This window comes from Harpia harpyja, chromosome 1, assembly GCF_026419915.1.
Source record: "Harpia harpyja isolate bHarHar1 chromosome 1, bHarHar1 primary haplotype, whole genome shotgun sequence".
Lineage (NCBI taxonomy): Eukaryota > Metazoa > Chordata > Aves > Accipitriformes > Accipitridae > Harpia > Harpia harpyja.
Genome location: NC_068940.1, coordinates 57,627,588 through 57,771,766, shown reverse-complemented (window position 1 = coordinate 57,771,766; position 144,179 = coordinate 57,627,588). Strand labels below are relative to the sequence as shown.

Sequence of the window (144,179 nt, the reverse complement as noted above, 5' to 3'; positions counted from 1 at the left end):
TGTGTTGTGTTGTTTAGTTTCAACGAGGAGGTTGTGCCTGTTTCTGCTGGAGCAAGAATGTTGTGCCCGGCGGTGGGGTCAACACAGTCTCCTGCTCAGCACAGGACTTCGTCTTGCCATCATGGTGGTAATGATTTCAGAATCCTGCTTTTTCCTGTTTGACAACAAATGTATTGATGGGTAGGTAGCAACTGAGCCTACAGCAAGCTTCTTAAATGCAGAGATGTATTCGTATGGAAAAGATGGAAGGAAAGAGTGGATACCTCACTATGGGAACCTGGGACGGGGTTACTTCAGTCTCTTCTGATCGTGGTTTGGGGGACACAGTCAATGCCATAATCTGCACACAAAATGTAGTCTATATGAGGCAAAGCTCAGCCAAACTTTTGCTTTCGTGTGGAATGCAGTCCGTATAGAAACTGAGTGCTTTACTCCACCTGCTTCTATTGAGTGAAAAAGATGATTTAAAAAAAAAAAAAAGCATTGCCTAAAAGGTTGAAATGCTTATATGATTATCCCACTAGGCATAATGTAACAATAATATTGCTTACCAGAAATACTTTCTCTTTTAATGCAAGCAAAATACCTGTCAAATTCTTTGTAGCATCTTATACAAACACTTACGAAATTGTCAATAAGAAGACAAGGAGTGTGAAGAGGATAAGAAAATATACATGTAATGTAGGCAGTGCTCATATTGCAGCGGGAGAACTGGAAGGATAGGAGGTGAGGTGGGAACATTCGATATCTGGGGTTAGAGGGAGGCAGCTATCTATTGATCGAATGTGGTGTGATTGTGGCTGATTGATTAAATGCTGTGAGAGTGGACCTGGCATGCAGATGGAAGAAACCCCTGCTATGGAAGATGCAGCCAGAAAAAGAGCTGCTAGCTGCTCACAGAGTGGAAAAAGTAGGTTTCTCAGGCTAAAGACATGTATTCATCAAGAACAGTAAGTTTGGAGGGGAATGAAGTATAAAGATGTACTCTTTTTTTAATGTGCCTGCTGCAGCTTTTAACAGAGCAACCTATGATTAGTGTCACAAACAACATGAAACAGGCATTAGTTCTGACAAGCTCACTAAACTGCCTGCTAGTAGCCTGGTGGTTTTTTGGTTTTTTGTTGTTGTTGTTTTAAGGAAGATAACATTTGGGGTTTGGGCTAAAATGCTTGGAATTGAGAGAGAATTAAGTGTCCTATGTAGAAAAAGGAGCTGTCGCTAGCAGGAGTTGGGGAGACAGCTCTGGCTGAAGTCACCCACAGAAGGCTCCAACACGGGAACATCACTGGCTTTGTGAAGGCCTCAGCAAGAGGCTTTAAAATAAAAATAAGGTGGTGGTGGGGCCCAGTATGGGCCAGCATGTTCTGTGGGCTCCAGAAGAATGGGTGAAGCCATGTTGTTTAGGAATTAGAGCTTAGCACTTAAGAGTTTTGGTAGCACTTTTAGGAAAAGCTGCAATGTAGAGCAGCTGGCCCAGGGTTGGGGTGACCCTGTTTGCCACCCAGCCAAGATGCAAAAATAGAGATGCTTGGCAGAAAAGTTTCTTGGCTGACAAGGTATAGTGTTGCTCCCCAGGACCATATGCGTAGAAAGAGGGACAGTATGCCTATATGTCTGTTGTGGTTTAACCCCAGCCAGCAACTAAACACCATGCAGCCGCTCACTCACTCCCCCCCACCCAGTGGGATGGGGGAGAAAATTGGGAAAAGAAGCAAAACCCATGGGTTGAGATAAGAATGGTTTAATAGAACAGAAAAGAAGAAACTAATAATGATAATGATAACACTAATAAAACGACAACAGCAATAATGAAAGGATTGGAATGTACAAATGATGCGCAGTGCAATTGCTCACCACCCGCTGACCGACACCCAGCTAGTCTCTGAGCAGCGAGCCCCCACTTCCCCGTTCCTATACTAGATGGGACGTTCCATGGTATGGAATACGCCCGTTGGCCAGTTTGGGTCAGCTGCCCTGGCTGTGTCCTGTGCCAACTTCTTGTGCCCCTCCAGCTTTCTCGCCAGCTGGGCATGAGAAGCTGAAAAATCCTTGACTTTAGACTAAACACTACTGAGCAACAACTGAAAACATCATTGTGTTATCAACATTCTTCACATACTGAACTCAAAACATAGCACTGTACCAGCTACTAGGAAGACAGTTAACTCTATCCCAGCTGAAACCAGGACAACGTCATTAACGAGAAGATTCACAGTACAATACTGAAAATGGAGGTAGATATAGGAGCAGCAAAGCTCTTGACTTTCAAGTGTCCAGGAGGCAGTGGACAATGAAAATGCCCTAGGTCAAGCTTATGGCAAATGAGCAGGATTTTACAACATCACAGCAAAAAGCAAAGCTGAAGCAACCTTCCTGTTAGGGTAACTTGACCAAAGGTATTTAGAGGTAATGGTAATTAGGTAGAAATTGGATCCAAACATGCTGGATGTGAGGAACATTTAAAAGAAAAATGCTGAGCTGTATTTAGTACAGTCACATACTGATGAACTCGTTTCTGAGTTCCTCAAATCTAGGTCTGTGGTATATGTGCTGCAAAGGCCTGGCAAAAAGCACTTGGATAAATTGTAAAAGCAGAGCATAATTTCATCTGTGGAATTTATGAAAAGGGCTGCACCGACTGCGGGTACTCCAAAGAGTGATGGCAGTTTAAGGAGCTGTGGGTGCAATACAGCCACCGTAAATCCCAGCTGAAATGAATCAATATCTTGTTCCTAAATTTATTAATTTGCAAAACCTGCAGGCTGGGTAGAGCTTACTAAGCTATGCTCAACTTGTGTGTCTTAGGAGTGAGTATTGGAACTAGAGCTGAATACCTTTCTAACAATGAATGTACGTGAAAGACTATTTCAGTGTGAGCAACTACCCTACAGCATAGTTGATGCATTTGCTGTATATCTAAGAATAATGGATTAATGACTTCCAGGATAAATGTTGCTGCCTGGTGTTTTATGGCATAGGAGTAAAACGTGAAAAAAAAAAAAATAGTGGGACATTTATAAAACTGAGAAGGAAGTCCTGCATTTCTGCCTCACCTCAGGAAAATATAAAGTGGGTGTGGGTAGAAAAAGAAAATAGGATTTTTGAAGAAGCAGTGCTGTTGTAGGGAAGAATAAGCAATTGTACCAGGTGGTGGTTGTTGGATATTCTTTCTGGCCAGAAATGGTACATATTACAAAGCAACCTCTCCTGTAAAATTAGTTGAAGCAGTATCAGTTATGGGTTGCCAGCACAGCCGCTTTTGGATGAAGGTCTACAACATGCCTTTGAAGTGTGACAGATATTTGTGCAGCAGGAGATATTTAAATTGGCCTCACGTCGGATAACAACGTACTTTGTATAGGCTCCGGGAAGGGCATTATGCAACAGCAATAGGGAATCCATCAGTCCCAGAGACTATTCCAGCAAAGAGATGCTTATACAGTGGGAAAGGGTTTGATTTACTGCAAGTAGACTTACCAAAGGACTCAAGGTGAAAATGGCAAATAACAAAAAAAAAAAAAAAAAAAAAAAGCACCCCATAGTCTGGATCTCCCCTGGTTTGCTGCATAGAGCAGATGGTGCTGATACATGACTGAAAGAAAGGAGAGAGGTAGTAAGCCAGTATGGTAGAGCAGATATTGGGATGGGTGACATATTTAGCAGTGGAGGAAAGGAGAGATAAGAAAGAGGCAGTTTAATAATTGTCTGCAGATAAAACCAAAGGATAGTTACAGAATATGTGCCCTGACATTAATGAAAAACGGTTGCAAGCTTTCATAAGCTGTGGGAGGGAACCAGGAGGTGGTACTGGGAAGTAATAAGCATGAAGAGATGAGGAGCCACGTTTGTAATGATTGCAGGAGCCAGAAAGCAGGCTCGTGCTTATCGCATCCCCCAACGCAGCTCTGCAGATTTCTACACTCGGCATAGGCACACTGGGCAGGCAGGGCTCTGGTTGCCATTAAATCCCCTCTGCCTTCCGAGGGAAGGCCTTACAGCATGTGGAAGTGCAGGTGGGATGCAGATGAGCAGCTTGGATGAGGAAATACAGCCAGCCCATCTGCTGGGCAGTGCCATGCAGGAAGGTATGGGCTCAGGTCCTTCCTAAGGGTGGCTGTGGGACCTGCTGTTCCCCAAAAGCTGCAGCTGTGTTCATGTAATGTGGATGCAAAGAGGGTTTGAACACATGCATGGAGTCTAGCTTTCACTTTAGATGCAGAATTAGATGAAGACAAGGATACTTGGGAGTAATGGCCTCAATAAAGAAGCAGCAACAAGCAGTGGAGAGCAGTTTCTCCTCTGACCAGGTGCCCCACAGTTCTTCCATAAGGCTAACCTGTGGGTTTTTGCATGCAGGAATGGTTTCTTGAGAGAGGATCACCAGTAAATTCTGTGTTAAGCCCAGGACTGCTTGCTCTGCCCTTGTACTTGAGCAGTAGCCCTTCTGCTAGATGAATGATTTGCAGAGCTACTTTGTGGACTGGATTTGTGAGGATGATCTGGTTTAAAAAAAAAAAAACAAAACAGCTGAGGGGAAAAAGGAAGTTATTTTTAACCCAGATCAGTTCATTATTCATGCTTAACAGGAGAGCTTTACAAAGTCAGGAAGGCACAAGTGGGAGGGAAGCACACTGCAGGGCAGGGTATGGTCTCAGCTGCCTCAAGTGGGGCTGTGGGGTCTGGGTTTTAGCCTCTGCTGTGAGCTCAGCTTCTGAAAACATGGCAGATCTCACTCTGCTCCAGGGTTTTTATGTTTACAGGTCATTGCTCTGGATTTGAAATGAAAAAGGTAACTGTCAAAGGCTGCTGCTTTTCCAAGAAAAGTATCCCTAGTTTTATTTTTTAACACTCCTAGCTTGGGAAAAGGTAAAAATTACAGGAGAGAGCCCTGTCATGGGGGTAGTGGAGGAGGCCAGGTTAGAAGGAGAAGGTGATGGTCACTTCTGGCCTTCTGCACTCTGACCCTCTGGCCAGCTGCCTGGGGGAGGCTGGGCTCGAGGCTTATAGGGTGGGCAACAGAAAGAAAACAAAGGCAAAAGTAAAAGCTTGGCTTTTAAATCAATAATAATCCTATCTCTCCCTAATTGTTGGTGTCAGAGCTGTGTTAAATCCATCCCTTTGTAGCAGTGGGGTGGCCAAGCACAACTAAGAGACTGTGCCCAGCTCGGAAGGGAAGAGAGAAAACTGTGGGTGTGCTACCACCAAGGCATTAACCGAGGCAGACTGAGGCACATCTTGACAAAGGCTAGCCATCCTGCTGCCCATGGACGCCTTTTGTTGTAGCTGCGAAAGCAGCCCATGTTTCTTGAGCGTCGGCGCAGTGCCTGAAGTACATAAATGACTTTATCCTCTTCTTTCCTTGTTTTCTTTTATCTTGGGAGATTACTGAACTGAGAGTCTGCCTTCTCGTAATGAGGCCAGAGTACATTGGAATTATCTGCGGGCATCAGTTAATAAATAGCAGAATAAAAGGCAAAGAGCTGGCTGAGGGTGATGTGTGTCAGATCTTCACAGAGCAGCAGCCCCTTTCTGCACAGGGTAGGAGCAGGGGAAGACGAGAGCTGGGGCAGGAGGGTGCAGCTCAGCCACACACCTCCTGCAATTAAACTAAATTGCCTGGCTCTTGTTACCTTCCCCGCCGCCTCAAAAAGCAAGGGTCTAAATTGCTGTCAGGCTATGGCTGCTAATGAGACTGAACTAGCTGGTGGCATGTTTAGTGTACCCTCTGCTGTGGTGGAGGAGAGTGAAGTAAGAGACGGTGGGTTGCATCAGTGGGGACAACAAAATCTCGCAACCTACTCTAAGATAAAATCATCAATTCTGATTTATTACTTGAGTGGCTACAGTAAGTCATTAAGCAGTTACCACTCATCATCTCAGCAGGAAATAGGACCAATGTAAACAAAAGCGTTATTTACTCGGTATTCTTTTTTTATTATTTCATGCAGAACTTGTTGCCCTGCCTATCAGTAAGGTTGCCCAACACTTTCCTTCGGGAAAAGCTGTTTTCAATTGCTTCTAAAAGTTCTTAACCATTTGGGCTGTAATTTTCCACACCAGATACCTGGCTTAGACTGAGTAGTTTTGGAAAATTTCCAAGCCATTGTAGTTTGAGGGTTTTTTTGAGGCGTTACCTGGGGAATATACATTATTTTGTCCATGCTAAAATGTAACTTTTTTTTTTTATACTTTGAAGTGGGAAGGTGGTATTTGCTGTCCCCGTGGTGATCTGCCAAGATTTGGCAATATTATAAACCTATGGAAAAAAAAAAAATTTAAAAAAATCAGAACTGAGCACCGTCCTTCCCTTGCCAGCTCAAGGGTAATGGGATGTTGTGCTCTGAGAGTAATTGAGCAAATAATTATGTGCTGTTTGTTTGCTGAGTTTGCGGTTCTGTTTTCAGCATGAAGCTTGCAGATTTCTGTGTTTCTCTGTGTGTTTGTGTGGCGAAAGTGAGGCCAGCTTATGAGTCTCAGCTTCTAAAGCAGTGAGAAGACGTTTTTCTTAGAAAAAGGGCTGCAAGATTTGGCCCTCAGTGTGTAACTGAAACCTCTGTCCTTAATACAGGATTGTGTTTATTTTTGATGGACCTGGGGCATGAAATAAAAAATGGGAAGCGCCTTTCCTTCCTCCAGGAAAACACAGCAATTAGTCAAAAATAATCATTTCTATAGAGTGTCACATGCCCAGGTATTCTTCTAGTTGCAATCTTGTGACATTAGCAATGCAGATAAAATCTCGTGTTTTCATCTGTTTGGATCAAGGAACCTAGAAACAGTGACAGTCTATTTATTTTTATGGTTTCTGAACCTCTATTAAGAGGTATTATGCATGGTGGTTGATTTTTCTGCCTTTACATCTTCACATCCCCATGGTTACTGTTTGATTAAACTTTGATCAAAGAAAAGACAAATTATGTTGTTAGTTATTTAACTCTGTGTGGAAAGGGCTTCGTGGGTAAGAAAGTCAATTCTAATTCATACAGGCACAGAATCTGAAATACTTTTGCAAGTAGAATTCCCACTTATAGGAAAAAAAAAAAAGGAGTTTTTAGCAGAATATGCATGATGTCGTCTTTTATTTTGTTTCTGGTATAAACTTGTCATTCTTTGTTTTTTCATCTATTGGCTAGAGCTGCCTGCTTGAAAAAGAAAGAACACTTTAAGGTGGAAATAACATCCTTACGTTCAATGTCAGTGACATTAGGCAATTGATGTTTGATTAGAAAATCAAAGCCACTTCCTTTTGATTCTTTGAAAATGTTCGCTTACTTGCATCTGTTCAGGCTGAATGTCAAAGGTAGGATAGATTGGTTATGTCCCCGCAATTGCTGAGCAGCTTCAGCATATTGCTAGAAGAGAGAGAAGTGACCCACCCAGAGCAACAGAGGATGCGAGCAGCCCTGCGCCCTTCATGTATGCATATATATAGACCATACGGGGTATCTCATATTGGACCAATGAATAAACGCTCAGCTGGATTTGAGCATCAGCAGCATGTTTTTTTCTGATCCGTGAGGAGCCAGCTCAGGTTCAGGGCATGCTTCTTCCAAGGCTTGATTGAGCAGCAGCACACGTGCCCGACAGTGCCAAGTGCATGGTCAGGGAGAGACAGCCGGGGAGCTTGTCCTCTGATGGGACCTGTTTGGGTGTTTGACTGTGACTTTAGCATTGCATGTTACAGTGTGACATGGCTGGCTCTCCTCTACAGGGGGATGAGTGGGTCAGGATCAGGCCAGCCTGGAGTGACAGAGGGATTGCAGCGTAGTTTAACAGGCAAACATAGCTGGAGGCAGGCTGTAGGGCTCAGCATGGGAGTCTTGACAAGTCCCATTTTAAAAGCCTGTGATATTCATCACAGTGCTTGCACTGGCAAGAGAAGAGGAAACTCCTGTGAAAGCAAGGAGTATGGGACCCCGTCACAGTCAATGCTGCAAGTGCAGGACTGTGCCAAGCTGGGTGGAAAAGAGGGATTCTCATCTATTTCATGGCGCTTGAAGTGGTTGGAAAGAAGTGTTAAGTTTGGTTTAAACCAGGAAGCTGGCAGTCAGAAAAAGCAGAGAGAAGCAATTGAGGTAAATACTACCACTGTGACAAAATTAGTCACAGTCAGGAGGATTGTTTGAAATATAAAATAATCCTGGAATAAGCTTCACAAGCACTTAGGAAAAGTCCTTCAAATAATGTGGAAAATGGGACAGAGAGACAGAAAGTAGGGGTTTGCTTAAGCTGAGGCAGCTAACAAACTTGATAGCAACCTGGCTAGCTCTTGAAACTGTGAAATGTGCAGGAGTTTTGGACTCATACACATAGATGAATGTGATAATACTGAGAGACCTAGAAATGAACTACCTATTCATCTGCAAGGGGAAAGAGTGACTGAGGATTTTGCATCTGCTTAAAAAGAAGGAACTTGTACTAGAACCGTAGACCTGTGTCAAGTGAGCAAGAACATTTGATAGACAGTTGATCTGGACCTCATTAAAAGTGAAAAAAGTACAAGATAGGAATGCACTTGAGAACCACACAGTTTGTAGCAAGTTACAATAGCTCCCTTCCTCCTTACACAAATCAGGAAACAAATGCCTTATTCACTTTTACGTAAGAAGCAGAGGTTCATTAATCATCTGCTCTGACAACAATAGGAGACAAAAACACCTTGGAGATGTCCCAGGTGAATTATAGTTGAAATTTGCCATGAATTTAAACACAAGTGCTTAAGAAAGTCGTTAAGATATGATTTCTGTGTGGATAGATGACCCTCGGTCTTTCTCCTTTGCTCCTCTGCCCTGCTCGGCTATGGATTTTCACCCAGGGATGATGGACAATGTCATTAACTGCTTAAGGACTAACTTGTGGGGTGACTCAAAAACTAATCAGGCAGGGGTCAGGCTCTCTGGCATTTTCAAACCACTAGTTTTTACACCACATGGGAAATGGCATCCAGTTGTCCACATAATGAATTCTTCTCTTCATGCAGCCAGATGTAGGGCACTAGGAGGAAGAAGAATATTGCAGACTTTAAAAGGCAGAAACCCCCCATCAAGAGGCAGTTTTAGGCTAACTCCAGAATACAAACTGAAGTGAATGAAACTTCATAATGCTCCAGCTAAGGACAGAAATGTGTCATACCAGCTCTGTCACTGAGGCATGAAGAGAAATGTGCAGAGCTGTGAACTGAAAACTGTTTGGAAATGACCACAGTAGGTCTTTTTATGCACCCCAAACACAGAGCATACCAGTATATATCATTACAGTCAATATCTAGGACCCTGGAGTTGCTGAACCCTTAAAGTTCTCTTCCTCATCTCTTTCTCCTCTCCCTAAAGCTGAGGGCACAAACTTGCTGAACCAACAAAAATGCTGCTCAGTCAGAAGTGTGGCAGACAGATGCCTGGATGATCTGTGTAGCTGCTCACCACTTCTTCTGGTCATCAGGCACTGAAAGAGAAAGAATGGGATTTAATTTTAGAGACTTCTTTGACTGATGTTAGTACTTCTTGAAATGTATGTAACTGCAAAATACTGTATTGAGCTTCTACACTTTCCACCCAGGTGTCATGCAGTTCAGTTTCAGATTCTTACCAGATGGTGTTGCATGCATATGCCTATTTCTTGTTGGTTATCCAAAAGAAAATGACTGAAAAAGTCAGTTTTAAAAATCTTAGGCTAGTTGTGCCTTTCCTTTCACAGCATTGCTGGACAAATGTGGGAGAGAGAATAAATGCCTGACAACTGAGAAGCAAACAGTAGATGATTGTTAAATAAGAAGTTGAAATAAAGGCAATGAGAATTCTTGGCACTTATTCTCTACTACAAAGGTTTGATGGTTATATGCATCTGGGGCTGTACAATATGCACATTCAAAATGCACTTACAAGGGCTACTCTTGGCTTTCTGGAATGTGGTCTCCTTCTGCTTGATTGCTCATCCACCTTTCTCCATCCTCTAAGGAAACTTCTGCAAGTTTCTCCACTTCTCTCTGTCATCTCCTGATTCACCCATGCCTTGGCACTTCACACGGGTCTCTTGTTCCTTCCAGCACCCAGAAAAGTTTTTGGTTCTTCCTCTAAGATCCAAGCTCAACACTTGGAAGGATCTTCTAAATCTCAAGAATGGTCCTTAAGGGGACATTGCCAACAGCTCCACAGCAGAACCAAAAGTCTTTATTTCTGCCTATCTTAGCACACACTACAGCTGGGAGTAGAAATAGATATATTTACAAATTGTGAAAAAAAAAGTAAAGGTGTTCTTCTGAAAATGAAATCAGAGATGTGAGAGTTGTGACAGTAAAAGTTGCCTATTGCACACAATCAGTAAAGAGGGAATTTCCACCATCAGAAAGAAATGCGAAACTGTGCAAACTGGGCCAACTCCCCAGATACTCACAGCAGATATACACACAGGGCTCAGATCTTATCACAGGAGCTTTACCAATATTGCAAAACCATTGTGACAGTTTATGAAAAAGGGGAACCCAGAATTTAACAGAGTGCAAAAACCCCTCTTGAGACTGTTCCCATTTTAGCCTACCCACATTTCCAACCCCTGGGGGAAGGTTTTAGAGAAAAAAAAGTACTTAACAGACTGCAGGAAGTCTTGACGCAAGAGCACAAATACTGCCCGGGAAAGGAAAACGTTTCAGCCTCCTGCAACTGAAAATTGATAATGCACTGATGGCAGCTCGGGTTGAAAGGAGTCATGATAACAATGAATTCTTTCGCTGAACCCCCAAAAGAACCCATGAAAAAGTGGATGTGTATGAGGAACCCTAGAAAGGCATCTCCTCTCAGTTATCTGAGCAAGATCACATGCAACCACTGTATTACTGTAGCATACTGGGTAGTGCTAATGCAGGCTCGTGCTGCACTGTGTGGACTACGGCCCATTAGTCCTCACCTTGGCTGAAATGCAGGCTGGCAAAATGGTAAAAAAGTTGCAGGATATTTGATTTGGAAGCTAATTTAGGTTTGAGATGACTTTCATAACACACAAACATTGAGTAATGAGTTTGTATAGGGTTTTTAAATGACTAATTTTTCTTTGGTTTTTGACAGAATTTGATTAGTGGCAAGATGTCCTTCGGTAAATTTGTGGTTGAATTGAGTGAGATTCTTGAGATAGCAAGAAACTAGGCTTGATGACTCAGGAGATCCCTCTTAAGTTAATGGATATAGCCCATACATATTGATAAGCCATGGCATATAAATAGATAAATTACTCCTGGCTGATGTGTGAAGCCGTGCTAAACCTGACAGTCAGTTGTCTTGAAAGCTTCTTCGTTTGGGTGGATGATGCTCCATGAAAACCTGTAAGGACTGCCAGTGGGTCTGCTGATGTTTAAAGTGTGGGAGCTGCAGCTTCATTAGCCTCCTTTGGGGTTAATGTGGGGTCTGTAGGGAGAGGTGGCAATGGGAGACCTTAGATCTGGAGGCCAAACCCTTTCTCTTTCAGGCCAAACAAGCCCCCTTATGCAGTAAAAACAGCAGGGGCTGGGAGAATATGGGCATTAGGCTAAAAGCAGACTAAACCGACGCTGCTTGGGGCTGAGGATAACTGGCTGCAGGTGAGTGTGTTGGAGCATGAAGCGTGAGGAAGGCATGACCTCGAGAGGGAGTGGAGAGAGTTTCTTGGACTCAGTGTTGCTGGAGTGATAATCAGTTGTGACTCTGAGCACACTACAGGAGGCAATTTATTCTGCTTTGCTCAGGAAAGCAATCTTTGTGTACAGCACTGTAATAAGACAAAACTAGATTGAAAATTCATCTGCTCCGTGTCACGTAGAAATCTCATCCTTCAGGAACATCCCTGTGAGACCCTACATACCCAGTGGCTAACCACATTCAGGTGAAATGAGGCAACAGTGTTTTCCATGTGTACCTAGACTGTAAAATGGTCTCTTTTTTGATGACTGTGTTTCCTTGTTAGAGATGAAAATTTAAAAAGTGCAACACATACTGTGTGCAGCTGCCAGGACAGGGAGGAATTTTCCATGGGGTGTGCTCATGCGGTTTCTACATCATTTCTTTGACGAGTCTGTGTCCCTCGCAAAGACAGTACTACTGCAGGAAATGAATGGCTTATGAAGGCTCACCAGAGCACCAAACATCTTTCTAATTACTTCACTGCATACAGAATAATTATAGAAAAAGAAGGATGAAAGCCCAAATGAAGTACAAAGGCCCTTGAAAAATGCCACCAGGTCAAACACTGCTGCCAACTCCTCCTCCTTTTCTATTGACCTGTCCTTTCATCTCAGCATTAACTGCCCACTTCCTTTAAATAGCTTTTTATCCTAACCAACTCTCCTAATTCACAAAGCTGCTTGAACTTGTTTAATTTTGTTGACTGCCTGCAACAGAAGGCTTTAATGCTTCATTACTTGTAACTGAGTAAGCTTTCTGGACTCTGCTTGCATTGCTTCAAGCAGCCAGGCAATGGTCATCTGCCCCGAGAATGCTAACTTGGCTTCTTCAGCCAGAAACAAAATAGACTCCAGGAGTTTTGGGAGTAAGAGAGGTTGAAGAAGAATAGTCACTGTAAGGAAGACATGGTCTATAAAGGAGAGTGCATATCTTGTATCAGTAAACACAAACAGGGAGAGTTCTGCTTCATTTATCTGCAGACTGAGAAAGCTGCTTGATATTCTTCCTCCTTGGCAGAAAATGACAGCAAACAAAGCGATTGCATTATTAATTCAGATGAATAGTAGCACACATCCCTGCATTATATAATTATTTCATTAAAATGAAGGATCAGTTTAAAACTTCATTAAAATCTACCAGCAGAAAATAATATGATTCCACTGACATTTGATTTAATTAAAAACTGTAAGTTGGGAATATTAAAATGTGTATTAGCTCTAGAAGGTCTCTGAAAGCAGCATCGCCTACTACCTTACCCCTCTACATGCTGTGCTTCTCAGAGAGCAGGAGGTAGCAGACAGGCATGAGGAGTTCTTGGGGTCCCGACTCAGTAAAGCTCAGCAATGCCAGCAATAAAGGTGGCTTGCACAAAGTCGTTCAAAACATCCTCAAATTAGTCAAGCAGGGTTTCCACATTATCAAAATAAGTATTACTTGTTCAATTCAGTCTTGAGAGTCAAAGAACCAAATTGATTCTCTGAACTGAGAGAAACAATGGCTCCGAGCCAAAGCCCGCTGGAACCGAGACAAAGATCCCCCGCTCACTTCAATAGCTTGCTGGATCTCACCCAATGCGAGTAAATGACTTCTTTTTTCTAAAGTGAGTTTCTTTTTCCCGTGGCAGCTTCACACAATATTTTCCATTGTGGCTATCTTCATTCGTACGCTGTTGCTCTCCTACATGCAATTTCAGACTCGTATTGTTTCCAATACTTTATAATTTTGCATTGTCAGGATAGTTTTCTCTGTGGTTTCAGAGAGTGAATTGACCTAGTTAAAATTAAAGGTTGCCAGCATAAATTAGATTAGGTTGGTCTAGTGATCTGAAAAAGCGCTGTAACATGCTGTGTTTGTCTTTATTTCTGTCAGTAAGAATGGCTGGGTGAAAAGACAGCTATTAGAGCTACTCGGTTTACGCTGTTATAATTACAGGTCTGATGGTATCCTATTAAGATGCAACAAGACCAAGTGATCAGTTATTTCAACTAGAAATATAATAATTCTGCTGTTTTATTTTTAGCGATGAGATTTCGCATTCCATTTGAAATGCATATGAATAGTTAGTAATAAAGTAATACCACTTACTGACAGCGAGGATATTTCTACTTTCTTAAGACCATCTATATTGTGAACTCTCAAGCCTGAGATAAAAGGAATATCTTATCCCAAGCTTTGGAGATTGCAAGAAGAGGATACCTTGCTCTCCATATCTTAGCACAGGCCCAAGGTCTCTCATTCATGAGGTATGAATACAGCAGACATCAGAAGGGTGATGTATGTTACCAGCCTCATCTACCAATGAACATCTTGAGTGTGACTCTAGGCATAGTGTAAATACTTTGAGGCTGAGCTACTGCTGGAATAACAGCTGGCTCAGACTTCTTATGCTTGCCCTTAAACCTGGGGGTTTTTTGTACAGTGAAAAGCAGACTATCGTCTCCTTAAGAAGGATATTTTCTCCTGTCAGTCCTATTGTTCCTGTAAATACCTCTCACCACCACTAAAAAAGGACAAGAAGGTAATGGATATTCATCCTGAATTGAGTCCAGAAGCACTTCACCTTAGGAACTGCATCACTTTTTGCAGGCAGAATCCCTGCAAACATCAAAGCGAACTCTATTAATAATAATACATAGATAATAATTAGTAAATAATTGATATTGACACTGCCATTTGCTGCTGTGTATAGCTCTACTGTGTGCGCAGTAAGCTGAATGGTGGCTTCACTGGCAAAAGCTGTAATGCTTTTTGGCTTGTTGATGTCCAGCTGTCTGTCACTCCACTATCTAATGCATGGGTGTGTAAAGATTGTTACGCTGAGCTGCAGGATACCAACAGGTCTCTTATATGTGGGAGCAGTTCCCCGCAACTCTGTATCAGACCATAACTCTTTCTTCTCAAGCCAATTTTTAACACAGCTGCAGCCCAGAGAGACTCTCTTTTGGATCCATTTTTCAATGTGGAAACTCTTATTGTTTTAAACCTATTTTCTGCTCTTTTGTGCGCTTTGCTGTTTGTTACTAAGAATTCAATCTATCTGTCAAAAAATGCACCTGGAAATGGGTTTTGCATTGATTGTAGAATGGTTTTGTTATTTTTTGGGCTATGGCAGCATTACGGCTGTCATCTTAAAGATATTGGGACACTTCAGACCTGCTGTTTTCTTCCTTCCTTGTGCATAGTCAGTTGCTATTTTGAAAATAGAGGAGGGACAAAGGAATGGGATGACTGAGGATGGAAAGACTTGGGGCAATGAACAAGGAAACATTTTTTTCTCAGTTTTTCTTTTGGAGGAACCCAACTTGTGTTTGTACCATTTCTGAGTGGCTGCAGCAGAAAGTTTCTGCTTCTCTGTGGGATCTCCATCTTCTTAGGTTTCTACCTCAAATGTTACACCAGTTTATGCTCCTGTGATATCTCTGTCTGAATGCCATGTAGTCCTTACTATCAGAGAGAAGCACTAATGAGATAACTGCCCCTCATAGCATCCAGCATTGTGTAGCAGTGGTTGCTACAGAGTGCCGTGTAAGATTATCAGCCAGCTTCCCTTGGCTTTTGGTAGGACTGTTTTGTTTCCATCCCCATATCCCAGCAGTGTTATTTACCCCACCGCATCCTGGCCCCTGTGTTCAAGAAACAGCTTTATTTCTACTATTGGTCACACATTGCCTCTTCTTTAGTATCAGCAAGCCTAGAAAATCCGAGTCATCTTTCCTAAAACATAAGGATGCCCTGGAGTGTGCTCATAGTGTGGTTTCTCAAGGCTGGGCTAGCTGGAAGAGGGAGCATTACAAGAAATGGGCATGGGAGCACAAATACAGATTTTAATGATCGGACTTGAAATTGACTGAGGGTCAGGCAAATACATGCTAACATAAGGCAAGTTGTGCTGGTAAAAAATCTAGCATAGTTGAAAATAGAGCTGCTTGAAAGTTATTTAACAATGCACGGCACACTGCAGTGGTTCAGAACAGCCAGGAAGGAGCATCTGGGATAATAAAAGTTGTAGTGGAGTTTCAGTAGGTGTGAGATGTTTGTCTGCACTGAATAGCATTAGTGGCTTGGTTAAGGCCAAGCGAATAATAAATCACTGACTTCAACAGACTTTACTGTTTACTAAGTCCTTACATTTAGATTTACACAGTGAACGGGACTGCCAGAATGCATCTTGAGTTAGTGAACTGATACTCCTCAGTTGAAAGAGTTGGCTTGATTTATGCCATAAGCAGTATGCACATTTAAAGAAAATCAAGGTAGTTTCCTCATACAGGGCCTTACATGCTTCAGTGCCTGCATGCACGCTCCCTTTTGCACTATTGCCAGGGAGAAATTCTTGGCTCCGGTCCTCAGGTTTCCTGAAGAAGGTATAGCAGATGGTTGGAGAAATTCCTTTTAAGGGTAAAAACCCCCACTATCTAGTATCTCCACTGAAGAGATCTTACACCTGTTGAATCTACAATCCATTGGGCTTCTTTCTTCACTCTTGACATAGAAATCACCTCATTGTTCATGTTGCAACAAACTTAAAGCTTTCTTGTCCACAGCCTCTCAGGATCCATTTAGAAAGCAAAAGCTATCCAGATGCCAGCACTGATACCAGTGCTGCGTTTCATGCTTGAATGGTGTAGCACTATGAAAACTCCGAGACAAGTGCTTGCAAACCCTGCCCAAGGGACAAAACCTACATTCGACCTCCTGTATTCCCCATTTGCCTTCCTTGGCTCATCATCTCTCCTGAAAATTTCCTTGCCTGGCAGTTCATTACCTCACATGAGCGTACAGTGAACAACCCTGTCCAGAGTTTAAACAACATGAGTCATGACTCTGCTATACCTCATGCTGTCTATGCCAGCCAGCTTTGCAGATCTGCCTGCCCTATATTTTTGTCTAAGCTGTGTATCCATGCCATCAAGACTGCTTCACAACGTTGGTTGGTAGGTAGACCTTGTATTATTGAAGGGCTTAGGGTCACACACTGGGTACACTTTCAGACCATCACTCAAGTGAGAAGGAAAGGTTACTCGTCTACCACCACTGACCTTCTGTTCTCTGTTTTAGTCCCTGTTGAATTTTCAGGAAGCCAGGAGATATGCTTGATCCCCTCTTTTGTTTTTGTATGCAACCCTGGTAGTAGTGGTGGTAGTGGTAGTAGTAGCAGTAGTAAAACATGGGAGAATAGGTGGATGGAGAAGCCACTGGGGGTACCATTAAGGCAAATATTCCCTGACAAACAGTGTTGCGTGTGTGTGAATGTAGATGGAGACAGCACATCTCAAAGAAGGTTGATTAAAGGTTAAATAATCTTCCTTTTCATAATGGACCCCATGAGGCTCTCTACAACAGATTGAGTGAACAGCATCGTTGCAGAGTTAACAGCCCTATGTATTTTCCATTATTGAAAATGGTTTGTTTTACAGATCAGATGCCCCATTAGTATTGTTATGATTTCTTGTCATTCTGACATCAGTTGCATTTTATCCCTTGTGATTTCTAGAATACATCTAGCGTGGATTTTTTTTCAGTCCAGCAACAGCTTAAACCTCTTCCCATCTCATTACAATATGAGAAAATTGAGATTGCTGGGAGGACATAAGTTAATAAACATGTTGCTTGTAGTTCCCAGATAATTGATGCATTTTTCCATCTTTATTTAATGGGATGTTATTTCTCACACTGAAATACCTAGGCTTGTAGTGGTGGAGAAATTCTCAGCGTGCTACAGATAAATTCACACTGAAGGAAAAAACACCCCAGGAAATGGTTACTACTTTACATGAAGAAGGAAACCCCCTATTAGGGAACTTACTTCATCTTGTTTGACTTAAAGCTGAAATCTAAAACCTGACTCTCCACTTGTGCTGGTTTTATATTTGTCCCATTGACTTCAGTGGAATTAATCCTAATTTACATTGGTATGAGAAGAATTGGATCACCAAGGTCTCATTATTCCAGACTGTAACCAATGACCTGGTAGAGCTTTTTATTCTCTGGCTAGGAGGATGCGATAAGGGTTGAGAGATTCTTCATGGCACAGACAGGAAGATAAGGTAAGACAAAGTAAAAATAAAGTGCTTCAGACTGTTTCATTCCAGAGGGCTTGTCCTCACAGGCCACAGGGGATGGCTTTGCATTTCCATTATGCCACCATGTGCTTGGAATTGCATTCCCCAGGCATTTTCTCCAGAGTGCTAAGGGAGCTCAGTGACAGTGTCTGGATACATGACATGCTCCTGACAATGATCAGTTCTAGTTCTTAGTCTCTGCCAACATCCCTTTCCTCTCCTCATCCCTTTTCTTTTAACACTTAGGAAGAATAACCATGTTTTTAAGTCAAGTGGCTGCTCTGTAGAAGAAATTAGTGGTGTGCAAAGCAGAGAGAGAGAGTAAGCTCTGACAGCAGTGAATAGACATTAAGCCAGAGCATCCTTTTTTCCATTTGCAGTTTACTGTATTGCCTAATAAAGTCTCCGGAACAAAAAGCGGTTTGGTGTATTACATATTTATATGTAAATTACAACTGGGTTACTCAATCTCAGTGATAGCAGCTGTTGGTTCTGTGCTTGGCCATAAGGGGAGAAGCACTACCACCTCTTCTTCCCCTACGCTGCCCCTGTACCACAGGCTCTCCCTTTCCCAAGGGAGGACACAAACCCACGGCTTGCAGGCCATCAGTGGTATACCTATCACCACTAGGAATCTCTCTTTCAGTTCATTTCCACCCTTGTGCACCATACTGCTTAGGCTCACCGTAATCTGTTGTGCCATGCCTTTCTCTTCAGAGTCCCACCCCGCTCCATCTCCTCATCCCCTCGTGGCCTCCAGACCCTCCTGACAATCTTACTCATTTCCTGACCCCGATTCTGTCTGGCCAAAGTTAGGCTGTTTCATCTGCTCTCCCTATCTCCTACAGATGCAATTCAGCCCTGTCCTCCTCCCCTGGCAGATGTGATCATCTGCCCAGAAGACCTTTGCCTTACAAACCATTTGAAGGCAGCTTGGAAAGTTACCGCTCTAATTTGACAGCGTTTCATACTTACTGTGCGCAGGTCTCCGGCAGTGCAGGCTACATCTAGCTCCAACAGCATGTGTTTAGGCTTCTAACTATCCATTGAAATCAATAATAGGAGCCCAAATAGGAATTCAAAACCTAAATGTTTTGTTGGCTCTGAGCTTTGGTCTTCTAACAATACTCTGAACAAACTTCACCTTCCTTAATCCTTCCACCAAGCCAACATTTGTCCTTTCACTGTGGACTGCAAACAAAGACTTTGCATTTACAAATCATCCATCTTGCAGGAAAAAAACAATCCCTCTGAGCTCCTGAGTTCTCTAACACAAAGCATTAGTATCTTTGCTGAGGGGATAAAACTTCATTCTTGATTGAGAAAACTGAACAAAAAAGCATTTGATCTGATTGACACAGCTATTCTGGGTGCATAGGGTAGTATGTTTAATCAATAAGCTTTGTCCTTCGGAATACTAATGCTTATCTTGTACTTGCTGCTTCTCACAATACTGTTTGCTATAGAATTATTTTTTTAATATGATGGACAAATATCTGGTTCCACCAAGAAAGCCCGAAAGTCACAGTGTGTGAACAGTCGGGCTGTTCTTTGGAAGCCCAGGTAGGGTGGCTTGCAGATAATCACTCCACTCTTCATTTCTTAGCCTATCTGTTATATTTTCTTGGAAATGGTGTCTGAAGTGGCCACAGATTTCCAGTGTGATGGAATATAGTGACTACAACTACTATGGACTCTTATTTGGAGGTCTCCAAGTACAACCCAGTAAGCAGTCATTCTGTTTCAGTTCAGTGGCTTTTATCTAATGCCAGTAGTTATGGAAAACCGACCTCTTCATGCGCTTAGCAGATATTAATGAAGATTAAAAAAATTAATATCTGGATGTATTGGAATACTAAAATACAAATCAGGTTTTTTTTGACTGGTGCCCCTCAGCTCAATAATATCCATCGGTACAAAAACTAAGTTGTAGGAGGTATAAATATTTACATTACCATTGGAAGGAGGGCTACTATGGCTGGATCATCTCTCTAAACCTCCACAGACTCTTACTGAAGATATAAGTATTGAAGGTGGAAGCACTGGAGGTAATATGCTATTGAAGTTGGAGTAGGTTGTCAAAACTTAAGCGAGTCCTGAGTCAGATTTCCTTTAAAGTTTCATTTAAAGTCAGTCATGGTGAGTAATTATTGGTGCAAGTGATGAAAAAAAAATCAATCTTTATTCTAGGAAGTTGGATTATAATTTAACTATTATTCTGCCAAGAGACTACACCTTTGTGTACGCTGCTGGACAGTTAGAAAAAACGGTCATGGTTTTTCAGAAAATGTCCCACATGCCTTAAGAGAGCCATAGGATCTTTAAAAAACCACACCATAGATAAACAAAGTGCTTTGAACAAGATACAGAAGCTGCAGAAATATGACGTCATGTTTGTCTTGGCTGGTTATTGCTGCATTCATGAATATTTTTTTCTACCTGTTTTTAAATGAATAATGCTAATGTATTTTCCTAACAGATACCAGTGATGATTTTGGAAGGCTGAGACATTTACTGAATATTTTATGTAATTTAAAAGGGCTTTCTTTTACTTACTGACAGAGGCTATTGCTATTTACATAATTATAAAAAAAGAATCTCAAAATATATTTGAGGTGATCCTACACTTAAAATACAGAGTTTGGAAAACGAACAAGAATTTGACTAATTTTTAATAGCACCTGTGAAGGACGTAGTGGCGTGTTTTAATAAATACAAAATTGTAGATGTACATAATTATTTACAGTTCATGCAGAGAAGCAAATAAGAATACTGTATTTGTTTGTTCATAGTAAAGTTGTTACCTGCTTCACACACAGCCCTTGTAGAACTGAGTATTTCTCAATAGTATTAGAAACAACTGTTTCAACATAAACAAGAAAATGCTCAATAAAAAGCAGTTTATAAGCCCTATATCCTTTAAAAATATGCACCAGCCTGGTTTCAAAATAAATAAGGTCTACAGAATACACACATGTATATGTACTGTGAGTCCCCCCTAGGAATTTTTGTACCTGTTACTCAATTTTAAAAAAAAATTGGTAGAGGAGGTGCAGTGTCAAAAATAATGTACGCTCTTACGTTTCAAGAAAGAGAGATGGCCAAGTAAAAGAAATATGTTAATATTGGCACCTCCACTGAGACAATGCTGGCAATATTATTGGGGAACATCTAAGAATCCACAGAGGAGAGGGATATTGTGAACATTCCAGCTGCAGTGCAAGCCTTGAACAGATAAAATAAAGCTTCATTAATGCTACTGCTCCTGGAACTATTTTTTTTTTTTTTTAAATATATATATATTTGTTTCTATGTGCTCTGGAGTATTAAGCTCTTTGAACCCTGCATCTGAAGAAAGACTGGAATCAGGCCACGAAGGAAGGGGCTGGTTTTTTACCTAGGGCCGTCACCTCCAACAAAAGCCTTATCTCATTTCACTGTTGTGTCAAACTGGCACGATGTGTGCGCCCTGCCTGCCTCGCTGACGAGCTGCAGCGTGGTGGATAGAAAGTGTTCATTTATCGCCTAGACAAGCTCTAAGGGGCTCTGTTGCAACTCGCACTTTTGCTGAGAAAATGCCACATGCTGGGCTAAGTTCATTTGTACTCGAACTCCATTAAAGCTAATGGGCTTTCCCTGGGGATGAAGATGGTTCCTTGAAGCTAGGTGGAAATGAAAGAAGACATCACTTAAGTGAGCCGAGATATGACTGAAATGAAATATGAAACTGTTTATTCCTGGGTCAGGAGCTGGTTTTCCTTTTTCAGCTTCTCTCTTGGCCTGGAAAGAATTTTATAGCATAGGAAATCCATATGCTTATCTAGGCTGGATAATAAACCATGCACTGGGAAGCATACGCTTCCAGACTGTGCAGCTTCCTCTTCCTCCAGCCCACTGCTTCCATCTCACTCTTGCTAATCTGTCTATTGGATAAAAACAGCATTAATATTTTTTTTTTTCCTTTCTTGCCCCAGCTGTAGCCACCTTTTTTGAGAAAAAAAAATCTAATGCTTTCGTGGTTCTCAACCTAAACTCAGTAGTGATGCATGTGTTAATAATTAACTGAAATGTATCTGACAGCTGGCTCTTGCCTAGGCATATTTGATAGAGGGCCATCAGCTGAAAGTGCAGGCAGTGTTGGCTTTCAAGGGTAGTAGTGTCTGAGGTTGCAAGACTCCAGATTCCTCTCCTACCTTTTCTTTACACCTTAGTGCTTTCTCAGTCTTCCCAGAATTTGTGCTATCAGGGTTTCTGCCTGTCTCCGGGCTGCCAGAGCACCCATGTCAGGGAATACAGCAGTGGCACGGAGCACCCATGCTCAGCACTGACATTCAGATCAATTTGACATCCATAAACGGGTCAGGCTGTTTGGCCTTCTTCATGAAGAGTCGTCGTGTCTTTTTGTGTCTCCAAAACATCGTCTCCTTGGTCATGCAACACAGAAATTAGGAATGGGAAGGGAGTTTAGTGTCAAAGCCATATGCCAGGACAGGGATTTGAAGACTGTCCTTTTCAAACTTCTATGAATTGAAGCCTTTTTGAAGTGATGCCTGACTTTGTATGTTGAGACGACATGAGCTGATCCATCCTAGATGGTACCCAGTGTACAATGTGTCTTTCTCTATACTCCAGATGTAAGAAAGTGTGACTTTTCGATTCAGACTGTATAGAGAGACTTGCTTTATTCAGTCTTCACTGTTGGACAAAGTGATGGCTGTGACATCTCCTTAAGCATCTTCTAGCAAATTCAGTTAGAGATGTGAGTGTTCATCTGAAGAATGCACCTCACAGCTTCAGATTGGTTGGCATCAAATAGAGACAAAGAGAGCTATCAAAATCAGTGGTCATTCAGGAAGGACGTGTATGGGCTACAATGTCACGCAGTGTGTGGGAATTTGTTAAAGTTCACAGTCACTTCTTACATAGACCATATGACCCGGGCCTGAGAGGACATGTGACTAACGGTGCCAGCTGGAAGCTGCTCCTAAACTCCCCCAAAGTCCACTGTATGGAAATAATAACCACCTGATGACATTTCACTGGGCAATGTGGCATCAGGAGATGGCAAGTTTCTTCCTTGAAGACTATGACAACAGGGAACTGCTGAACAAAGGAGCTGTGTGTTGTAAGGATATGCTAATCGTTTTTAAATAGGTAGCCCACAAAAGGACAGTGGGAGGGTACACCTTCAGAAATGCTGCTGGGAAAGGTCTGTCATTCAGGGGGAAACAGGAGAAGGTAAGAGAGTACCCCCCCTTATCTCTTTTGATAGTCTTCTGAGGACTAAGTAGCTAGCTCTCCTACAAAGGAAGGGCAAGGGACCTCGGTGAACTCTGGTCTCTCCTAAACTCAAAGAACAGCCGTGCCTCCCTCCCACCGAACACAGTGCCATGTCCAGCTGTGCTAAGAGTGGAAAGGGCTTGGAAAAGGAGGCTCAAAGCACCAAGACAAGGTGGCAGTGAAGGAAACATACAGGGCATAACTATGCCAGCCACCTGCCATGGGGCTCACTGCTGGCGTTGGCGAGCACCTCCGCTCTGGTCTAGGACTGGTCCTGAAACCTTATGTAAGAAGATGATGCAGGGCTGTTACTAAGCGGGCTGAAGAAATGAAGGACCAGGGCAGGAGCGCAGCTTCTTCTCTCAAGGGCCAAAGGTGCACTCTGCAGGCAGGGGGGGGGGCTAAGCCCGCCCATGCAGCTCCCATTCCCACCCACGAGCCTGAGGGAGGCATCGTCCTCATAGAATCACAGAATGGTTTGGGTTGGAAGGGACCTTCAAAGATTATCCTGTCCAACCTCCCTGCCATGGGCAGGGACACCTTCCACTAGACCAGGTTGCTCAAAGCCCCATCCAACCTGGCCTTGAACACTGCCAGGGATGGGGCACCCACAGCCTCTCTGGGCAACCTGTTCCAGTGCCTCACCACCCTCACTGTAAAAAGATTTCCTCCTTATGTCCACTCTAAATCTACCCTCTTTTAAGTTTAAAACCATTGCCCCTTGTCCTGTCACTACAGGTAAAAAGTCTCTCTCCCTCTTTCTTATAAGCCCCCTTTAAGTACTGGAAGGCCGCGATAAGGTCTCCCCGGAGCCTTCTCTTCTCCGGGCTGAACAACACCAACTCTCTCAGCCTGTCTTGACAGAAGAGGTGTTCCATCCCTCTGATCATTTTCGTGGCCCTCCTCTGGACCTGCTCTAACAGGTCCGTGTCTCTCTCGTGCTGGGGGCCCCACAGCTGGGCGCGGCACTCAGGTGGGGTCTCGCAAGTGGAGCAGAGGGGAGGATCATCTCCCTCCACCTGCACTTGGCCTTGTTGGACTTCACCAGGCTCACACGGGCCTGCTCCTCCTCCTCGGGGCCGGCACCCGAGACACCCCGACCGGCTGGTCACCTCCCCGGGGACCCCGCGCAACCCCTCCCGGGGCAGGCCGCCGGTCTGTGGGGCCAGGGCAGGTCAGCGCGGCCGGCGGGCATGGCCCTCCCGCGGAGGGCGGTTGCCATCGCGGCCGCCGCGCGAACCGCGGCGGGGCCGTCACGGAGCCCGCTACCCGCCCCCCGGGGCAGGGGAGCGGGGCGGTTAGCCCGCTCCCCCCGCCCCTTGCCACCGCCCCCTCCCGGCCGGGCAGCGGCGCGGGGCGGTGCCGGGGCGGGCAGACTCCTCTCCCCGCCCTCGGCCGCGGCGGCGCCCGGCCTCTTTGTGCCCGACCACCGCGCTGCCCTCCGCCTCGCCTCGCCGCGGCGCTGCCCGCCCGCCCGGCTCCGGCCGCCGCCGAGGGAATCGGCGGGTCAGCCCGCCCTCGCCTTGCTGTGGGGCGTCCCCGCCGCTTTACCCCGCCTCGTCCCTCTGCCCCCGGCGCGGGCTTCTCGCCGCCCCTTCCCCCGGGTTGTCTGTCAGCCCGCCCTGCTCGCTGCTCCTCCGTGTCCGTGTCCCCCCCGCCGCCCCCGGAGCTCCCCCGCCGCCGGGGATGGCGCCCCTGACAGCGCCCGTCCGCGCCTGAGCCGGTAGGGGCGAGCCCGCCGCCGCCGCGGGAGGAGGAGGAGGAGGAGGAGGAAGAAGAGAGATGAACCGCTTCCAGCCCGGGGTCGCGCTGCTGCTCTCGCTGCTGTGGGAGGTGAGGTGGGCCGGGGGCGGAGGGAGCGCTGCTCTGCCCGCCTGAGGCGCCTCCGGCAGCCCCGGGGCGGCTGGTTCAGCCCGGTTCAGGCGGCGGGGGCATCCGCCAGCAGTCGCGACCTGGAGCTGCGCGGCCGGCGGAGGGCAAGCCGGCAGCCCGTACCCAGCCGCGGGGGGGGGGGGTGGTGGTGGTGGTGGCGGCGTGTGGGAAGTGGTGTTACTGTATTTATTTGGGGGTTCACGTCCTTGCCGGAACGGGCTTGGCTCCGCGAGCTGCCGGGCAGTGCGCGGTCAGGAGTGCGTGGGAGCGGCGGCGCGGGGCTCTGCTGCCGTAGGAGGCTGCCGGGGTGCAGTAGTTACGGCTGTTAGCAGCGACCTGGCTTGCTTGCCTTCTAATGTTTTATTGCGGGAGCGGGGAAAGATTTATCTGTGGTGTGCTGGAGCAGAGTAACGCGGGACCCGTAGGCAGGGGCACAAGCTGTTGGAAGCTGTCCCTTCCTAATAGGCCGGCTGGCTCTCCAAGGGACACGAAACGTGCGCCTTTCCGTAAGGGTCAAATGGAAGGTGCATCGTTTATTTTTATTTTAAGTATACTTTCGTGGAGAAAATGTCAATTGCGAGGTGGAGGTGCGGTGGCATCAGCTCAGGAGGAGCCGTGGCGGCACCGAGCAGCGTGGTTAAACTTCTCAGAAAGCCTCAGTAGCGCAGTTTTTGTAGTTACAACAAACAAGCAAACAAACAAACAAACAAAATTAGCAGGTTACGTTAATTGGAGGGGGGAATTGTGCCACGCAGTTATGTCATGGGCCTGGAAAACCAGCTCCTATTTTAGCCAGCAGATCCATAGCTGTTTTCTGGTGGCAAGCTGTCTCTTGGTCTTTCGTTTAACCTTGGCGTTGGGGCAGGCTGGGGGGCATCAGTGGCCACCCTGGGACAGGTTCACGGCGGGCACGCCGCCATGGGCAGCTCCTGGCAGCAGGTTTGCCAGCACGCTCAAGTCATCACCAGGACACATGTGGTGGCAGCGTGCTGGAGTGATTTTGGAAACGCCCATAGTCTTGTCTTAGGTACGTCTTTATGTTTATAAAGCCCAGAGGCAGTGTAGCTGAAGGTGTCGGAGGAGTGGAGAGCTGTGTTGCCTCTGTGATGGAGCAGTTTAGACAGAAAATGAATTAATTTTTTAAAAAACCAGCATACCACTAAACCCATACATGGAAACCAGAGTGCTGGCTGTGTAATTATTGTTTTTGGTAATGGATATAATTCATGAAAATGGTGTTTACTACATGTTTATGCCACCTACGTAGATGAACGATTTCTGGTATGTTGCCCACTATGTCATCCAGCATCATCCCATTAAAACACTCAGATCAAAATCACCATTTAATGTAAATGAATGTAACTCTTTTCAAGTTAATTGGGCTGCATCTCATTTCCCCAGTTGTAAACCTGGCCCAGAGCCTGGCCCACGATTGCTCCTTGACTCTGCAGAAGCTCCTGAGAAAGCACGAATAGCAAAGTGTCGATTAAATGAAACGGGCACCAGCATTTCCCAGAGGGAATTTGTTCATCTGAGAGTGTGAAGGGTTTCGTCCCTCCAGGATCTGTTTGATTAGATGTCTCTGCTCTCTTAACATGTGTTCTGCTGAAAAAGATCCTGTAAGCCTGAAAAAAGTAATCTGCATAAATCCTCTTTGGATGTAGCCAATGTTGCTGTTATTAAGCTTTTACACTGGTTTTAATTGTGTTTGGTTTTTTTTCCTTTTTCTTTTAGTCTAGAATGTTTGTTTTGCCATCTGCTTTTGTGGATTTTTTTTTTTTTTCTTTTTGGAAGTGCTGAGGATACCTTTTTTAAATGAGATGCTATGTAAATAAGAAGCATTACAAATTGTTTTAAGTTGTACTCTACAGGGAAAAAAAAGCCCCAGAAACAGAAAGCTGGGTGTTTAAATAACTGAATTGGAGACATCTGGTCATTTAGAAGCTTTTTGGTATTTGAAACTTTTGCTGTCTTCTGCACTAACTTCCATACTGGCTATTATCTGAAATAGCATTGTTACAATTATTTTAAATGTGTTTGTGGCTTCAGCATGATCTTAGTATTTAACAGAGTGTGAGCTGAGGAATATATTTTTCATTCAGCATTTTGCAAAAGGCTTTGACTTATCCGAATAATGGGGAGGGAGAAAAGCCATTTAGTCCTTCAGAGCAATTTGCAGTAGTTTACTGATGTTTAAAGTTCTCCTTGGTTAAACTACCAAAATACTTGTTGCAAGATGTTCATGTATTTTCTGTCTGAGTGCATTCAAAAACACTGTTTCTGGTTATATTGATGAAAGGAATAAACTCCCTCATAAGTAAACATACATCAAATTCATGGTGGGTGTCAGTTTGGGTGTGGGGAGTGTTTCTTTGAGGCTTTCAGGTTGAAGCCAGTCAGTAACTGACTGTGCCGTGCTCCCATGTGGAAGGGATGGTTTACTGTTCCTGATGTGAAGGCAGAAGATGCAAAAGAGGGACTGAGGGGCTGGGAAAGGCACTTGCATCCACTGATGGGTGGTTTCACAAAGGCGACTGAAGGCATTGCTGTCGAAGCAGGATTTACACGTAAGAAATTGCTGGCTCTCGATGCTAGGATGCCAGTCTTTTCTCTACGAGAGCTTGAGATATACTAATTACAGAAATGCCCAGAGCACTGTGGTGGTAGGAAAGGGGGATTAATTCTGAGTTTTCTTGTTTGACGAGGATTTTCCACCATAACCACAAAGACTTCCCACTATGGAAGAAAAATCTTCAACCACAGGACCCAGGAAACTGCTCTGAGACGACCTTGTTGTTAGAGGAGAAGAGCCAAAGATGCCATGAGTTTTGCTCACAACTTAGTCACAGTTGAACAGTTTAACATGTAAGCTAAAATGAGGAACTTTTAAGGTGGATAACTTGACAGGTAATTTTGGTTCATGCAGGAAGAAATGAACACTGCTGAATCTTCATCCATCTGTCTCTTTCAAATTAATTTGGCTACTTGGAGGTAGCAGTGTGTTATTAACCGCAGTTGCCTGAAACACCCTTTTTTACCAGGAGCCTGGATGTCTGGTAGAGTCGTAGTACTGGGGTATATGATTTCAACATACATGAGTAGCTAGTGGTCTCGCTCGCTAGCGTGGCTCATGGTTCCACTGACAGGACTGTGTTTTGTCTCAGTTTTGTATGAGTAGATGGCTCTCAGTTTTATGGAAGGCTTTGAAGATGTCCTTAAAATGATGTCTGTTTGGGGTATGTATCAAGATTTTTTGCTTTTATTTCATTAGGCATCCCAAGGGCTTTGGCCATCTGAGCTTAAATGTGACCTTAATGAATAGTGATGTCTTTGGGATGGGGAAAAAATAAAACTAAACAAGCAGCCCCCCCGCCCCCTTGATGATTAAGCAAGCTTATTTTCAGCCTGAATGAGGGCACCAGAGTATCTCCGTGTGGTTTACTTCTCAGACTGAGTGCTTGCTTTCTCTCCTGCAAGCTGAAGAAGAGCTGGGTGGCTGAAGCTCAGCTCAAGGATGGGGAGGCTCAGCTCAAGGATGGGGAGGCTGAACTGAGCTGTTTAAGCCCAGTAGAGGTCCCTGCTTGTGCTGCAGTGGTAATAAAGAAGGTGTTTTATTGTTACTGCTGCTGAGTAGCTTGCTGGGTAGCCTCAACTTTCAAAACTGTCAAATAATTCTAGGTGCCTAAGCTTCTGGTCGGCCCATATGGTGTGTCTAGAGGAACCTAGGAGCTAATGCTAATATTTAAGTCAAGTTTTTTAGTGCTCTGTATTAAGGTAAGCTGAGGCCTGTGGTAGTTGCTGTAGGTGGTGAGAGATGTGGGTGAGAATCGCACCACGAAGGTTTCCTCATGGCTATACAAAATTTAGAACATCACTTTTGGAAATACTAGCATTGATATTTCTACATGCTCAGTTTCTCATTACTAAGAATTATAATGTGGATGCTGATAGAAATACTGATAATTGGATGGTTGGAAAAAAGCAATCAGTGTAGTCCTCTTGTTTAATTTTTCAGATGAAAGATACTACAAAAGAGTGAAGTGCCTTTTTTTAAAAGAATGAAAGAATGGACATGTCATATGAACAGCAAAATGTGTTATCTTGAAATAACATTCAAACACTCCCGACAGTCTGTCATACAAGATTTGTTTAAATAAAAGCAAAGTTGGCTAGTGCATCTCAGTTTGGTAACTGCTGTGCGGAGATTTTTAGTATTATTTTTGTAAGTGGACTTCAACAGGACAGATTTTAGCAACTAAGAGAAACCTAAAATCTTGTCCTCCTTGAAGAGGTTTGTTTGGTTTGGGTTATTTTTTTTTTTTTTTAAATCATTGTAGGACCAAACACATTAAGATGGGAAGACCACCAGTCTTAAAGAAAAAAACCCACATTTTGATCATAGTAGGCACAGGTAGAGTTCAAGAAGTTGTAAGGATTATGGGGACCCCGGCCCCAGTTTCTGGCATTTTCTTCTATCTGTTAGGTATCAGGTTTTCCTTTATATTTGTATTATAGGAATGTATGTACCCTTGAATGTGTGAATGTGCATGCATACCAGGGTTGTTGCCTCTATGGTGCCCCTCTCTGTGGAAGCCCACTGATACTGTCCTATTGATGTTTTAACTCTTGTGGGTGTTGCATCAGTGGGTGGTGGGAGGAATAATCCTGTCCAAACCCATGGGGAAAAGTCTATCTCCAAAAATTCTGCAAGGGAGTTGTTAGTGTAGGTGTGTCCACTAACCTCTCCTGCTTGTTAGTTTTAGTTCTCTAGGGGCTTAGCAGCTTAAACAATTTTTGGTGGTTTTTTTTTCCTTACCCTCTTGCAGCTGGTTGGAAAGCAGCTATTGCATTGCTGAGTGAAGGCAAGAAAGAGCTTACTTATGATTTATAGTTTGGGGATCCAACTGGTGCTGGCAAGTCTTCCCTGCCTCTTGACAGCAGTGAGATGGGCTGTGATTTCCAGGCAGGAGGACTGAGCTTGCACACTTTTCTCACTTTGCTCCCGCTGAGGAGATGGATTCGTGTTTGCTGCGGGAAGGGAACGGTGGCCGAGTGCCATTTGCATCCTCTCAGGGGAGGTGCGAATAGCTGTGTTGTGGGTTTTTTGGGACTTGGGGTTCTTTCTTCATCAGAAACAGCATCTATAAAAGCTGTTTGTATTTTTTACGGCAGGCAAAAATGTTTAGCACCTTCCATTACGCTTTCTCTATAAAAGGGAAGTCCTCTGACTCTCTTTTATCTCGGTACTTCCCTCTCAGCTAATGCAGGTATCTGGAAGGGTATGGTAAACTTGACCAAAGCAAGCCTTTAAACTTCAGTTGCTCTTCGAAAATGGATTTAGCAAAAATCAGTGAAAAAATGCTCAATGGAAACTGTTTGGTTTCATGCAAATTTATTTTGGTTTACTCCACTAGGAAGAGGCTTAGGAAAACTGGAATGAGTGTGCCCACATACAGGTTTGCTCTGCTTATCTGTGTAGGCTGAGTTTATAAGCAGGAACAGATTAATGCTTGAGCTTATGCTACAGAATATAAAGTAAAAATTTCTTATTTCTTGCTGAGACAAGGTGGCTACTGGTGTACTTCAAATTTGTTGTGATAAAAAGTAAAATCCATATAAATAAAAAAATTACAGAAAGCTAGCATTTTTGAATTTTTGAGCCTAATTTTTGAAGATGCTGCATTGCTTTGTATCCTCAGCAATGCAGCTGTTTCCACAGTTCTTGTGTTTTGCTGGCAGCTTTGTTGAAATCCTGTTAGGGTTTATTATGGCAAATACAAACTCACTTCTAACTAGCAAGAGGCAAAGCCTTTCTAAAACAATCTTTTTTTTCTTTGCTCAAATAGTGCCTTTTGGGCAACGAATCTTAGGTCTGTCTGAAGGCTGGGAACACAGCCTGGGATCTCGGGCATTAAATAGCACTTCCAAGACAAGGGAGAGATAAGGTCCTAAATAGTGGATATTATCACTTTCCTGACTTCAGTAAGGTAATACATGAGATGAAATACCATGCCTGGTATTTTGGGGGGGCATGAGAGGGGAGTCTGGGTTTGTTGAATGCTTTCTTCTTTTTTTCTTTTTTCTTTTTTTTCTTTTTGAGAACAATGTATCTTGACAGGTTTCTCACACATTAAGTGGAAAAGTTTTCACTGCTGAGTTAAAAATGTCTTTATTCTCAAGTGTGTCTTCAGTTTTGTGCTAAATAGGTGTTAACTAAACCCGTGTTTTAAATAACTAAAAATCTCTTCCTCTTTCTTAATGACTCAGCTTTCAGTCTGGTAGATTTTTAGAAGGAAAGGAATTGGCAAGAAGTGGTTTCTAATCTATGTCTCATCCAATGCAGAGGTGGGTTGTTGCTGGCAGGGGTGGTCCCTAACCCCTTGTTCTGCCAGCCACAGAAGGATCGGATCAGCCCACTATGCTATGGATGACTAAGCCACCAAAAAGAGGATGGGGGGGGAAAAAGTGAGAGGGAATAGTTTTCCATTGGTTCAGCAGAGGTTTGTGCAGTGGTAGCATCATGAAACTTGCTGCAAGGGAGGAGGGGGAATGTATGGCTTGGAGCAGGACTGCCCATTTTGGTAGCATGCTTCTTGTTTCAATACCTTAGGTGTCACCTAATAGGAATCATAGAATCATTTAAGTTGGAAAAGACCTTGAAGATCATCGAGTCCAACCATAAACCTAACACTGCCAAGTCCACCACTAAATCATGTCCCTAGATAATGCTGTATTTGTACTGGAGTAGAAGGCAATCTTGCAGACCTTTTCCATGCGCTGCTAGAACAGGAAACTAGCAGAGTCTGGTTTTTGTTTTCCCCTGAAAGATACCATTAGATAAGACTAACTTTCCCAGACGGTGTCCTGTCATTTTCCCACATCGTTTGCCAAGTGTCCATCAGAGCTGAAGTGCTCAACCTGGAGCTAATGACCTCCCCAGCCTTTCGGGTCTGTGGGGTAGGAGGGGATCATTGCTGGAGACCGTACCTCTTGGGAAGGTCCACCATCAGCTGCAGCTGGTGCATTGACCATTGTCCTCTAGTCCAGCCAATGGGTAACTGCAAACACAGCAGTCCTCCAGCGCACCCTTCACTCTGTCTCTCTCATTTGGAGGTCTGAAAGAAAAAAACTTGGCCTTTCACTGGAAGTGAGTGTGAAGTGATCTGGGCCTTAGGTTCGAAGTTCAATGATGGTGGAAAGTGGCTGGTTTTGGAGGGTGCTGAAGCAGGGAGGTGGGAGCGTGCCCTCGCTCCAGCCGTGCCTGCATTTGAGTCCTCTGTAAGCAGCTTGTCCTTTCCAGCTGCAGTAGGAATGATTGTGTGCCGGTTGGCTTGGTGTCCCACCTCTGATGTTGATAGGCATCATGCAACTAAATACCTGGCAATAGTTGTGAGGGTGGATCCTTCCTTCTCAGGTCTTGCACTGGTGGAGTTAGAGGTGAGGATCATGGACCTCAAGCATGCGGCCCGTACCTGTACAAAGCTGTCTTTCCAATACACTAAGTTAAGGCAAATGCATTTAAGGTATTTTTATGCTTTTCTAGTTACGTACGTTCCAGTCTGTTTGGATCCTTCCTCAGAGGAGGAAGAACTGGAGAATCCTGAAATGAAATTAATATGAGAGGAGCGTGAGCATGTGGGAGGGTGGCAGGGGTCTCACTGATGGCATACCGAAACCATGGGCAGCATGTGTTTCAAGAGCCTTACACTTGATGTGAGAGGAGTATTTTGTTGCACAAGTTCATCTTCTTCTTGGGGCTCAACGGCACTGCCACCCAAGGGAGGGTGATGCTTTTGTAGACCTACTCTGCTTAGGTCGGTCTCACCAGCAGTGTAGTTGCAGCGACAGGCTTATGCTACCATGGGGTTAAGAGCTGGTAGTGTGCCTGTCATCTAGAAGGTTTAGTCTTCAAGAAATTAGGAGCTCCATCAGGGAATGTATACTAGCAAAAAAAAAAAAAAAAAAAAAAGCCAATGGCTGTAGTAGCAAAGACAGGCTTGTTTTCAGTTGCTGCAAACTTGGTTTTTTTTTGCTGGCACAGTTGTGTCTTTCTGCATGCCTGATGGACGTAGATAGGCCAACGAAATTCTCTTGTGTGATCTAGCCTGAGTCTGTATTTCTCCCTTTCTGGACAGGAGATGCTCCTTGCCTAACCAGGGAAGTTTAGTTGTTTATACTGTGCTGGTTTTAGTACAGTCCCTTTAATATCAATCTGTTGTGTCGACTTTAAACTTGTACTGCACAGTGACTCCTAAATAAGCATAATGATATGGTAACAGACAATGTAAGGATCTCTACCTGGGGAATTGCCCAGGTGTAACTCGGTGTTTCATTTCTCCCAGTTTTATAAAATCTCTCCACTGAAGTGGATAGAAAACCTGTTAACATAGTGAATGCTTTTCTGCTTTCCTCATGATATCTCTGTAAATGTGGAAAGCCGGTACAGGTGCTTCTTGCTGTGGCGGGTGACTGTAAGCGTGCTTCAGCTCTTGATGCAAGAACTGGGCAAGGATGAGTCAAGCAAGTGTTTTCTTTCATTTCTGCTCCTCAGGGGAAAAAAGCATTGCTCATCACTACAGATAATTATCTCCATACTGGTGTAAGTGAGATCCAGGAATTCACTGCTGGCTCTCTTACAATGCGAGTTCCCAGCTCAGGGCCCTATTTCCCTGCTGCATTTGCAGCCATGGGTTCAACCCAGTACAGGAAGGGTAACGGGTGTAAAAGCCCACCTTCATTTGTTCAAATGCCATTAAGTTTGGCAGGATTTCAGTCCAAAACAGAGGAGGAAACCTTCCTCTCTGAATATGCTGCTTTCACATGGTCAGCCAGTTGTCTAGCCTAAAAAAAAAAGGGGGGGGGAGGAGGAGGTGTGTGTGAGAAGCTTTAAATCTACTTTTACATGGTTCGCTTTTCTTTTTAGGGCTGACATGAGCTGCTCCTGTCTTGAGTGCTGTCTTGTCTAATCCCAAACAAATAACCCTAACAAGAATCATGATTTTCAATGGTTTGAGCAGCAATAGTGCTGAGGATGCCTGCAGGTCCCAAGCTATCAGCAGTGCTGTTGCAACGGGCACTGATGTGTTCAGCGGGGTTTTGTGTGAGGGACCCCAATTCTGCTCTGATCTGCTTTTTGACTAAGGCAACTCACATCTCCCAGCTGTCATACAGAAGTAATAATAGCATACGGGATTGGGTTAAACCTCTTCAGAACTGGGTCATCCTGTAGTTTGAGATAGTGTAAGATAACAATAAGCCACTTCATTACTTTTTTTTTTCTGTAGCTGAGACGATAGCAGTTTCTGTTCCCAAACTCGTGCATGTGTGTCCCCGCATAAAGCATATTATGCCACGCTAAGGCTGGGGGTTTGCCTGCATATTGCTTGGGATGACCTGTATTTCTAGGGAAAGTAGGGAGCAGAGGAGGTGGCAGTAAGTGCCAAATAATGCCCAAGTACTACTAGTTGTGTAACCTTGAGAAAAAGCTAAGGCAGATGCCTTCGGATTTGAGTGTCAATTGGAAGAGGTGAATTGAGATAGAAATTGTTAGTTTGTTCTGTCTTCTGTTCCTTTGGTATTTACAGAACTAGGTCCTTGGGTTTTAGCAGTCTTAATGCCTTGTGTATTGTGTCTGGTTGAGATGGAGTTAATTCTCCCCATAGCAGCCCTCATAGTGCTGTGCTCTGCATTGGTAGCTAGAAAGGTGTTGATAACACACCAGTGTTTTGGCTACTGCTGAGCAGTGTTCCCACAGCATCAAGGCTATCTCTCCAACGTTTTTGCCCCCCTCAACAGCAGGCTGGGGCTGGGCAAGATCTTGGGAGGGGACATAACCAGGACAGCTGACCTAAACTAACCAAACAGATATTCCATACCATATGATGTCAGCTCAGACATAAAAGCTAAGTAAAGGGAGACGGAAGGGAGGCATTTTTGTCTTCCGGAGCAACCACTACGCGTACTGAAGCCCTGCTTCCCAGGCAGTGGCCAGACATCGCCTGCTGATGGGAAGTAGAGAATAACATCATTTGTTTTTCTTTGCTTTCACGCATGACCTTTGCTTTCACTTTATTAAACTGTCCTTATCTTGACCCACGAGCCCTTTGTTATATTTTCTCCCCCCTGTCCAGCTGAGGAGGGGGAGTGATAGAGTGGCTTTGATGGGCACCTGGCACCCAGCCAGGGTCAACCTACCACACCTTGTTGTTGAGGGACTTCACAGTTTGAGGTTTTCCCATCATGCCAGCAGTGTGCAGCTAGCTGACCTTAACGTTGAACTCGCAGTGTGGTAATGGAAAAGTGTCCCAGGATCTGCAGGTGATCTGTGGATCTTGGAGCTTGTGTTTTCTGAAATCCAGGACTTAAATTGTGCTTCTCGCTTACCGCAGGTAATGCTTTCGATGCTGACTTCTTAAAGCCCTGGGTGAACATTAGTAAATTGTATCTCGCTACACCCCATATGTGGCAATCATCTGCGTAGATGTCTGCAGTGTTCCTAGAAGGCATTGGATGGGATCCTGAATACACTGTAGGAGCGTTGGGGTATGCCCAAAGCCTTCTGGCGGGTGAAACTTCCCAGAGTGGCTATGCTGACCAACGCTGCCAGCTCCCCATGTGTGCACCCATCACAAGGCACTGTGCGGGAACCCATTTTGGTTGCAGCTTCACCTGGCTTTCCTCATGCACAGAAACTATGGGCATGGCTGTGGCACAAAGCCAAGGGCATTTGGATTAAGCTTGTTTTAATTCTATAGTAATCTTGACCTCCTATTTTTATTAAAGCCCTAATCCTGGGCCCCGTCCAGACCCCATTAAAAGTCAGTGAAGACATCTCACTTGTTTCTAGCGAGTGCTGCTGGGTCATGCTGCCCGGAGGGTGCTGACTACCTTTGACTTTGGCATCTCAACCAGCTAGAGGTGCAGGTGATCTCTGCTCTGTGCATCTGCTGGGACAGCGTGGGCAGGGATGCTTGTGTCTTCCCTGGGCCGAAGGCATGCGTTTATACACCGCTGCTTCTGAAAAGCTTGGTTGCCTCAAGTTGGCTCTCACCATCGCTTGTCTGTGCACCTGTGGTAGCCAGCACATCCGCCCACGGTGCTGCTGGTGCAGCTCTCCTTGGGGAAGGAGCTACTTCAGCCGGCTGCGGTCACCCTCCGTGTTGTGTAAGGAGAAGAGCATCATAGTGATTATATAAAAGAGATTATGTAACTGGGTAATTTGGTAATCGCCTCTCCGGTGAATCCTAAGAATAGCTTGCGAATATGCATTTATTTCCATGATAGCCATCCACAGTGATTAAGCTCTGGAAACTGCGGGTGCCGGGCCGCGGCACAGAGTGCAATATTGGCACCTGCTGTGTGTGTGTTTGCACTGAGACTCCCCAGCTCTGTCACCCCTGTGCTGCTTTGGTGAGACACATCAGCTCCTGTTCCCCTTGCCCCATAGCATGGTCTGATGTGCTACGCATGTATGGTGAATGTATAAAACTGCTCTGACTGTAAGTTGTCCTGGCTTTTGATGAACCTGTTGCTAGCTGTTGGTGGCATCCTTATGATGGAGTGCAATGCGTAGGCAGAGCAGATGATGGAGGAGGGAACACGTGTTGCTGCTGCATGAATTGGGGCTGGTTTTGCTTTCTCTTGCTTCCCAGAGTATCTTTTTTCATGCTGAAGTTGCCAGTCCCCCCTGTGAGGTGTCTGGTGGTACTGGACAATTTCCAGGATCCTGGTGAGGAGCAAGGAGATTCCTGGGCTGCTTTGAGATGACTAAGATGACCATGTGTGCTTCAGCCTGGCTCCTACTTGCGTCGCTGCTCGTGGGTTTATCCCTCACTTGCAGAGGGGAAGGTGACTCACAAAAAAAATCAGATACAGCCAAAGCCAGCGAGAGCTACCGTAGTGATAATTGAAGGCTTCAGGGAGAAACTGGGGAGGAGATGGGTGCTGTTCCTTGCAGTCACTTAGCCCCGACAAGGTTGTGCCGGGGTGAGCTAAGGATAGCTCAGAAGGCGGCGGGAAGGGGGTGAGAGGCTGTGGTGGGGAGAGGAAGTGAGCGAAAGGAGCTCTCTGAGCGCCAGTGATTCATCTGGGAACATCAATCCTGGCTCTGAAAATGTTCCTGCAGTTCTCGGCTCAACTCTCAACTGCTGGAGTCTGGGTGGCTGCTGGGTTGGTTTTTTGTGGGTTTTTTTTGTTTGTTTTTGTTTTTTTTTCCTGGCTTCCCCTATTCTTGCTTTTGTGGGTTTTTAATTTCCTGTCCCATACACTGTCCTGAAGGTATAGTTGCCACCTTTTCTCATTGCTCCAGCCACATCATCTTCTCTACCTTGAATTAATTTATTGGCTCCTCATCTCTTGCTGCCTGAAGCTCAAGCTGTTTAACCTCATCTTCAAGCTGCCACATAATCTTCTCTCCACCCACAGCTCTGACCTGGTTTCCTCCTCCTCTCGGCCTTGCTGGTCTGTCGTTCTACCCTTCTTGGCTTAGGATGGCTTTCTTCTCTTTTGCGCGTTACTGATTTAATGATTTGCAATAGTTTCCGCTTCCTTGGTTGCTGAGTCCCAGTTATCTTTTTAAAAATTCTTTAACTTTTTCTGTACTTTCCTCTTCTCTTTCTTTTCTAGGCTTTCTTCAGTCCCATCTATGATTCAGCCCTGGCACATCCACTTCCCACATGGACTTTGCTTCTCTCATCATTTCTTTACTTTGCCCTATTTGCAGAGGGAAAGGCTGTACTGTCTGTGCTTAAAAGTGCACTGTAAATCCGTTTCTCATGTGTTGCAATTAGGTGTTGGATACAGAGTAAAAAAATATAATTAAAAATCCTTTTTACTTGAAAGAAATACAGATTTCTATCCTGTCCCTTTTGCCTGAATATCTGTTTCCTTGCGTGCTTTTCTCCTTTTTGTATGTTAGGCTAGAGATTTGAGGGTTCAGCTTGCTGCTCTCTCTAGAATTCCCTTTGCAGCATGGGTGACCCCTTGTTACAGCAGGCTGCCCTGTGTACAGACCCTTTCTCCTTTTGTATTTATGCCTCCTCTCTTTAGTAGGGTATCAACCCTGGAATAAGCTGCTGTTGCTGTCAGGGCAAAGGAGCGTTAGGGGAATGTTTTTAATAGACATATGGTTGTTGCATAATGTAGATAGAAAGTAGGCAGATGAGACTGTGGGGCAGCTGGTAAGCTTTCTGTGAACTGTAGAGAACACGGGCAGGAACAGGCCACGGGTAATACAAAATCATTATGATACTGTGTAAATTCTCAGGTGTTTAATGGATTTAATTTTTCAGTCTCAAACTACACATCTGGAAAAAGATGCGATTTGAGAGTTTTTGTGCAAGAGCACGTAAGGATGCGTGAGAGCTGTTGTGGGAGCTTCTGTAACGTGAAAACTGTTTAATTTGCAACTGTGCAGATACATTAAGAATAATCCTAATGGGACTGATAGGCAAGTGTGAAGTAGGGAAAAGAGGAGGAAGACCAAATTATTGTACTATATTAACTTGTTAAAACCAGTGAAAGTGAAATGTTATCTCATTTTCATCAACATTAATGAGAGGTATGTCTGTGATGGGTTAACCCTGGCTGGATGCCAGGTGCCCACCAGAGCCGTTCTATCACTCCCACTCCTTCTAAGCTGGATAGGGGAGAGAAAATATCACAAAGAGCTTGTGGGTTGAGATAAGGACAGGAGAGATCACTCACCAATTACCGTCATGGGCAAAACAGACTCAGCTTGGGGAAAATTAACTCAATTTATTACAAATCAACTGGAGTAGGGTAATGAGAAATAAAACCAAATCTCAGAACACCTTCCCTCCACCCCTCCCTTCTTCCCGGGCACAACTTCACTCCCGGATTCTCTACCTACCCCCCAGCGGCACAGGGGGACGAGGATGGGGTTTACGGTCAGTTCATCACACGTTATTTTCTGCCGCTTCATCCTCCTCAGGGAGAGGACTCATCACACTCTTCCCCTGCTCCAGCGTGGGGTCCCACCCACGGGAGACAGTCCTCCACGAACTTCTCCAACGTGGGTCCTTCCCACGCGCTGCAGTTCTTCACGAACTGCTCCAGCATGGGTCCTTTCCACGGTGTGCAGTCCTTCAGGAGCACACTGCTCCAGCGTGGGTCCCCCACGGGGTCACAAGTCCTGCCAGAAAACCTGCTCCGTGGGCTCCTCTCTCCACAGATCCGCAGGTCCTGCCAGGAGTCTGCTCCAGCGTGGGGTTCCCACGGGGTCACAGCCTCCTTCGGGAACCCACCTGCTCCGGCGTGGGGTCCTCCACGGGCTGCAGGTGGATATCTGCTCCACCGTTGACCTCCGTGGACTGCAGGGGGACAGTCTGCCTCACCATGGGCTTCACCACGGGCTGCAGGGGAATCTGCTCTGGCACCTGGAGCATCTCCTCCCCGTCCTTCTTCACTGAGCTGGGTGTCCGCAGGGTTGTTTCTCTTGCATGTTCTCACTCCTCTCTCCGGCTGCTGAATACCTCCGTCCCAACTTTTTTCCGTTCTTAAAAATGTTATCACAGAGGCGTTACCACTATCGCTGATTGGCTCGGCCTTGGCCGGTGGCGGGTCCGTCTTAGAGCCGGCTGGTATGGGCTCTCTCGAAAACAGGGGAAGCTTCCAGCAGCTTCTTACAGAAGCCACCCCTGTAACCCCCCCCCCGCTACCAAAACCTTGCCACACAAAGCCAATACAGCCTGTAAACTCCTGCCTAGGATCAAAGAAAAAGATTATTTCTTAGTTTCAGATGGATAAGAGGGCTCAAGGTATATAAATACAGTATAAACAGGTATGAGGGCAATTTTCAGATCTGGAGCAGAGACACTGTACAAGATTTGGCTTTACTTTTGTCTACCTTGCCAATGTCACATACAACACATATAATCTCATTAATTTTATTAGGAGTGTATATTATTCTATGTTCTGGGACCTCCAGACACAGACGTTGACAATGCAAGTTGCTAGTCTGTGGCAGAAACCCTGGAATGTACCGGTTTTACTGGATTTGGTGGCAGCACTCTCACTGGTGGGGAGGAGGATAACGGGTTACATGTTTTAGAGTTTTAACTCGGAGCAGATCACTGATTATGATCTCTTCCAAGAAAGTAGAGTGTAGAGATACTAAATTTCTTACAGAGCTTCAAGTTCAGTTAAATAGATTCAGTTAAATAGATTTCCAAAAGCAAGTCTGATGGAGGAAAAAAAAAGAGCAGTGTCTGCAGATATCCCACTGTCTGGAAGTGCCTGATGGAGCAAAATTAATAACTTTTAAGAAGTTTCCTTTTGAAATGTTCCTGCAGCAAGCTTTTGAAAAAGATCTAGAGAGGCTTGGAAACAGGAACCCTTTGTAAAAAGTCTTTCCTTAAAGTGAGATGTGAAATTAACACACAATGTGAAGCAAGGTTATGAAGGGACAATTAATACTGGGTTTCCTGATACTGCCTAGAGAAAGCTTGGCAGCCTTATTCACAGTGGTAGGGATAGTGCTTGTAATTTCATTGTCAGCATTTGCAAGTGTTACTCTAGCACTGCTAATGACTCACTGGACATCTCCTCGAAGGTGACTGCCTCGCTTATAAGGATTGTAAACACGTGGGTCTTGAGGAAGGACTGAGATGTGACTGTGAAGCCGTCCGCACGGACAAATGACTCTTCCAAGGCATTTGACCTCCCTGTCTACGCAGGCTTGCCAGATTTGTCCAGACTTGGCCCTCCCTCAGCCTGGTAGGTGTTTTTGCAGCCAGTTGATGGCAGGGATGTGCCACCTTTGTGCCTGGGAGGTGTACGCGTGTCAGCTTGGCACAGAAGTGCCTGTGGAGCCGGCGTGACGGTTACAGCCAGTGGGGCTGGTGTCCTGCCGCTGTGCTGTGTACATCTTCTGCCTGCAAGGTCTACCTGGACCTGCAGGGAAGAGGTGGTGCTCGTGCCCAGATGCCTGTTCCTAGAACATGCACTGAAGGCGGCAAAACTAAATCATGTACCTGACTTTAATACCTGGCTCTTCAACTGCAGAAAAAATAACCATTCTTTTCTTTTTCAATGCTATACGTTGCTCTGGAGGAGCAACTCTTTCTTAATGATGTTCTAGACTTTGATATATGCTGCATTCATGGTAATGGCTTCTCCAAATACCCATCTTCCGAATTAGATTAAACCTATTTGTACATGTATGGTATTTCTTCATGCTTTATTCAAACACAAGTAATCAAATAAAGAACAAATCGGGCTGTTATGCTTCAGAAGTCTCTGACAGTTAGTACTTAGATTTTTATGGGAAACCAGAATTTTGCAATTATTTGGAATGACAAGAAGTGTGCTTGTCTGGCACCTCTCACAGAAGGATTTTGCAGTACTTAAGAACATTAAATATGCCATAGCATGTTCCAGTCACATCCGGGCCAGATGCATAGCCATTGTACAGATGGGTAAGTGGGCAGAAAGTAGTGAAAGTGTCATGCACAGTGTCTGTGGCAGAATTAGAAGCTTAATCTTTCTGACTCCTGGTTTCCTGCTTCAGTACAGTATAAGGAAACTGCTTTGACTTCACAGTAAACACTTGCTTTGGCTTAGGTAAGCACATGCTTTGCAACAAGCTCTTCCTTTTCATGGACTTCTATATATGGGCATTTTTGGAAGTCCCATGCTAGACATCTTGTAGACGGGATGAATCCATTCAGGCATGTGAGTGGTCTGGAGGAAAATTTCTTGGATTGGGACTCCTCTCCTTGTGGAACTATCAAATTGTCACCTTAATGTTTGTTCAGTGTGTCCTGTTAGTGGTGAATCTGAGACTGATAGATACATCCAGACTCTTATTGTATAGGCATCTTTATCCTAGTCTCTTGATTTATGCATTTGGACATTTACCACTGAGCTATAATTGTATTTGGATTGTATACTTGACTTAATGACTTTCTGTTGATCTAATTAACCTCAGACTGTTAGTGATGGCAGTATTTATTTGGGTGAAATATGAACTAACAAAAGTCTTCACCTGCATCCCACCTCTTTAGATAGCTGACTAAATCTGTTTAACTTATTGTTGTCTTTTTAGTGCTGCGTTCACACACACTGAAATATTGCAGGAGCTGACACTTGCATTTGAAGCTTTTTGTTTTCATTTTTTTGCTTTTAATTAATCATTAATTGAAATGTGCAGTCCTAGGACAGTCTAAAGTTTTGCAAAATTGGGTCAATGCCACTGGGTAGTTTTGGTCAAAATAGAAATAACAGCACATTGAAAAAGTTTCAGCACTTTCAAAGTCTGGTTTTGTTTAAATACTTCAGAAAGCTAAGGAATTGGAAGTATAGGTTTACAATATGTGGTCAGAGGAGAGTGGAACTTTTTTCTGAAAGGCTTGGCGTTCACCCAGGGTGTGGGAGGCCAGTTTTATCTCCTTTATGTCCTCAGGATGATTTGAGTGTTTATCACTCTTCTGGAATAGTTCCTAGCCTGCAGGAGATAGAGTATACTGGAATTGATTTATGTCAATTGTTGACATTATCGCTCTTCTCCACTGTGTAAAATACAAAGGAAATATGCACTAAGCTAGGTGGAAAGCTACACCACAGCTCAGTGGTTTAGATGCTCTTTAAAGAGGGAGACCTGTGTTTGCAGTACTTGTTCCAATTATACCCCTTCAGAGACAGAAGAACATAGAAATTAAAGATGAAAAAGGATGAGACATTAGGTCTTTTGGTTGCTATTAAACAGCATGGCCTTGACTGGGGAAGTGCTTACATGGGGGATTTGGGGAATCTGCTTGGGTCTTTTGAGGAGGAGGTAATTCTGTCCTTGCTGTTTTTTACATGATGTCCCAAAAGTTTTGCTACTGTCTCCTGGTAGAGATGGGATGCTGGTGTAGATGGGCACTTGCTCCTATATTTATGCATTTCATGCAAGTAGAAACACTGTCAGCACAAAAATCTGAGATGTTGTCTCCTCTGATCGCCTGCAGCTTGATGTTCATTCATTTCCAAGAGGGTGAGAAAGGTTCGAGTCCTTCTGGGTGGGAGAGAGACTTCAACACAGATTTGCCATATCCTGGCAGAGCACGTTAACTGGTTTGGGTGGATCTTGACTGCAAGGTGACAATTGCTACCGTCTCCTTTCCCTTACCTCTCTGTTGTGCACTGTGTCTTTTGGGACACTTAATGGATGCCAAGAAAACAAAGATATTTATTTTAGGAATGCAGGAAACAATTAGTTTCAGAACCCCCCAAAATACAGTTATGCACCCAACTCCCTAATATGAGTGGGTTTCTCAGAAGATTTCTGTTAAAGTTTCAGATCAAGCTGGCACCATCTGGAGTTTACCTGCTGCTACATAATTAATTTATATGCTGATATGAAATATTTATATTTAATAAATAGCTCGTAAAAAATCTGTCTCCCCTCCTTCTTTTACATTGAAAGCATCTTGTAGCAGCATTATGAATGTTGTCGCACATCCAGGCAAGGAGTGTGGCAGTGTGGCAATACTGGAGAGATTTATTTCAAATAATCACTGTTCCTCTGCAGTAACTAGGGAGATGGGAAAAGTGGTACAGTGAAGGCTGTGGAGAAGGCAATGCCTAGTATGCCTTTCCCAACCTTAAAGACTGTCGTAAAACAGATCTGTGTAACATTTGGGCTTAGGGCATTGGTAGTGTCTTTTCTAAGCACCAGATTTTTGTGGGGCTGTGGTGTTGCTGACATTGCTGTGCCAGTTCCTGGTACCTTCCTCAGCTGCTGCCTGTCTGATAGGGATTGGGGTAGGGAATTCATGCTGAGGCTGGTTTTGGGGGTCTCCTTTTCCTTTAATGAAAATCTTAAGGCAATTTTAGATACTTTTAAAAAAATTTTATTTATATGAACTGATGAAATGTCCCTGGAACTGGATGTTTAATACATAGAGGTGAGTTTATACATTCCTGTGTAAGTCTCTTCTATGCTGCTCTAATTGGTTTTATTTGTTTTGTTTTGGGTTTTTTTAATGTTTTGAAATAGTCCAATGATTTACACTTTTTCTGGACTAGTCCAGTTTTCCAATATTATGTTTCTGTGGCTGGTGACAGGGCTGGTAAATGAGGATTGATTTAGCACTGGCAGCTCTAATGTCAAGAGAGACCATTCAAGGGCTCTATGCAGTGAAATTAAAAGAAAAGAGAGAAACAGTTTTCAAATGAAAGTATGCACATCAGCACCATCAATCCTAAAGTTCTTTGTACCAACGTGTGGAATTGGCACTCCAGGTTTCTTGTTGCACACTGTGGATTTAGGCTCAGAGGAAACCCTGAGTCTTCAGCTTGTGATCACAATTTTACGTGCATAAATAGTGCTAGATTGTACAACATCCCCAAAGGCTTCTCTGTTCTTCTGTCAGGCAGACGCACTGCAGGCAGTGTCGAAGCAAGCTGCTTACATGTGTGCCTTGCAAATATGCCCCAAACCTGACCTTGAGGGAATAAATCTGTAGGTGGATACACAGCCCAAGCTTCCCACCTCCTCAGTGCTCTGTCCCTCAGCTGAGGCTGTTGGCAAAGTTGATAATGAATCCTGGTGATGGGGATGGCTTTTTTGTTGGGTGCAGAAGAGCCCAGTATGGTGATATGACAGTTAAAAAACCCATGTTCTTTCTTTAGAGCTTGGCTTGTGTTAGAAATAATCAGTTACCTCATTCATTTCTTCATATATTTGAAGATATTTTTCCAACCAGTGTTTTTATGTGTGATCTACCATACTTTATAGGGAGCAGTATAAAAGTATGGCCCCATGGCTAAGGGCAGTGTCACTTAGGAAAGTGGGGTTCTGTTGTCGGCTCTGCCGCCAGACCTGGGCATGTTTCTTTGTGATCTTTGTCCAGTATTCCTCTTTCAGCGCTTAAGAAATTATCAACTTCTGTTCATAGATAGTCTTGGAAGCTATGGATTAAAAGCCATAGGAAAGACAGAGATAAGTTTGACTGAACTGGTTTGATTAAAAGCTGGTTTAAATAAAATTGATCACATTCTACCATTAACAGAGGTGAGCAAGAGGGATTTCTGATACCCTTTTACTGAGTACTAAGGAGGAGGACCAAGGACCACAGAATTATCACTTGCCATGTTGTTGGTTCTAACATCAAGCGAAGCTCGCTCTGACTGTGGGCTGGGGGTCTTCTCTCAGTAGGTCCTCTCTCATAATTTGTATTTTTTTGCTAACGAACTTAAAGGCTTTTAATGAAACTTCAAAAAAAAAAAAAAGTAAAAAATCTTGATATCAGTTTCATTCCCTCTATTGAGAAAGATTCATTTCTGGGGTTCTCTTTTTCCCTTTGTTTCATGGCCTTGGTCACATCAACTTTCCTCTTGGCCTGAAAAGCCTTAGGCAGTGCTTGTCTTGTGATACAGTTAGGGTTGTACCTTAAGGAGCCCCAAGCATTGCCATTGAGTAGTCTTAAACTCTCCTCCATCGTTTGTCAGAGCAGGGCTACCCTGTTTCTGCTGTATCTTGATTCTGGAACTTGGATATATCATTTTGCAAGAAAAAAGTAAAGTCTTCCTATTTAAATCCATGCAGCTTTGATTTGAGATTTGTCTTCAAATGAATTCTAACTCCAAGCAAAGTTCAGTCATAATGTTATCTCAAAATTATGGGTTCCCTATGGTTTTCCAGATGCTTACCCAAGTTTGTCAGAAAATATTTTAAATAGTATTAGAAAAGTATAGAAATAGAAAAGTATTCCAGAGATTTTGATTTGTCTGGAAACCTAAAATACTTTCTGTGGCTTTATCACAGTGCTTTCATGAAAAGCACCCTCAATAAGCTACCACACAGACCCATCCATATGTTATGTTGCTGTTTGGGAGGTGTTGGTCAAAATCGGACGCCTTTCTAAATCCTTGTCTAGATAGTTCTCGGGCCATGAAGTACAATGGGACTTTTGCATGGGTGAGAGGAGATGCTCCTCCTACTTGGAGAGCTGTTGTGTTAAATTGGATGGTCTGTGTCTTGCAGGCATAAGATCATATTTGTGGTTGTCTATGGATTTTTAAATCTGCATAAACATGGGGTTTGTATTCTTTGACTGCAGCTATATAGGGAGAGTCTGAATATTTAATGGTGTATTGAATACTGCATAACTTTTCCATGTATGAACTTGCAGAAGGTGTTTTGATGGATTGGTTGGTTTGTTGCTCAAACTCTCCGTAGGGTCAGAGATCATGTGTCTGAAATATTTTATACGTGTTGTGTGGGTTTTAGGTAATTAATACTTTATCCCTGCCCCTGAGATATGTGGTAGTGGTTAAAACTCAATTAGGTGGTGATTATACAGTGAATATACTGAGTGATGAATATTTAATTTATTTGGTTTGAAATAAGAAATAAAATATATTGCTGCCATGCTGGTTTTATTTCAAAAGACTTTGTCAAGACTAGCTCATTCAAAATCTGTTCAGTGTCCTAAATTTATTCTGCTGGAAGAATGCAGATATTTCTTTGAGGACTTTTTTAAAGGGATTTTGTTGCCTCGCTTTATAAGGATGCTTCTGGCACCTTTATAAAGGCTTTTTGCCTTGTCACCTTCAGATACAGACCAAAGTCATATTCTGTTCACACCATTTATTAATTGAGTTCTTGCTAATTGCACATTGAGAAATATATGTGACTGCAAGACTGGAAGAAATGAGACAAGTGTCCGTCTGTACCTGTACTCTGTCTCGGACGGTGCCAGGTGCTGTGCCAGCAAAGGCCATGAGCCTACCTGCTGTCAGAGGTCCATTCCCTTCATAGTTCCCCAGTGTATGGACCCCTTGGATCAGAGGTATTAGGGTGTAGCTCTCTTTACTGTTTCGGATCTCTCTTCCATGGATTTGTCTAGTCCCTTTTGAATCTGTCTGCTTCTGCAAACTCTTGCAGCAACAGATTTCAGATTTCGTCTATCTACTGTGTAATGAAGTACTTAAACTGATTTCCTGCTAGGACAAGGGGCATTCATTGAAACTAATGTTACAGGGCTTGGCGAATAATAGTTCTGTATTCAGCCTCATTCAGCTGTGCATTCAACCTTGCTCTTGCCCATCACCCAGGCGTCTGTTTTCCAAGTTGAAGGCTCCCAAACATTTTAGACCCTTCTTGAAAGGTAGCTGCTCCATCTCATTATTCATTGTGGTTGCCCTTCTCTGTACTTCTGACTCCTAGCTGCAAGCACTTCTTGGAAAGCAGAAATAAGGACTTGGAGGTGCACTTAAATCCCTAAGGGAGAAATTGGTCACTAGTATCTGCTGAAAATTTGGGATTGCCCTCCGATATGGGGAAAAAAAGCTCAAACTGATCTTTAAAATAAAGCTAACTTTAATTTCTAAGCTTCTAAGGAACTGTAGTACAACAACTCATTGGTCTGAGTTGGATTCCAGTAATGTTACTGACTTTCAGTTGTAACTTACTCTGCATGGGGTTATTAGTGGATTAAAGGACTTTTCAACACCGAGAGCTGAAGACCATAAAACCTGCCTTGAAAAGTACGTATTGACTCATGTCACAAAGCTTCATTGCTTTTGATAGGGCTGGCCAGAGGGTAAATTAGTATGTGTTCACCTCCTGTGCTGACACTGAGAGAAACTAGTCTAGCATAATTTTCAAAATTCAGTGCTCAGAGGCTTGCTTGAGCGTGCCTGTAGGAAGAGATGGACAGATTTTAGCCTGAAGGACTGTGGATAAGTGCAGCTGTCAGAAGACAGTTGGAATACACGTACTGCTTCTGCAGAAAATGTTCAGCTCCCTTCTGTGGCGTGAGCATCAGAAGGAAGGCTGCTTATCATCACGAGTGACTCGTAAGAGCTGTACTGCATAAATGGAATTTTTATCATGTGATTTCTAGTTCACACTATTGTTTAGGAATAAGTTTTGTTTTATACAGCTGTCCCACATTTATGGCTGTACTGCCACAGTGTCTTCCAGTGGTGTAACAAGCAATGTGGCTAACATCTGTCCTATGGTGTTTGTGCCTCTCAAGGGAAAAGGCCTTGCGGTGGAGCTCTTGGTTTGGTTGGGTGTGTTGGTTTTTTAATGTACATATCGTTGTACACTTTTTTTTTTTTTTTTGGAAAAGGCAAAGTCGGGGAGATGCATTGTGCATTTAGGAAGAAAAGCAGTGGTGTTTGTGAAGGTTTCTGTTTGCCTTTCAGTAAGACTTGAGAGATCATAGAGTTTAGACTTTGGCTGTTATCAGTGGGGAAGCTTGTCTCACCCTGCTTTCTCTAAGATGAGCTAAGATGATCTGCTAGAGAGCCTTGTGCCAAGTTGGGTGAAGATGCTCACCCAGAGTCAGCTGGGCAAGATCACCCAGCTGGGTGATCTTCCAGTGAGCTGAGTGATTTTTCAGGTAAGAGGCTCAGGCCATGGAAGGTTTCTTAAGCTCAGTTTTGTGTTGTATGAAACTTTGTTGTAAAGAGTGGAGAGAAAGTGGGGTTTTTTTGTTTGTTTTGCTTGTGGTGGGTTTGTGGTTTTGGGGTTTTTTTGGGGGGTGGGGGGGTTGGTATTTTTTTCTTTTCTTTTTTTGTAGCCTGTGTTGTTGAGGGAATGCACTTTGGTACTCAGTGCCTGTTGGATTTTCTGAGGCACTGATTGTATATCACAAACATCTGTTAGTGCTGTACTTGAACTGAGAGATGGCAAAAGCATCCATGCCAAGATATAGTCTGCAGGATGAAGTGGGACTTCCAGGCTGTTGGGGTCTCATAACTGTGCTCTGCCCTTGAAACTGCAGGCAAATTTGACCACTTTTGGATGTGTATGGAGAGAGACAAAGATGAATGGCAAATCCTCAAAACACATTCTGCTGCCCATTTTGCCTTCCTTATCTAACCCTCTCACCACAGTGGTACTGCTGTGGTCACAGTGGTGAGATGCAGGTGGAACTGAAAATCATCTGCAGATTGTTAGCATTCACATCCATGTCACTTTTACCCATTTCAATATTGCTTCAAATAAAGAAAATTGATCATTTTGAGTCTTAATTTGGTTATCTGGACATGAACTGCTGGAGAAAGAACTGGATTATATACTTTGATCTGTGTTGTATCAAACAGATTACATAATTGGGCTGTTAACAACTAATGCTTCTATGAGTGTATCTGACATTAAATATTGTACATCAAAGTTCAACTGCTACGGATCTTATGTAGCGGGTTGGGTTTTTTTAGATGAACTCCAGGTGTGGGCCTATAGTAACTGTAAGTTTGTTTATCAATATAGGGATTTTTTAATAAATCATATGCCCATGATTTTAATGTTCCTTGTGGAAAAACACAAGAAGTTGGGTGCTGCTTCCTCAGAGACATGCTGCTTCTCCTCTTTGCCCATTCTTTTAAATTCAAATACATGCAGTCTGTTTCACATAGGTCTTTGTAGACTTTAGTTTACCTACATTTTGCTGATGTGTGGCTAAGCATGTTTTTTTTTTTGAGAAGGGCTGTTTTAAGCACATCTGATACTTAAAGTCAGAGACCTATGGTTTCTGTATCATGTGAATGAAGAGTGGTTTATTACTGTGCTTTAGACCTGAGCTACTTGGATGAATGACATGTGAAATTCAAGCACAGAAATCTTGGTTTGATCCCAGCTCTAAATTCTTCTGAGACTTTGGACCATGGATACACTTACTCTTTTTCCTTCGTGATGAATTGGAAATAGTACTATACCACCAATCCTTTACTTAGTTCCTAGGTCTCTTCAAAACTGTTCTACAAATTCAACAATGTCACTTGATAGGGCTTAAAAAAAACCACCCCCCCAAAAAAAGAGGGAGGAAATGATTAATTGACAGCCTAATGCCAAAATAAAGTCCTGTTTGTTTACATGGGGCCAGAAAATCGGGTAGCAAACTTGTCAATGCAAATGGGTTGGAGAGGGGGAAAAAAATTAAAAAAAATTAGTGTTTCTGTAAGAACACTGATAGTGGTGACATGTTGAGAACTAGATCCCGAATAAAAATATTTGTAGGCTTGCAAGGCTAATGTGCTCACTATGGGTGCTTGGTATTTGTTGACACTATGCTCCAAGGAAGACTTGCAGAAACACAGGGGCATGAACAGGTGAACAGTAGTGTTTAGTTTGGATGTAGTATCAGAAAAGAAATTGGTGTGAGATTCCTTGATGCTCCTGATGCTGCAAGATGTTCTTGCTTTGCTGCTGCTTGGATAAAAACATAAATAGGGTAGTCAGAATAAGACTGTTTGCATCCCTGTCCTGTTGTCCTGGTCCTAGTGCTTTCTTCCTAAACCCACCCTAATCTTCAAATAAATCTGTGAAGTTCTCAATTAGCCTCCTTCATGCTGTCTTCTCCCCTAACCATTGGGAAAGGCTTTCAATAAACACCTGCAATTTCCTCCCTTGCATTTCTGCAGGTTGTACCATGGACTCTATGCCATGAATGCAAAACGTGACAGCAGTTGAGCAGCTGTATCGAGACCATTTGCTGTCATGACAAGGAATATTGCTTCATTGTTTGCTTTTACTCTCTGTTTGCGTCTTGCTTCCTGTTGCTTCTTTTGTTTTATACTTTGATAGCCTTTGTTCCCTTTTTGTGTAGTGATTGTGCAGCAATGTCCTGGTTCCCGAATAGGGCTTCTAGATGCAACCAATGATAAATACAAAATAATAGTCGTCCTGACATACTTTCTATCAAACTCTATTTCTGGTGAATTTATTTCCCCTTTCTTTCTTTCTGTGGTGCTAAGTACAGCAAACAGCTGCTTCTACCAGTAGAAACTTGGGAGAAGTTACTTTCCCATTGTTCATTTTCCCTTCAGTCCATATGAATTTCTCTTTACACCTAAGGGCAGATGCAGTATGCCTGCAGAGTTGTATAACATGCTGTTGCTTGCTTTTCTGCCCTGAACTCATAATGAAATAACCTAAATGATTATAAAAGCTTTAGCACCAGCTTCATTTCATTTTAATAGACCAATAAAAGCAACCAGTGTGCAAGCTGCTGGCTCCAGTACTCCTGCATAAACCATTAGCAAAACAACATTACTGGCTCTTGACAAAGAAAAACAGCAGTGTCGAATCCAAGAATTTGCTCCGAAAAGAAGTCAACCAAGTGCCAGTGAATCCAGAGACCCACTCTTACACGTGCTGGCTGCCGTAAGCTCTTTGTTTGAGGTTGAGAAGTTGGCACTTTCTCATAATTTGTTTTACATTCTGGCTTTTTCTTTGTCTTCTGTAAATATCCTTTGCAGTGTTTCCAGCAATGCTGGCAATGGCCCAGGCGCCCGAGGAGCTTTTCCAGTTAACTTGCGTGCATGGAGATCTGACAGGTTTTGCATTTTATGCATGAGACTGGCTCATCTGGCTGCCTCTTATGCTGCTAATGTATTTGCAACATTATACCCACATGCCAGGTACACTGTGTTGGCTTTGAAGGACAGGAGTCTCCCCATAAGGCCCAAAGGAGCCCCAAGACGTCCCTGCTACAAGGCCCCTGGTTACCTTGCTGGTTGTGGGGAGTTGGGAGAGGAAGCATGCCCATCTCATGGCACCCAGCACATGGAGCCTTCTGTACTGAGCAACAACAAAAAAATCCTGGGAGCCCTCTCTTTACCTAAGGTTTGTTAAGTGTGCCTTGAAGGGTGCCTATAGAGTTGGTATAGTGTGTATTTCAAAGTATACAGAAACTGTAAAACTACCTACTAACCTTCATCGAATATAAACTAGTACCATCTGCTTATATATTGTCCTCTATTGTTTTGCTGTGTTTAAGAAGCAAAAGCACTGCTCAAGTTCTGGTACCTGCATGGACAGCCAATGGTCTGGCTTCAGACATGGCTACCTGTCAGGGTGGTTGCACCCTGGTACTTTCTCATGAATGGTAGAACTCCCAGCTGGGCAGGTCAGAAGACTTCATCTCTGCTGACACCCTTTTTTTGGATGGTTTGTGGTTAGGTTTTGCCTAAACCCTCTGCAAAGGCAATACATGGTTCTGAGAGATTTGGTCCCTTCTTCCCTGTTTTTTCCTTTGTTTTCCTTCTTTCAAGCTGAAAAAAACCCCGCCTTTTAATTTCACTTGCTGAATTTAAAGATGTTATGATCACTCTTTTCCAAGAAAAGCTTCCAGCATTTCAGACTGTCCTAAGACATTCACTGAGTATGGGCGTTCCCAAAAACGTCTGGTGAGCTGGTGCAATTTAAAAATGCAGTATCAGCTAGAACAAGATGGATGCTGGAAGAGAGATGTAGATGACCTCAGGGTGAGTGAGAGGATAGGAGAGAGGATGAAATTCTCCTAAATCAGAGCTTGGGAAAAGAATATCCCTCTATTGTGTGTTATGTTCTAGTAGTTGTGCGTTGGGTGCAAATAACAGAACTGAGACTTCCTTCTGTGCCCCTATAACCTGGAAGAACATTTAGTAAGTTCGTATGGACTCTTCCCTTCCATCTCTTTGCTTTTGCAGAACTGGGTGAACAGAACAGCATCATCACCTTTTGCTCTTGTCCAGGTCTTGTTTCTCTGTTAAGACTTGCTTTGCTGTCCCTGCAGAACATCCACCAATTGTCTAGGTGGATGTGGTTGCATGTATACATTTTTTAAAACTCATCTTATTCTGTGATTCATTTGTGTTCAGTAGTGTCATTGGCAACAATCTGAGAGTTCATGATCTGGTGTCCTGGTCCCATGTGCTTCTCTCCTTGCTTCTTTTGACTGACCTTTGTAGTTGTGAACCTTTGAAGAATGCTTGTCCTATTGCTTCCAGTCTCCTGATGTCTAATCTGGTTTAAAGGAGATGTTTCTAACCTATTAAGAATGCCTTTACTATGGTAGCTAGACTTTTAAATTTGCATTTTTGGGGGAGAGCTGTTCTGAAATAGGACAAGAATTTACAAATGATCATCCTTAGACTCTCAGTGCATTGTGGATTTATTATTTTCAGTAGTCTTTGCCATTTAGTTGTAAGTCTCTCATTGGTGATCTTCCTCTCCCCCACCAAGGTCAGTTGCTAGAGTCAAGGAGTTATGATTACTTTCACAAATGAACAGGGAGCTTTGTAGCCTGATGGTTGCAGACAAAAAGAGTTTGACATTTCATTCTCTTTGAACAGTTATAAAAAGTCAACACAAAAACATACCATGTAAAGAATTCCAACAGCATCCCACTGCAAAGCCCTACTAATTTTGGTTTCAAAGTGAAGAGTTTCTCCCAAAGATGTTTCCTTTCCTTTCTTTTAATTTAAATGAACATTGTGCTCTTCCAAGAGTGGTCCACGTGGATGTGCCTGGAAGAAGTCATCGAGTGATCTCACAGGTGTAGTCATTCTGGATGTAGGCTTTTGTTTCATTTTTTCCCCTGCAAAATACTTTATGAACATGGGGCTGTGGTAAAACAGCTTTATGGTGTGGGGTTTTTACCCCCCCCCCCCCCCCCGCACCTTCCTCCTACTGAAAGGAAAACATAGCCCTTACCTGGTAGTGTAGTTGCAAGCCCTGACATCTATCTGAAAGCTTCTGGCTGGACTAGGCTTGAAGTGTGAAGAACATCCTCTACTGTAAAGATTTCCAAACTGTCATACAAGTACCACTGATGGCACATGAGCTAATCCAGATGGATGCAGATACTGCCTGCTTGCGCACATGTAGGGTCTGTTCATATTGGTGTAATACCAGCTAAGTTCTCCTCCCGAAACCTCTGTATTAAGTGGATTGTTGGAGCTCAGCAATGACCAGGGTCTTGTTTCACCCCTTCCATGCATCACCTTCATGTTGCAGTGTGCAGGAGTGTTGCTGTGATGCCAAGTGTGTGATTGCTCTGTTTTCCTTGTTTGTCTCATTTTACCTAGTTGTGCAATTGCTCTGTGGCACAGACGGTTGCTTACATTATTGGTAGTTCTAATACTAAATTTAAAAGCTGAATAAAATCACTTCTGTGGTCTAGTTTCTTTCTTTGGAGAGAAAATGAAATGGTTCAGCAAGCTGGTATCTTCTCTGAGAAATATGCACTGAATGGACCCTGTCTGAGAGCTGAGTAGCAGCCGCGTCTGCTTCAAACTGAAGGCCCTGTCTTTTAGCACTGGGGACTATAGCCTATAGGTCTTTACCTGGCTGGATAAGTGCCTGTATACCTTGATATATTTATTGTCCCATGATGTGACCTTATATGCACAAGCATCTTCTGTCACGAGAGCAGACATGCATGCAGGGAGCAAGCTGTGGACAGCCAGAACAATTAATTTAACGTGAACAACAAGTTCAGCTGTATTACTGCTGTCTCTCTAGACACCAGAGGGTTATGGCTTTGCTCTGTTAAACAGCAGGAGGAAGGGAGCAGGAAGGACCCAAGACTCCTACAAGCAGGATGGAAGTCAGGGAGAGCTGAAAAGCCTGAGGAACAGCTGGAGACTGAGCTGTCTCCAGCAGGCTCTCCATGGCTCTTGCCATTGCTTTGTCCTGTTGCAGAAGACTCCCCCAGATCCACCCGGCTGCTCCTCTCGGCCCCGGGGCTGAGGGCCGGAGCACAGTGCTGCTGGTGCTGCCTGCCTGCGCTGCCTGCCCTCAGGCACTCAGCGGCAATGTGCTTCGCTGCATCTGTACCGTTGGTCACCTTTGGCTTAAGCTCATCCCGTTCTTCACCTGCAGGAAGGCACGAGGCCATGTGTGAAAGTATTCTTTATGTCTGGTTTTCAACCCAACCAACCCATCTTCTTCCCCACCTCAATTATGTTCTCCAGGCGGTTTATTTGATGTTAGAGAGATCTGAACCAGAGTCTCTGATCTGTTGAGTGTTGGATTGAGCCTTTGCTTTTGCAAGGAAGGATAGCGCTGCTTGCCTCGGCCAGCGGCAGGGAAGTCTCACCAAAGGCTAGGTTGTTTTGGGCCTCCACCCCCCCCCCCGGAGTAGGTTAAAACTGTATCTGAGCATAATAGAGGGGTCTTGGCAATGTTGCAAGCTTTGACTTTTCAGAAAATTTCTTTTTACCCCCTCTTTAAAACTGTTACTTATGTTTTAAATTTTGCTCTGCCGGTGGGCCCTTAACAAGAGGAGAACAGAATTTTTTTCACTTAAATTACCTGCTGAATGCTTTGGCTTTATGGCCTTTAACTGTGCCTTTATGCATGTGAATGAGGCAAATGAAGTCCGACAGAGATAGAAGCTCTGTATTTCCAATTATAATCAACAGTTTCCCAGTTTCCCTGTCACTTCTGAGTCTTTGAATTTTACTCCTGTACCTAAGTCTTATTCTTTCTTTTGTACTTCATCACTACTCATGGACATTGTGTATGAGTTTATAAGCATTGTCTCTCTACTAATTCTGCTCAGCCTAGTTTGTAAGCGGGTAAGTTAGCAACTGAAGACAGAGCTGCAACAGATATAACTAGATAAGCATTTCTGCTGCATCTGATTTCAGTGTTTCAAAAGTGTTTTTAGTATTTAGATGTGGTTTCAGTTTTTCAATTCTCCTTGCCAAGCTTAAGAGGCATGTTTTGTTTAATTTCTGTTCCCTACAAATACCAAGTACTTTATTACTTTGTTCTGTACTAAACTAGGAAAATACACTCATCCAGACTATAGACAAGTTGGTTAAAGTATTTATTACTTGATGATCTTAAAGGTCTCTTCCAACCTAAATGATTCTATGATTCAGGGAGATAAGCAAGTGAAACCTCCCTGTGTAATGTATTTCACATCAGAAACACTCAATACTTAAAATAGAAAGAAAAATCAGCTCTTCAGCTGTAAAAATGTTTTCCACTTCATGAATTTTTATTAAGCGCATTTTTTTCCTGCTATACATGTTACTAAAGTCGACTAATAATTTTAAATGAGAAAGAAAGAAAAAGCAGGAGAAAATGTTTGGTGTGGACATCCAGTGGTCTACATCATGTTGTCCTCCTACCCTTTCTCTGCTTGCTGTAGTTGTTGACTCGCCTTTGGCATTCACACAAGCTAAAATATCTGCCTCCTGCTCAGATAGCCTTGTGCCAGGACTGAAACTGGAGCATATTGTTCCATCATTAAATGGGCAACATTGAATACTTGGGAAATTAACAACAGCTGCAAGTTCTTCAGCTATTTTTATTTGTACTGTGGCTATAATTTTTCTAGTGTGTTTGTGCTGAAGTCCAGAAGAGGAAAGGAAAATAGATCCCCCAAGAGGCTGACTTTTTGTTTTTAATTAAAAAAAGGCCCTGCCGAACAAAAGCAGCCATAAAACAAATAGTACCGAGGGCAGCCTAGCAGTTTATTCAGTGTTACGTGGGCCCCTCAGTCTGGTTGGTGGTATGACTTTCTGGGGGTTTTAGTGGCACCTCGGCACATGGTGAGGTAACTGGCACTTTCCACGGTCAGCCCTCTCCTTTCAAAGTCCTACTACTAGTAGCATCTGTCTTTAGCCTTTCATGAAGATTGGTGTTAGCAAAGCAATCTTCTGTTTTATTTATGTTTTATGCTCCTGGCCAGAGACATAAGCCTAAATCTATGGCAGCCACTCCATTCAGCGGTCTTTGGATGAGGCCCTAAAATCAAGCTAAGAAAGCCTAAGAGGATGATTGTAAAACAGGATTTCTTAAGTATCCTTTAGTAGCCCAGTGACTCGCATTTCTTCCCAGAAGTCGCTTGATCATGTGTCAGGAATGACAAGGCAAAGCCCATGCTTTAAAACGAAAGGTCAGTGTGGATCCATGAATTGGCATCTTGCCCTGGTACGAAAGGTGTTCAGGCTCCTGCTCTGCTCCTTACCCGCAGCACCAGGCAGCTCCGCGGGCGCAGAGGGGAGACGGGGAGATGATGCTGGGGGAGAATGGATATCACAGCGTTTGTTGGTCGTGCTCTTTGAGCACCTGGAATTAATATCCCTCAGAAGGAGTTAGGATATTGTCCTGAAGCTTGAAACGTAGTGAGAAACAGCAGCTGGAAGGGTCACTGAGGGGAAAAATGAGGTTTTTGCTTAATCTGTAGACTTTTTAATATTCTGGCTAAACACTTGGAGAATGCAGGAGTAAATGAGAGGAAGCCCATCCTGAAGCATTACCCTTTCTGAAAGTACAACATGCTCCTTACAAGCCTTGCCATTGAGCAGCTGTAGGAACCAGACATAAATGCATTGCTTGTTTATTTGAAAAGCAATTTAGCAAAAACATTTTTTTTCCATTAACTGAAGAGAGAGGTAGACCAATTCTTTTGTCTTTTTATGTGACCCAACTCATGGCAAGACATCCATTCCTTAGGCTGGACATAATTTTAGAAAAATGCATACCACTGTGGGAATTCATAGCCATTCCTTTAAAAACGTTGAAAACGTGTTGGTATATTTCTAGATTTGAGTGGAAATGTATAAGGGAGGTGGTTTGCTGTTCTTACTCAGTAACCTGAAACTTTAAGAGCAAAGCCAAACCTTTTCCCCCTAACACTTGTGCATGCACTTAACTTTGCTACCGTGAATAGTAACACAGGATCCTCTTCATATATGGAGTCATATTCAAATACTTGAAGGACTGAGGCATTATTTGGTATCTGATGTCTGATTTGGGAGTCTGTAAACTGTGGTAAAGATTTATGCTGCTTTAGAGAAACATAGCTTTATTGACATGAGTTGGCACCGCTGCATTTAAACTTGTAGAAGTTTTCATCTTTTCATTGAAAAAGAACAATGTCACGGCAAGCGTTGAGCCAAGGGCAAGCAACCTCTCAATGGTGAGGTGCCAGGCTTTTCCCTTCCCAAATTAGAGGCTAAGCACACTACAAAACAAAGGGTCATGTCTTTTTTTGTTTTTTTTTGTTTGTTTGGTTTGGTTTTTTTTTTTTGCCTTGCACTGTGGGAAGATGATAACAAGATTTCTGCCCTGGGCTGGTGTGAGGAGCTGTAGCTAATTCATGGTGTCGTGCTTCTGTGTCAGAAAGGGCTTCTGGTTTCAAACTCGGTTGTAGGTGAAAGATGGGAACTGCTGCCTTGCGTGGAGGAGAGGTGCACCAGCCATCTGTCTGCAGTATAAAAATGACAAAGCCAGTGGAGTTGTCCCCTCACCAATACCCTTCGCAGAATGCTGTCATTCTTAAATGGTGGCCTGTCATTCAAAATCTGCCCCTGTGATTTCTTTGGCTGCCACCGTGTTGGTTTCTGACCTCTGAAGCCTGTTTGGAAAAGTGCTGAGAAGAAGCCTTGACTGTAGCTCAGAGTCAGTGCCATTTATTCCAGTTAGCCTCTTCTGCTGCCTGATGGTTTTGTTTCTGAGGAGCAGAAGGGACAAGGGGAGGTGACCTGACTGAGGTCTGATGTCCTTCTGGATAATCCACATCCTGAAAACTACACCTGTGGGGTCACAGGAGATGACTCAGCATGATTCTGGTTTGGTTCTTTACTTCCTACCTGCTAACTCTAGCTGGCGTGCACCCTGGTGAAAGAAGAATTAGCCCCAGATTTTATTCCACTTCTCATCTTGCTGGTTGTCTTGGACACATCATTCTCTTGCTTGCTTCTCTGCCTTGCTGCTCCTATTCCATTTCTTTCTCCCATCTGTAAGTTTGTTTGTGGTTACAGTCTAAAGGGTCCTTTGCCTGCACAGAACTGCCCTGGAAAAATGTAGGAACCGTGATGCTGCTTTAGTGCCTTCATTCTGTGGTGCTGTTTCCCCTCTGGGATGAACCCTGTAGCACTTGGAAGTGCAGCTGGCAGGCCTGTGGAGAGAGGGGCAGCAAGCCAAGCTGCGTCCTGTGGAAGCAGGCACAATGCCCTTGATGCCTCTGGAGATGCCCACTGCTTGCATGGGGATTAAATTTTCTCTGAAAGTTCAATTTATGCAACGTTGTCAATGCTGACCAAATATGCGAGTGTGTCTGTGTTCATTTCTGAGCTATTGGTGTTGTTTCCATCTGTTAATGTGGGCAGGCACTATTAAAATCCTCAGCACTTTCAGTCTAGTTGAATAATTTTCTAGCTGCTAGGTTTATAAATTAAACATTTATGGCCTTATCTCATGCTATTATCCATCTATAGCAGTACCTCCAGGCAGGGATCTTGAGCTTTTTTGGAGTGTAGACCATGTGTTAATGGAGAGCGAATGTTTCATTTATACCTCATCTCACTCTTGCAGTTCTCAGTTGCAGAACGTCCCTGAGGTAACCTCAGATATTCTGTGTGACGAAATAACCTTAGTAAAGAGATTTTTGATGTCTGTGTCAAAGGGAAGAGCGGAGTTCATTGCAGCATCCTGACAGGGTTTTTTTGTGTTTTGTCAGGTAACTTCCCCATACGCAAATATGATCTATCATCCGCAAGCAGGAATAAAGAAGAAAGTAATATCAGATGAATCACAGACCACAAGAGTGGTAACTAGAGGTCCAACAGTGATAACTAGGTAACTTGCATTGTAACTGTTATTAGAGGAAACTGAAAGCTTGCTGGGGTCCCAAGAAAATCCACGTATATGGACAGAAGTTTGAGCAAGGAGCATGCACTGACTGAACAGGAGAGGAGGCATGTAAAAAGCTACTCGCATCCAGCTTCTCCTTCATCAGGTTGTGAAGTGAGTGGTTTAAGGGGTGAAAACCAGTATAATCCAAGATATGGCTCCTATGCCAAGAGACTATTTGAATTTATCTGGTTATGTGTATCCAGTATCTCTATCTAGATGGTCATCTTTGGAACCTGCAGTAGACCCTTTTTTCTTTTTCTTTTTTTTTCTTTCTTTTTTTTTTCCCTTCTTTCTCCTTCCAGGGAGCTATTTTTAATGTGGAAAAACTCAGCTGATCACTCAAACCAAGGAAATGATCCTTTTAGAAAAACGCGAAATGGTGGTATGCTTTTGATTTAGATGAAGAGATTTGTCAACACTCTTAGTGGATTATGTTGAAATTTGGCAAACTGAGACTTTGGAGATTATTGTGTAGGTACATTCAGGCTCCTAATAGAAGAAAAGCAAATGTTATGGTCCTATGTGGGAAGTTACTTCATTTGGAAAAATGCTTTGCCATTAGTAGGCATCGTTACTTGCCAGAAAGGGTTGACTATTTATTTGCTATTCTAGTCCTTTCATGGGAAATACTCCAAGGACAAATGCTTAGTATTTCTTACTGCTCAAATAAGTAGTTGTGAGGTACAGCTGTTGGATTTGTCTCACTGGAATTTAATAATCGTATGCTATCACTATGGCAGTGTATTGGACTGTCTGAGTAGGAGTTGGTTTAGATTCTTAGTTTAATTTAAAAGGCATTCATGTTTCAGTCTACCTGGTGAGTGTCTGCCCAAAGGCCACAATAGAGCATCTCCCTGAAAGCTTGAATTGACTTGTTAAACAAATACAAATTACTCTCGGTCAAAGTCTTCTGCTGTTTCTTTCTTTGAGGAGAGTTTTGGCCTGAGAAAGAGATGTGTTTGCTGCCAATCAGTAGGAACTTTAATAGACTGTGTGCAAGAATAGAAAAACCTGATTATTAGGCTGGATGAACCCAAACCCATAAACTCTCCCAGTGTTCCAGGATCTGAGTCCCAAAGCAAACTGTTTTCTGGACTGCAACATGGAGATGATCATCTTTAGGCATTCTAATATTCACAGTAATGCAACTCTGTTCAATGAGCTAGCCTTGCAGACCAGACCACGTTCACCTTTGCTGTGTTACTATGAGTTTCAGCATTTACTTCAAGGTAGTTAGTCTAGTTCATTTGGTCCAGCTACATTAAAGTTTCCTTTGGAACTGTTTCTCCAGTCCCAGTTTGGTCATTAAACCAGATTGGACCTGTACCATAAATTGTACATCTGTGCTTTTCCCTTGAGAGATTGAGATGCCTTGTGAAGATGTGAACAACACAGTATGATGGCTGTTAATGGAAGTATCCGTAGGTAAGCATCTGACAATTCACTGTTAAGCAGGTGGGAGTTGACCAAGAACAAAGCTTCCCCCAGCAGAGTGTTGAAGTAGATACTTCCACTCAAAGAGGTACCTGGATTCTGACTTGCTGGGGTTTTTTAGAAACTAGTTTTCAAATATCAGAAAGTTTCCAAGGTAACCTCTTTAATCTCCACTGAATTCAGATGCTCACATATTAAATACACACATGACGTGTAATCTGATTTAAAACTAACAGATGCTCCTAACAACAATCTAACACTAAACACGATGGGTTTCTAGAATAACCTCTTGAAGGTGAGAACTTGCCTTGGCTTTGCATACCTTCCAGGGGAACAGCACTTACGTGATATTTCATTATTATCGATTTCTTTTGTTCCCTGCACTGGGTGTGTGATTGGTCGTGGACCATCTTGTTTCTTGAGACTGAGGAGTCGCTGCCTTCAGTGTTACAGATGTTTTCAGGACTTCAGAGCACAAAGGATTTTGATCCAGTATCTGCAGTTTTGGAATAAATATCTCAGAAGACTGAAAAGGGAAAAGTCTTAGTTGAAAAAAAAAAAAAATTTTGTTTTCCAATGACTCCTCATAAGAAGGATCTGAGGAAGGTGTGCATCACTAGATTAAATGTCAAGAATGAAAAATAAGGGTAGCAGGGAGGGGAGCAAGAGTTGCTGTGATTATGCAGCTGCGCTCTGTCCTGTCAGCTCACGCTTTCTCTCTGCAGAACAAATGAGCGCGTGGGGGATGCATAACATCAACAGAACAAAGCCTGGGAACTCCCAAAGCAACTGCCCTGAGTCCTGGTGACCATCAAAGACATCTATTTTCCTGCAGTTTTTGATGGCCTGTCATAGCTTAACCAGCCGGCATCTGCAGCACAATGCTGTTACTTGTCTGTGCTGCAAATGACTGAGAAAATTGAGTTCTGAATACATCTTCCTTTGCTCAGTCTTTCTTTGTTTTGGTTTTATTATTACGGGAGATGAAAGACAGCCCCTGAGGATTTAAGTACTAGGTGATTTAAAGGCTGTTTTCATTCTTGGGATGGTAAAGTGGAAGAATGAAATGTACATAGGAAATGGGCAAATTTGCCAGTTCAGCATGAACTGAAGGGAATGAATGCTGGCATGGTTTTAGATAAAAAAGGGGGAACCCCAAATCTAGGCTTTGCTCTTAATAGTACTCTAGATAGTATCAGTTCCTGCGAGGAGTAAGTGCCTACCTAGGGTTAGGGCTGGAGATGAACCAAGCTTCCAGTTCCTAGTCAAAGGAAAGCAAGTTTGATATCTGTCTTAATGGTGACACTGAAAGTATCACCATTATGTTCATTAGAGGCTTAAAAGTGAAATCGTTGTACACCAAATCCTTTCATCTGTAAAACCTAGTATTTGTTTTGTTTCGTTTTTAAAGAGGCTGAGGGTGGAAATAGTGAATATCCTCACTCTTGGCATGGTCTTCCTTTCAATTCCTGACAAATGATCCCTTCCGCCCATGCACCCTACTTTATGGGTTGTTTTATAAGGTGACTTATGACTTGTTCTGTAGTTAAAGAATGCAAATAATAACCTTGTTTTTATTTCTCATGCACATATAAAAGGAAACAGAGTAATTGCAGAAGCTAAATTCAATTTTGGAGCTGTGGAACCTGCCCAGTACCATTTGGAATAGATCAACTGCTCGTAGCAGAGTTGGGAAAATGTTACATCTGTTTCCTTCCAGTTGGAACAAAAAAGACTACCACTACCCCCTTGAAGCTGCAGAGGCTCCAGTGGAATGTTGAATCTTTTTTGCTTTTCTTGGGTGAAAATGCTTTCAATATGTGGCATGCCTCATGCTTTCTTGCAGATCTGACATTAGAACTTTCAGTGTAAGGTCAGTTCCACCAGGAAGGTGTAAACACCCCCCCCCCCCCCCCCCCAGCTTTTATGTTTGTGCAAATGTTGCTGAGTTCATGGGTGTAGAAATAAGAAGGTAAAGCAAGTCCTAACTTTCTCTGGTACTGAGGATTTCTTGGCACTTCCAGGAGCGTCTGGCTTGACATTCTGATGTAGATCCAAGCTGGATATTTCACATAACTATGATAACTATTGTAACTATGGTTTCATAAACAGTTTGAAGAAGATTCAGTACAGTTGTTCCATCCAAAGCAGTCAACAGGGGTTTGGGTTGATGGCAAGTTGAATATGAGTCAGCAGTGTGTCCTGGCAGCCAACAGGGCCAACTGTGTCCTGGGGTGCATCGAGCACAGCATATCGATCTGGTTGAGGGAGGTGATTGTCCTACTCTACACTGCATTGGTGTGGCCTCACCTCAAGTAGTGTGTGCAGTTTTGGGTGCCTCAATATAAGAAGGACATCAAACTATTAGAGTGTGTCCAGAGGAGGGTGACCAAGATGGTGAAAGGCCTTGAGGGCAAGAGTTACGAGGAGCAGCTGAGGTCACTTGGCTTCTTCAGCGTGGAGAAGAGAAGGCTGAGGGGTGACCTCATCGCAGTCTACACCTTCCTCAAGGGGGGCAGCGGAGGGGGAGGTGCTGATCTCTCTCTGGTGACCAGCGATAGGACACAAAGAAATAGAATGAAACTGCGTCAGGGGAAGTTCAGACTGGGCATTAGGAAAAGGTTCCTCACTGAGAGGGTGGTCGGTCACTGGAACAGTCTCCCTAGAAAAGCGGTCACGGCACCAAGCCTGTTGGAGTTCAAGGAGCATCTGGATGATGCTCTTAGTCATATGGTTTAGTGTTAGTTAGTCCTGTGAGGATCAGGGGGTTGGCCTTGATGATCCTTATGGGTCCCTTCCAACTTGAGATCGTCCACGATGCCTGTCGTTACTCATTTCTCACATTAGTGCTCGCATGTGCAATGAGCTGTTTAGCAGGCGCGAGTGCCGCACGCGCACGAGGACTGCGCGAGGCGACGTACGTGGGTGAGGTTTTATATCGGCGGTTTGTTACACCGGGCTCGCGCCACAGCCGGGCGTGCGGGGGCGGGAGGGCGCTGTCCGCGGTGCTGAGGGCGCGCCGAGCCGGCGGGGCCGCGAGGGAGGGACAGAGGGAGGCCAACCCCGCATCTTGCTTATTGCGGGCTCTGAAAAATGAGGGTCTCTTGCTTTTCCTCTTTTTTTTTCTTCCTTTTTCTTTTTTTTTTTTTTTTCCCCCTAGGATACAGATGAAACGATTATATTCAATTGAAATTGTATCGTTCTAGGACTGAAGGGCATTTGCAATGTGCTGCATAACAGGGTGGGGGGGGGAAAGTGTCAGGCTCCTGAAATTAAATAGCATGCAAGGGATATTTGTATTTCTTTTGTGGGAAAGGTTAATAGATCTAAATGCGAAGTAATGCTTTGTGATGGGAGGCTGTCTAATGCTAAACCCACATTAATTCTAAATAAAAGTATGATGATTAATGCATGTGCTCTGAGTAGCAGAAGAACTAATAAGAATTAGCTGCTTGTGCTGAAATTTTTTACTGTTGCAAAACACAGACTGATTAATTCAAGGTGGAGAAGTTGCTTCTTTTAAGAATCCTATATGGGAAATATTCCCTTCTTTCTTAGAGAACAGCCAAAAAGACTGGCCAGAAACAACTCCTTCTGAAATCTCTGAAAAGCGTTCTTTATACTATAAGTTATATGACTTTGTAATCTTGGTCTCGATGAAACAGCTGTATATCTGGAATAGTATTTGTTCTGTTTACTGTTACATGGGAGGGAAAGCTTGGTAAAGGATCGGCATCCTTTTATACAAGAGTTTCCTGCTGTTTCCTCATTAGCTTAGTAAATAAAAATACCTTAACTTAATCCTGGTTTTAGTAAGAGTTGCTTCTGTCTTTTGTGACAAGAGTATTTGTTGAAATCACTGGTAACATGGCTTGCGAGCTCAGTTTCTTGGAATATTTTGGAGATGGGCTACTTTTACCCTCAGCTGTTAGCATCGCCGGGGAAGAAGTAGGGATTAATTTTGATGGATTCAGGCAAGGCTATAAAACAAAATGTATTTTCTCTAGTAAATGGTTTTCACCCTTAGGCTGCACTTTTCAGTTTCAGTATATGTTGTCTCTTACTCTAATGGATGATATTTTGCCCTTTTCTTGGCTATGGAAGAGCAGTGTGCTCATATTCTTGTCTCTGCAAATCCAATCTTTCAAACTTTCAGCATGCAGAAGTCCCTCTGATTTCAGCGCACCATATCTAATGAGCAGCTCATAATGCTTTCAGCTCTTGTCTAGGCACTGAAATGGATAGTGTTCTGAAAACTGATACAATTTTAAAGGTCAGATCCCATAAAATGTTGTTATTCCTAGCCAATAATGTGGCTTCTGGAACTGATTATTTAGTCTGGAGTTGCACTGTAGACTGTCCCATCCTTTTGTCTGGGCTTCATCAAGTACTTGCCAGGTGCAGTGACCAATAAAATTGGGAAAGATCTGTGCGGGTGAGTTTTGCAAGAGGCCTTCTGTAACAGAGGCAGCAGGCACAGCCAATTGTTTCTCAGATGCTGTGAAGCCATATGGTCAGAAAGGTGTTGTCCTTCCCGTTTCCTTGATTACTAGTTTGATCTACCCGTGTGGAAGACAGAGTTCTGGCTGTATGTTGAAATAGGATTGTGTGATGCTCAGAAGTGATGAGGTCTTGTTCCATGTCTTAGATACTTTTAACTCTTACTTTTAACTCTTTCTTCTTGTACATCTATGAATTAATCCTAGCAAAGCCTCAGGGGCTGTAGCCAGAAGAATGGCATTTGGATCAACTTGCACTATACTAATGTATAGCATATACCCAGCTGAATAGGAGGCAACAGCCACTAAGTGGGTCATCTGAGAATACTAGAAGCCATTCCTGTCATATCAGTATGGCAGGTCACTCTGTTAAATACCTGCTTTTTTCCTTCTGAATCTACCTATTTGGATCCTTATAACTGTAATATGTATTGGAAATTGTGTGTAGCATCTAGCTTTTTGTCTGGGTAAAAAGAAAGAGCCTCACCCTCAGTTGCTGATAACTGATAGGGTTTCACTGACTTTGTGATTGATAGCAGATCTCTGCCTCCTACAGAATATGGCTTTGTGCAGATGTCACAAACTCGCTCTGGATGTCCCTTCAGCATACAGATAGCTATTGCCTTCCCCCTGCCCTCCACAATCACGCTCGTCCACAGCAGGCTGCTTTTTTCATTGGTACCTGTAACAAAACTAGACTGTACTTGTACTGGAAAGTATTTACTATCTGCAGATGGGACTGTAATTGTTTTTACTTTTTTATTATTAATTTCCAAGCCTCCAATAAAAGCACTGGTCATGAATCCACTGCTCCCTTGATTGCAAAGAGTAATTAATTGATCAGATCTGTTTTCTTTTTATTGTCCTGTGGACTGAAAAGTAATGATGTGCAATGTGGAGGATATTCCTGCTGGAGATAGTATTTCTGCAAATCCTGCAAAGCATAACTAATGATCTGTAGAGTACCATCCGACATTCAGTGAGCAGGCTGCCTGCTCTGTCTTCCCCCACACCATGTGCATACATATGTGCTCACGTTCTGTATTTTATGGTGTGATCAAAACCAGTCTTTGGTTAATGTTTTGGTAACTTCTTTCTCATTGTTCTTCCTAGCAGCAGTAACATTTGCAATTTCAATCTGTGGCAGGAAGCGTGTTTCCTTTCTTAAAGGAAATCTGAATGAATTTAGAGGCCACAGAAAAGGACAGCTTGCAGTTCGTGTTGCTGCAGTCTGTCAAAGAAAACAGCTACAAGGCAGGTGCTGATTTATTTAAAAACAAACAAACAAAAAACCAAGTCTTGTGGTTTTTTTCTCTTTCCAAATACACAGTCTTAAGGAATGTACTCAAGCATCTGGCTAATTCACGTACCATTAATTCTCTAAAGATTACATGTGCACACCCAATTAGACCTGCATCATTTATTTAAAAAAATTAATGTACTCTTGTATTTATATTTTATAGCTGTGCCAAATTGTTGAAGGACATAGAAGGGGGAATTTTATAATCAAAATGTGCAGAGTCCTTCTCCTAGAAAAGTTGAAAGCATCAGCAGGGCCGTACCTAAGCTTAGTTTAAAAACCATAAACACACTTTTTTTTTTTTTTTGCTATTAGTGAATAGGTAGATGGCTTTTTAAAGACATGAATGAAAGCTTGTTAGAAACTCTGAGATATAGCCTGTCTTCATATAGGAGCTAGTGGAGTGGGCACCAACCCTGATGTCTGAGGTCCTTTTGTATTGCAGTAATATGAGTAATCTTCCCTTTGTGTCTGTTTTGCGGACTGCAGTGAGTTGCTGCCAGTTGTGGTTTCTTGAGGGTTTAATAGTCTCAAACAACTACAAGGACATCATCCTCCAAAGGCTCTGTGAGGATGAGAGCCTGATGCTGATGGCATACATCCCCTCTCATGCTTGTATGGCTCTCCACCAGCTTAACTAAGAGGCCAGTACCACTCAGAAGAATAATTTGGATCTCGGCAAGCGATGCTGATCATAGCTTGCTTCGGAGGATGTGTGCAGGGTGGGAAAAACTAACTAATCTGTGCCCTGACTACCCTGTTCATGTCATAGAATCATAGAATCATTTTGGTTGGAAAAGACCTTCAAGATCATCGAGTCCAACCATTAACCATGCCCCCTAAACCATGTCCTGGAGTACCCTGTCCACTTGCTTTTTGAATATCTCCAGGGATGGTGACTCAACCACTTCCCTGGGCAGCCCATTCCAATGTTTGACAACCCTCTCTCTGGTACCTAAGTGCTAAAGAGGCTCAAATCCTTGGAGGCAGTGACATTCTCCTCTTATTCTTAGCAGTGAATTCCTGCAAGGTCTGCTAACCAGCAGTAGAGACAGTGGTTAGTAGTCACCTGCTTTATGTTGGGGTTTACTGGTGTAAAGTTGCCATGGAGATCGGTATAAGTTTTAACCAAGCAGGGACCGCAGTGATGCGCTCTGTGTTTGTAAATCTGTTTGACATGTCATGTGTATTGGATTCGGCTGTCCTGCTCACATTTGAGGTCCACTTGTTTGTTTGCCTGATTCCCATGTAGGAGAGCTGAACAACTGCCATGCAGTATTCATAGCACTGATACTAAAAAAAGGCAGAATCCGGATTGGTACTTGCTGTTCCAGGGCCCATATAAAAGCAAAGTCTGGGCACCAAAGGATTTTTAGTGCAGGTATCTAATGCCTATAAGCTAGAAGGAACTGTTACTTGCAAAACTTTCCCAGGCTGGAGCCTTTCTTGTGACAGCAATAAGCATATTGGCTGTCTGAAACAGAGAATTGTAAAGAGGCAGAAACAGAAATCTTACAACTTGGGAGATGTGGGAAGGAGGAGTCTTCCAAACTCATTTTAGAACTTGTAAAGTGGATTAAAATATGGGGAGGGGGGTGAACAGAATGAGTGCTGAATATAAATGTATCCTTTACACTTGTAAAGGGTAGGCAGGCTCCACATGGTCAGAAACATTGCTGGGAAAACATCAGTTAAAATGCTCGAGACTGACGAAGGCTTTAAGGCTGTTGAGGTAAACAGTGACTCATATTGGTTGAGAAGCAGGAAGGAAAAACATTCAACGGCATACACCCCAAGCTGGACTCTGAAATGAGGCTTCCCAAGGGGTTGATGTGTAGGCACTGGGTTTTTAGCCAGGGCCTGCTGATCTGCAGCCTTCAAAGGTGAAGAGTCCAAGTATTTTTCACTGACTCAGCAGCAGACCTGCTGGGTTTATAATGCATATATGTTTGTAGGGTCTTACGGAGACAAACTTGGCATATTTCTAATTTTAGAGTAAGAGGAAACAGCCAGCTGATGAAAATATTCGAAAGGAAGCATTAAGAAGTTGGAAGCTTTGAAGATGGGGGGGGAAAAAAGGGAATAGGGCAAATGTGGAGATGGATCTTTGAACACCGCTTGCTCCAGCAACAGCTATGGAGCCCTCCTGCATAAACTGCCTGGAGCGCAGCATTGATTTGAGGGGGGAATGAAGCTTCCGCTGTGTTTATCCTGAGGAAAAAGCTCCAGTCCTTTCAACAGAAGCTAAAGCTTGTGCATCTTGAAGACTGGTGTGAGCCTGTTGTATTAGTGGAAAGGCCTGATGGCACGCATCAGAAGTGTTGTCTCCTCCTCCTCCCGTCTCCTGTACCGCTCTTAACAATTTAATCCATAGCCGTTTGTCTTCATAGGCTGTAATTGATCTGTCTGTGACTTAGCTCATCAGATGCTCATTAAAGAGCTTGCAGCTTTTCTCATTCTTGAGGAGTGAGAGTCGGGGATCTAAAAACACTTTGTCTTTGTCTTAACTGGATTCATTTAGTATTCTGGGATTTGGGGAGGCTAATAAACTTATATGAGCTATTATTTAAAGGTGAGCTGCCAAGTGAACATGAAGGATGATCCAAGCACCGCCGGTGTGCCGAGCGCTCTCCAACATTGGGTGTCAGGTGTGAGCAGCAGAGGGAATTGTTGCTAAAACCCCAGCAAGGTATTCCCTGCTGCTCTGTGGAAGGTGTCCCACAATGCCCTGGCCACGCGTGATCAGATAATGCAGCTTGCGGTGGAGCTCCTGGAGCTATGTTTGCAACGAAGACGGCATTTTACGCTAGCAATGTCAGTGGGATACGCAGAAGTATTTTGTGCATTGTATATAGAGTTTGGGCATGATGCCTGGCTTTCTTTTTTAAGCGCCGCTATTGTTCTGAGCTGCTGTCTGTACTCTGGCAGTTCCCGTAACAATGTGCGCTTCCCACGTTGCCTGCACACGCATGCTGAGAAAATGTCTGTTGCCATCCTTTAACAAGGATACGCTGGCAATCTGCGAAAGAGAACAATACCCCTGGGCTGCGGAAAGCAGTTTCCTTTCCCCGGTACTTTAATGAACACTTGAGATATTTCCAAGCTGTAGGAAGAGGGGATGGGATGGATGGGTTCTCTGTTCTGCTCCTTCCCAAGCCTGGCTCCACACACCAGAGACTTCCAGAAAGATTAATAATTCCCTGCAATTATTGAATTTGCTGCATAGTCATACGCATAGTGTCATCAAACTGGTTATGTCTTGGAGGTCTCTTAAGCGACTGTAACCACAAATGGGCTCTTAAGTTCTCTGTGGTCTTATAAGACAGCATTTCTGCTAGGGAACACATGCAGCTGGATGCTGTGCCTGCACTGAATGTACGTACTTTGTGCGTGAATTGTGGGAAGCTACGGGGCCCTGCAGACAAAGCCCTGCGTGAGGGATCTGAACCCTGGCTGTGCACACTGCTATTCACATGAACTGGCTTCCCAGTTGCTGTGTGTATCAGGATTGGGAAATCTTTGGTAATATAAACCTTTCCTAATTGCTCAAAGTCACAGTATTTATAAATACTCTACACTTAAGTTTAATTGTACGTTGTCCTATGTAAATATTAATACCATATTTTTCTTTCTTTGTAGTGTACGGAGGCCAAAAAGCATTGCTGGTACTTTGAAGGATTATATCCTACATATTATATGTAAGTAGTCATCACTTTCCTTTTTGTGTTTTCTAGTGTTCAAGAGAGAATTAGATTCTGTAGGCTCTCAGAGTGTTGTTCTTTCACTAATTATGCTTTTTCCATAACTTCTCTGAGACTTCTTCTAATTTAAAGATGAAGATGCAATACTTTCCTTTTCCTCCTTTCCCATGTCCCATCTCTTTCCTTTTTCTCCTTATTAAAAAAAGTGTACAATCTCCTTTCGCCATCCAATACAGGCGACCTTTCCAGTTGAAAACACAAAGCAAGATCTTAAATGGCTCTTATTTCAGAGTGCTGAAAGGAAACATAAGTAGAGCCATGTGAGGACAGTTCTCCCTTTGTTTTGAGCAAGGGCAGGTAATCAGGCAGAGTACCAAGAATGTTTTGAAATTAAGTTTGTCCCTGTGCTAATACTGTTGTTAAATTTAGGGAGTTGGGATGATTTGTTATCTGTGGCATAACTGTCCTTTTGATGAGTGGCATCTACATTCACATCAGGCTTGGGTGTGAAGCAAATGTCAGTGACCCGTAGGTGTATGACTGAGGATCTCTCTGAATTGCAGTTTTCTGTTTTAAATCACCCACAGCAACAACAAAAAGGCAGAGGAAATGTGTGGGTGGGAGGTGTCTTCCCTGTGGATTTGGGGGCAGAAAGGAGATAAATGTACTAAACTTTGTCCCTGGGTTGTATAACTCTATAATTGCAAACACCCGTAAACATAAGTTTAAAAAAAATAAAAATAAAGTGGGGTGGAGGAGTAGGTGGCAGCATTAGGTCATCTGTTCCCTGAGCAAGCTCGTTCTTGCTGAAGGATAGAAAATTACTGTAATCCTTATGCTACCCAAGAACTTTCCTCCCTTTTCTTCTCCACCTCCACTTCATCTGCCAGAAACGGGAGAGAAATGCTAGACACCAAAAGCAGCCCGGAAGCCAGGCGAGAAACAAAGCTCACTGAAAGAATGAAACGCTGTATGGTTTAATCATCTGTGATCCTGAATATTAACTGCTTAGGAAGTGCCTAGAACTCACTGTCTTTTTTCAGGTGACTGAAATGTTGAGAATTACTCATAAATGGTTGGCCAGAACAGATGGGTGAATTTAAATAAGTTCATTTTCTTTGCATGCTAATAACAACAGGACTTTGGTTCCACCTACATTTTATTTTGTTTTGCTGCAGTGTGGGAAAGAAGCAGGGATGTTATGAAATTATGAAAATCCCACTGTACCCTGACATTCAGGAGTGCATTATTCACATCACCTCAGTGTTCTGCTTACGTTTCTGCCCACATGCTTTTGCAGCCAATGTTTGTCTCCCTTGGTAGTACAAAGGGGTAGCTACTTGGATATTGGGTGTTAGCTCAGACTCTTCGTGCCACAGGTAAATACATACCAAGCCCTGCAACAGATAGGCTCTCTATCTGCAACAGATCTGACGTACGCAAGGTTGCTTTCTAATTGGTTTCCTTTTAGTAACTAGTTTACTGTTTTCTTTGTGTGCTGAAATGTAGTATCTTGTAGAAAAGCAGTGGGTTTATTTTCTAGTCCATCAAAGAGGTTAACTGGAATTGCACACAGCTTTGAACATTGGAAGGAAGAAAGTTGTGAGAGGGACTGTGGTGTTGGTGGGTTGTTGGTTGGTTTGGGAGATCTTTTAATGTGGAGGGAAAACTGTTGTATATTGACTATGTCAGGTCAATCAGAAGACTGTTACTAGCAGTTGTGTGTGTTTGTGGTAGTTACTGCAGCACCATGTTATCTGAGTCATTGCATAAACTTCTTGCGATTGCCAGTCTCCTGGATAGTGTATGTAAATGGAAAAAGGAAGGGGAAAGGGGCGGGATGTGTGTGCTCAGTGATTGTTGCGATGGTGATGAGTGTCACGTTAACGCTATTGTTGTTATTGCGATTATGAGTTTAAGCGGGGAAGAAGAAACACTAAGGAAAGACAATAAGGATTTGTGGATGGTAAAGCTCAGAGGATAGATAATGTGTGACAAGTGAAGAAATGTGGAAGGGAGGGGAGAGAGGCTATTCGAGTGTGTAGAAGCCCAGTAGCTTTAAAGGGGGCATGCATCAAAATGATAGGAAGGTCATTGACATCTGTCGTGCCTGGGGTTTCCTACTTTGTTACTTCTGCAATTTTAGTTTCTGTTGTCTAGGATCCTTAGCTGCTTCCTACCTGCACTGTCTTTTCACACCTGTATGGTGGAGGAGAGGCACAACACCAATCTCAATATCTTAAGGTGAAGTCCCCTTGCTTTGGCACTTGTTTGACCCTTCACTGAGTTAATTCAACTTGCTAATCCCACAGAAGTTGTTCATTTTAGCACATTCAAGTCAGTGTTGAATCAGCTTGGTATAGTTTTTGGCGAACACTGGTGAAATGGGAGGAAGGGAGTATTCTGCATATTGTGGGGGAGCAGGCATGAGTAGGATCTTCTCCATTAGCATATGGTTAGATGTTAAATCATCTAAGGGCATAATATGTAACTTTATCCTGAGAATGTCTCCTCTGTGCAAAACTAGATCTGGGGTGTGCTGCAGTGAAACAGGTTTTATTTTATCTTACAATTTCTGGAGCAACAGTCCATAAGAAACAGATACACTTAGTCAAATGAGTTTGCAATAGATTCCATTCCTTTCTATCGCTGGTTTTCTGACAGAAGTTTTTTCCATCCAGTTAAGATATGTAGTCTGTCCTTTGGTCTTGAGACTATCTTTGGAGACTTATGAAAACCAGCACTGTAATCCTTTTTAATGATTTCCCTGTGATTTCGGTCCCATGCTGGCAGTTTGTCACGTCTCTCTTGGAGACACTTTGTATTATAACGAAAAGGTTGGCTTGTCAGCTCAGAAATACCAAGTCCCACATCTGTTCACAGATCTAGTGTGACATGCTCAGACCATGGCATCCCTGGACTGGCATGTCCATATGCCTTATCTCTTCTGGGTAGGCACGTCCTCCTAGAAGGTGCCTGCTTCTGTTTAAATTGCCCAGAGTAATAGAAATCCAAGGTGGACTGTCACATAAAATGGTTGTTTGCTTTTATCAGAAGTTTAAAGGCAAGATAGCTGAGTTAATCTTTCCTGTAAAGGCTCTACTTCAGCCATCCAAAGACAGAGATAAGACTGCGTCTGCTAAGCAAGAGGAACGTGGGATAAGAAATCAGTGTGCCAAAATAAGTGTACTGGAAATACAGCTAGATGGGGGGGTAAAACTTGCAGTGATATGACTGTTCTTCTTTTGGAACTTAAGTTTTTTTTAGTTTCTGATTCAATCTGTCTTCCAGTGTCATTATTTAAAAAAGAAAAAGCTGTTGGAGCTGTTGCTCAAAGCTTTCTTAAAACTTGTTGGTTATGCATTCTGTATTAACAGCTAGGGCAAAAGTTGGAGGTGTCTGTTACAGAACTAACGATACATCTCTTTGTCCAAATAGTTAATGGTATTAGTACCTTTTAAAATTATTTTTCCAGTGGACGTAATTGTTCTAGCCTTCATAGATCAGCAGTAAGCTTTAGTTTAATTCAAGCGTGTTTCTTCCAAACATAATTCCATTTCTTGAGGCTAGACTGAGGAATTGATCATTTTCCAAACTTTTCTACTTCTGCTGTGTGAATAAGCTTATTTCAGACCAGAAGCCATCATGGAAAGGTTGCCAGGAATTTGAGAGACATACATTGGTCTGCTACTGTTGATACAGAGAATTTCCAAGACTGCTCTTAACTTACTTCCTAACCAAACCAACCATTTCTCCATGTCCTAGCTGCCTGAGTCACAAGATATTGTCAGTTAGATGCTTTTCTCCTGCTTCAGCAAAACATTTATTTATGTGGAAAAATAAGTAAACAAATACAAAGCAGAGAAAGGAATTAGTCACTGGAGTCTAAGTCTTATCCTTTGGAAAAGCAGGGAGCCAAGTTATCCCTGACTGTGCTTAAAGAATTAGATATGTCTCTTTGTGTGGATGCACAGAAAGCAATTCAGAATTAAAGCTGTCTTAACAGACTTGACTCTGATCCTCTACGAGGATCCTCATCCTACTCTCACTTAAATAAGCCAACTCAGTCTTATTCTAGATGTAGCTGAAGTACTGATGGTTGGCAGAAGAGACAGTCAAGATACTCCTCTTACTTGGCAATAATGTGAATAATGACATAGTGAATGCATTAGATTGCGAAACCATCTCCTCTGTATGCAGATGCCAGCAGCACTTAAGATACTCCAGTTGTTTTTTCTACTTCTGAATTGGGAATGAATAGTAGAGGGAAGGCTGCCTTACATTTTGCTGATGAGGAGTAGTTTGATTAGAATGAATGTGAATGTCCCCGTCGCTGCAGTGTGAAGTATTTTCCCTGGTATGACTGACCAATCCCATAGGTCTTTTCTGTTTATTTTTCCTCCTGTTGTTAGCTACCATCACATCTGAGCTTTTAATGAGGTGATAAATTCCAGATGCTAGAACCTGCATGTTTCTAATCCTCTCCTTTCCAGGCTCCATGGCATGTTTATAAAGCAGCACAAATGTTTTTGAGTATGAGTGGTAAGTATGTGTCCACAGCAATAGAAATACTGTGGCTGATGTCACTGGGTCAGTGAAGTAGTCACCCACAGGGACGGGGGTGGCTGATTTAGAGGGAGAAAAGAGTTATGATGCTATCCAATATTGAGTTAACATTATTTCAACTCATCCTGTTGGATTATTGTGTATTGAATTTTTTAATAATGTGATACTCTAAGAGAAGTAGTGAGGAAAAGAGAGTAACTGATCAGAGAATCAGAGAATAACTCAGGTGGGAAGGGTTCTCAGGAGACTTCCAGTCCAACCTCCTGCTCAGGGCAGGGTCAGCCATGAGGTCAGACCAGGTTGCTCAGGGCTTTAACCAGTTAGGTCCTGGGAAAACCCCAAGGAAGAGCACAGGAAGGCACAACCTCTCTGGGCAATGTGCTCTGCTGGCTGGCTGTCCTCATGGTGGATAAGTTTTTTTCACATACAAGTCAGAACATCTTTTTGTTTTGGTTTACATCCATCATATGTTGTCCTCCCACCCTGCACCACTGGGAAGACCCTGGCTCCATCTTCTTAGTAACCTCCTCCTGGGTACTGGCAGGCTGCTCTTGGCTCCATCTGAAGCCATCTCTTCCCTAAGGCTGAACAAGCCCAAGTCCCTCAACTTCTCCTCACAGCGCAAGTGCCCCAGCCCCTGACTATCTTGGTGGCCCTTTGCTGAGCTCACTCCAGTTTATCAATTTCATTCTTTTTACTGGGGACGCCAAAACTAAATGTGGTATTTTAGATGTGGTCCAACAAGTGTTCAGTGAATGGTGAAAGTTACTTCCCTTGATCCAGTGGCTAGGCTTCTGTTGACACAGACCAGGATGCTGGTGGCCTTTATTGCTGTCATGGCACACTGCTGGCTCATGTTCAGCTTGCTGTCTACCATGACCCCTAGGGCCTCTTCAGCACAGCTGCTCCACAGCCAGCAAGATGTTCATCCTTCCCGCAGGCAAGACTTTGCATTTGGTTTTGTTCAATTTCATGAGGTTCCTGTCAGGCCATTTGTCCAACCAGTCTAGATCTTTGAGTGGCAGCCCTGCCCTTGAGCTCATTGACTGATGCCCAGTTTGGTGCCATCTCCAAACTTGGTGAGAGTACTCTATCACCAATTTGAGCAACATGCTTGTCAACAGGACAGGTCCAGACCTCTGTGGTACTACCAGCGATTATTTCATACTCTCTAGGGAGAGTGTGACCCGTTGACCATTGCCCTCTGAGCCCCACCATCCAACCAGGGTTTTTTTTACCCATCTAGCTGTCCACCTGTCCAGACTGTAATGTCTGAACTTGGGTACAAGAATATTGTGGGAGACAGCGTGGAAAGCCTTGCTGAAGTTGAGGTAAACGACATCAGCTGCTCTCTGGCTTGTCCACAGACACCATTCACTGCAAGTGTAGTGGTAGAAGGTCTTCTTGCTGCACTTCATGTCCCTTGTAACTATCAGTTGTAGGTGAGGTTTGGCTTTCCTAACATCACACCTACTCATGTATGTGATTTCTAAACTCCTTGGTAGCCTGTTCTGGCTTCCATCTCCTGAATACTGACCCTATGCATTGGAGCTCAGCCATGGGTTCCTTGACTAAGTATCTTTTGACTGTTCACTGGTGTGCTACTAGGTAAAAGACCTCCAGAAAGAAACACAGAAACTTTCTCTGGAAGAAAATGTTAACCATTGCTCCTGGTAAATATATGAAGAACAGAATAAACATAGGGGAGTGCCATCTTGTAACCTCTTCTAATGCTTATCCAAAGCAGGACCTGAATTAATGTTAAAAGCATGTGTGGATGGAAGTGTTGTATTTTTAGGCTAATATGTTTCTGCTGTAGAAAGTAGTTTACTGCATACAGCAGACAGCTGCATGTGTGCACATTTATGTTGATTAAATCTGTTTAATTTTTCATTTAGAATTAGTATAAGAACATTAATATAAACCTAAAAAAGTTATGTTTGCTAATACTATTCATGTTTAAAACATGTTCCTGCCCTACGTGGGAACAGTCAATTCTTTTTCTTATTGTGGAGGAGAATGCTGATTGTATTCTGTTTGTGGTTTTTCATGGTTTTTGAAATAAATTTCTTGTGCATTTCAACACACTTCTCTTCCTTTGCAGATTAAATTTTGTTGTATTTATCACACAGTTGTATTCATCTGGGTTTTGAATGTAAGCCCTTATGTGCTTGGTGGTCAGTCTATAATAATAATTTTGTGCATTATCAAGAACCTGCAAAATGTTCCAGTTGAAAACAATAAAAACATGGTTTTCTCTTGCTGTTATTCAGATAGCTTAGAGAGCACTTCTTCCATCAACCTGTGTACAAGAGGCTAGGAAACCCCCCCAGTCTAGACACAGGGCATATTGCATGATGGGAGCTACTTTCTGTGCTCCACATCCTGTTATGTTTACTGCTTTTAATTAAGTTGGCTTTCCTGATGATACACTTAGCTTTCCCATTGCAATTACAGCTGCATGAAGTGTCAGCAGGTGTGTGCTTAGGGCAGTAATCTAGCTGTTGATTTATTCTTCCATTTGATTTGAAGCCAGCATGGAGGAGGGAGAGGGGAGGCAGCACGCTTCCAGGCGCCTTGAATAGCTGGCACTGTACAGAAACGGAGACCTGGATTCAGGCCAGGGCCACCAATTTAGCAGCAAGCAGCCACAGGAAGGGCCTGTTTGCATATGTAGTTCAATGCAAGAACGTAAGCGCACAGTTTGTATCATGAACGAAGACGGCAGTAATTATCAGACCATCTGCATATAAAGGCAACAAAAACCCACCACCATTGCTCAGTCCTGTGTGGCCTTAAACAATAAGGGTACAAAACATCACAACTAGCTTCAACAGTCTGTGCCCTTAAGGTGGTGTATTCCTTGCTTCAAATACGGGACTAGATTCCCTTGATGTTGGTGGATCTGTTGAGGTTGTAGTCCCAACTGCTGTAATCACCCAGCAACTAGATGCCCTGCCATGTATTTGAGTTTGCTTTGATGGAGCGGTTGTCTGATGCACAAGCTGAGGAGAATTAGGCTATCAAATTAACAACCCACTCAGCTTGCTATGAGGGAGTCCTGAGGAAGGGAGAGGGATTTAGTAACTCTGCCTTCACAGACGATCAAGCAGGTGACTGACTGAATTTGAGATTTGAAGCTCTGAATGATTTTGGAGTTGGAGGCTGACCAGGCGTAGGCAGCTTACTCTGAGAAAGTTGAGGAAAAGAGGGCAGTCTCTGTCTTCTAGTGGAGTACTCCTCTGAAACCAGACTCTCGTCTGGCTGAGGTGGAACAGGGAACCCAGTCCCACCACCCTCTCATTTCCAGAGGTTGCAATAACCATAGTTGTGTCTTATCATGAGTGAGCCTCAGTTTTTCCTGTTGAGGCTGTTTGACTTGAAATACTCATCACAGCATTAACTCTCCCATGTCCCAGGCAAGAACCCTAACGCGAGGCTGAGAATCAATTTCTTCTGGCTTCCTGTTAGTGGGACAGGAAGGCTTGTGCCTAGTTTGAGCTCTTGTGCGCAGCATCAAGGAGCACTTGACCCCAAAGTCATCTTGAAGCTTCTAACCCTTTCTGGATAGGGAGACCCTGAGTTAAAATTTTTAAAGACTTGGTGGCACTTAACTGTTGGCCATTAGTACCTGTGTCCTTCTCTGCGTTTGATCATGCGGTGGCTTGGTGAAGGAAAATAAAGATTTACTATGCATTAGTATGTTAAATTCAGGCAGATAGAAAATTCATGGAGACCCATCGCCCCCTGCCAGCAGACTGCTTATAATCTCCCAAAGCAGCAATTAGATGCAGTAGGACTGCTTGCCCACTGGGAGCAGCTTGAGATATGAAGAACTAATTGTCCCTTTAATAAGGGGCCTGATGATTAACTAGAAGCTCTCGTTCCTGTTGGTATGAGAAATTTACGATTCCACCTCCAGAAAATTAAAATTCGTCATACAGATTATCTATGGCTTACTTTTGCCAGAGCCTTAAGCTGTGCTGTTTCTCTGCTTTGTTCTGTGAAAGAAAGGCCTGCAGCCTATGTTGAAAAATGGCTATTTAAGGTACTGTATACTGCCACTGGACGAAGCCCAAACCACAGCAATTCTTGCTAGGTTCTGCCACAGGAGGAGCAGAGAAAACTTCTAGATGGATGTGTGCTGGCCAGAAAGCCATGTGGTGAGACTTGCTGCCTTTACAGACGACCAGGAGAGTCCCTCTGTAGTGTGGCTTTCCACTTGGGGTCTGAGAAGAGAGGGCTGGTGTTACGGCAAGCAGTTGGGTAGCAGAAGGCTTGTAGAAGGGTCAGTTTGACAGGAGCAGCTGAGCAAATACTTCTCATCCCACCAGAAGTGGGGGAGTATTTACCATATTCTGCTGAGTTCTTGCACAGAGATGGTGTTTATAGGCTCTTCCCCTAAAGAATAATTGAGAAATAATCCCTTTTTCAGTTGTTGCCTGCACTTGTTTTTCATGTCCATGTGAAGGACAGGAGCCAAGTATCTTGATTCATAGGAGAATTAAGTTGTGTCAAAGCAGACAGGAATCTAATCTGAGCAAATATTGTTTCTGTCTCTGTTGTTTCTACTGTGTAGAAAAAATGACCTGACAGCCCCTTTCCTCCTTTTTGCCTTACGTTTTCTCATGTAGTTAAGGGCTGGGTGATTTATCAAGTACCTGGGTAACTGTATCTCTAGTGCTCTCCTGGGTACCAGCGGCAGTGTTTTACTCTCAAGTACAGATGTTCCACTGAGGTGATGGCTGCGTTCATCTATGAAGCAGTTATGCTTGTTATATATATAGTTACATATTTGCCAAAATCAGACCTACGTTTTACAAGGCATTGTTCTTGCATGCACTGAGAGATCGTCTTTGCTATGTATAAGAAAAGAAGAGAAATGCTTTTGGGTGCTGAGAACCTGTGACTGCAGGTAACTGTGGTGGAGTTGTGTCCCTGCTGAAAATTAGACAATGTACGCAGACATGCCAAGGAGACACAACCAGCTCTAAGACCAAGGCTGGAAAGCAGATGTTGCCTGTCACTCTGCTCCACCAGCCAAAGACCTTGCCTGTGTTACTGCTCCTCAAGTATTTAGGTGAATGCTAGTGGAGAGATGTGGCCTTTGTGTTGCAGTGTCTTTCTGGAGAGAGATTAAACCACTTTGGGATTCAGAAATAGTTACTTAGGTGGGACTCCTGAGTGCTGAGTGGGACTCTGTTTCGATTTCCATGTTCAGTGGGCTGCTGCAGCAAAATGGGTTCCTTGGGATAGCCTCTCCACCCTGCTTGTAGCATTAAGCTCCTGCACATGTCTGGTGGTCTTCACCACGTATGCGGTCAATAACCTGGGTCTTTCCTTATGTAGCAGTACAGGCAATGGCTTTGCTTTGAAAACCGCTTTTTATTGAAAGATGGAAATGCACATACAGAATGGTCTGAAATGAATTAATAAATGGTGAAATAAACTTGGTAGAAAAATACTCCCCTCTCTTTCAGTTCCATGGTACGCCTTCTATTGATCCTCTTCCTCATTCATCATCCTTCAGGTGTAATTCTGAGTCTTGTGGCAGTGTAGTCCTGTTGAGCTCAGTGGCATTACTCATTGATAGCACAGCCAAGACTGACCTTCATCAGAATTGTTTCTGCTAGTCACTTTGTGGTGGTTGCGTGCTTTGTTTTTCTTTTTGTTACATGGCTCATTTGATTTTTCTCTGTTCAGCATCACTGTATCCTGGCAGCTGAGTTCCAAGCAGATTAATTTTTTTTTTAACTTTTTTGTCCTAGAACAAGTAAATACATACACATATTTCAGCTGTCTGCCTTCATCTGTTCAATGGTAGCAGACCTGAGCCTTCTGGCTTTGAGGGCTCAGCACTGAGTCTGCCTGGAGGTGACCCAGTCTCAGCAGTCCATCCCTTCCAGTTCTTGTGAGCACTTGTGGTTCTCCTTCTGGTCTTTTGCCCATGCCAGTATTAGGACCGCAGCTGGGACTTCCTTAGCTTCATCCGATGCTATTAGCCATTTCCCCAAAAATCTTTCTTTTCTGTTCTTAGTTTTGGTCTATCGCTATATCCTCCTTTACTTAACTTCTGTCTCCCTTTGGTTGCCCCACACACACACTTCAAAATCTGCCAGTGTTTCTTGTATTCCAATGAATCCCAGTTTGCTTGGTTGTTGTGGGAGTTTTGTGGTTTTCTTTCACCCTCCCATCCTCTGTCTCTGTGTCTACAGTAGGGTTTCTGCCACTACTTGTGGATTAACAATTTGTTTTGCTTCACTCTTCCAAAGGATGTTGCTAATAAAACATCTTAAATGTTAAATAAAGTTTTGGCACATACGATGCAAACAGTCTAGAGAGGAAACCGAAGAATGCTACAGCCTGCATTTCAAAGGGATGGCGTTGATGGGGAATACCCATGTTGAGTGAGGACAGGGAACATTGTCAGACCACTATGGCCATACAGTCTGCTGAAGACTGCAATCCTTGCTTTACCTCTTTAATTTCTCCACTTTTCAGCAAGTGCCAATCGGGGAATTATTTTTAGATAATGCTCTTTGCTGCGGCAGCTCTGCTAAGAAGGGACTTGATCAGCTGTGTAGATGCAGGTATAAATGGAAAAGAGCTTCTGGACCATTTCATTGAGCAGTTGTTATGTGCAGAACACGTGCAAGTACAGGTTTTGTTTGTGGGGTTTTGGTCATACCGTATACCCTTCTGTAAAACTTTGTGCTTTGCTTGTCCATTAAGGAAAGAAGTTCAGTGTCATGATTTAAGTGCAAACCCATACGAAAAGCTTGTCACTGTGATCTGACATGCAGTGTGACTTTGATCTCTGACACATCAGTTCCTTGGTGTGCTAGCAGTGCAAGTCGTTGGACATGCAGATGCATTCATTTCACTCTCCTGAATTATGAATGAAAAGATGTACATTCTAAATCATAAATCACATTGCAGACAGTTTTCAAAAGAGAGACCGTATGCTTGGTGAAGTTGCAGATTAGCAAAGCAACTAATGGATCATGTCTTATCTGATGTAATAGGTTAAATTGTGATCAATGAAACAAGCATTGCCCTAGGGAAATGCGGTTCTCGGGATCATCTTGATGTGTGAAAAAGGGAAAACTGGCATTAGAAAAGTCTTCTGTAGGAGATGGGCTTGGTCCAGTTTAGATTGACAGTAAGGCTCATTCTTCTTCAACTGGCATTGGGCACAATCAGTCCTCCATAAAGGAGAGTCAAAGCACGAATGTAATTTAAAGAATATGCATACTAATTCAATAAATATGTGTGTGTGTGCTTAATTGTTTTTTTATGAACCGGGGTCTTAATTCTGCTGGGATTTGCTGTCAGGCAGTAAGAGATAGTACATCAAAGACTGATTATACTTAAGCTTGTATGTTACTCCATTAATAAGCTGATTTTATTGTCGTCTTTTGTCTGCTAATAAATATGGCTTTTGTAAGTAAGTTAGTTTTCTTGTAATTGGGATCGATGTTGTCAGAAGTTGTGTTGTTTTTTCGTAGCACATTGAATCAAGAACAAGAGATCAGCAGAGCTTCTGCAGTACCCTGACAGCAGTGTCAGCAAATGGGCCGTTTGTTCTTCCAGTCTTTTTTGGCACTGCTATCAAGTGGTGGGGAATGCAAACAGCAGGTTGTTATCATGGCATCATCCTTGATTCCAGGCTCCTACATATGGGTACATGTGTCCATACTCGCAGGCATGCAAAATAAAGCAGCTGTTTGGTTCTATGGGTAAAAAGTGAAAGGGTTACTAGTGTCAGATCTCAAAGGGATTTTCCTCCAAGTCGTGATACTGGTTTAGCTTCGTACATCCAACCAGCAAATGCAGTGCTTAGCTTTGGATGAGTTGCCTCAGAAAGCTTACTGGCTATTAGAAAATGGAGCTTCTCTAAACACAGCCGTAATGAGAGACTCCTCCATCCTTTGCATTATCATTTTTAGCCATTTGAAAGTGCAGTCATCTGTGTAGGAGATGAAACTTCTCTTTGATGGCCTGTTTGTTTGCCATTCAGTGGTCTCAGGAGCATCATAAACAATCCGCAGTTGAGCCGTTCTGTCTTCCAGCTGCTACTTTAGCCCTCTTTTGCAGGAAGAACAGCTAAGCCACTGAGACTTTAAAAATGGTGCCTAGACAATGTAGCCTAGACAATTTAGAGATTAAAAATAAAAAGTAAATTCAGATACCATACTCCTCATACAGATGCTGTTTTAATTTTGGTGTTTGAACGACCATAATTATATATTTTAAAATAGCTTTTTCTCATCTCTTCTGGCTCTGGAGAAAACAGATGCAAAATAAGTGAGGCAGGGGTTGGGCATAGGGGAGGCGTACGTGCAGCCTCCCTGGGCTCTCTGTTTTAATTTAACTTTTAATACAAGTTAAGCTCTTGGGGCTTGATCTTGGAAATGACTTTGGGGCCAGAGGCTGGCCTGGCGCATCCGCTCCCCATCCTGCTTGTGGTCAGGTGTAGGTGTCTGGGCTGACAGAGCCAGTGTGTGGAGGCAGAAATAAAGACTGCTCACATCCCTAAAATCCTTCTTTTTTTTTTTTTTTTTTTTCTCGCCTTAATTGCCCCAAGAAGGGCTTCTAGATTTATGGGCTCCATTTCCTCTCTGCTTTTCTGGCCCAGCCAAGTCCTTGCTGTGCCACATCAGCAAAAAGAGCAAGTGCCCATCCATGTGGATGAGGGCATCCAACCAAAAGCGTGTTGAAGAGCAAAAGGGGTGCCATGACCACTGGTTTAACAGAAGGCAGCAGCTGCCACCCCATTTCCTAAGGGGCCTGATCCTGCCCATGTATTTGACATATGTCTTGAAAGCTCCTGTTGGGTTGATCCACTTGGGGAGCATGGAGGAATACTTAATTTCTTGGTCCTGATGGGACTGAAGTTAATGCTGACTTGCTAAGTCTTGTTAGTAGTTTTGTGAGGTCTGGTAGCTTTGAGGACGAGCAGTTGTTAGGGTCCTGGCAAGCTTTAAAGAAGAAAGGTTGGAGGTGTGTCGCCTTGAGGTTCAGGGACAGCAAAGTGGGTGTTTTTTCTTTTGGCATGAGCGCCTTACTCTGCCTGAGTCTCAAACCAGGTGCCTGAGTATATTAATGGACCTTGCTGGGCTGATCATGTCAGATCCTCCGGCTTGTTTAAATAAATCTTGCCTACCTGTCATCAGAAGAGCGTGTAACTCTTTTCACTTGCAAAACAACTGATTATGTATCCATAGAGCATCCTACTCTGGCCCCAATTAGAGGCTGAAGCCTGTGTGACTTGATGTATTTTGTGAGCGAAGGCTTGTTAACTGAGCGTGTAAATGTGTAATTGTCTGTACAATTATCCAATTGATTTTTTTTTTAGCTTTGCATACAAATATGGGAGCACAGTCGTGCAGTTGGGCAAATTTTCCAAAACCAGATGCTTAATTAAATATGTGCCTTGAGCATACAAATGTGAACACCCTTAAAAAGATTGATCCAGTTGTGGTAATCTCCTCTTTTCTTTTGGTATGTGGATATGCTAATCTGAATGTTTTCATCCGAGTCTGTCACATACCATGGTTTCTGTGTTACTTCTGTCCTTTTTCATATTAAATATGTTTCATTGGTCTGAGAAATAGCAGTTACTGTAAAAATTGTTCAGAGGTTGCAGTTAATGTATGTGCTGACTTTTTTAGTGAAGTGGTACCTTGTGCTTACAGTGATTGGTGCTATAATACCTTTAAAATGGTTCTATTCCATATGAAATATCAATTTGAAATGTGGGTTTTTTTAGAGGAAAGCCTACTTAAATAATGGGAGTTGTTGGCAGTTGCAGTCCAGTGCAACTTCTGAGAAGCAAGAAACGCCATTAAATTTGCAAATAAGAGTACGCTTGAAGTTTTCTCTCCACTCAGTGGTTTCTCTGTTTGGAAGCTGCTCATTTGCAAAGAATGAGTGATCTGGCAGTTTTGACCTTGCAATTCTTGTCTGTTGCAGTGAATAAAACCCCAAATGGCTCATGTTTGAGGTCTGCAGTGTTCATTTACTGTGAAAGAAAACACAGTAATACTGCTTTTCTTTTATAATGTGTCCTTTTATATAGAATTAAACACTGCATTCAGTCTTTTTGAGGTGGCTTTAAAAGAAGTATATAGGAAGGTAGTCTCAATAACATGCAAAAAGTTCCTGAAAAGTGATAGAGCCATGCCACGGATGTGTACACGTGATTGACAACTTTATCCGGCCAAGGGTAGTCTGTTCTTGTTCATAGACCCACAGAATGGTTTGGGTTGGAAGGGACCTTTAAAGATCATCTAGTTCAACTCCCCTGCCATGGGCAGGGACATCTTTCACCAGACCAGATTGCTCAAAGCCCCGTCCAGCCTGACCTTGAACACTGCCATGAGTCTGGGAGGCAAAGCCGCCTGGAAGTGTCAAAAGTAATGCCTCGGGCAGGAGTGTGAACGGCGTCAGGGTTGGGGATCCCGTTTTAATCTGAGTGACAACCACTCCCCTAACGGCTTTTTCTCTTTATTTCTCTGCAGATGTCGCTCCTATGAGGATTGCTGTGGTTCAAGATGCTGTGTAAGAGCGCTCTCTATCCAGCGACTATGGTATTTTTGGTAGGTCAGGGCATTTGGGAATTTTGTTTGTCCTGTTCTTGTCTTGTTTGTAGGACTTAAATCAGGGTATTGCCAGCCCGAGTATTTTAAAGTAAAGTAGGTACAAGTGTGCAGTAATGTATATGTGTACATGTAAATGCAAGGACTTTGGGGTTTTGCTTATAAAATTCTCCCAATGTAGTGAGAAAACACTGAAAAAGGAGGTTACTCGTGTCAGGTTGACCTTTCCTGCTTCTGCATCCTGCTGGTCTGTACAGGCAGCAGTCCCACTTTTATCCAAAATTGCTGCATTCCTTATGCCTGTCCCAGCTACTACCAAACAGCAGCGTTTGTCCGTTTTTGTTGGGCACTCAGTTTTAAAAGAGGATTGTGTAAGGAGGATTGTGCATTTAGGCAGGGTTTAAGATATTCTTGCCAGCTGAATTGAGGCTTCAATTAAAAAGGAAGAGAAGTACGTTTATGACTATGAGGATTTCACTGGACACGACAGCAAGGGAAAAGCAGGCAGAAAGATTTGAGCTTGTGAAACCAGCAGCTCAGTAATCTGGATAAAGCTTAAACTAATCACTGTTATGTGCATAATGAAAAAATAAGGTAAATTCATTTTGGAGAAGAATTTAAGAAAGCACCTGAATAAAACTTTCTCATTACAGTAGAGAGAAAGTAAAAGCTCTCCTGAAAAATGACTTCAGACATTTTTATGTAGAATTTGAAGACTGCTTAAAAAAAAGGCTTCAAAATTGAAACAAATAAACAGTGAAAACCAGAAGCCTGATATGTACTATAATACAGAGATTTCCCGAAGCTGACTGTGGGATTTCAGTGTACAATCCTTACTGATATAACTGAAGAGCTCTGCAGCTCAGTCCCTGGGGTGACGTTGTAAATCTCTGTTTTTCTGTTCAGAACAAATCCTTTGCAGGAACACTGCCAAAAGGGAATGTATTAATATTGGCTCAGGGAAACAGGACCTCCTTCTGCTCTCATTTCCACCGTAGAAACAAGAACAGAACTTGACCCTGTGCATGAAATACCTCTCACTGCCATGCAGTGTCACATTCTCCCTCTCGGGCACCTGGGAATGCTCCAGAGGAGATAAGCATGGTGTGTAGGCTTGCCTCTGGCCAACTTCCCTCCCTTCCAGAAGAAAGAGCACAGTTGTCATTGTCTTCCAGTAAAGGGCCCTGAAATGAGGTGGCTACAGGCAAAAGAACCATTTGAGTTTATGGGAGCTTGCATTAGTCACTAGCATGTCTGATAACTAATCAAGGAAACACAGTGAAAGCCACTGTCTGAAGAAAAAAAAATCTTCTGACATGCCCTTGCTGCACGTGCCTGTTTCCACAGCACCAAGACAAGGGAATGATGAGGACAGTTTAGTCAGGTCAGAAAAGGAGCAGAGAGGAGAACAACTGAAGCAAAATGATGTCCTTTTCCTTGAGAATGTATATCCTGTCTAGGGAGCACAAAGCAAATGTTGTCATCTTCAGTGCTGAATGCTTCAGTCTTCTGGCTTGAGCTTAAATGCCAGCTACCATATTTCCCATGAGAGACAAAATTACAGTGCTGAGTAATTTAAGAACATCTAAGAATCTTCTTTTAAGGGCAACTGCAGAATAGTATTCCTCTTTGTCCCCCACAAACCTCCTGGCCAGCCTCGATGCTGTAAGCGTGAGGCTTGTGTCCAAGATGCGCAGTTTGAAACTGTACCGACCTGGAATTTCAGTTCAGCATCCTGGAGGCAAAGGCCAGGTATGAACCTGAACTTTCCAAAAGTTCAAGGGCGTTTTAGTTTCAGATTTGTGTTTTACATGCCAGAAAACATCGGACAATAGTACTAATGGCTAAAGATGTCCATAATATATTCGTAAGTGCCCCATGAGTGCTATCTCAAATGACATAGACCTGCTCTCAAGAGACAACCTATTTAAGAAACACCAGTAAAAAGTCGTAGGCTGATGATTGCTAGATGATACTCTTGTTTCTCTCAACAAACAGGCTGCGTTTGAGAGCTGCCTGAATGCGGGTGGGTTTTGTCTTCCCTCTTCTCTTTGCCTAGGTTCCTTTTGATGATGGGAGTTTTGTTCTGTTGCGGAGCTGGTTTCTTTATCCGAAGGCGAATGTACCCTCCTCCACTAGTAGAAGAACCTACTTTTAACGTGTCTTACACCAGACAACCAGTCAACACTGCATCAGGTTAGAGACTGCTCATTAAACAAGTTTCACTCATTTCTGATGTTTGCCAAGGCATTTAAAAAGGGTGGGTTTGGGGGTTTTGTTTATTTGGTTTTTGGAAACTGTGGGATTTGGACAAGGGATTGCACTGCACTAAACCATGCAGCCACCTCCTGTGATGAGTGAAATCTTGTGCCTTTCAAACAGCATAATTCAGCTGCAGTGTACAGAAGTGGTTTTGAAACCCAGGATGACAGGACTTTCAGTTCCCTTCTGTTGTGGTTCCTTATACCTTTACAGCTGTGTGTCCATGCATGGAAGGAGGCTAGCAAGTTCTCACTTTGCAGCGTAGACAAAATGATAGGTATCCAAAATGAACAGTGACATGAAGGAAGAGTTTTAAATACAGTTGGTAACATCTGGCAGAAGTGAAGGAAAGCCTAACATTTTTCTTCCATGATCTGGCTATCTTGCAAGTCTTCTCTTTTTGATTTGCCTTCCATGCTCTGTGCTACAGTTTTTCTGCAGCAAAGTGGTCCTTCTCCCCTTGTTAGTCTGCTTGCTGTCTCTCTGGTTGGTAATGGCTCTGAGCATCAGGAGGATCTACCTAGTGATGACTCCTGTGGCAATACTGCTTTCTAAGTTTGTTATTTCTTCCTCTCTGGCTGTTAGATAGTCCCAGTTGGGAGAATCCTGCAAAATAAGACTCACCTGTAAGCAGAAGATGTTTGTGCCTTATGGGACCATTTTGAATCTAGCTGTCTCTAGTTGGAAGACCTTCTACAGTGCTGAGATTTTATCTGAGTGCACGCTCTGGTGCTTGCTTTCTCTCTGCCTCAGCAAGGCCAAACTGAGACATTTTTAACCACTGTCCAGATTGCATAAGCCAGTGGTCATTTGTGCCAGTGAAAGTACACACACATGCAGGCATGCTTGGTACACTGACACTTTTCCTCCCAGGCTGTCATTTTATTGCATGTTGTATAAGAGAGAGCTGAAGCCGGAGGATAATTATCTTTTCTGACAACTTTTTTTGAAATTGGCTATTTGTTTTTGTTTCATACTGGCTTGGAAGTGGAAATACAACAGAATATTTGTAATGAGAAGGAGGATCTCTGAAAATTTGGTGCCTCAAACCTCTCTATCAAAAATTGTCTTCCGAACCATTACATCTCTGTGTAATACTGTGGCTGCATCAAGACAGCCTCCTCAGAAAAGTGTCCTAAACCCCTTCTCGCTAGCTGTGACTACGAGCATTGTGCAGAGATGCAGCATTTGGGCTCTCCCTGCTGTCATGCCGGCTATTGCACACCCACGTACCTTGTGCAGACTTTGGAAATGCTCTTCCTTGCATCCTTAAGCATGTACTCAGACATGTTTCCCTGCTCCCCCATCTCTCACAGGTCTAAATGGATAAAAAGATGTTACAGACACAAACTGACACTTTATTCATCCTCTTTTTCTTTAAATCCTAAGAGGGTTTTTTTAGGGCTTCTATTCTGCATCTGTTTTTCTGCTTGACTGAACAAGCATTTCCACTGAGAGTATTTATTTTTCAACAGTGGATGGTTGGAGGGGAGCCAAACTAACTAAACTAATATTTTTAAGCCTGAAAAATAACCTCAAGATTATGTGAACAGTGAGCGTCTTTGGCTGGATTGGTAAATACCAGATTTAATTTTAGAGCACGGTTTTATTTTTTCATGACACTTCATGGAACACAAGTTGTGGGTAAATACAAAATAAGCACAAGCCCCTTGATGACCTGCTTATACCACCTGCTTCCAGGCTGTTATTACTGTTACTTAAAAGCTTTGGGCTCTGAGCTAACCCCACCAATTTTTTAATTTTTTTTTTACTTTTTATACTACTCTAGGAATACTCAACAGCAAAAGCAATGGGAATTAGTAGTCAACCAAGTTCTCATTTTACGCTAGCTCTTCTTCCAGATTTGGTAGCAGTAGCCAGTTCACTGTTGAGGTGGATCCCTTGAAACGCGGCTCCTTGCCCATCTCCCTCCTTCCCTGCAGAGATAACAGCAGCATATTCTGCCATCCCAGCAGCAGCCTGGAAGTGGGAGTGCTTTTTCTGTGGGCCTGACTGGGAAAACGGATTGAACACCTCACCTACAAGCAGCAGTTTGCAGGCCTGGTGGTATCTTTCACTTCAGCCCTGGCCTACATAGCCCCAAACTGGCAGTTCAGGTGCTAGAAAAGGTCGGGTCCCTTTGCAGACACTTAACAAATACTTACTGAGCTGATCCAACAAGGAGGTTGACATTCAGATGATGTTTTCTGCTGGGTTCAATGAACTGAAAAAATATCTCAAAAGATTGGTGTCCACACTTCCCCCCCCCAATTCAATGATAGTACACAGAAGTTTTAATGAAAACAGTTATTTTCCTAAAGAGCAAGCTGCAGTGAGCTACCTCAACCTCTCCCATGTCCCCATGCAGATGGAAACTGCAGAAATGCAGAGCTGGGCAGGATTTAACTTTAAAACAAAAATGCTTAAGAAAAAGGCTGCAGAAGAAGGTATTAGCCCAAACGTTGGAGAGGTGGGACTCAGCTCCTGTTCCCAACCTGGCTCTCCTGCAGCCGTGTGCTGATGCTATAGATGGAAGCAGAACAAGAGCTTCTTGTCGCCACGGCAAAGGAAGAGAGGCTGCGGAGCAGCCCTCTTTGCTCAGACAGGCAAAAGGAAAAATTACTGTGGTGGTGTGTTAAACATTATTGTGTTGAGAAGGAAATAGCTGTGTTCCCCATCTGCTTTCCATCCTTTTTGCTCCCGAGTGTTCAAACAAAGCTCCCTAGGCAGACACCCCAGGCTCTGGGACCGTTTGCATCCCCATGCCTTTTGGCTCGGCCCATCTGATTTAATATTGTAAGGACATGTTTTTGGGTTCAGTATGTAGCTGCTTCCTGAATGCTTGAAGTACTAAAGGATGCTTAAAGCTTTCAAGAAGCCTGTATTCCTTCTGTGGCAATACTGAGTCCTAGTGTCACTAAGTCACGGAAGGAATGATTGAGGGGAAAAACACTGTGACGACTGTGTCATTAGAGGAAAAACAGACTAGCACCAAAACAAGAAAACCTGTTGCTTAGCCATGATTTTTTTTTTTTTTTAGTCCAGCTTTATTTAAATAGACAGAGAGGAAGAAAAGAAAACTAATTTACATCTTGAGATAAAGACAGTCTGTGACTTTAATTGCTGGAACTGCATTAAGTTGTCTTCCACCACCCGCTGTGTATCTGAGGAGGGTTACAGGCCACCTTTGTTATTCCTCATGGCAGCAGTCTCTGTTAGTCCTCATGTGTCACAGCTAAGGAATTTTGCATTTGATCATACATTTCCTTTCTTTGTCCCTGAAGGCTCCAACATAATTTCCTAAATTTAATCTGTGCAAAGCAATCTTGTCCCATTGTGTTAGCCAGCCATAATTGGCTTCAACTTGGGTTTTTGCTTCATACATGTTTACTCCTTAGCTGTATTATGCCTAGAAGGGAAATTATCTATTTGAGATGCACTCTGGCTTACAGGCAGATCCAGTACACCACAAAATAATGTGAAGTCCTTTCGTAAGGCTTGACACCTGAGTCAGGGCTGCAGTGGAAACCCCTTTGTCCATCTGGGATCCCATGCCACTCCCCTCTGCAGGCACAGCAGCTTTTCTGTCCAGGGAACTGAGCAGGGCTTGCTGTTTTCCCTTTCAAATGGTAGTCGCTTGGGGCAGTGGTGCCCTTTGTTTCACTAAATGATTTCCATTGCATGCAAAGTTGAAACTTTTTGGTGAAATCTCAAGAAGTGAATGTAGTCCTGCAAGCCTGCGTTTTCTCTGGGATGGGAGAAAGGTGGCTCCTTGTCTTTGCTCTGATGAACACTTTGAGAAAACTTGTCTGAGTGTGCAGAGCACAGGCCCTGGAAGAGCATGACCTGATGCCGCTTCCGTTGTTGATATCTTTTCTGTCCTTTTCTTTCTTTCAGGGTCACAACAATCTGGAGTGCCGTATTACACAGATCCAGGTGGACCTGTGATGAATCCCATGGCTATGGCTTTCCACGTCCAGCCCAATTCCCCGCAAGGAAACCCAGTGTACCCACCCCCACCCTCCTACTGCAACACACCACCTCCCCCTTACGAGCAGGTGGTGAAATCCTCCACATGAGGACTCTGGCTTTCTGACCTGACTGTGTGAGAAGGTGCCATTGCAAAATGACCGAGATGGAGGGCATCCGCCCTTTTGAACACTTGCTAGTTCTCCAAGTCCTCTCTCCTTCCCTTCCCTGCACCTTTCCTCATTAAAGTTACTTGCAAAGGGGTAATTTTTAAAATTCTTTTCTTTTTTTTTTTTTTTTAGTAGAAGTGGATTTTTTTCTTTGTCTTCATAATGAGAGAAGTTGTCTTTGTAATGCTTTTAATGGAAACCTATATTTAAAACCTGTATGTCTTTCTCTTTATTTACTGTTCGTTTCAATCATGGGTTTAATTGCGTTGTGGCAGGCTACTGATAGCGATTCTTTATGCAACCCCAGAGTGATGTGCACTCTCCTAAGACCCCATAGCAGAAATGCCCTCATCTACGGGAAACGACAGAGAAAGAGGGTAGAAGTAGAAGAGGCAGGGCAATGCTTTTACCAGAAATGGAGACCACCATCTTTGTCTTTTACGATTTTCTGGTACAATTTGGTTCTGATGCACAACAGAAAGATGCTGTGATAGAAGTCTCTGTGACTGGACCACCAGCGTTGGTCGAGTCGTGGCAGGGGCTTTGCCAAGCGCCCTAGAAAAGAGGGAGTCATTACTTTAAATGATGCATCTAAAAGCTGAAGGACCAGGATTTGAGTATTTCTTGGCCAGCACCTGGGCTCTGCCTGTGTGATCGGCATGTGGCCCCCCTTGTTCTGCCAGCAGTAAGATTGTATGAAACAGCCGATGACCTAAATGTTGTTAGTGAAAGGGAGGTGTTATAACTTCAGAGCTACTTGTGCTTGTGCCTCTTGACAGAACGGTTAGAAACACTGAAATATGTAGGTAAGTTTTCTTCCCTAAATTGGAAAATAATTACAGTAAGAAGGAATGGGAGCATGTTTCCAGGCTTGCTCCCCTTGACATTGATGGGAGTTTTGTCCCTGAGAAATAGTAGCTTTCATTATGGTCTTACTGCTGCCACAAAGAGTACCAAGTAGAGCTGTCATCTCCAGGTGACAGATCTGTAAAACTGCTCTCCTGTCTAGGTCAGGCAAATAACTTTTTGGGACCGGTGTTTAAGAGCAGTTCCTTGACCTGATGCACAGGTGGTTTGGCTTTCAGTGACTCTTAGCTCTTCATGTGTTTTGCTGTGAGCAGCCCCAGGATTCCCAATTCACCATCTCATGTTTGTGTCTGACTCTCTGAGCGACCACCGTCAACACCTTCAAATAAACACAGAGCCCCTTTACCTCTGAGGGCACTCACACCCATCTGTGTCTAGCAAAAATGTGAAGCTACTCTGAGACATGACTACATATTAATGGGACCTTCTCCCTTTGTGCATATTCAGAGCTGTGTCACTAGCAAGTGACAAAAAGAAGATGCTATTGCCTTCTACTGCTGAAGGACCTGCAGAAACAGCGTAGCTGAGGGTTAGGAGTCCGATATGGTCCTTTGGGTACCAGGTGAATGCTTACTCACTGCCAATACACCGACTGCTCCTGTGTCACTTCAGCCAGGACACAGAGGTCACCGAGGTGGTTTGGAGTAATCTGAAGACCTGTGGTGCACAGGGAGCCAAAGCTTTATGGTGCAGTTAATGCATGCCAGTGGCTTGTGAGAACTTGTTCCTAGGCAGCAAGCTGGATTTGCAGAACTGTCAGAAAAGACCATCCCTTTTATTATGAACATGAGTCTCTTAACAGAAAAACCACTAAGGGTCACTGGTTCTAAAAGCTGCTGGTGCAGTTAGTAGTCATCTGGAGCACAGCTAGCTTTTGAGGAGCTCATTCCTGCAGATCTGACTTGGGTGAAATTGTAACTAAGGCTTTCCCTTACTGTGTGTCATAATAAGGGACAAAGCAAAGTAATTCTGTGTGTGTGGTGGACACTTAAGATAACAAAAAAGTATGTTTTGTGTATGATTACTAGGTCCATCTGCACACCACAACTGTATATATTTTCTAAATTAGTGTGCACTTGAAGTGTAAAGCTGCATATGTCACTGAATATGGTTGTGTATACATGACAAAAATTTTTTAAAAGCAGATCCAACCTTTCTTTTTCTGTCAATAGAAATGACAACAGACCTCGTGTTAGTAGATAGATGTTAAGTCCTTTTATATTATGAAATGTGCCTGTGACAGCTGTCATTTTCTTGGACACATTGAATAGAAGCCTTTTATAGTGAATTCTTATGCTGTACATTGAAATTCAACTTCTGGTGAAGTTTTCCTGAAGTCTGGCTGGTTTATTTGCTAGTGTTGATGGATGACACTACCTCTTACAACACATACACTCCTCTGCTAGCAAACTTGCTTGGTCTTCTCTTGAAAACAAACATAGCACCTGTGTGGGCATCCATATGAATTACTTGCAGACTGTTTACATGCCTTTCCTCTCGTTGCCTTGCTTTTGGAAGTTTTTAGGTTTTCTTTTATTTTTTCCCTTTTTTTCCCTCTTAGTTTAAGGAAAAGAAGTGGGGAAAAAGAAGGGAGAAAAGAAGGGAGTGTACATTGCACATTTTGCAAGGCTGGGTTGGTGGGTTGGAGGATGGATGGAGCAGAAGTAGGTCTTTTTACAGTCTCAGGGGCTTCTACTGCTCATAAAACTTGTGCAGGCTTTCTTTTGAAATGCATTTTATTAAAGTAAGATTGGATGTTGCTGTACCTCTAGCCCTCTTCGTTGTTCTTTCCTGAGCTGTATGGTTAAAGTTTTGTATATTACCAAGTAGAGTTAAGAGTGTGACCTCTTGTGTGCAGAGGAGGAAAGAAGGCAGGGCTAATGCCACCGAGATTTGTACTCGACAACGCTTTAGCAAGCCAGATGTGAAACACAGGCTACAGGCGCACCATTGGAAAGGACAGGATTACTTCTCACCAGCGGGCAGTGATGACAGGTTGGGGTTGCAGTCCCACAGGTGAAGGAAACCATCATCTTCCAACAGGATTTTACTGAGCAGTAGTGATGCCCTAGGAGTTGCCAGCTGCTGCAGCTGTGCTAATGTCAACTTCCCCATGGTGTGTTGATTCTTTATCTGTTGGGATTCCTGTGCTGGATCCTCTGGGTGCTGCTACTGTGTCCTCTCTCTAACACAACAGATTTTGGTGCCTCACTGGTGAGGCAGGGTGGTGTTTGACTGCAAAATAAGGTTGGTGCTGGTGGCTGGGATCCCTGGGGATGTGTGGGGCACTCCCCTGCCCCTTCCCGGGGGCACCAGACCAGGGTACAGGGCTGACTCCCCACCTGCCTTTGAGATCTCACCATCTACATTTGATGGCGATTTAATGTGTTGTGGGGATCAGTCTCCTGGTTCTTGCAGAGGTGTTTGATATGGGGGTTTAAATGCCTTGAACAGGGCTTGGGCAAAATGGAGATGCTTAAGCCGAGCCAGCAACATAAACGATACCCCCTTGAAGTCCTTTCTTCAGTTGTGTGTCCCCAGAACATGCCTGATGTACCTGTGAGGAGGCAGTGATCGGGAGGAACATGCTCAGGTGGGTAAGGAAACCCTTGAGGTCTCTGCTGTTGTGACTCTGGCAGAAATGGGAGCAAGAACGGGGTCAGTCCCTTTCTGCCACAGTGAAATCTCCAACTATGCCGCTTTGAGAGAAAAGGCACTACCAGGGACTCCCGGTACCCCTTGCCTGTAGCTCTGGTGTGGCCAGTCCTTTGTGCGTCCAAGGCTTGTGCAACAAACCCAGGCTGCGCTGTGGGATGGGGAGGGAACCTGCCCTTTTCTGTGGCTGGGCAGTTGGCTTTCAGCCAGCGGTTTCACTGTCTCAAAGGAAAGGTTATGGATGACTGGATGTGCTCTGCTCTCTTTCCTCCTTGGGGATCATGCAGGGAGGGAATGAGCAGAGGTCTTTATAGACTTGTAAGGACCCTGTGATCCTTGTGTGCAGCTTGTGCCTCCAGGTACGCTGTCATGAAATTTGTCTCTGAAGGGCTATGAAGGTGGTATTCCTGAGACTCTGTAGCTCTCAACAGGGAGTCGGCCAGCTCCTCATGAAGCAAACCTTCCTGACCTCAGGTGTTTTCAGGGCCATGGACCCGGCCATGTTTCTGAGCAGGTTCTAGCTGCTAGTTCTTCTTCCACCATCACTGGTGAGACAGAAAAGCCCCATTTACTTCCCTTCCTATCAGCTGGCAGGGGTTTCTCACCTGTAGGTAGCCATGTGTGACCAACACACCATCCACCCTGCCTCCTGATGAGCTCTTCAGCTAGCAGTGCCCTACCTCTGTCCCACCAGCCCTGTGTCTCCCAGGCCAGAGTGGTGCAGGGTGTGCACTCTGCTTTCCAGGTGGAGGGAATAGTTTATTTCTCGAGTGTTTTTCAAGTCATTACTTGGCTACAGATACCAGAACACCTTGAGATTTGTTTTGGATTACATTAAATCGATTGGCTGCCTGATGAGTGCTAAGGGTAAATGCTTGGGACAGATGTATCCTGACTCCTCCAGACCTTAGAAATGCACTTCTTTGGTGGAACAGACCTTCTTAAATCTTGGTTTAGGGGCAAGCCGAGGGGTAGGAGGGTGGGCAGGTACTGCCTGCCTCCCCTTGCCTCTGGCATGCACATGAACCACTCTGCCACCGGCTGCAGCCACAAAACCCCAGCAGCAGGGGACCGATGCAGGCAGTGCCAGGCAGCTGGTCATGAGCTGCTGGTCAAATGCATTGCAGACTGGGAGGTGCATAAATGCTCAACTTGATGGGTTTTGGCAGAAAATCAATCCCAGCCCCTGAACGGCTGTCCTCAACTCCTGCAGTCCCGTCTTGCGTGGCAGCAGTGGAGGGCTGGCAGGGCTGCTGGTGCAGAGACTGCTGGTGGTCTGGGGTAGGTGCTGCTCGGGGGAGATTTTTGGTTGGGGGGGTGGGATGTGGGTGACCTGGTGGGTGGCAGATGGGTGGGTGTGACCCAGCACCAACAGAAGGACAGAAATGATCCAGCTTCCATCAGTAAAAAGGCATGAAGTGGCACAGCCTGAAAACTTGCTGGTTGGCATCCTGCATGATGCTTTATGTCTGTGGGCAGCTCCAGGGGGTTATGCAGCCGTTGGTTATCAGCCTGGGTTTGTTGGTAGGTTGCTGTGGTTTGAGAGGGGAGGAGACGAAGAATATGCTTGTAATACCATCTTCTTCTAACTAGCTACTGTCAGGAGTAAGCAGGGGTGCAGAGTCACTCTGTGATCATGGGACTGGCCTCGCAGATGCTGTGTCCTGCCTATCACAGGAGACTTTGGGAATTACTTTCCTTCAGCTTTTGGTTCCTCCCTCCCCCGCCTTGTATGCTCCGCATATCTCCTTTCAGCCCTGCAGCAGGAGCGTGAGATCTTATTCAAGATGATCAGAAGAAAAGCAGCAATGGGGATTGCTTTCTGTCCTTCAGCGAGGCTGTAAAGCCTCTTTGAGCAGTCAGACCAAAGCTCACCCTTCAGTCACTGGTGACACAGCTCTAAGTTCCTCAGGCTCACACTGAAGGCAAGGGCTGCCTGTTGCCAGAGCATCTCCTGGGCTCAGGAGATGCTTTTTTTTTTCTAAGTAAGTTTTCTTCCCATAAAGCGCCTTGCTGCCTTAGGTCCTATTGAGGGAAGAGTCCGTACTAATGGGTGAATTAAGTTCATGGCAGTCTGAGGGTTCATAAAGTTTTGCTGCTGCTGCTGCTTCTTCAGCCTTCCAGCAAATACGCAGCACTCGCTGTCAGGCCCAGGGCAGCTGAAACACCTCTGCCAAGGTGTAGGCAAGAGAGCCTGTCAAGGCAGGGCTGTTGGGCTGAAGCTGCTAAAGTAGCACAATCATCTTATTTGTGGATTTTTGTTCTTGATTCTCCCCTCCACCTCCTTCTCCCTGGTGTGACCAGGTGCCCCATGGCTCATAGGAGAGGGGCAAATGTCACCTGCAATATCCTGCAGCACCTTCCATGCCTCTCTGTAATTAGCAGGCTGACTCATCAGTTGTGCTGCAAATGGGACCTGGCCTGACAAGGAGGGTACCAACCCTGCCATTTCTGTTTGGGGCTGCCTTGCAGCTGCTCCTGTGTTTCATTATCACTTTGGGAAAAGATAATGCAGCAACAAGCTTTTTTGTTTTGTGGGTGGGTTTTTTTTCCTTTTATTCCGAGCCCTGTGACAGCTTACATTGCTGTGAAAACAGCTGGGACTACATTTTTCCAACAAGCTCTTCAGACTGTGTGGTACACAAAAGCACAAAGGAGGTATTGCTCTTTATTCCCTACTTAAAACAAAACACAAAACCCCAGATGGGTTAGTTTTATATGTATATACCCAAGGCGGCACTTTTTGGCACACAGGTCAGCCAAGAAGATAAAACACCTTGTCAGATAGCGGAGCCTTTTTTTTTTTTTTCTTCTTCTTCTGGTCTATCTAATACATCACTGCTAATTCAGTGGGTGAGAGAAATGGGGCAGGATGTCTTTGCAGGCCCTGTGGCTTTGGAAGCCCTCCCCTCTGCAGCACTGGGGCTTCAAGCTGTCTTACAGCTCAAGCTGATTTTACAGTTGTTTGTACTCTTTGATAGGGAAACTACTACAGACACACCATGCAGGGGAAGATCTGGCATAAGGCAGTTTCTACAAAGCAACTGCTAGATAATGATGCTGTTAAAGAGGAGAGGTGCAGCTGGCAGCCACTGTCCCAAGCTGCCAGGTCCTGCAAGGTGAAGGGGACAGCAGGGAAAGCAGAGGGAACAGTGACAAGTTAAGCAGCCCTCTGACCCCAGAGGCTGGAGATGGAGGTAGCTCCTTAGCTGCATGTGTTATTTTGGCTTTATGCAGTGAGAAAGTCACAAGGATAGGTGTATGTGTCTATGTCTCTCTATATTTATCGCCTGCTGCCTAACTCCAGCTTATCTAATAGCTACAGCTGGATTTACAGCAGCCTGCTTGTATCTGTTGAGGAGAAGCGGTGGCTGAAGACAGGTCACTACTGCTTCCTGCATGCAAATCACGGCTGCTCTGCCGTGCAGAGACAGGGTTCCTGTGCGTCAACACGAAAATGAATGGGGGAAAAAGTGAAAAATTTCACCAGGAAAAAGACTGTTGCATCAAAACACCCTGATGAGACAGGGCTCAGGCAGCACACTGCTGCCTAGCTATTACCTGACACGCAGCACACATGCTTCTTCCCAGCCCTCTATCCTTCCCTATTTTGACATTACAGAGAACTGTTGTGCTAAAAAAAGCCCTAATGCATTTATCTAGCTACAGCTGAATTTGTAGAGATTATCTTCAACTCCCTACCACCAGACCAGAAATAATGTTATTAATTCAGAAAAGCAGCAGTTGCTCTCTGTGGCAAAGAGGGCCACAAGTGGCACATGGGGCTTTGTGAAACAGAAATACTTGCTTGCAGCATACTTGAAGTTTCCTTCTGTTAAAGCCGAACTAGAGAAAAACATCAAGCTTTCTCAAAGCTGGAAAACAGATGTTAGCTGGACAGAGAGATTTCATACATGTGTTCTTAAAAACCAGCTAGTCAAGAGTCAGGCTGTAGCTGCAAACTGTTTAACAGGACCTATGTGACCAGAGAGGAAAGCAACACTTTGCACTAAGCAATGCACCCTAAAAGCACCTGGGAGAAGCAGCAGTAAAGAGGCCTGCAATGCTAGTAAAAGGTGAAGGTTAAAAAAAAAAAAAGGCGGCAATTTGCCCACTCTCTGACATGTGTTTCATCCTGCAGGACTGTAAGATCAGGAAGCAGTTCAGCAGTAAGATCAGTGGGACAGCTATCGCCACAGTGCTGGAGGGAAGGAAGGAGTACAACAGGAAAAAAAGAAAGAATCACACAAATTACCACCACATAGCTTGATCTTTACTAATAAAGCCAAAGAACAAAACATCAGCATTTTTTTCCTCTTTTTCTGCCCAAAGAGCATCTCCATTTTTAACACTACTGCTTTTTGCAACAGATGGACGATTACACACGGACAAAGCAAACGAGGGAATATTGAGACTTTTTCCACATTTTTAGTTTGATGTGATTTCTGAAAACAATGCCTTGGTGAAATATATTTTTTCACCTTCACACAATATCCTTTCTTGATGGGCCACCTAGATATCACAATGCTGTGACAAACAGAAAGGAGGAGCCACAGGGAAAGTCACATCAGGAAGACAAGGCAGACGCACTGTCAGACGCTTCCCGACTCAATACATTTCCAGTCTTGCTTAATTCCAAGAGGACTCTGCAGAGAAAGACAGCGCCAAGCCCCACCACAGCAGAAGGCTGGCTACAGTACAGAAAGAGCTGGTAGCTGACTTGCTCATTATTTCGACGGGTGCACTCAAGCATCTTGGAGATCTGCTCAGTATTAGGCTGTTCTAAATGTGTATATACCTATATATTTTTTAAACCAGGAAGCTTTAATTACCCTTGGGCTCCAGCCAGCCAAAATCACCTCCCACATGTGCCACTCCAAGCTCAGCAGGGAAGGCAGCATATATGTATATAATCACTGAATGAAAAAACCTGCTTGTTGACCCCCTAGTTAAGCAGTCAGTACAACACATGCTTGGGATTTGCCAGGAAGACCGGTGGGTTCTGTTGTGTGTTTGCAGGCAGTTCCTGCAAACCTGGCAAGCCTCTTCCCGCTTAACCCACCCCACATGCTCTGCAGTCACTGCCAAGGGGAAGGAAAAAAGGGGTAGGGGTGATGTGAAACAGGATCAGAGCTGCCATCTAACTCCTTAGAATTTCTGTGAGACTTCACCCTGGGCAAGTTTCCTCCCTGGCTTATCTATGGGCAGGATCAGTGATCCAGAGGCCGAAGAAAGAAAAACAAAGTTAGACCTTAGCATGGTTGCCACGGAGGAACATCTCATTTGAGATGGCCTCTACTGGTGCACTCTGTGCATTGCCTCCCGTAATCAGCTCTCCCTGTTCCTCACTGATCCCTCCGCTTTCTGCTGCTCTGCTCCGGTTTGCTTCACCCCAGCTGCTTGCCATACAGCATCCCTCACTCCCACTGCCTTTCAGCATTTTCCCTCATCCCTGGCTGTACAGATGCATCTGGGTTTGGTGTCCCCCCCCCCCCCCGTCCCCCCCCCCCATCTTCTGCCCTTTGCCAGAGGGGTGGAAAAGTCTCTCCTCCTGCTCCTGTGTTTTAGTCATACCTGACAATCCAGCAGAGGAGCTACACTGAGACATTAAAGCTGTCCCTGCACTGGCACTGCTGCTGTTGGCCAGCAGAACCAAATGTGGAGATTATTAACATCCCAATGGATATGGCAACAGACACTGTGAAGTTCAAGGAAGTCACCTGATACCATTCAGATATTTATGCAGGAGCAACACTGCATCTCCAAGCCTGACCGCAAACACTGGCGCTCAGCAGATGGCCCACAGGTCATGCATATCCCGATGCATGCCTGAAAGGTCAAACTCACTGCCATCTGTCACACTCGCACCTGACAGAAGATACCAACTAAAATAAGCACCTGAAATGACAGAGCACAGGGAGACCTGGGGGAAGGATGACAACAGAGCTTGAATGAGTTAGAGTGTGCTACACCTATTACCTTTTTCAAGCAGTAAGCATACTTACTATCTGGAACACATAAGCCTGCTGTAAGTGTACTCAGAGTATGTCCCAGTTCTCCCAAACTGAGCGCCTGATACTCAGGAGCACCTGGAGGCAGGTCTAGTATTTCACAACCCCACCACACTACAAGGGGAAGCAAAGCACTAGCAGCACAGTTAAGACTAAGGGCAAAGGGCTTTTTCTGTTTGGATTTTAAGGTGAAATAAACTTCAATTACAGCCTTGAGCAACAGTTTCATATTGCTTATTAATCTTCTGCAGCCTCCACAAGCAGCTGGTATTTATCGGTCCTGTCATACTACATGGGCTAAATGTGGCAAGGCTGGGAGAGGGAGGGAAGGGCCCAGAACAAATCACCAGCTTGGTTCGGAAGCAACAGTCATCCTGAGTTACCAGCATGAGAAACTGCCGACACCCTCCCTTACTCATTCGTATACTAGGATGCTGCAGGACAGGCTTATTACAAATCCACACACAGGAGAGGAGAAGCACAGTTATGCTGTCCCTGCTCTGCTGTTGGTGGCAGCGGGAGGTTAGTACGGGTGACTCCACCTGCAGTTTAAGCTCATGCCATGGGATGGGGCTTTGCAGAGGTGGGGACAAGCATCTCCACCCTGCTGCAAGTGCCTAACACACTAACCAGGTGCAGGTACCAAAGGGAGCCTCTCTCAGGCTTTCAAAAAAACCTCCCACAACAGCAGCAAAAGATAAATCAGGTCCCTTCCAACCTGCTAAGTTTCTGAAAACAGAGATGGCCTCATACCTCTTCATCAAAAAAGGCTGATCTCCATCATCTTAGCTTCTAGGGACTGTGGAGAAAAATGCAGAAAAATACAAACATAAAAACGTTTTTCATCTCTTTTTAAGGTTACCAGCTCACCAGTGAAGCTGGGCACTGTCCTGCAGCTAACTCTCTGGCATAAGGTGGAACTCTCTGGGTAGCCACGCTGCAGAAAGCAACACTGCTGTTGTGAGTCATGCACAAAGGTACAGGACAGAGATTCAAACAAAGACCAGCTTTTTGCTAACAACAAAAGACTTGAATCAACACACAACACCAATAAACATGCAGAGCATGTCAAAGACCTGAAAAAGACAAATACAATGGAAGAGAGAAAGTTCAAAACCTGACTTCTCTTGTCCTACGTCTGAAGGTGTCACTTTAACAGAACTTAAATGTGGCTTCTCCCGTTCATGCTCTAATGACTTCATGGTCCTTTGGGGCAGGGGGGGTGTGAGAAAATGAGTTTATCCATCCGTCGGTTCAGGGTCGAGTTGGTTCAGTATCAGAGGCACTAAACAGTCTCATCTCTTTTGGCATCAGTTTCCCTTCAAAATGATCTTTTAGCTGTCCTGTTCCACTTTGTTTTCCCTCCTTTGAGGTCCAAGTTCAAACGCTGGAAAGTGGGAAGTCTCCGGTACTGAAATATCTGAGAGGAAGTGAATAGCTCCAGCCATGCCTAAAACATAACGAGAGAGATCTTTGTGCATCTTTGACATTAAAATAGCACAGTTGACAGCAAAGGCAACAGCACCTGTTCGAACACCGCCTCACTAGGTTTTTTTTTGAACAGGGGAACTTAGGGCCTATAGAAAGACAAGTTCATCTGTACTTTGCCCAGGAAACCCAGTATCACTTGAAAAGATCAAAGGCAAGAACCAAGATCTCTCTGCTACCATCTTTTCAGCTGCACAACCTCAACGCTACTTCAATTAAGAAAAAGTAAATCGCAATTTGGACTGTCCCTCAGCATTTGAGCAACTCTTGCTCATCATTTCATTGGTTAAAAAACAAAGGCAAAACTTTATTATACTTGTGATGTACAGATTCATTTGTTCACTATTCATAAAGAGATCATCCAGAGCCTGAAGCACTAACACCAGCATCACCTAATAAAACTCTTAGTGTGACAGACAACAGAGGTGCCCTACAGCAGGAGAGCAGACAAATACAAGCTCAGTTTTATGATCGAGGTAAAATCCAATTTTATCAACAGCTAAGCACATACAAACAAAGGAACCTTCCTGAAATACAGCATCTGAGGCAAATGAAACAATTAGGACAACCCCTAAGATGCACATACAACTTCCACTGAAAGTATGCACATACATGCAGAATTGGACAACTTCATACACAATTTTGGCTACAAAAATTTGGCTACCCCCAAATTAAGACTTTTTTGTCTCAAAATTGAGATTTCTAGATTTTTCTAAAAAAAAAAAAAACCACCAACATTAAAAAACTAAAATAAAAGCTGTATGTCGGCATTAAAGCACAAATCATCCTATTGTTGGCACTACTTCAACTTCTCAACAAATTTCAAAGCTCTTATACAACAGATTGTATGCTTGCCTTTTCCCTCTACAAGTGCATGCAAGGGAGCTCTCAGGAATAAGAATACTTGTACTTTTCTTCCTTAAACATTAAGACAATAACTCTGTATTTAGAAGGGATGCATATAACTACTGCTCTCTTGTGTTCACACCTTGGATTGGTTTATTTGTAAAATAATCCTATTCGGTCTGCTGTAATTTCACATATTTGTGATAGGTGGCATACTAGGCTCACTGTTCATGAAGTAGCAGTGCTACTTTAAATCCTGCTTGGGTCTTTGATTCCTTGCTCCTGTCTTTCTAAAACATAAGGACGAGACAGGGAATAGAAAATAAACTACAAATAAAAAATTACAAAGCTCTAGGAAAGTATTTAGGAACGTCTTTGAACTTACAGAAAAGCCCCTAAGAACTCTGCATTTCTTTTCTCTTCAAGTGATTTTGGTTCATATTAAAACTAGCTTTTCCTTGCTTTAGTATTGCAGCAGAGAAGGTCTAGTTCTGACAAACCAGCAGCTTCTACTAGAGATCCCCTACCCACAGCTGCTCCTTTGCCCAGTCCCTCTGCAACAACACCCACAACAAAACTGTTGCCTGGACTTCTGTTTGCTTTAAGCCAAGAGCCATCGGCACAGCAGAATTTTTTCCAAGAATAACAGTGGCACTGGCTTTACATTGGAAACTGCTAAAATGCAACCAAAAGTGAGAGTTATGATAGTGAATGATTTTCTTTTGTCTTTCTCCCTCCCACCCCCCTTCTTGTAGGCAGAAGTGGTGGTAGGGGGTGGGTCTATGTTTAATAGTAGAGGAACCCACCAAAGATTTCCCAACTCCTAAGCGTGTGCCAAAACTCCAAGGTTGCCCTTCCTTCCTGTATAATACAATACCATTTGCAACAGCACCACTTTACCTTCAAAGAGAGAATAAGGTCGGTCAGGAATACGACATCCATGTGCACCATAGTCCAAACACCATTCAGCAAACTGGGGAAAACAAAAAAAAAAGTTTTGTTTTGTTTTAACATTTTTTATTTAAGACTGTTAAATGCAAGCTTGAGTATCTGCATATCTTTAATAGGTATTAAATGTAAAATTGTGTAAGCAGAAACACAATACAGAAATCACTGTCCAAGATCAATTTATCCCACTTCAACTGTGACAAGGCTGCAATTAGGTTTTAGGATATGTATTTCCACAGCACAAGTCTCAGTTTTGTAACGGTGTAATTAGGTGGGCTGTACTTAACTTCTGTTTTCTGTAAATCAACCTTGCTACATGTCAATGAAAAATGCTGTGAGAACAGATACATTCAGTTTCAAGGGCAAAATTTTTCCAATACTGTATCAGTTCCTTATCTGTCTTGGTGTTTAATTTATCCACGTGCTCAGGACTCAGGGTTGTTAACTGCATTTTGGTTTTCTTTCACTTCTGTGCACCAATTTAGAGTATTAAATCTCCAGTTGCCATTACTTAGTTTTATTTATTTGCTCTCCCCAAGCCTTATGAAAAATCGTTCTAAATCAGTTAGACTATTATGATCATCCATGTTTTGTTGCAGAAGACGGAATACCATTAAAAAGAGTTGACACTGTCTTTCTTGTGTTTGATCAACACTGCTGCAGTAGCTACATTAGACATACATGACTTATGAATCTGGATCAATTTAATAGCAACCATCTATCTCTTCTTTATGACTCCCCAGAGCATACAGGGGGCCACAAGTTCCCCTGGCATTTCTGTGCTTGGAAGAAAACCACTGCTTACTCAAAATACAGTGCGAAGATTCCTGCAAATTAAAGAACTGAGAGGTCTCTCCCCGCTCTCCCTGCAATCTGGGCAACCTGCTAGCAAACAGATCATGCTACTAACTAGAGGGTGCCCTGGCTCTAGAGTTGGAGCTATACAGGGTGTGAGCATGCCCCCAGAGCCATCAGTCTGTTCAACAGGAGGATAAACTGGCATCTCCTCCCTTCTTCCCCCCATTCTGTTCTGTTTAAAAGTTTACTGGGGGATGGATTTTTCTTCTCTTGGTAGGGGTGTGTGCATGTACGTGAATGTCTTGAGGAAACCCAGCAAAAAAACCACAAACACAAACATTGTGGTCTACACTGTTACTGAGAACTGATGAAACATTTTTGGGCCCCCAAAAGATATAAGTCTTCAAACCAAGGTTTAATCCTCCATGTAATCTTGTCTTATATGTGAGGACTGAACATGTTTATGGCATGTTTCTAAACTATAATCAATTCTTGCAACATCCACATCTTATTGCACACTAGCCTTTATTATTACTGCCAGCCTGGGAACTGCAACAGAAATTTAAAAAATGCACCCCAGGCTACTGAAGTACAACCATCGTTTAGAAGTTCATAGCTTCAGCACAACTCACAGATCCAGTAAGCCACACTAATATCTTTGTTAAACCAAGGGGGGAAAAAAAAAGAAATATCTTCTAGCAGGAAGACATCTGCCATTACTTGTCACATAGACTGGGCATGCTTGCTATCAGCAGTGGTTTAATCACAACGCTGAGCAGCACAGGGCTCGGATGCTCTCTGTTGCCTGGAGCCCAGGATGCCGCAGCCCCTCTCTCATCTCACAGGCAGGCCACTAGGAGCAGCTCAGCCTTCTGGGAGCCTGTCTGATAATGCTGGAGAAAAGCTGCAAAGCCAAAAATGAGAAGCACAAACCAGGAGCCGTGGCCTTTCAAGCTCTTCTGGTTCATTTGTGAAACAGTTTCAGGGCTCCTGAGAGGTAACCAGGGATTCCTGGCCAGACTCCTTACCCTGGGCCTCAAGTTTCTGGTGTGAGCAAACACCCCTGGGAAGGGAGCCATCTAAGTTCTCTCAGTTACATGCCTTTAGGTACCAACATAACTGCACGCTTGCTTCCCTGCATGCTCTGGCTCAAAAAGAAAAGATTTCAAGAATGCCAGACAAGCAAATTCCTCTGCCTGTTTCAAGATTTCCCCTGCAAGAGCCCGAAGGGCCTGACTGAATGCTGGAGATGCTAAAATGCAGAATGGCTGCAAGTATGCTGCCAGACCTGACTATGCTGGGCACCTCCAGCAGTCAGTCTTTGGCGACTGTGCCACACTGTCCTTCTCAAATGGATTTCAGGTATGTAATCAAGTCTCTTCCTTTTTTGGCTTTGAAATAGATATGCTCGCTTTTCTCTACCTTGGTATGGAAGAATGTCAAGGCCCTCTTGAGCCAAAAATGCAGTGCTAACAGGACTTGCCAATACTGCACAGAGCCACAGAAGTTGTACTAGCATGAACGATGACAGGGAGAGCCCAATAGCTGTGCCGACAGCAATGCCTGCTTGGTGCTGTGGCTCACACGTCAGCAGTGGGTGAGTCCACATGTGACTAAAGACACGCATTTGCTGTGGGAGTGCTCGGGGTTTATTACGTTCTCTAGGATGCAGATATGCCTACAGGTGTCCTCATAACACGATGCTTTGGTAAATGTGAGACAAGCAGCAACTTTTTAAAGCTCTTTTTAAAGATGGAGGACAGGCTGACAGTGGAGATTAATACAATAGCTTTACATATGGCCAGTGCTCATCTAAAAGCACCTAAGAAGCAACTCATCAAATTTCCCACTGCAATACTTTTAAAAAGGCCTCAGCTAAATAACTATGTATGCAATATGAAAGCTAGTATCAGTGAATTAAGCTGAAAAAAACCCAACCAACCAAACCAAATCAAACCACAAGTCTTAGGAGATTAGGAAACAGAGGCAGACAAAGCCTTCTCCTTTGGTAACTGCTAGCATAGTCAGAGCTGATAGCAGAACCTGGACGATTCCAGTGGAAAAATTCTGAGTGTCTTTCTCTGCAATTTGTATTAATAAAAAAAATCGAAGCGAGTAATTTAATAACTGCAATTCAGAGCTCTAAAAGCCCCAAACAGACACTAGTCAGAAAACAAATAATTACAAAAGACTACAAACAGTATCGCTTGAGGAGCTGAGGACGACAGTGGATGTCTCAATGGAATAATTAGCACCACATAACATTAGTCTGTTATTGTTCAGGCGGGCTGATTTCAGACTCTATTTTCTTCTGAACACGTGTTTAGTTCCTCCCCCCTTACAGAACATTTGTGCGTCTCACTCTGCATATTAAGATGGTACGTGCCCCACGTACACGGTTGAAGTCGTCCAGTCAAAGCATCAGTAAAGGGGAGCAAGTGACAGGACCCTTTTGTCCCACCCAGACGCACAGCCAGCCAGCTCCAGCTCTAGCACACAACAGCCTACTTCGATCACAGTTTACTCTTGCATGGGCGTTATGACATGAAAAGGAACAGCAATTTTGCTGGAATGCTGTAAAGCTCACCTTGCAAGCTCGGTAGAGGTACTTTTTGTCCTGAGTTAGGTTATAGAGAGACAAGAAGGAGTAGCCATTGCCAGCAGTACCATGACAGATCCCATATCCTTTTCTCAGTAAACCTCTCTGCCAGATGACATCACTACAATCCATAGCATCTTTCAAGTATTTATCCTCTTTAAAAGTCTGTGGAATAAAAACAGAGAATAAACACACATAAATTGAAGTCCTAATGAAAACAAAAGGAAGCTGGACCTGAGAGATGTTTTGCTTGGTGTGGGTTTTTTCCATATACAACTTATTTTGAATTTTAATAATCTATTCATCATAGACTTGCCTTTCTTTTCTTACTAAGTTGTTTCTCCTTTCCCTGCATCGAAAAAGAAAGAACTTAAGTTTTTGTTTCTGAAATCAGGACCCCAAAGGAAAAACTCGAGTTCAAGGCCCTGGGTTCTACAACCTATAATCTATTTGAAGGGTACGTGGTCCTTTTTTGCTTCTCCCCTCCATTCCCAAACCACAACATCATTTGATTTGAAATACGGAAATGTAATTCTTGTGTCCAAGAAATGTAACACAGAATACTGGCCATCAAATCTGGTCCTAAAGTGCTAACTCCTGGTCTCCCTGAGTAATTCTTCTTGGTTACTCACTGTCTGCCTTCAATTCCACGTCAAAAATGCACAAGAATATCTCTTTGCATAGCACAGGGCTCTTTTCTGTGTCACAAGTACAAGTAGGAACGCTCCATTATCTTGATTAGTATTTGTACTGGAAATACTCAGAAGCACTAGCCAGTTTTGGCAAAGGACCAATTTTGCAACGTTTATTGCAACTGAAGTGCATTTTGGATACAGAGAGCCCATCAAGAGAGCAGAAAACAAACCCAAGTAATTTAGCTGAACACCACCAGACTTCCACCTTTGTAAGGCTACCTTTTTGCTCCCCTTTGCCTAAGTCACTCTACAGATCAACAAGACAAAGAAAAAAAAAATAATAAAGTAACTGATGCACTACTGTAGACTTAGTCCTTTAGAGATGAAATCCCCTGCCAGGCTATTTAATAAGGTAATAGAATCAATTAATATGCAAGATTCTTAAATCCACAAGCTTTATAAAGAAAGTCCTTCTCTCTGAACAGGGTTTGTCAGCTACTTAGCTGTAACATTTTGAATTAAGGCCTGGCAACAGCATTTGATTTTCAGGACAAATACTGCTGTCTATTATTTTAAGTCCCTGTGCTTGGTATGAAAGCATAGCCAGCAAAACATACTCCAATTTTTCTTACCACTTCTTCAAAAAGCAGAATATAAAGACTAAAAAAAAATGCATCATGTGCCCCATCACCTTAAATGTAAAAGAGGCCAGAAAGGAGACTGCTAAACAGAACTTGGTCCTACTCTCTTATCTCCTGCAAAACATTTTGTGCTGGGGAAAGCATTGCATTGACAAAGAAGGAGGGGGGGTGGGGGGAAAGAAGTCTGCAGTGTTAAGTCAACCTCCTACCACAGTCCAAAGAAAAAGCAAGTGTGACTGCTGCTACATTCAGCAATGCTGTAAGAGATTTACAGTTCACATTTCAGGTAGCAGCATGAGTAATTATTCCATAAACCAAGCCTGCTTTTCATCAGCCCACCCAGAGGCCGACCAGGGAATCTGCCAAGAAGGGCTGTCAAAAGCAAGAATCAATTTGCATAAATGTAATTAAATGGCATAATTTCAAATGTCATGCAAATCAGAAGTGCACAACACCAGAGATAGCAAACCTCGTTAAGCATGGAAAAGAGCAAACAGTAGGCTTGTGGTAGCTCAGCGGTTATATTTATGCCCTAGAAGGGGCCTGGGATCTTTGCTCTGATGTTAAGTTCTCAAGAGCTATATCTTAATAATGAAGTAATTTATGGAAGACATTCTTTGGCAAGACACATGAACCTATGCTTTTGAAAACCAACATAATTCTTAAAACTCTTGGGATGAAGATTCAAAGAATTTAGGTCAGTGTTCTCACACCCAGGACTCCAATATCGAATTGTTTAAATACATAGCCCTTTTCCAAGAAAGCCTGAAGTCTAGTAACTGCTAGCACCCAGAGAAGCAATTTTACTCACTTATTTCCTCTTTACAAACATACCTATGTAAGTATTTTGAGATTCTTAGGTGCCTAGCCAAGGGTTCTGGTTTGAAAGTCTAGATCTAGAAAGATGTAAAATGCAAACCTTACAATCTAACAGGGCTGCATACAGGTCTCTCTAAAAATAGAGGTCTATTATGAACACAGAATGATTCACCTTATAAGCTTGCATGAGCATGTGGATGACTCCAGGGGCACCATGGCACCAGTGAACCAGTCTGTCAGTCTCATTGCTCAGTGACGATGGGTAATTCCCAGATCTGAACTTTTTATGACGCACATAGTCAATGCTTGGCTTCACCAGCTCTGCCAGGGTCTCCTGGTCCACATTTGCAATTGGCTAAAGAAAACATTAAAAAAACACCACCAAAACCATAAACAGAAGTAGTAACAAATTGTGTATCAACACTTAATTCTATGATCTATTTTCAATTATCTCACATAGGTGCCCTTGATCCAAATACTTTGAATCACTTCATACAGATTTAATTAATGCCTGCTTACAACACCCTTGTGAAGAGCATTTTTACAGCTACTGTAGAGACAAAGAAAGTGGGGCACCAAGTTGTTACCTGTCTTACTGGAGGTGACACAGAAAGACTATGGAAGAACTGAGAACAGAATATGGATTTCAAGACTCCCAGGCCTCTCTTTATACCTTAAAACAGAGAGAACACTTACAGGAGAAAGATGGTTTTATAGCTTCATTGCTCATAATACACACTTAAAACACAATGGGTTACACATTTTGTTTTAAAAATAAGTAACGCAGATAAACCTGTCCTATTTCCCAATAAATGAAGAAAAGTGTATGTAGTGGCATACCTGGCAAAGGTTTATGAAGGTTAAAGTTTTCCATCATAAACAAAACTCCCTGAAGCTATGGGCTATAAGTCTGCATTTCCAATTTCAGAAGCAACAGCTACTTCCCCAGGTAGCTAAACATCTTTGTACTACGAACTCATCCTTAGATTGCTCTTCCGAATTTTCTTTCTCATTTCTTCTATTTTAGTTTACATACTTGCCAAAAGGAGAATATATCCATCAACCCGCATGCTCCTTGTAAGTAAAGGTTTAGAAGCCAAGTATCTGTTGGGTCTATAGTTGTTCTTTGTTGGCATTCCTTCCTCTACCAGCCCATTTTACAGTATTTTCATAACAGAGCGCTCTATTTTTATACAGCCTACATGATTTCTGGAATCCCTGCAAGCTGTGGGAACAACTGCAGAAATTGGAGCCTGCAGGAGCCTAATAACTGAGCTTATTTTTTTAAGTAACTTGTCTTTGTTGCTGACTCGATGTCATACAATTCATTGTTTCCCACCAGCTCCAGCACATTCACATTCAACAGGTGAGCACACTGCTACAACTGAGAGTCTTACAGCCAAATGAAGACTTTCAATAGCTGTATTTTCAGTAACCTGAAAAAACCAAAAGCCTGTATTTCACCTCAGGCAGGAAAGCTTTACCAGACTTCTACCTACAAGGTCCCTCGAGCAAACTCCACCTGTGCACTTTTCTGAGTGGAACAGAAACCTTCCTGCTGCTGATCAGAAGTACACCTGAATACAGATCAGCTTATTATGAAGAACACCCCAGAGCTGATCAGCCCTCACTCAGATGCTGACCTGTGGGGTAGGGAGGCTCTGGGGGAAGCTTTGTTTCGCGGCTCTGATTTCACGCTGCACCCCTGCAGCAGAAGGCAAAGCAGATGGGCACCAGCAATAAATGCCTTCAGTCTTGAGCTGTGCAAGGCAAACCCAGCCCAGCACATCTGTCCTTGGGAGGTAAATCCAAGAAGAGCAGAGCTCTTTACAAACCTCATTCTCGCCTTGTGCTGCTGAGAAGATCTGAGTACAAGTGAGTTCTTTGCCCAACCTGCCGAGGTTCGCAGCACCTACTTCCAACAGCAAAAAGGTAACCTACAGGTATGTGTCCTGACTCTCTGGCCAAGAGCAATGATACACAAACAGACATTTTTGCTTCAAGGTAAATGAAAGGGGCTAGGATTTGAAATTCCCTAGCCAGCACTTCAGAATTTCCCCTCTACCTCCTGGATGAGTTATTTAACACTGCTGAGCTCTTATTCTTCTACTAGTCTTCTGTAAATAAATCCAGCAATACATGTTTCCTCATAAAGGTGTTGTACAGAAATTATGATCAGTGACCTTCACATCTCAGGTGCTATGTTGGATATCCTTTTTCTGTTATCAAACAATGACTCAACAAACCATCTCCTGAATTCTTTGCTGAAAATACAGAAAAATTCTCCTCATTTGGGGTGGGAGGGGTGGGGAAAGGACGGACTCCGATATGCCATCTTCTTCTGCAGTGAATGACTCAACTCTGCATGACTCATAATATTTAATGTACAGTGAAAAGACAGTAATCTAATGCATAAACAATGGCTTTGTGGTAATTCTTAAAAGCAGCAATTATATGTAAAGGAAAAGAGTTATGATTTTAACATGTAGACAGAGTAGCTTCTGCTTAAACCAAAAAGCACTGTGCAATTATTTCTGCTATCAGCCTTGAATAGTAAATGAAGGATGGAGCCTTTAAAGAGGCTTCTCAGAAAATCTAACAGAGCCAGAGAAGGAAAAATGGAAGCCAGGAAAATGAGGGAGCCAGAAGGGGGTGGACCACCTTGTTGAAGAAAGCAGGAAGTGAAGATAAGGGCACAGTAAATCAGGCCAGCCTGAGGCCCCAGTGAGACGGTCACGGCAGAAAATGGCTGTAGTGAGGTTAAGACATACACCCAGGTAGCAGAGCAGTAGCCACTTCCACAACAAAGTCAGGCACTTTAGCCTGAGCTACTGGTGGAAGTGAGTGGTGTGAACTAATCTGAAACAGATGGGGAGAAGTCACAGCACCTTTTGCAAATGAGAAACAGCTGAGCAGTGGCAACACCAAATACCAGCTCAGTCACTTCTGCAGTGAACATTTGTATGCAGCTTTGGGTTGTGAGGATGTACAATCCTTCCAGTTGCCTTAAGGAAAGTCATTCTGCATGAGCTGGTAAGAAAATTAACATTTACAAACATGCACAGACTGGCAGCACCTTTAAAAACCAGAAACAGGTACAATACAAATCATGCAGCTCTATGGCCATCTTCTATAATGCATCTTAAGGCTCTTTTTCCAGATTGTACAACAGAAATAAGATACACAGATGTGTTTTGAAAAACATCATAATCCTATTGGAGAATCTCAGGAAAGGGGGAATGGATTTAAGTGTGGGAAACAGGAGGTATACAGAAGAGAGGAATCTCAGGACAACAGAAAGAGGAGAGCAGGGGTCATAAATGCACTAAGAAACATCAGATTTTGGGGGGAGAGATGGAGGGATAAGGAAGAGGAAGAACATATAAAGAATAAAAGCATACTGAAGACTAATGTGTGATTAAGGGTAGTCTTCCAAAAGCTTCAAGGCAGTGGGGGGAAAAAAAAAGTCACCAGAGAAGAGAGGAAGGGAATGGAGGACAGGAGGCACCAGTGGTGCACTCATCACAAAAAAACTGAGGAGTGATGGATGGTAAGTGAATATTTAGCTGGTCTAACTGCAGGCACCAGAAGAAGTACAAGGATGAGGGAAGGCACCTCACTATCTCTGTTGAGGATAGGAAACTTCAGCTCCTGGAACGCTGGTGCTCTGAACCACAACTCAAGGGTTAATCCACTCTAATGCGAGGATACCCAAGTCACAGTTTTCTTCTGCTACCAGGGCCTGAGCTAGCACCTCTGCACAGTTCTGTGCTGCAGAGCCTAACTCCAGATTCTGAGACCCTGACTCAGCACAACACTGGACATGCATGAAAGCTGAAGATAAGATCCTCTGATGCAAAACAAGAAATCACTGGTGTTTCACCCCAGCCCACAGAAGACATTCTTACCTGCATGAGCATGTAATAGATCCCAGCCACTCCATGGGCTGCTCCAACATATTGCTTCCTGTGCCACCGGTACAACAGAGGACAACGGTCTGTTTTCCGCTCCTCCTTCGAGAAGTTTTTCCCCGATTCAATAATAGCATCTATTACCTAAGAAAGAGAACATGCCTCTTCCATCTGTCTTGCTTGCTTTGATTCAGAGGGTTTTGCTTTGTCATGACTAAAACCACAGTAAAGAATAAGCCACAATAAACAGTGACAGAACAACAATATTCAATTCATTTGGACTTGACTGTTGAGGTACAAATGGAATTTTTCCTAAATGATGGAATCACTTATATTTCTAAGAGTGGAAATTTAATATGTAAATATTTCTAATCACTTTTTTCCAGGCTTGCCTTCTCTGGTTCCAGTATCTGCAGAACAGTCGTGCATCTTCTCCACACTGAATTCTCCTTTCCACTTAAATAGTCCCACACTTCTGTCTTAAGGTTTTGTGTAACAATTTCTCATCCTCAAATTCTGCAAAACTAGTTACATCTTAGATGCATTTCCATGGCCAGCCATGGACCCACCCACACTGGCTTGCGTCAGTCCCAGCTGGGCAGCAGGGAAAGGGAGAAGAGATTGGAGGGACAGATGAGACTGAGTTCCCAGTTCTAGGTCCCTCTCCTCTCCAGCAACCCTCTCCCTTGAATTTTGTGAACGAGTGATTCCAGTTCAACCTCACTGATGCTGTGGCACTGGAGAGAGAAGAGTATCTTACCTCTCTGATAACTGACTGTGAGACAGTGTCCGGACCAATTTCAGTATTCAGGTACAGCAAGGCATATAGGTAACCTGCTCTGCCATAAAGCAGCTCATCTGGAAGTTCAGCATCTGTGCTTATGACTGTCCTTTGGAGCTGCAACAACCTGCATCAGACAAGGAAGGTAGGGAGAGAAAGCATCTTCTCTAGAGACCATACTAGACTATGTATTGTACAAGCCATCAATCAAACCAGAAGCAGAATGAGTGCCAAAGCCCCGCCACTTCCCTTCAGTCATCCCCAGTTCAGCTGGCTGCCAAGTTTACGCACAGGAGCTCTGCGTGCCTGCCATCCCTAACTGACAGGCAACTCGGAGCGAGAGACAGGTGAATATTAGTGCAACTATCAGGTTTTTGTGCAGACAGAAACAAATGTATGGGTGCAGGGTGGGGGTTGGAGGAGGCTGGAGAGCTACTCCAACAAACAGGGAAACCTCCTGGAGCCTCTGGGAATTTCACCTAATTGAGGACCCTTAATTGTAGATGTGTAAGAAGAAAAAAACAAAACCAAAAAAACCCAATACCACCATTCAGCACTCCCCCTCCCTAGACAACACATTGTCTCAAATGTTTAGCAGCTCAATTTTGAAAAGGGCACTGCTATTACGCACAAGTGTTTTGCTTGCCTTTAGCACTGGAAAAAACAGCTTGGGCTGGCCACTGCAACTCTCATTTGCTCCAAAGAAACTCCCTGCTATTACTCCACCAGTCTGCATCAGAATTGAGGTGGAGCAGAGGTCTGTTTTCCTGCCCACTCCCTCCCTGTCTCTTCCTATCTTTTGTGATTAAATTGGCAATTAGATGAAACCATGGAGATGATCACATTTTAAATTGGGGGAGGGAGCAAGACAATCTGGATTAAGACCAAATTCAATTCCCAGAACCCCCCAGCCGCTACTACTCGGCAGAAATGTTAGCATTAACGTCATGCCGGAGCAAAAACACTGACCCCAATGGCTTGTTTATGCTGTCACTGCTTAATACCAGGGAAAAGCCACTCACAAAAAAAAGTTTTATATTATCATTCCCTTCTTGGAACTATGCTTTGGACTTAGAATTAAATTATTTTCTTTTAAAACTGTCCACTGTTAAGTTTTATTATTCAAATCATACAACTGGACAGCTACAAGGTAAAAAGTTAAAAGTGCAATCATAGATTACATTTTGACATCTATAATGCACCACTCAGCTGGTGTCATGAATATATTTGTAAAAAAAAAAAAAAAAGGAAGGAAAGAAACAAATACTCAAACTAACCTCCTTTTCAGTCCTCCTCCTAGAAATGACTTTCCAAGGAGAGGTGAGACTAAAAGAGTTATTGCTAATCTCATTTTGCTATACTCATGCTTCATGCCTTACAGCAACACTGCTTTCCTAGCTGCATCCAGAATGCCATGCCCAAGTTTACTGTCAGTTCTAAAAGCAAAAAAACCCCAAACCTACCACCCATTTCAAAACTGAAATATTCACTCAGGAACAGCAGCAGCAGCAGCGATTAATCACTCTAGAATTCTGGATTAGAAAGAGACCAATTGTATTTCCAAATATAAACCAGAATGGAGATGAGGACACAAGGCTCGTCTGCAAATTCTGGCAGCCTAAGGTATGCTGCTGGACCATGAGCAGGTGGATTGCTGGTGCTGAATGCAAACCCCACAAGGCTCCACTGCTTCCAGCCCGCACCAGGACAGCAATCAGCTCCGCACCAGAAAAGGGACAGTCAGTTCTCCAAGGAAGCTCTACATCTGAATGGGATTTCTCAAGACATTTATTACATTTAGATTACTTTGAAAAGGGGCTGGATTTTTTTCAGGCTACCCTTCATATGCTCTGACCTAATTAAAGCCCTTGCCTTTGACAGTTCAGCAAATACATCCTCTTTGTTTTATTAAATCTTTGTTACATACCAATCTGATGTACCATGTTTCCAGATCCCTGCAGTGTACATGTTTTGTAACGAATCTACAATTAAGACCCACTCTTTACAGGAAGCATCACATACTGCACAAGCACTACATATTGCTGATGACAAGTGTGTGGCTTTTGTTAGATGTCACCTCAATGTGACAAAATCAAAACATGCATGCACTACAGATATGCCCAGGACATCCTGTCCTTACAGCGACAGAGGACTCAAGACAACACGCTAAACATGAATCAAGTGTAATCCAGCTTTAATAAAGATAAAGCCTATTTTGTATTCTTCTACTGAAAATGTATCAGGGGAGAAAGTGTCTCAATTTTTTAATCCTGTCCTCCAAAACCCCACTTGCTAATGTTACTGAACCAATGCTCTCTACAAATTAAGGGCATGGCTTTTTGCACCATCAATCACTTACTTGGCCACACATTCTTTAGATTCACTGTCGTTTTTCAGCTTGTGATAAACCACTGCACCCACTGCCAGTGGCCCAGCATCACCACAGAGGAAAGTAACTCTTCTGCCATTCAGATTGCGAAGGATTCTCTTCACATAATCAAGAGATCGCTGCAAATGGCTCTGGTTTTTTGTGACACGGTACAGTTGCAGATATAAGAGGGCAATACCTGGAACAACCACATGAAAAAGAGATAGTTTCATTTACTCTTCCTTCTAAGTACATCATATTCCCCTCTTTAGTGCCTCTGAACCAGTAACTCAAATACAAACAGGTATTTGGGCAATTAAAACATGTCAGTCAAGGGTCCTAGCTTATGCAATGGGAAGGCATCAGGCCATCTATTTGGATTACGTTTCAATTTGGATTGTGACAAAAAGTTAAAAAAAATAATCAGGCTGAAGCCCAACGGTAGACTCACAATTTGCAGAGAATAAAGAAAATTCATGACACAGGCACCAATGCTCGGTGAAGAAATCACTGAAGACTCAAAAAATTGGGTTAACAAGCATGTGTATGACCAAGTACATTGACTATACAATACTAATCTATTATATCCAAGAAGTGATGTATTTTCCATTTGATTTATAAAAGGATCTTTTGATGAGGTTTTGGATTCAACTTGCCAAGTTCTTTATAACCCTTAAATGTACTTCACAACAAGACTATCAGCTTCTACGAGTTAAGCTCATTTGGAAAAGCCAGAAAGCAAACAAGTCCTCAGAGAATGCTGGAAGGTGTATCAAGTTTCACTCCATTAAACTCATAGTTTTCCATTGAAACCAAACCAAACCAAACCAAACCTTAAAAATTGCAACAATGTAGACTGAAGAAAGTGAAACAAATCCATCTAAGTGGATGTTTATTGGCCAATTGCAAGCATACATGTGCAGAAGCAAAATATTTACCTCCAGACCTTACTGCATCTCAAACTCATTTCTGAACAGGGAGAGCACTCTCCTGAGCCACAACCAAAGCTGAGTACACACAAGGCCCACTTAGATCCACAGAGAGACCACCCAAGGAGTACAAGAATAGCACCACAAGAGTGCTGATACATCCTCAGATGTTCTCTGGACTGGCCTTGAACAGGCCTTTCTAGAGGAGTCCAAGAGGGCAGCTGCAGAGCTTGGTTAGCCCAACTCAGTGGCACAGAAACCTGTGGGCTATTTACTGGGATTTCTGTAACCCTCTTTTATGTTGCAACAAATGTGTAGATACCTGGGCTTGGTCAAAGGATGATCAGAAAAGTAGCCATGACGCCCAGTTCATCCAATCCTCCCTTGTCCAACACCCTTAAAATGGCTCCTCCAAGAGGTCTGGCACATACAAAGAGTACTTGTATTACAAGATGGACTCTAACATGAGTCCTATGATTGTTACGTGCCAACAGTATATGCTCCAAGATTCTAAAGATACTTCACAAAGTACACACCAATGCTCAGGACTGCACTGCCAATAAGATTTGTCTAGACTTGGTACATGACAAGCAGGGCAGTTGTTTTCAGTATTGCTTTTACCTTCTGATTTGCACACTAGCAAAATGCTGCAAAGAGTAAGTTTGGGGAGAAAGTATTTGCACTAAGAATTTTAAGAGCCAGATCATTTAAGTATTTTTATTCAGAGTCATTTCCACAGGAGCCTTGAAAGAAGTTTACAACTTGGAATAGACGTAGTTGGCGATCCTTCTACAGGATGGAAAAACCCCAGTCTCATTAGACTGCATTACTTGTTCATCTATCTTCTTGTTTCAGCTGATGATGGCTGTGTTACTTTTAGCTTATGACTCATTTTCAGCATGCTCTGGTTTATCAACCGTAACTTCAGTTGTCAGTCACAGTGTCAGAACACGGCTCCCCGGGAGCCGTTTTGTAATGTCAATGTGAGAAAGCCCACCACTGGAGATCTTCTGCACTCACTTAGCAGCCGCTCACTTTCAGACCTTGAAACACATCTACCATTTAAGTCTGAGTTGTCTAAAACTTCCCCACCCATCCACCCACAGCACCATCTGTACCAAAACATCAAGAAGAAAGCAAAGAAATTTTACCCTTTCATTGCCAGAATTAAGCCTAAGCACAGGCAAAGCCTGGAGAGTTTTTCCAAGCTGCTCCCCCTCACAACACAAAGATAAAAGAACAGATCTCCTCAGGGCACATTTCAAGCATGCTATGCTAAAAGCATAAGTATGCCTGAAGCGTGAGCTAAACAGAGCAGGAATAGAATATGCCATTGTAATAGCAAAGTGGCACTTAAGAGGCCTAGATGGAAAAGTGTTTTGACAGCTTGAAAAGCAGTGGCCGCATCAGGCTTGACAACTGCAGGCTCTGCCTAAAGGATGAGAAGGGCTCATTCACATTTGGATAGCATCAGTGATGCAATGCTAAATGAACGATGGTGCCTAGCAATAACCAGCACTTGCACATGACTGTTTATCTTCACGGACTTCACAATCTTGCAACCCCATCTCCATACTCCCCCTCCTCACAAGTGCATTTTACCATTTTTGTACAGACAGAACAAGCACAGCCAAACTATCCATACTCCAGATTTTAAGGCTCCAAGCTCCTGGGCATGGAACACCTCCCGCCCACAATGATTAGAAGATGTTGTTACCATTAGACAACTGCAAACTAATAGTCAGTTGAACAGAAAAAGGTGAAAATAACTCATTTTAAGAAAACCTTAAAGAAACAAGAGGTAAGCTGAAAGAAAGAGCAGCCTTAGAAAATCCACTCCTTTTGCAAGACAAATCTCTCCATATACAAAAGCCAATTATCTCTCTGTAACTTTGCTGAAGTCAATGGAATTCATTCCAGACAGTAGTGACCAAGGGTCCAAACTTAAAAGAAACCAACTCACACAAATGCCTGTATCAGAATATTTCTGCCGCTCCTGTGAGAACATCAGAACCTCCTCCTGTGAATAAACCCATCATTTAACAAACACACTTCATTCAAATTCTAGCTTTCTCACCAGTCCAGCCAGTATAGGCAGAGCAGTCATGTGGATCTGCTGTCTTCAGCCCTTCCTCCATTTGTTGCAGAAGGTCCTTGATTTTTGCCTGGATCCTTTTTGAGAACTGAGCACTGACCTGAAAACAGGAGGCAGGAGAAAGGGAGCGAGTCAGAAAAGGAAAGAATCCAAGAATGCAAACTGTCTGCTCCACTTTCTTGTTTGGAAGAAAAAGGAACACAAAGCCAAAAACCAACCAAACAAAAAATAACTAGGGAATAAATACTACATACAGCAACCCGCAGTGCCAAGGTGGTTCATCTTAAGTGTGTCCCATGTAATGCACTCTGATTACATATCAGAGTAAGTTACTAGTATCTACATTAAGACACAAATTATCTGGTGATGCTTTAAAGTCACATGAAGAACAGCTATGGACACTGACACTATGTAATCATATGCTGTCTCTTATCGCAGGCTCTTAATAGAGTAAGCAAAGCTTCTCCGAGCTGAGTAAAAGGTGAATAGAAGCAAAGAGAAGACAACCATCTGCTGCCACTCCATGGGCCAGCATTCCATTCAGGGTCCTGGTACCAAGATGATGTTATAGACGAAGACAGCACAGTGAACCTGCAAGCCCCATGTTACAGGTGCTTGCTCTCATCACAAGGTGCCTGCACATCCTTTGTGGCACTATGGAGGCAGAAATAGCTAAAGGAAAATAAATGCTCATATTTGAGACAATCAAGTCAAAGCCAAGCCATCATCTTTAATGATGCGCTCAATCATCCATGATGTATTCACATTTTCTTCTTAAACCCAAGACTTCTTTCAATGTCCCAGTTTGTGATCACCCACAGAAGGCAAGTTGCCTAAATGCCCTTCCTCCTGCTTCTTGCTCTCTCCTCTCCCCAAAACAATATTAGGATTTACATGCTTTATCAAGAAAGGGCGTTGTTAAATGCAGTGACGTATTAAAGAACAACTACCTGAAAGAAAGAGCTAGACACAAAGGCGGCAAGTAAAAGTAGCTCAGCAGCTTCAGCTCATGCATGAAGATGAAGAAACAAATCTTTGATTTTACATATTGCTTGCTTTTACTTTTGACCAAGAAAAGTTTACATAGATGCTATATATGAAATATAGCAGAGGATGCTTTACTCTTGCCAACATTTCTCTCTCATTCAGCATACTGTATGGGAAGATACGCTACTGATTACTCCCTTAAGCCTATGGAACGTGGAAACAGTCAATTAACTGGAATTTATTGCCCTATTAACTTCCATGGGAAGAGTATTCATGAAGTCCCTTCACAAGACGATTCTACATTTGAGTGGGGCTATGAGAAACAACAATCAAAAATGATTTTTTTTTTTTTATTAAACAGTATCACTTACTGATCAGCTTTTTCTATTAACACATTTATTAAAAACTATTTTATATACTTAAATAGAGCTTAAAGTCTAGGTTTACCTATAGCACAGTTTATCTACTACAGAGCTAAAGAAGAAGAAACAAAAAACCTCTTCCCTTTCTGGGCTACAGGAAAAGCTTTATCATTATCAGATAATTGCATCATTCTGACAAAACAGTGATGTACACAAACCTTATGCCACCCCAAAATATTTCCTGAATCTGTTTGCCATCATCTACAGGAAGCCCCAGACACACATCACTTGCCACCCGGATCTTAGTTACCCAGGAACAGCCAGAAGAGAAACTCTCTAGGAACATGGAAGCCAGCAGAGCTTCCCCATCCCAAACCAAGAGCCACAATGCAGTGGTCATCAGAAAAATGGCATTACACAATTTGGCTACTTGTCAGCTTACACTGAGAATAAGCTACTGTTTTCTGAACAGTGCTCGATCTCCTTCCACTTCTTGCTTCCCCAGCCCGCTCCCAGATAGCAGCTGGTATAAATCAGACCAGAGAAGGCTTAGTTTGATACTAAACATGTCTACATTTATGATTTTTTTTTATTGGAGAAGGAGAAATTAGCTCATTAGGAAGGTAAGATCCTGTTTGCTTACAACACATCTCAAAAGAGAAGGGTTCAGATAAATGACAGGTCCTGGTTGCCACCATGCAACTGATTACTCAAAATACACATTTTGGACACTTATTCAGAGCAGAACTTCAAATAAAAATCAGTGAACTCGAACATCTATTCAACAGATTCAGTAATCAGAAAGATAATAGGAATTACACAAGTCCTCTGACACACCAAAAGCCTCCAGGGTCAACAGTTCAAGTCCATTTTATGATGGCAGGAGGAAGGAAAAAGGAAATTTTGCCATTATACCTCATGTCGCACACATACCACTCTAGGAAGGAGCTAGAGCCCCCTTAACCTCTCCAGTAACTAGAAATAGCAACCAAACACAGTAAGCATCTGATGTCTATTACTCTTTGGCCTTAATATGGCATGGGTTTTTTTAGGAAACTGTACCACACGCACACAATATCCCCCTCACCCTTTTGCCTAGTTCAGTGAAGTCTCAACACAAAGCAAAACCCTTCCCAAGGGCAAGGCTTCTCTCCTTCAAAAGACAGCTATGCCAATGCTAAGGCATATGGCGAAACAGCATGAGGATATCCACATGGATGCATCCAGGCATAGCGCTGAGCTTATCTGACAAGAGTGAACTAAGGTTTCAGACTCCCAGTTTATTTACCTACTGCACACCACAAGCAGGCTGGTTATCTTTTTGTTCTGACAATACACCTGCTGTTACCAAATCAGGGTATTTTTTATCAAACATCAGATCAAATTACTTAGAGGCAGGAGCGGAGTAGTAGGACATCGGGACACTTGGGTTCTGCTTTAAACCTCAGTCCCATACAAACAATTTAGCTCAGGTTGGCATATCCCTCTCTACAATGGCAACTGTAACTTACCTATCTTGATTCAGTGCTTGGAAAAGCACACATGAAATTATTTTATTACATCATCATCATCATCATTATTATTATTAATCAGCCCAAACAAAGCTACTCCCAAGATTATGCCAGTGTGAATAGGTTTTGTGGCAACAAAGTTTTCCCCAGCTACCTACTCCTCCACCACTGCCTCTTTGTGGGGTTTTTTTTTGGTTACTCTGAAGCTTTAACAACCTAGCACTGTCACTGTTCCTTTGATAAAATTCCACTATAAGGTTATAACAGATGCTTACATGCACTAGAATAAATTAATCACATAGAGAAATGAATGTTGAAAGGTGGCTTTAGAAGATTTATAAACGTTCTTCAAGGAATCTTATGGTGGCATTACAGCTGAGCATAAAGCACACTAATTCATATTGAGCGTGGATTGATTTTCATGCGAAGCATATTCATTTCATGAGGATGATTCCAGCTGGCATTCAGCTTTTTCTGCAGGTGAGTCTTGTTATTCCTGTAGGGACAAACAAAAACCAGGAAGCCTGACATCTGATATCCAGTATCACACTTACTCCTGGTTCACAACAGGCTGGGTGGCAACAGGAGCTGAAGAGATCTTTAACTAGAAAAGGCTCTCTCCAGGAATTCAACTGCTGCATTACTCCTCTGCTGCTGCAGGAAGAACAACCACTATCATCCCAAGCACTGCTCAAGCTTTACATTGGCAAAAGACAAAAAATGAGAGCTCATTCCCCATTATACCCAACAGAACCCCCCATCATATTGATTATGGTAACAAGAAAGGCTCATTATCAGCATGAAACAAAAGTGCAGAAAAATACAAATATGTTGGTTTTGCAAATTAATTGTTTTGTGATTTATTTGAACCATATCACTTTTTCCATTGCAGTGAGGTAGTATGCAAAGCTACATCCCAATCCAAAGCCTTTTAAAGCCAATGAAAATGTAAGGAATGTGAGCGTACATGTAACATCACTCACCTTTGGCACTAATGACATGGTGTCCAAGTTATGCTGTCCTTGTCAGCAATACCTGTTTCCCCTATCTGCTTTCTTTCGTTTGTGGGGTTCCTAAAAAGAACTTAAATCATCTTCTTTTGTAAACCCAGCACTAAAACTACACCCATGTTACAAAAAATACACCATGATGCAAATAAAAATCTCCTAAAAGAAATGCACATTTCACTTGCAGTTGATATTACAATAACGTACCAATTCTTATTGACCTACCTCTCCATTACAGCCATATCCAGCTTTACAGCCGTGGCTCTAAAACAAACCAGCACCACGAGCAGGTAAGGCAATAAGCAGCTGCTGTTTATGTGTTTTATATCATGATTTCTGGTAGGTAAGAGAAGCCTGTAACTTAAGTCTTGCATGCACATTTGGACCAGATATCACAGTGCTTACATAAGTCTGACAATGCAACCATGAGACCTCATGGCACTCCTTTTGTGGTTAGAAGCAATACTCTGGTTTGACAGACACAGGGTGAGTTATCTTATTTGCCTTCTGCCAAAGACATTTAGATACCAATGTGTTTTTCAAAAACACCTCTCAGTTTTTATTTGTATCACGACACATCTACGCCAAGTAACTTGCGCGGACTCATGGGCGGACAATGGAGACCTGAGTTGCCACAAGTTGCCAACGTACCAGTCTTTCTTGCCACCACCAGCTCCCAAAACAACCATCCTGCCATTAACCTGAATTTGCTATTAACCCTATTTTACTTCATCAGCTCTTAGGGGACTGATGCTATGCACAAAATTAGACTGAAGAAGGAAGTGATTGATTCTGCAGAAGCAGCAAGGAGATGGCCTATACACGCAGTGCTACCTACTGAACAAGCAAAATGCACTTACTTAATCTCATCTCAGTTCGAATCAGGTTAAGAAGAGATAGATACGTCAAAGAAAAGTGACTTTATTGTTGGTGATGTGCAGAACAGGAGACGTAACATGGTGCTGGGTTTTCTTTCAGCCACAGTGCATTTCACAGAGAAGAAAATACAGCTCAAGCTGGCACTGCAGCAAGGACTCATTCGAAAACCAAACTTGCATAGAAGACTGCACGAGGGACATGACAGACACTGGTAAGGCAGAACGGGGTGGGGGATGACTCACAGCTCTACTGAAACGAGAAATCCTGGCCATACTGAAATCATTGGGAACTCTGCCACTGACTGTAAGGGCGCCAGGTTTCACACCCATGCACTGGAGCGCGGGTTTATTGAAGCAAGATGAGGTCTCACGCTCACCTCCCCAGAGCTCCTGCAAGAGCAGACAGAAGGAATGGCAGTAGGATCCCAGACGCAGAATCTAGCAAGGTCAGCTGGGAAGTGACCTCCCTTTTTGTACAGAAAAACAAGTTCTACTTTGTTTTTACCTAAATCAAAAGACTGTTACAGCTCCAAGAGCAGCTTTTTTTTTTCTTCTCTGAAAATACCAGATACTAAGAAACCACCTCATCACCCAGCCTGCCAAACAGTTAAACATGGCTCTCTGCTACTACTCAGTTAGGTCCTTCCAGAAACGAATGCCAGTTCTGCAAAACCACATGCTTAATAAATGATCTGAAACACTGCTGTCTGTAGAACACATTGCTCTGTTTTTCAGCGATCTGGCACCTAGTGCCACACATGTGATAGCGGGGGAAAAAAAATAAAAAAAAGAAGAAAAGAAAAAAGGGGGAAGGGAGGGAAAGAGAGAAAAATCTACAGCTGTAGGCAAACTATTACACTGCTACTGCTACAAATGCCAACTTAGGAATAGGCTTTAAATGCAGGCATCACCCTACCTCAGAGGAGATAAGGGCATGAAAAACAGCATTAAAAGGCAATCAATTCAAGTTACAGAAAGAATTGTTTAAAGCGTGTAAGAAATAATGAGACTGTGCCTCTAATGCATTTGTGTGTAAAAGGAGCTACTTGTCTCATTGGTGATTAGGTTGCAAAAAACCAAAGCCTAAAGATTTAGATCATCATAAAGAGTCATCAGAAAGCTTCAGATTATTGGTTACAAAAATAAACATGATTAACAGACACTGAGGAACATTATCCTATGTTTTCAGAAATGGAGGCTGATAAAACAAAAGAGCAGTACTGGAAATCACTGGTCCTCCAGGTAGCCTAACACCAGCATGCTACTTCTTGAAAACAAAGAAAACAGAAGTCTGTTGTGACTACGATTTAAAGTCACTTGCTACACAGAGGTCTCCACCACAGCTGAGACATTTTGAGGTGGTCTACCAGTTGTAAAAAAAGCTAACGCCTCTGCCAATACTGTCTAAATTATTTTGATGCACAGACAGCAGGTATATTCCACATATTGAACTTGACAGCCTATCAGTGTTGTGCAGTTAGAACCCAAATGTAATTTATCTTCACCAGAAAATGAGTACCTGTTATTGCACTTGCCCATTCAGCTAGCCAGAGTAACAACTCATTAACTCACAGGTCTGCAAGATATAACTAGAAACCAGCAAAGAGTGGATGGACGTGAGAGAATTTAATCAGAACTTGGGTTTTGATTTATAAAAGTATCTTCATTCAGAAATGGTTGACTAAAACCAAATAGGCTTAACCATGTGGTTAAAGTGTTGTCCTGAATAACAGGAAAGGCTTTCAATGTAAAAGCATCAGAAAAGTGTAAGCAGCATTTGATGCTGATGTGCGCTGCAGGAAAGAAGCAGCAGTTCTTTCTCTCAGGCTGTGTACACTAACTGCCATGAGTTAGTAATGGACAATGAAGTACAATAAACTGATGCTCACACTCAATTTTGACTAAAACTCACAAAAAACAAAAGAAACTTTCCTTCAACAGAAACATGATTTGCAGTACTCAGAATCCTCTACTAAAATAGCACTGTATTTACTGTATAAATAAATATTTACTGTAACTGAGATGGGGTGCCAGGAAACGGTCAAAAAAGTGGTAATCTCAAGAAATGCAGCTACCCCATCCCACATCTCCGGCAAAAAAGTGGGAAAAAATATTTACTGGCTCTGGAGGTTCAATTTTGTCTCCAGTGCAATGAGTGGTATGATTCACGCTAGTGTAAGTGGTTGCAGAATCAGTCTCAGAACAGAAGGTACTTGCTGCTCTCGGCCAGACAACTAAAATGCCCAGTGAGACAACCCAACAAATATAAAAATTACCACAGGGAAGGGAATGAAGAGTGAGGCAATAACAAAAAACTTCAGCTATAATTTTTTAGATGTATTTTAAAGGAAGACAAAGACTGAAAAGCCACATAAAGGAATTATCAGAACTAACAGGAGATTGAGAAAGCACCAGGAAACTAAACACCACTAAACCACCCAAAAGATAATCTAAGTAAATATTCTGTATCCCCATTAAGTGATATCTCTGCAAATAAGCATCATTAGCTTTAAAACAGGTTCCCTGTAAGGAGCCCCCTGCATGGCCTAATTAAGTACATGGTATACACTTGTCAGAATATACCACCTTTTACTAATATTCTTAAAACATTATGGCAAGTCAGAAAAAACTTAATCAAGAAAGAACTGGCCTAAAAATAAGTTACTGTTTGGGTATCCTAGTGACCTATCCATAAAGTCCGAATCCAGTTTCGGTGCTGTCAAAGACTACCCTGTGATTCCACAACAAATCCAGACAATCTTAAACTGAGGGCTGGGATGTGCTAATGTCTTGATGCCAAGGATGCTTTTCTTGCACACACACAAAATCCACATCAGGTTGTCTAGGCACAGGCTTGCTTCCACCTTTCCCTGGATAAGCAGGTAATATCAGCCTGCCTTTGGTTCCCAAGTCACTGTCCCACAGACAGTGTGAAAGTGGCTCCCAAATCACACCTGACTATGCTATGGATGTAGCCACAGAGCTGTGGTGGCTCCGAGGATGGTGAGCAATCTGAGGTTGATATTGGTGGGTCACCCACGGAGGCAGGTCCTTGAACAAGCCATCGCCACCCTTTACCAGCAAGCTCACCTCACCCTTCCCCTTCCCAGGAAATCGATTACAGCTTTGTAGCTCTCTACCACACAAAGGTTTTGATGAACAGTTTCTGAGCCAGGACAACTGGCTGCCCCCACTTTATGCAAGCCTGTGCAGACCTCCCCATTCTCAGTCCCCCACCTACAGATAATGGGCAACACAATGTCAATAAGTCTTGACATTAACTGCAGCTATAGGTTGCCTTGGCTCCAGTTCAGGTGGGAAAGCAAAGCACAATACTGCTCAGACAAGTTAGTCTTTGGTTCCCAGCCTGCACAGGCCTATAGCCTGATATTGCCACATTTAAGAATACATTGAGTTTATAACTAGAGTTGCCTACAATGCAGGGGAAACTATCAAAAGAACATCTGCTTTTCAAATATTAATACTTTCCCCAACAAACAACTACAGTGAATTAAAAATTAAATGAAACTTAACAGACAATCTGGTTTTCCCATGAACTAGGGAATATGCTTTGTTCTGAGTCTATAGCTGTCTATTAATTTCTCTGTCCCTTTGACCATTTACATTTCCATTTTGAAAAATTTTGGACCACTCTGAGATAACATCTGTAGGTACTTTTTCAGGCTAAGGTATCACTATGGGGTCCATAGTGATACATATTTATTTAATTGAAAGATTTGCAATTTTTTAAACAAAGACTTAAATTTAAAATTATTTTTCTTATTGATCTAGAATTAATACTGTCCAATGGATTATTACATTCAGCTTTCTCAAACAAGTTACAGAAGCAATTCAAGTCCAGGATATTTTGAGGGTGAAGAAATCTAGTTAAGAAAAAGTGAATTTCAACTACATGAGCAGAGCCCACCTAGATAACTGTAGTATTTACTGTAACTGTTTTTAAGGCGGCAATCAGCAGTCCAAAAATCTTGTTTTCTCTTCTCCTGTTTCCATACCTTCTAGCTTCCTGAACTGTACCTTATGCATATAAACACACGCTTCCATATGCAGCACTTTGTCCCAATTGTTTCACATTTCAGACAATGACTTGAAGAGTTTCTTGTCCTTTTATCAGCTGGATGAATATTAGATGGCAATCATGGCAGCTTATGAAATCAAATGGAGGGATTAATAATGCATTACCTTCCATGACAACGGCAGAGCCCTCCACACCTCTAGCTGTCATGACATGAGTCACTCAGTGCTCACCGCTCCACACAACAGCAGATGGGAGGAAGAAATTATGTAGTGCACTGAGGGCTTCTGAAAGCTGCTCTCGTTTTTAGGAAACTTGTGCTATAGTGTACAGTGGTTTACAGAACAGACTTCCTAACCTATGTAAAGTCCTTTTGTCTTCACTGGGGCTTTAGGTAGGCAAAGACATTTCTCTGACAGAACTGGAGTCTGTTAAATGCAAAAAAACCCAAAACCCAAACCACAAACAACAACAAAAGCACCCCAAAATACTCACTACGAAGTCTCCTAAAAGTCAGGATAGTACTAGGACTGACAATACGCAAATGCTGCAAAGAATATAAATACACATGAATATACTCTTAGCTATGTTCTAGCCCAGAAATATATAGGACAATTCCTCAGATTTTGCAGATGCAGAAACAAAAGAAAATGTACACTCACATCTGCCTTCTCCTATGAAATGCACAGAGTTGAAACAATTCAAAGACCACTGAAAGTTGCTGTAGCTACATCACTTTAATGCGGTACAGAAGACAATTTTTTTTCCAGAGGAGCTTCATACTTTCGTAGGTAACAAAGCCCAGACACCACCTTTTATCAGATACACAGCTACTCAGGTGCTCAAAGATATTTTCTGAACAAAGCTGCACAAATAGCTGCCAACTGCCACACAGTAACAAGGAATGTCATCCACCATTGATCCTGGGAAAAAACATTTGCACTCACTGTAAAATAGCATACTCATCTACACCACAGCAGAACAAACATTCCCACTGTGAATATAGGGCTAGAAATTCTTGACTAACTCATTTCAGCTCTGCCACAGAACAATGTCTCTGAATTTGTATTCATTCAAGAATTAAATCTGATGTAAACTGGAGTTGAACTATTCTGCAATACAGCTAGTATTCTCTAAAAAACAAAATTTTTAAGGAAGTTTACCTTCCTCCAGTATCAGTTTTCACTTCGCAAAGCTGTAGTCGACCTAGGACAGCAGTAAAAGAAGGCTTATTTTCTCTTTAAAAAAATGAACATGAAGTGTGGGATCTAAAGCAGGTACATAAGAAGGACGACTGGCCTACAGAAGGCCTTAGAAGAAAGTTCTTGGTACGTTTTTTACCAATTTAACAACAACATATAGCTATAGCTGTTCTGCTATCTCCTCTCTGCCTTTATACTTAACTCATCATACTTGGATGTTTTTTATATACTGAGCTAGATACAAAAGAACAAAGAAATCACAGTTCTCTTTCACAAAAAAAAAAAAAAAAATTAGTTTTACCAGCACGGAGTATACTACCAGGGATTTTTGTAAAAAGCAGATTTCACTTCCAAAGGTACCCTTGCCTTTTAACCCTTTTCAAGTGCCAAGTTCTGCTTCTGACAGCTGCAATTAGCTGTAGCAGTAAGACACCAGTCTCCCAACTATTCTCTTTTGTGTGTTCTGCTTAGCCACACACGACTTCACAAACCTCAGTTGCAACAACCTAGTGAAACCTTTCATCACCTCAGACTGATGGTGAGCTGATGCTGTCCTGCTCATTCTTACGATGCTCAGGAAGAATGCTGCTCTCATCGCTGGGCATCACCATCCTCACCCCACCCTGTCAGTAAGTCAAGGTTATTCTTTATTGCCACAAACAGAAAAGTACAGAGCTGAGGTTAAAGGCTCTCCTTTATTCATCCCAGCATACAGTCGAGTGAGTTCGGAAAGTAAACTTCCCACCCAGTGCATCTGTGCTTCTAGCAATGTCACCATGCAGTGTTTTTCATCCAAAAGATGACGAAGCAGCACAGCACTGAAAGATGAAGCTGCTCAGGGACTAAAGTGACAGAAGGTCCGTATTCTGGTATTCGTTCTGCAGCTTAAGCCAGCCTGTGTGATAACAGGCCAGAGCAGCTTCTGTGCTTAATGCCTAAAATGCACACAGCTCCCCAGCCAGCAGCGTGTGGTGTCGAGGAGATAAGCAGAGCAGGAAGACTGCGAACCTCGTGCGACCAGCACGGCCAGACAGACCCGAACCGACTGCCAGGTGCCTATCATGGTGCACCTGAATCTATAAATGTGTAAACACATGCCTTGGAGAGAACAGTCCAGCATCACCTAAAGCCCTAGTGCTGCTGTCGCCTGAGGAGAAACTCATCTTTATAAGACGTGCACTCATCTCTTCTCTTCCCTTCCCTGTGTGCTTTCCTTGGTGAAACCCAGGCGACTTGTCAACGGCGTGACAGAACCGCCGGGGTAACTGCAGCGCCGACAGCACTACCTCCTGGCCCGGCACCGCGTCCACTCGCACTCAGCGAGTAAATAGCCAGCTTACGGCAGTCACTTCCACCGACTCCAAGCCGTGCGGCCGGGCTGAGCTCCCGCTCCTTCCCTCGGCTCACCCCGCCCGCCTCTCCTCTCCGGAGCCCTGGAGGCCGCCGCCTCTGCCACGCCGCCCGCGGCACAGCCGGCGGGCAGGGGGCGGCACAGCGCTCCGCAGCGGCGCGGACAGGCCGCGGGCCGCCGCACCGGGCGGCGGGAGGCCGCGGCCGGGCCCAGGGCCCCCCGCCGGAGGCCGCCCCGGGGCAGCGCCCGCGGCCGCCCGCGCCGCGGGGCCGCCCCTGCGGGGAGGAGCGCCCCGCGAGCGAGGCAGGGCCCGGGGGGCCAGGACGCGGCGCCCGCCTGCCCGCCGCCCGGGACTCACCTTCCCATCAGCGCCGAAGGGGAGGGACTCCTCCTCCGGCGGGAGCGGCGCCCTGTCCCGCTGGGCGTCCGCCGCGCTGGGGGCGGCCGCGGCTCCGGCCGCCTGGGGCTGGTAGTCAGGGTAGGGGTTGGCGAAAGCCCGCTCCTCCATCTCCGCCTCGCCGCCCAGCTGCAGCTTCAGCCTCTTGGACATGCTCTCTCCCATCTCAGCCGGCCCCCGGCCCGCCTCCCCGCACGGCAAGCCGGCGGGGACACACTCCGCCCCGCGGAGCGGCGGATTTGCAGCAACGCGAGCGCCGCGGCCGGCAGCTGCCTCCGGCTACAGCCCTCGCCCGGCGGGCGCAGAGGCGAGGGGCCCGCGGCGGCCCCGCGGCGCTGGGGCAGGGGCCGGGGCTGGGGCAGGGAGGGCGGCGAGGCGCGGCCCGCCGGCCCCGCGCTGAGGGGGCTGAGGTGGCAGTGCCCGGGGCCGCTGGCCCATCTGGGCCGCCTCAGGAGAGAGGCGCCGCCGGCCCCGGCCCCGAGCCGCCGAAGCCCGACTTGGGAAGGCGAAAGGGGCGCCGCGACGCCTCGGCTCTGCCTGGCGTCCCCGTCAGCCGGGAAGGGGGAGCGGCGAGCGCGGCGGCGGCATCACACCCGCAGGGGCAGAGCGCGGCCGGGGCCGCGGCCGGGCCCCCCCGCGGGGAGAGGCAGCCCGCCCGCCCGCGCAGGCTGGGTGGCACCGCTGCAAAGCCCGCCCGAGCGCCTCATCGTCCCCCGCCGGGGCGTCAGTCCCGCGGGCTGCTGCTGCTGCCGCCGGCCGCACGCCGGGTGGCGAAGCGGGGCTCCCGCCGGCTCCTCCCGCCCGTCCCCCCGCGACGGGGACGAGCCGTCGCCCGGCGCATCTCAGAGGAGCGGCAGCAGCAGCAGGAGGGGGAAGGACAGCCCCAGGAGCAGGCAGTATGCCACCAGCGCCTTCGCCCGGGTCATCCGCAGCCTCCGCCGGGCCGCGCTCATCCGCCGGCAGCCCCCGGGTCCTGCGCGCCGACCCGCGGCCAGCCCCGGGCGGGAGGGAGGCGGCGGCGGCGGCCGCGGCCCCGGCCCCAACGCCCGCCCTGAGGGGAAGGAGGCGGCCCTCGGCTGCCGCCCGGCGGGGACGGGGGAGGCGGCGGCGGCCGCCTCAGCCGGCGAGGGGAGGCAGCTCCCCGGGGAGAAGGGGAGGGGGGGGGGCTCCTTCCCTCGTCCCGCCCTCGGCTTACGGTGTTGGCCTGGCGGCTTATTGTGGCCCAGCCACCGCTCTGCCTACGGGGAACCGCCTCCCCGAAGCCAAAGCATGTTAAGAAAAGAAAAAAAAAACAAAAACAAAAAAAAACCCCCACCAAAACCCAAAACCCTCAGAGCACGAGTGGGGGCTGCCGGCGGCCGCTCGTCGTCCCCAGCCTGAGTCCCCGCTCCGCGCGTGGGGCCGGGCGGGGCAGGCCCCCAGGGGTGGCCGGCGGCTGGGTGTGAGGGGGGGGGATCGCATCCCGCCTCGGGAGGAGCCGTGGCTCGATCCCGTGTGGATCAAGCGTTTGCGTGTGGGAACAGGTCCGGGGTGGGTGTGGGGGGTGCTGAATGCCAGGGCACCGTGTCAGCATAAATTTAGCCCGTCGTTTTATGGATGCCTCCATCTAAAGCTAGGAGAAGAGCTCCAGGTGAAGGGGCACTGTACAATAATCAAGGATAAATCTTTTCTATTCACAGAGAAATGGTAGATGCTGTCGGTATTGTCATAGCCTTCAGGAATTCATACTGCATACTGAAACACCCCTGTGCAGAAACAGGCTGCAAACAGCCTGCAATCCAGCCAAACGCAGCACACGGTATTGTGTAAAAATATGGACACAGGAGACTTCACTATCCCATTAAATATTTACTCCCAACTATGCCTCACTTTTTGCTAGTAATTTTAAGTCAGCCAGACCATAAACTATTAATTCAAGATCTGGACACGGTGCAGACTTATTGATCTTTATTTTTATGCACTGAGTAATATTATTGCTATCAAAATACATATTCAGTATGTAAGATTAAATATAGGGGATGCCTCTCCCAGCGTTGGCTTCAGTTTATGGTTGTTTGTAGCAATACACATGTGAATAAGTGGGATGTGTCCATTATCTTGTGGCAGGATATAGATTTTAGGCAATACTTTCTTAATTTTATTTATTTTTAGAAATTGAGCTGATGACAAAGCAAAAATTCCAAACAGCTTGTCTGACAAGAGGTACCTTGTATTTGCTCTGGCAGAGAAAATAACCATCCACTCAAAAATAACACAATCATCTATAAAATACCCTGTTCTGTAATAATTTAAAAAAAATCACTTTATACATTATTTCCTCTTTAATGGGGAAGACTTTTGTGCTGTGTTGTGGTGCCTGAAAAGGGTAAATGCAGAACCTTTTTAAAAAAATCTCCTGTCTCTGTGTAGACATTTTGCTATGTGAAGAACGTATTTTCATCTCAGATGGTTTCCTTCCCTCGGCGAAGACCAGCTGCATCAGTGCAAGTAACTACATCCCCATAATGAAGATCAGAATTAAGCCTTTAATACAAATGTGTGTGGCTTCTGTTTTCTTACACCTTCGACTCTCTTCAGTCAAAATGGTGCGAATATAAAAGCAAGATCATACCAACTGGTACATGCTCAAGGCCTACAGGTGAGGAGGGAAGGTGGTCCCTGGCACCTTGCAAGAGCAGGTTCTTCTCTTCCTCTGGAGCAGTGGGTTGGGGAGTGGTGGGTTTGCATCTCTTGCCCATTGCCTCGTTGTGCTGTTCGGTTATCTGCACACTGCTGTGTTTAACACTGTTGTACCTGTGGACCTGAGATTTCTGAGGCATTTCTCTCCACGTTCACTGTTCCTCACATTTGTTGCAAAGTGGTATGTTTACTCTCAAGCATACAGTCTTTAACATACAGATATTAGTCTCTTGTTCTTAGCAGGTGGGATGTATTTCAAAAGACTTTCAGGCTTTCCTTTTGCTCCTTTACCTTTGATACACACAGAGCTCCCGCAGCCTGAATGGGAATCGTGGATAAAGGAGGAGGAAAAAGGTTGGGCTGAGCGAGGTGACAACCTTTAACATAAGTTTTAAGCAAGAATCAATTCACATCGCTCATCTGTAGCAGTACAGAGCAGGAGGCCTCGCCTACTGAAATCATGATTTCATGGGCACTTTCATCCAGAATACATCTAAATGCTACTGAAGGCAGTGAGCCCTTATCTTTTCTTCCCGCTCCAGCTATGCGCTCCTGTAACCTGCCTTCTGCAGCATTGGCAGACATGCAGCCCTGCAGCAAGCTGATCTAACTGAAAGCTGTCCTTTTCCTTTCTCTGATGTAGGTGAAACTGCAATGAATGTTTCACCAAGGCCTGATTCCTAATTAGATATCAGTTTCTTTGTGTAAATCGTGAACATTTTTGCTTATCATTGGGCTAATCATTCTTTATACAGGAGGAATTCATAAACCCCTCTCTTTTACTTCTCTGGCCTTTCCTTCCCTCTAATCCTCTTTACATCCTGCAACGTCTGATACTATGCTCCTGACGGGACTAGTGCCAGTTTTTTAAATAGTAAAATAAAGTATCTGTTACTTTTGGGGCCAGGACTAAAGAATCATAATCCATGCATAAACCATTAATGATACTGTGCTTTCCTATGTATTTTGCTGTTTGATTCCCAGTACGCATAGTAAATTATTGTAACTAATGAGGAGGGAAAGAGTATTGTGTATCACAGAGCCGACCCTCCCAGGGCTAGTACACAGCTGCCCTTCACACTATACCCCATGAGAGCTACATCATATTGCAGCGTGATGCGGCTTCAGAATGAGTGTGAGCAACCATCAGGAATCTCTGAAGATCTAGCTGTGACATGTTTAATGGTTCCTTCAGCAGCTGTGTTCATTCTTATTACAGTATAATAGCACTCATTTGTTTTCATGCACAATGGCTCCAGATACGCGCAAGCAACAGCCCCGTCCATGTTTTGTTCCGTGGAGACAGGATGATGAGTATGTGACTTCAGCACCCATGGTAAAGTGCCTTGTAAATTCTGGGAAACCAGTGTAGCAGCTGGCATTAATCTCATTTTATTTCTAAACATAGATCTATGAGATTCAGCTGAAATTAATTGAGAGAAATGAGAGCTTCAGGAATGGACCCTGCTAATGTGATACATAATGGAGAACAAGGCTGTACACTGCTTTCTTCAGTATTTACCTGTGGAAAAACAAGGTATAGCAATTTCTCAGCTGGTGTTAGTTAGGGTAGCAGGTCAGTGGAGATGGGGCTGTTTATACCTGCTGCAAATCAAGGATCATATCTTTCTTCAACATAAATTAAGTCTTTCATACTGACTTTTGCTTTTTCTCTCTCTGGTCCTCTCCTCTTCAGGCTGCACTTTGTCTATGCTGCATCCTTTGTGCTCTGCAGCAAGCCTTTTTCTCCTCTAGCACTCCCATAGGCCTGTAATAGCCTGTAAGGACTTCCTAATTACCTCTTCACCATTACTATCCCCTCCCCTTAGCTGTACTTCCTAATTTCTTTTTTTTCTCCACCACTGTCTAATATTATATTCTGCAACTAAATTATTTAAAACTGTTTAGGTCTAATAAACTATGGGGGGCTGCTTCTTGTAATAAACATGATATTATGACATAAAATCTGCAGGATCAGGTTTTGCATTTTAATTGCAAAAGACTCAGAGGCTTTGGACCAAATTCAGTCCTGTGTTTCAGTTCAGCTTCAGGTGGAGTATAACGCAATGTAAGAACAAATGGTTTGTGTGATATGTTACTATTGTATTGCTTTTCAGTAGCAACGAATTTCTCTGGCTGCTGTAAATAACTGATCTCTATTATAAAATAATCTTGCTGTTTAAGATCTCAGAGATTTCTGTGAATCTGAGAAGACACTTTGCTACTCAACCACCAAATAAATGTTTTAAAAATAACTCCATCTAATATAGTTCTCTTCTTATTTTCTGTTTTATCTTTGGTCTTGTAGCAGAAAAAGCAGTGTCATCAAGTCTGTTGCACTTCTGTTTTGATGAGTGCATGCTAATAAATGATAAGTCTGAGCAGCAGTTGTTGCACTTCAGCCTGTTTTTACAGAATGGATTTTGTTATAATCAAACATTTCTATTCCTTATCCCCTTAATCCCAGTCGTTTTTGATTTGGACATCCTGAGGAATACAACTAATAATGAAATCATGCAAAGATGCCTGTAAGTGTTCTTATAAGTCTTTACTGTCTATGATGAAAATGGAACCAGCTCACTGTTATTAAAACGTACCCTTAATAATCATTGGCCTAGTGTTGGATTTTCAGAGGAGCTATTTCCAACCCTGACAAGGTTTGTAAGTCCAGGGAAAGAAACGCTTAGTAGAAAACAAATGTAATCCTCCCAAAGGCAAAGAGCAGGAGGAACAGAGGTGAAAGACAGGTACTTTTAGGGTAACTGTGGCTGGCCAGTATCTATAAAAAGGAGCGGCAAAACCAGTGTTGGATGAGAGGATTTCCTTTGCCTAAGGAAGCTGTTGCAAGCTGGATGTTCAAATTTGACTTTAACCCTGCTACATCTTATTTTCTTATTTCTTCTGATATCCTTTGAATAACACAATGCCATTGTGGCTTAAAAGCAGCCCTAGTCACTACCTTGAGGTAAGGATAGGTGAAAGACCCAGGCCCAGGATTCACCAGAAGTAATGGGCATGGTGCTGCGATGCACTGAATGATCTCAGTCCTGGTTGTTGAGGGTTTGATTAGAGAGGTTTGTGTTCTTCAAAATGTGCTCACAAGTCCACAGGTTTGGGTTCTATCTTCAGTGTTTTTTGCAGCATCAGGACAGAGTGGCATAATGGTTTTGGGGAGGACTAAACATGCAAAACACAAGCACCTTCAAGCAAAGTAGCTTTATAACTTCTGCAGGATAAGAACGAACTACAACAGTACAAGAAGGGAGAAGAGAAACAAGGGGACACAAGGGAATGCGAGGAAGACAAAGATAAAATCATCAAGGACTAGTGAAGTATGGCGCTGCTCCTACTAAAGGAAATAGAGAAGGATTTCACTGACTTTAAATGAGGCAGCTAACTTATCTCTACCCTAACACTGAAAGTGAAATACAGAAAATATTGCTCAAGGTAGTACAACCTGGATAATGATAGTAGTGAAATGGTAAGACAGTCTCTAACACAAGCTGTACCATTCACCACCTGTTGCTGTGGGTAGTCACCAGTCTTCAGAAACAGCAACATGGCGCCAAGAGGGAGGACAAACAAACTTCTCACCCACCTTCTGGCTGCAAGAGGTCAGGGCTGTTCCTGACCACATTTTAAAAACCGCCACCAAGAAGAGTCGCCTCTGCAGGCAGCCATCTCTGCTGTTGTTCCCATGAGCAAATTATTCCCTGTGTCCAACCTGGAAGCCCTTTGCTGCAGTTTCAGACCATGTGGAGAAGGGTTTACACTGTGATTCGTGCCTCTGCAGCCTTGCTAATAAATCAGAACTAGCACAGGTACAACTACCTCAATACAGTGTGGGTTTGTGGGTCATGGTGCAAGGAGTGACATGGGCCCAATGTCTGAACAACATCCTGCTCTTTCCCCCATGCCCCCCACCTTTGTAGCATGGTATTTTGGATCCCTTGGTTGCTACGCATTTAATAGCTATTGGCTTGTCCAGATAACCATGCTACAACTCCCTTTGTTATGTGCATCTATCTCCCAGAAGGGCCACCAGCAGTAAAAAGGCTGATGGGTCATGCATTTAACTGGAAACCTGTATCAGAAAAGCATCTAAGGTGAAAGAAGAGCCACACCTACTTCTGTATCTCAGTTGGTTACCACTAATTGCTCTGAGAGCCCTTGGGACTGCAGCATTTGTAGAAGCATAGAAAGTCTCATTTTCTGCTGTATGTTATGGACGTGTTCCTGCAGGCTGTGGCAACCTTTTCTGATGAGCATACAATTTTCAGAAGCCTGGATCAGAAACCAATTTACTAAGATGTTATTGGAGCATTCAGTACTCAGCAGGATTCTGTTCTTCTTTTGTATACTGCTCACATATTTTACTAGAAACACTAAATTTCTAGATGGACTTCTGCTGGCAGAAACATTCTGTGCATTGCCTGATGCTGTGGAGAGCACCGGGCAGTGCCCTTTTCATCCCTCGCTGTGAGGTTCATGCCCCAACCTTGGTCATGGAAGCAGAAACTGTCTGATCTGGTGCTTTAGGTCCAAGCCTAAACTGAAATTGCAGTGTAAGGAGATAGATAGGGGTCAACAGAAGGATAAGCATTTTTCCCTCCTTACCTGACAGGCCAAAGGAGAACCACACCCATGGAAAAGTTCCTAACACAGCCCTCATACAGGAAGAGCCTCCATGTGGGTAGCAGTCTCTCGATTTAGGTATAACACATCCCTCTTTTATCCTTGTGGGGAACAGCATGGGGAGCTGGTGTGTTTTTACAGAAGAGCAGTGATGGCTAAGGGAGTCACAGTCCCCTGATTACCATTGCCTAGTGCAATCTTGCTCACATGTTGTAAGATGGAGTCACCGGTACAAGGCTGTGCAGCTCATCCCTTCCAGCTCTTCCCAGTCAGTGCAGGGCTTCATCTGCCCCTGCGGGATGTACAGTTTGCACCATTAGCCTCTCTCTTCCCAGGGCTTCTGCATCTTGAGGATGGGAAGAGAGAGACAGAAAAAGAGGCAGCTCCATTTTTTCCATGAGTAACTGAAATGTGTCAGGTCCATACTAACCAAAAATCCATTCTGCCAATGTGCCTGAAGGACCTTATCTTTTGAATTCTTCTTGTAACTTGCCTCTCTATAAAAAGCCCTGTTTTGTCAGAAAGCATGAGGAATAAAGTCAGAGTTCCTAAAATTAAGGTGACTAGGATCTTGCAGAAGAAATCAACTACTGTTGTAACAAAGGTAAAATCCCTTTAGCTATATAAGTAACAAAGAGCAAAGAAAAAATGTTTTGTTGCTTTTTGTTTTTTTTTTTTTAATCAGGTGAGGAGAAGATCAAAAAGTATTCAGGAGATTAAGCGTAATCTAGGTCTAGTGAAAATCAAAATTAATATTTTGGCTCAGTTTTAAGTAACATAGTAGTTACAGAATGTGGCACTGAAACAGGGTAATGGAAACGAGTGAAGAAGAACAAATTACCACATTCTGGGTTTGGGTTGGAGCAAAACTTTAATTATTTAATACCCAGTTTAAGTGGGATCATAAAAGTTGGCAAATGAAACTGCAATTCTGTTAGTGATATTTATCTGTGCAGTTATCAAATTAGGCAATACTGTGTGGTTGGAGAACAGCACATATAGGACCTGTTTGACAAATAGAGAAATAATGAAGCACTCCATTACTGACCATTAGTATGACCTTCAGTAGGATGCAAAGATTTAAAACAAATATTGAAGAAAAGATTAATAGGGGAGTTGGAGATAAATGGAAATGGGAAAAAATACAACATGGGTTTGTAACACATCACTCACCATGGAGAAACTCACTACTATTCTTTGATGAGAAAAGCATGTCTGTAGCTAGAGGATGTAAAGTAGCTGTCACTCGTTTGTACAGCTGCAGTAGCATAACTGGTAATTTCCCATATAGCCCAAGAGTAGGTTAATACAATTATTATACAGTAAGCAAGGATCTAGCAGAAGGGGAGGCAACAATGTGCTGTTGTCAAAGGAGATGCATGGGGCTAGAGGAAAGGTAATAGAGTTGATGGTAAGGTAAATAAAGGAGTGGATTTGGGACTGAGCCTAATGAACATTTGTATTAACAATGTCTGTACAGAAAATAAGAAAAAAAAATGCAGAGAATGATCAGAATGTTGTAGTAGAAGACTTAAGTGATAGAGGTGGGCAGCCATGAATGTGGGGTTGGTAGTTTCAATAGGGCTAAGGGTGTATTGACCACGGTCCAAGGTCATAAGTCTGTCTGCAGTAGAACTGGTCAGTCATGCTCAAAAAAGGTCTGTTAAAATTGGAGCAGAGGCATAGAATGGGAATGGAGAGTCTATTTTACGAGGAAAGCCTAGATCACTCTGGCTTTTTTAGCAGAATGAAGGCTGAAATGGTGTATAGTTGCTGTTCACAAGTATGAGAGAGATCTAAGTATAGATCTGTATCTATACTAGGGAGAAGACAGAATGATTAAAGACCATACTTGCAACTGAACAAAATGGTTGTATGTTGCCCATGATGAAATTCAGGCTAAAAACAAGAAGGAGTTTAACTATCAGAGGAGGAGGGTTTTGAAGCAGCCTTTCAGTGAGGCTTTTCAGAAAGACCTCAATAAACGTCTTAAAAAAACCCCCCAAAACTATGATGTAGTTGTTGGGAGCCAGTAAACAAAGATGCTCGTAGTCCTGTGCCTCTGAGAAGTACAGTGGTCTCAGGGGACGTGAAAGAGCTTCTCCTTATTCATTGATGGCTTCTAGTAGCCAATGATTAAGAGAGCATAGATTTTTTTCACCTTCATAAACTTCCTGTTAAGGGAGGTATATTGGCAAGTGAGATGATTGTCACATTCACTGAGCTTCTGGGTGAGGATTTCCTACAGCAGGCTTTTAAAGTCTAATTGTCATTAACAGCTCTGCACATGTGGTGTTTATGTAGGGATGGAGAGCAGACGTCTAAACCTGCTTAAAATTCTGCCAGGGGAATGACAAGCCAAATCACTGGGCTGACAGATAAGAGAGAGTAAAGTTAGAAAAGAATGGATCTAGGCAGCTTTCCATTTTATGGCTTGAAGGGAGATTTCTATCTGAAGTGAATTCCCCATTCAGACAGTTTCCTGACGTGTGTTTTTATTTCCGCAGCGCTCTCCTGGTGTTTAACTGTACAAATATTTCTGTCATCCAGCACTGAGCTTCCAGGTCTAACAATAATGAAAAGATAGGTGAAATATGAAAGTGGTGCCCTCCTGGAAGCCATTTAAAATCTGTCAGTCTGACATAAAAGAGACTACTAATAGTGCCATATTTAGATTTTTTTCTAACCTGAACAGGTAAGGAAGTTATGTGGGGAGTGCTCCCCTTTTTTCCTCAGATATTCTAGCTTTGAGGAGCATTTTGGGTCACCGAATAGAGGAATGACTTAATTATTGTATAGACCCTCCATAACTGTTGGACTGGATGCAGTTCACCATAAGGCTGAAGGATACCAATATGAATATCTCTCTGCAGTTATGAAGATGCTAAGAAGAAGTCATACAGTACAGAAGTTTGTATGCTTGAATAATGTGAGTGGTGATTGCTAACACCTTAGAACATCTAAACTCTGCTGGGGTAACTGCATTGACTGGTTTAGACTTCCTTAAGTAACAAAATGGATTAACATTACTTCTCCATGCGTGTGTTGCAACTTGGCTGCCAAAACACGTCAGAATTAAGCGGATCACCTCTGCAAATTTCTGGAGTAATGGTGACCCTTATCAAGTAGTACAACTATTGTTGTATCCAGGCTCAAGCATAACATGCTTTGCAGGCTTTTTCATCTCTTTTGTTTGACCAGAAACTACAGCAGCTTTCAGACACAGGGGTTTCTTAACACACTGGCCCAATTTCTGTAAAAATGATAGATTCCAGGGACTAAGGGGGATGAAATGGCTGCAAAACTATTGATCATTGTTCACTGATTTAAGAAAAGGACAGCATGAGAGAAGCAAAATAGAGATAATAGGCTTCAGTAAAGCAGACGTTGATAAACTCAGGGAGTTTGCAGGTAGATTCTCTTGGGAAGATAATTTAAGGATAACGAAGTGCAGGAGAGAGAGCAATTACTGAAAGAAATTGTATTTAAGACACAACAGCAAATTATTGTGCTATGAAGAAGAAAGAAATCAGCGTAAGAGGGAATAGCTGCAGCAGAAGCTCTTTGAAGTCTTGAATGTTAAAAAATGATTTATTTACAAATTAGGACAAGGACATCTGGCTAAAGCTGAGTAGAACAAAAGTAGACCAAAAGTGTGTGGTTGAGGCTAGAAAGATACAGTACACAATGACTTACTACTACTGAGGGTGATAAAAATTAATGTGAAAAGATTGTATGAACACTACAAGAACAGAAAAAGGCAAAGTAAAATTCAGTCCCATTCCTTAATACGGGAGGATTGCAAATAATAGATCATGATGAGAAAGCCAAGATATTCATTGACATCTTTGCTTCAGGCATGACATAAATTGTGAGCAAATGCCTAAAGCAATTAGGTTGTTTACAAGAGCACAGATGCACGAGTCTGAGTAGGGAAAGAAGAGGTTAGGAAATATTTCATGTGTTATGTGTATTAAAGTTAGAGTAGCCTGGTGGAATTTACCCTGGAATATCTAAGAAACTGAAGCAGTATCTGAACCATTAACACTCACTGGTAACAAAAGAGGAGAAGGTTCTCTAGGAACTAGAAGAAAATCCACAGAACCCATCCTTCAAAAGAGGAAAAGGAAGGTTCAGGGAGATAACAAGTCTATCTGTGTTATCCTGACAGGTACACAAGACTAAATTATTAAAGAATCAATGTATAAAGTGCCTAGAGAATAATAAGCTAATAAAAACAGCAGGAGTAGATTTGTCAAGAATAATTCATGTGAAACTAACCTTGTTTCCTTCTTTGACAGGATAATTGTTCTCATGGATAAAGGAGAAGCAGTAGATAGGTCTTGACTCTGCTAAGGCTTTTGACATGGTCCTGCCTAACATTCTCTTAAAGAAACAAAAGAAACATGTATCTACCCAGAGTCATTATACAGTGAGCACACACTCACATGGTTTGATGTTAAACTGGGAAGGCATTAAAACCAGGCCTCTGCAGAAATTATATTTCTACTCAGGATTTTCATTAACAACTCAAATCACGAAACACACAGGCTTTCAAAAACATGAGGCTAGGAGGGATTACAAGCTCTTTGAGATACAGGATCAAAATTCAGAACCATATTGAGAAACAGCACAAAAGTCCCAAAACCAACAAGGGAAAATTCAGTACTCAAGTACAAACACTTATCCTTCAGAAAGGGAAATTAAAAAATAAATTATACAATAGGGAATGAGGAGATGTGATTGCTCTAATGGAGTCATGACAAATGAAACTGTCATGATACTGTTACAAAACTAAGCAAATCTCATGCTGTGCAGTGCTGACAGAAGTGTTGTAGGTAACATATGCAAGGTAATTATCCTTTCCTGCTTGGCCCTGGGATGCCGACATTGGCACTGAACTGTTTTGGGCACCACACTTTCTGAAGTGTTGCCAAACTGGGAGAACTCCAGAGGATGGAAATCAAAAAGGTAGGAGGTAAAGAAAACATGGCCAGAAAACAA

At 43.5% G+C, this 144,179-nt stretch overlaps 2 protein-coding genes across 2 annotated transcripts; one reads left to right on the top strand and one right to left on the bottom strand.

The window, feature by feature from the left end:
• The first annotated feature begins 24,425 nt into the window (after nt 1-24,425).
• On the top strand, nt 24,426-93,942 carry VOPP1 (VOPP1 WW domain binding protein). Its single transcript, XM_052795530.1, has 5 exons — nt 24,426-24,820; nt 70,110-70,168; nt 85,261-85,338; nt 87,398-87,534; nt 91,498-93,942. The coding sequence occupies exons 1-5, from the start codon at nt 24,770-24,772 to the stop codon at nt 91,677-91,679; spliced, it is 507 nt and encodes a 168-aa protein (XP_052651490.1). The 5' UTR covers nt 24,426-24,769; the 3' UTR covers nt 91,680-93,942.
• A 5,570-nt stretch (nt 93,943-99,512) lies between these two features.
• LANCL2 (LanC like glutathione S-transferase 2) lies at nt 99,513-132,903 on the bottom strand. The gene is made up of 9 exons (XM_052795516.1): nt 131,823-132,903; nt 120,113-120,230; nt 117,098-117,305; nt 114,718-114,865; nt 113,955-114,101; nt 110,219-110,401; nt 107,940-108,116; nt 104,507-104,579; nt 99,513-102,722 (listed from the first exon to the last, which is right to left on the bottom strand). The coding sequence occupies exons 1-9, from the start codon at nt 132,024-132,026 to the stop codon at nt 102,607-102,609; spliced, it is 1,374 nt and encodes a 457-aa protein (XP_052651476.1). The 5' UTR covers nt 132,027-132,903; the 3' UTR covers nt 99,513-102,606.
• Between the last annotated feature and the right edge of the window lie 11,276 nt (nt 132,904-144,179).

What these genes read in the sequence shown, in the direction of transcription:
- LANCL2 (XM_052795516.1), bottom strand. Translation starts at nt 132,026, where the DNA reads ATGGGAGAGAGCATGTCCAAGAGGCTGAAGCTGCAGCTGGGCGGCGAG. An exon ending in CCTTCGGCGCTGATGGGAAG is followed by an intron (nt 120,231 to 131,822) that starts GTGAGTCCCGGG and finishes TCCTGTTTTCAG; the next exon opens with GTCAGTGCTCAGTTCTCAAA. An exon ending in TCTATTACATGCTCATGCAG is followed by an intron (nt 110,402 to 113,954) that starts GTAAGAATGTCT and finishes TGTTTTCTTTAG; the next exon opens with CCAATTGCAAATGTGGACCA.
- VOPP1 (XM_052795530.1), top strand. Translation starts at nt 24,770, where the DNA reads ATGAACCGCTTCCAGCCCGGGGTCGCGCTGCTGCTCTCGCTGCTGTGG. An exon ending in CAGCGACTATGGTATTTTTG is followed by an intron (nt 85,339 to 87,397) that starts GTAGGTCAGGGC and finishes CTCTTTGCCTAG; the next exon opens with GTTCCTTTTGATGATGGGAG. An exon ending in ACCAGTCAACACTGCATCAG is followed by an intron (nt 87,535 to 91,497) that starts GTTAGAGACTGC and finishes TCTTTCTTTCAG; the next exon opens with GGTCACAACAATCTGGAGTG.